Source organism: Antedon bifida, chromosome 5, assembly GCF_963402885.1.
Source record: "Antedon bifida chromosome 5, ecAntBifi1.1, whole genome shotgun sequence".
Lineage (NCBI taxonomy): Eukaryota > Metazoa > Echinodermata > Crinoidea > Comatulida > Antedonidae > Antedon > Antedon bifida.
In genome coordinates, this window is record NC_136230.1 from 7,650,079 (window position 1) to 7,771,974 (window position 121,896).

The 121,896-nt window shown below is 31.8% G+C and overlaps 2 protein-coding genes and 1 long non-coding RNA gene across 5 annotated transcripts; 2 read left to right on the plus strand and 1 right to left on the minus strand.

Annotated features, from left to right (window-relative positions):
* Positions 1 to 7,323: 7,323 nt before the first annotated feature.
* LOC144842930 (fibronectin type-III domain-containing protein 3A-like) lies at positions 7,324 to 81,329 on the plus strand. Of its 3 annotated transcripts, none has more exons than XM_078699537.1 (21): positions 7,324 to 7,391; positions 32,163 to 32,756; positions 33,901 to 34,317; positions 42,112 to 42,330; positions 60,996 to 61,200; positions 63,849 to 63,908; positions 65,544 to 65,736; positions 67,840 to 67,964; positions 68,091 to 68,253; positions 68,869 to 68,955; positions 69,656 to 69,794; positions 71,228 to 71,293; positions 71,479 to 71,597; positions 71,992 to 72,097; positions 72,410 to 72,588; positions 72,914 to 73,105; positions 73,211 to 73,542; positions 74,362 to 74,568; positions 74,832 to 74,998; positions 75,722 to 75,831; positions 76,195 to 81,329. In XM_078699537.1, the coding sequence occupies exons 2-21, from the start codon at positions 32,186 to 32,188 to the stop codon at positions 76,495 to 76,497; spliced, it is 3,960 nt and encodes a 1,319-aa protein (XP_078555663.1). In that variant the 5' UTR covers positions 7,324 to 7,391; positions 32,163 to 32,185; the 3' UTR covers positions 76,498 to 81,329. The 3 variants fall into 3 exon arrangements, with proteins under 3 accessions (XP_078555663.1, XP_078555665.1, XP_078555664.1); XM_078699539.1 differs by having other exon boundaries at positions 60,999 to 61,200; XM_078699538.1 differs by lacking the exon at positions 7,324 to 7,391 and adding an exon at positions 31,623 to 31,767.
* A 3,716-nt stretch (positions 81,330 to 85,045) lies between these two features.
* LOC144842938 (glypican-5-like) lies at positions 85,046 to 121,438 on the plus strand. Its single transcript, XM_078699555.1, has 7 exons — positions 85,046 to 85,214; positions 85,741 to 85,902; positions 97,563 to 98,269; positions 99,086 to 99,339; positions 110,258 to 110,387; positions 118,710 to 118,914; positions 120,623 to 121,438. Exons 1-7 carry the CDS (start codon positions 85,046 to 85,048, stop codon positions 120,985 to 120,987), a joined length of 1,992 nt encoding a protein of 663 aa, XP_078555681.1. The 3' UTR covers positions 120,988 to 121,438.
* LOC144842961 (uncharacterized) lies at positions 85,078 to 96,419 on the minus strand. The gene is made up of 3 exons (XR_013612206.1): positions 96,243 to 96,419; positions 85,636 to 85,679; positions 85,078 to 85,205 (listed from the first exon to the last, which is right to left on the minus strand). It is a non-coding gene; the product is annotated as an uncharacterized LOC144842961 (long non-coding RNA).
* Positions 121,439 to 121,896: the final 458 nt, after the last annotated feature.

A 121,896-nucleotide genomic window follows, 5' to 3' on the forward strand; every position in this document is an offset into this window, starting at 1 on the left:
CGTCACAGCAGACAGTAAGATAAAGGAAATGCAGTCATCAGACCATGGCTGGTTCTGGAGTGAAGCGGAAATAAATAAATATGCTCTTGTATTCAAGGATTTAATTGTGGCAAGAGAATTTAAAAACAAGTTTGACAAGATGAAAAAGTTGTTTGAAAAACTACAGGCAAAATCAAATGTAATGCAAGAAAAAATCCCAATAAAAGAGGTACAGTATATTACCACTACTTTAAACCATGAGTATGTGATCGCAATACTAGTGGTGTCACTGCCTCTCCTCTCTCATTCGAACAGGGTAGTGGTGTACCTACCTCAGGCTTTTCTTTTGGTAGAACTGGTGATGATGCCAACGTAGACACTGTAATATTCTTTAATACATGAGAGACGTTTCTAGTAACACAATGCTTTTATTCTCTAGTTATTCGACATCATTGTTAACACAATCATTCGTGAGGTCTTCTATACTGAAGCCATGTTTTAGAGGTCTGTTGCCTTATGGGTATCCTACATACTATAGAGGGCGACATCATAATATATGGTGCCATCATATAACAACACTACAACTAGTAAACCATCTGGGTTCTCTTTCGGCAAGACTAGTGACAGTCGGCAACCAACAACTGATGGATTTTCGTTTGTTGCTGACTCAAGTAAAACAGCATCCCTAGTGCAACAGAATGCATCACGTGCGGTATGTATATCAATTTCAATATTCTTTCAACTTTCAACTATTCTTGTATTTGTAAAAGAATAAATATTATCACTGAAAGAAAGTATGCAGTTCGTTTTGCTTTGATATGCCAACCATTGTTCCTACATAAAGCTCCACCTACTATGTTTATTTTTATATTTTTTGTATAGTTAAAATTATCTTGAATCTCAAAACTATTGCTTAAAATCGTTTAGGGAGGGAAGATGATGATCGTTAGTTATGAAAAATGACCTACAATTCTTAAATTACTTGAAATGTAGTTTTATATTCACAATTAATGATCCAATTTTAACCGTTGTTTGATTAGACCTTTGCTGACAAATTCAAACCAAAAGCGGGAACACAGACATGCAACACTTCTACTGTTACCAATACGCCAAGACAAACACAATCAGCAGTTAATCTATTTAGACCTGCTGGCTCGCTAACAAGTTATGGCGTTAGTTTTGATGGAGGTTCAGCTGCCACGGATGCAAAAGGCTTCCCATTCCGACAGGTTAGTGGTTTGCCAGACTTTTGTTTTGGTGAAACAAGTGATGATACAAAAGCAGATACTACAGCCAGCAAACATTTTGTGTTCGTTTTCGGGCAGAAGATGAGGGGCAGTAGTCGGCAACCAGCAACTGTTAGTGGCAGCCAGTCAACTAGTGGAAAAGACCGATCTATCTCCACTGAATTTACTTGTGAGGCAAAACCAGTATCCAGTGGGTTCATATTTGGAAATAACCAGAATCAAAATGCATCCGAAGAACGAGCTCTTGATCTTTTATCACCAAAAAAGACAGACAGTCCAAGCTGCAAATTTTCAGAGATACCAAAATCATTCACCTTTCAATTCAAAATGGATCCTCATGAAGCAGCAAATGCACCACCAGCATCTCCAACAAAATCATCTGGTATTCAACGACCACCTGGTCTTGGTAAGTCAGGAGATTATTCTTATTACAAAGATGATGACAATGACGGTCTGCATTTTGAGCCAGTTATTCAACTTGATCTGGTGGAACTTACAACCGGAGAGGAAGATGAAGAAGCAGAGTTTTGCCATCGAGCAAAGATGTACCGATTTAGCAAGGAAACCAATGAATGGAAAGAACGTGGTTTAGGTGATATTAAAATACTAAGACATAAAGTAACTGGACTATACCGCCTTTTAATGAGACGAGAGAAAGTTCTGCAGTTATGTGCAAACCATTTCATTCTTCCAGAGATAGTTGTTCGGCCAAATTCAGGTTCTGATCGGTCTTGGGTCTGGACAGCAATGGATGCTTCTGATGATGGACAAGTCACATCTGAATTGCTGGCAGTTAGATTCAAGACTACTGAAACTGCTACTGAATTCAGAGAAGCATTTGAAAATGCAAAGGAAGCTGTCAAGAAGATTAAAAGTAATAAGAAGTCTGAGCCAGCAGAAGAAGTAAAAGAGGCACAGGAGATAAATAAAGATGAAGTGAAGGAGATAGAAAATGAAGAGGCAACAGAAGACCAAAAAAAGGAAAAAGTTGAAGATGACGAAGAATATGAAGTTGACGATGATTATGAAGACTATGATGATGAAGATGTTGGTGAAGATTACAACGATGATGAAGATGCAGAAGAGGAAGAAAAACCGAAAGAATCTCAGGAGGAAAAGCAAACAGAAAAGCAGGAAGAAAAACAGGAGGAAAATCCTGGAAACACAGAAGATAATACTACAGGTGTTGTTTATTCTCCTTCCTTACGTATTAAATGTAGTTGTATAAGCCTAATTCCATATTTTGTCTAAGCCAGATTGGTGTACATAACACTTTTATTTTTTTATATGTTTTTTCTTTTGCTGCTCATAAAGATGAAGTGAGGGAGATCGAAAATGAAGAGGGAACAGAAGACCAAAAAAAGGAAAAAGTTGAAGATGACGAAGAATATGAAGTTGACGATGATTATGAAGACTATGATGATGAAGATGTTGGTGAAGATTACAACGATGATGAAGATGCAGAAGAGGAAGAAAAACCGAAAGAATCTCAGGAGGAAAAGCAAACAGAAAAGCAGGAAGAAAAACAGGAGGAAAATCCTGGAAACACAGAAGATAATACTACAGGTGTTGTTTATTCTCCTTCCTTACGTATTAAATTTAGTTGTATAAGCCTAATTCCATATTTTGTCTAAGCCAGATTGGTGTACATAACACTTTTATTTTTTTTAATGTTTTTTCTTTAGCTGCACCTAAATTAACATTCAGTTTTGGAATGGACTTTGCATCGGCAGTCAGAAAAACAATGAGCGAAGATAAAGATAAGCCCAGCTCAATATTCAGTCCAGAAAAGAATTCTGGATCCAGTCCCAATAAGAGTTCTGATCAAGGATTTTATCCAGAAGAAGAACGGGATGATTGGCAGTTTAAACCAGTTGTCACATTGCAAGAGGTTGAGGTAAAGACTGGTCTTTCAACTTGTAGTTGTAAAAGAACAAATATTATTATATATTGATATGCCAACCATTGTTCCTACATAAAGCTCAACCTACCATGTTTATTTTATTTTTTGTATAGTTAAAATTATCTTGAATCTCAAAACTATTGCTTAAAATCCTTTATGGAGGGAAGATGATGATCGTTAGTTATGAAAAATGACCTAAAATTCTTAAATTACTTGAAATGTAGTTTTATATTCACAAATAATGATCCAATTTTAACCGTTGTTTGATTTACTGACAAATTTAAACCAAAAGCGGGAACACAGACATGCAACACTTCTACTGTTACCAGTAAGCCAAGACCAACACAATCAGTTAATCTATTCAGACCTGTTGGTTGGCTAAAAAGTGATGTTAGTTTTGATGGAGGTTCAACTGCTGCAAAAGGCTTCCCATTCCGACAGGCTAGTAGTTTGCCAGCCTTTTTTTTTTTGTGAAACTGGTGAATCAACTAGTAAAGCGGAATCTCCAGTGCAACAGAAAGAATCACCTGCTGCTATTACTGTTAATGATGACAAATCAATGGTAAAAGAAGTGTAACTTAACTGTATATATCGTGTATTTTGTAGAAAAATAGTGTAGCCTGTATCTTTTCGTAGCCAACTGGGAGATACCGTATGATGGACTTCTTTTCGCGCGGCATTCCCTACAAATTTTACATATACGCGATCGAAACAACATATTGGAAAACAATAAACTGTAAAAATAAATGAAATATTAGTTCATCAGCAAGTATATAACATTAAATCACTCAACTAATTCTTCACCATGTTTTTGTATTGTTTATTTCTGTTCCTTTCGATATTTCAAGATGGGCTTCTTTTCGAGATTACTTTTGTAAAAAAGGGATGGGTTTTTCGAAGGTTTTACGGTAATGTTATAAATCCGGCCCTAAGCCTTTTTCTCAAAGAGGTGTGCCGTACGGGTCATGCAGGCAGACCATCTCAAGACCTAATAGTATGACTTAGCTAGGAATGTTCATCGCATAGCGAGATGGGACGTTTTGTGAGGTCACAGCCTGTGAGAAAAGGGTTTAAAATTCATAATACATCTCATCTATATATCTTTCCTAAATCTAAGTACCAACTTCAATAGAATATAATGGTAATTTTCTTAAACTTTATGCCATTTGGCTATTGTTCCTACAAACAATCAACCTGTTTATAGTACAGTTAAATAAATAACCATAATTGACAATCTTAAACATTGATATTTCAGACTTTAGCAGAAAGGTTAAAACCTAAACCAGGATCCTGGTCCTGTCCTACATGTTACTGTCAAAATTCTGACAAACAGAAGAAATGTCCAGCATGCCAAACTTGTCGACCAGAAGCATCTAGTTCAACTGCACCTTTTAGCAGTTCTTTCCAATTTGGAAGCAGTTCAGCTTTTGGACAATTGCAAGGAAGTAGCCAAGAAGGTTATGTAGCACCAACATCACCTACAAAGACTTTCTCATTTGGTTCTTCTGGAAAGGCATTACCGCAATTCTTGTTTGGTGAAGGTGGTGAGACTACTGATGCTACTTCAAAATCTGTCTCCACTAGATTTACTTTTGAGGCAACACCAGCATCCAGTGGGTTAATATTTGGAAATAACCAGAATCAAAATGCATCCGAAAAACAAGCTCTTGATCTTTTATCACCAAAAAAGACAGGTAGCCCAAGCTGTACATTTTCAGAAATACCTAAATCATTCACCTTTCAGTTCAAAATGGATCCTCATGAAGCAGCAAATGCACCACCTGCATCTTCAACAAAATCACCTGGTATTCAATCACCAAAAAAAAAACACAAAAAAAACGTGTATATACAGTGATTATTTACATTAATGATAATAATAATCTTGTATCTAATTGCATTGATAAACTCTCTGTAGGAAAATCACCCGGACTTGATGGTTTGGGTGGTGAACATCTTAAATATGGTAGTAAACGACTTAATATCCTATTGTGTTTATGCGTTAATGCTATGCTGTGTCATGGTCATGTAACTAAAGCTCTTGTTCAAGTTATTCTAGTGCCGATTGTTAAGAGTAAATCAGGTGATATTACTAATAAGAATAATTATAGACCTATTGCTTTAGCGTCTGTATTATCTAAGGTTTGCGGTAACTCATTGGAATCCAATGACTACCAATTTGCATTTAAAGCGAAACACTCGACTGATACGTGTATCTTTGTATTAAAATATGTAATTGACTACTACAATAGAAATGGTAGTCCAGTTTTTTTCTGCTTTCTAGATGCCAGTAAGGCTTTTGATCGAGTAAATCACTGGACTCTTAAGCTCATTGGTATGAATCTTTGTATTGTTAAATTGCTCAAATGTTGGTATGAGTTTTGTGATACGTTGGGGAAACTCTGTTTCAAATCCATTTACAGTATCCAATGGAGTTAGACAGGGTGGGGTTATGTCCCCTCTCCTTTATAACATATATATTAGTACTCTAAATTGTAGACTAAGTGTTTTGTGTCAGGGTTGTAAATGTAGAAACATTATCTTGAATCATCTTAGTTATGCGGATGATCTTGTTCTACTTGCCCCTTCTGTTGCTGGTCTCCAGCTATTGGTACATGTTTGTGAAGAGTTTTCGCAAGAGAATGATGTTTTATTTAATGATAAGAAATCTTTTTGTATGCGTTTCTGTCCTCGTACTTGCAAACTTGAAGGTAATTCTATTACTAAACTTTTTGGTAAAAAAACTTGCTTATGTTGAGAAAGGTACCTATCTTGGTCATATTCTTATGTGTGATTGCAGTGATGAGGCCGACATTCAAAGTCAGTACAGGTCTTGTTTGTTTTTGGTTACAATTAACAGTTTCTTTTGTCTTTTTATAAGTGAAATATTTTTGTTGATTTTTTTTCTACACAAGTGAATAATTTTTTTGAAACTGCAAAGTCTTATTAATCTTAATTTTTTGGAGGACAATACATCTTTAAGATATTGGAACCAAGATAGAACCCTGAGTATGCTAGAGTATTAGAGTCTATTGTAAATTCACTTTTACAAATATCAATCCCCCAATTTCTTAACCAGCAATTCAACAGGTTAAGATGTTTTTAGAGTGAATACTTACAAATGCACACTAATACATTTTTTAACTGACACTGTTTGGTCAAATTATATCATACAATTTTTTAAGATTCTATTTCTATTTAAATAAAAAAAATTAAAATAGATTAGGTAGAATATTAATTATAAGTAGACAAGTACAATTATGGCTGTAGTGCACTTACTGAAAAATGGAATGAAAACATTTTAATAATGATCCTACAAAAATGCCGCTCGTCTTTTTGACGTAACAGTTTTAATTATTGTTCTTTCTTCATTAAATTATTTTTTTTTTTAAATTGATATTCTATTTAATAATTTAACAATCATTTTGTGTAATCCTAAATTGAACTATTAGGCTTAATTTACATATTCCGGGGTAGGGGGCTCCCTAAGGTGGTAGTGACTCACATACCCCAACATTCCCAGTCAACAAAATGTCTAATTTACCACTAGCCGCCAATAAACGTAAAGGGGGTTAAACTCGATTAGAGAAATCTATTTTTTAACCTCCTATTGCCATGCTGTAATTTGTTTCTTTTTTTAAAATATATATTTATATATCTTTTTTTGGCAATAAAAGTTGAAGAAAGAAACGTCTATCTATATACACCATTCGCCAAAAATATCTACCATAGAGGAGGAAGGATTGTTTTGACTATTATATTATTTGAATATACTGTATTAGTGAATGATAAATTGATGGTATGCACTCACTGTGCAAAATGTACTACAGGTGGTGTTTCTACTCAATATTCAATTTTTCAATAGCGCCCTCTATTGGAGTGTATAGGAGCTGTCAATTTCCTATCCACACACGCACGACACACACGTACGTATGATTATGAATTTCTTGGAAGGTGATCCAGCTATCCAATATTAAAATACATGTCAATGACAAATACTGGATTGATATTGGAAACTAAATAAGTAATTGCTAATTAGAAAATGGCGTTGTACACTTTTAAATGAAAAATTTCAGTTCAATAAAAATGTTGGACTCCTTCGTTTCTTGTTTATTATTGTGCATGCAAAGCGCATGCTGAAAAAAAATTAATGTTATGAAAATCTAGCGCATGCTCAGACTTAGAAGATGGCGGTCTGCTGCATAAACAATCACACAGTGTAGGGATGTATCGTCCATATTTTACTCATTATTTTCCAGTATAAGGTAAGATTTAAGAATGTTTTGCTATTGTTGGACTTTACTTAAAGTAGATAGTTGTAAAACGTATTTTTAGTTATTGACTTTTGGTGTGAACACTGAGTTTTCAGTTACTTTTCTGCGGTGACAGCCTACGCTGGCTCGATCGGACAGCCTGAGCACCCCGCCAGCTGTTTGTATTGTGGGGTATCGTATGCTTTTGAAAATAGAGCAATGTGGGTCTGAAAAATTAATCGTGTGTAACCGGATTTCCACTTTTCTTTACATTAATTATAATTTTGTATGTTATGAACATTTAAAATTAATTATAGTTAGACGTACGTCAAATATTTTTAGTTTGCATAATCGTCATTTCTGTTGTCACGTTCGTCTGTCACTTTAGCCTATGCCAACACAGTGAGTAATTAAACCGTCCGTGACCTCTCGTCGATAAAAATTCGGTCTCAATTTTCCATAACACACTGCAGTACACAGTCTGTGGCTTACTTCTGGAGAAGCCTTTACTTGGAATTTTATACCTCCCATTTACTTACACTGCCTGGTATGCTGTAAATATGTAAGTGCAATTGAATTTTCAAATCACTATTGGAAGTTAAACATTCATTGTCATCCGTTCTACCGTTCACGAATGATAAAGTGATAAGTACAGTACCTCAAGTGAAAAATATCTTTATTTTTAACTATAAATAATATTTTTATATGGATTATCTGTCAAAGTTTACGAAAATGGTAAGTATGCACATTTATTATGTGTAGCCTAGATTTAGACCTTAATTACTGTATTTTACAAAATGTCTGTTGTGATCCTTTCTGCTACATTAATTGTTGAATTGATCACAGCATTAATTTATTTTTTTCAATTTTTTTTAGCAATTTTAGCCTGAGTTCTAATAAGCTGTCGTGTTATTAAAAAAAAATAATCAACATGAACAATTCATTAATTTAATTTCTTTTTTTTTTCTAATTGAAAACCCATCCTTTTGCCAAAGAGTAAGTAAGTAAGTAACCATAGGAAGCATACAAGGTTGATAAAAGCTTTTGTGGTTCTGTTGTCATGGTGATGTCAATCATTAATATTTTATTTCCCATAAGTCTCAAAGCATAGTAATAATCATTTGTTATCATTTTATCAACATGATTTTTTAATGATCATCCTGCTAAATGTTGTTATTGTATATTTTGGATGGGTATTTCCCACTTTTCTACAATTAAAAATCACATGTTATAATTATGGATACCATCTGTATGTATACTGTATGTATTCTCATATTCATACCACTAGGCCTGTTGTATTGGTTAATAAGTTTGCCTACTGTACAAAACCAACCTGTATGATTATATTATCATAAAGAACAGAAATATAATATTTTAAGCCAAAAACATCTCACCAGTTTACGACAACATTTAACCAACAATTAGATAAACTATTAACTACCACACACTCAAATCTAATTGGCTAATTCATGTGGTGTACTTTAACCTTGTGTTAGTAAATAATGTAGTTGTTATGTTATTATGAAACTATAATTACCTATTATTGTTTTTATTACCAATTAGTATTATAATAATAGTTGATGTACGGCGCTGACGATTCTACCGATTCCTCATCAATACAATTGTGAAGAACTAATTAGAGCAGTTAGAAATGGTGAAACTAATAGACAAAAATTTAAGCAAAATTTGCAAAAATTTTCAAAGGACAATTTGCAAAATCTTAATGTGGACATCCAGGGCGATTTATGGGCCTGTTTCTGCTGCATAAAAATAAATCGGTGTGAATAATTTAACTCCATTTTCTTGGGAGCAGAAACAGGACAAATTTGTGGTAACCGGTTAAAAGGTAGCGCAAAATATTGCTAACATAACATAATAATCTTTCAAAAAATTGAAAAAAAGTAAATTTTAAATTACATTTTAGCTATCAAACAAGGGGATGCGCATCCCTAGCGCTTCCCCTGGGCCGAGTAAGGGGCTGGTACCTACAGTACATTTTTCCATCAAGAATAATTTTTCTTGTGTGGAAAAAATGTCCTCTCTGTTCAAATTGGAGCTTAATAAGGTCAAATACTGTATGCTATTTGCGATTTACAAGAAAAACAATAACTTGTTTTTGGTACAGTATTATTTATAGTATTCCATCAAAGAATTTGACTGTTTTAAAATTTTTTTCATTTAACTGGTCATTTTGTAATTTGTCCCATTTCTTACGAAAGAAAGCAGTTATTTTCTCAAAGCAGAAACTGGTTGCTGATAAAAGTAAACCAATTCTTAAAACTTGCACAAAGGAATAAGGAAGTTTTTGTTTTAAGGTCAGAAGTAGGTCATATGACAGGAAGCAATTGTTAATTTTAAATGTGCTGTAATGTTAGGGATTTTTCCATCCAAAACTTTAACATTGGAAGCTAACTCCATATTTTTTTTTAAGAGAAAAAACGTTTACAGTATTTTAGTGTGAAGAGTTAAAATTTGGTATACAGTAATCTTGTACATTACCCTATTGCCTATCCCACCTCCTCATATCCCACCCACTTCTTTCCTCCCTCTCTACCTCCCTCCCTACAGTACCTCCCTCCCTACAGTACCTTCCTCCATTTGTCACATGTATTTTTGTAAGCGACTGTAGTTTTTTAGCTTAATCAGATTTGGTGTGCATGTTTCAAATGAGGTCATAATTTATTAACCTACCCTGTATTTAAAGACCTTTAATAAAATCAAATAATTTTCATCACGACGCCTGAAATTAATTATTGGTAAAACCTGCAGTACACCTGACTATTAACAGTTCAGTACCTGTGGTGTTTGGCTCCAGTAATTAAAAACCAATTTAACAATTTGAAGTCATTTTTCTCATTCTTACTGTATGTTAACATAAAAATAATTACGTAAATGATGATATTAATTTGTAAATTAATTTTTGTGCTTCTGTAGATCAAACTAGCATGTGATATTGGTTCGAACTTGTCTGTGCCATTGTATCTTTAGATAAGATATCCTCATTGCCTAGTCCTTCGGTTTGGAAGTAAATCCGTTGGTCATGTGTATACATTGCTTGTGTGTACAATACTATTAGTGCACACTGTCTTTGAAAAGAGAAGGGGGTCGCACTCTGTGTGATGATCATGGTCCTGTACACTGGGCCCTCTGAGATTTAGTACAATACATACTAAAGAAGTCACCCAGAAAGAAAATAAAGTAAAAAATACAATTATTGGAATTGATGATACATCAAAATATCTCTGTCTATAAATTAATTCCAAGTGCCATCTGATAGCAACATTTTTTTTCTACTCTACTTTACTGTAAAATAAGATAATGTCATTTTTCCGCATTTTCAAAGACAGTCTATTAAATGTTTAAAACCATTACAGTTTCCTGGAACATTCAAAACCACATGGGACTGTTTTTAAATGAATTCTGTTTTATTTTATTTGATGGTCGGAACATATAGGAACAGTTATGCAGTAAGGTTATTAATGTTCCAATGGCAGGGTAATTATCTTGGTCACGTTAGCATCTACATCCTGAATTGGATTTCAAAATTTACAGTAACAATATTTTTAGGTCACCAAGTAAACCCATATGTTAAAATACAGTACAGCATATGATGGCTTATTGTGGTGCAGAATGAGTGATGCTTTAACCAGGACGTTTTTCGATTTACGATGACCAAACTACTGTACGTCATGTTAGTACATTGTGCACATGCCGGAATATTTCTCACTCCTCAACACAGGTTCCATGGATTCCAGGTCCAATGACGACTGGCAATACATCAATTGACCTAGGTTGGTCTGCCTAATAATGTTCTGCTGTACCACAATTTATCAGAATTCAAATCAATTGGGAACCTTGGGTCCTGCATAGGATCTAGTTTTTTTCTCTTCCTAATACAGAAAATATTCTGATTCATTCATTTTTTCTTGGCAGCTGATTTGACTGTATCTCACTAGCAATTGGCAAAAAAATCTTAAACTGTATAGGATTCATGGTTCATTAAAACTCAGAGGAGACATTGGTGATAAATTAACTTTATACAGTACAATCACAGACAAGGAAAACTGTGAGATAGTGACCACAGAAATGCAGACTTCAATACCTGCTGGTATAGTCCTCCTTAAAATAGCTACAGAATGTTTTTAACATTCCAATGTTTTTAAATTAATTTGATAAGTAGCTAAATAAATAGATTAATGCACATGTTTCCAGTCCTACAGAAAACATTAGAAACATTACTTCATAGTCATAATAAATAGAATAAGTGGCAACTTTCGTTGCTGTTGGTTTTGATGAAATAAAAAGAAAAAAAGAAAGAAAGAAGAATAAAACATTTTAATGAAATTTTCACATACAGTAGTCTGATCAAATGATGTGATGATAAGAAAGAATAAAGTTGTTAAATTGTTGTTTGTACCAGTACAGTACTACTGTATTAGTATCAGCCATTGGTGGTGCTAGCGAGACGTTAACTTACTTCTCCATCTTCTCCAACTCTCACCTTTATTAAACATAAAGTACAATATTGTACACTGAGGGCTTTAGAAACTTTAACATAGTGGTACATTAACCTGTGGTGGATGCGTATGCTGAACTGAATACCGTACTTTAGACTCTGTAGCTGCTGTTAAAGGGCTAAGCATACTTTTTAAATTCATCACAATGCTACAGTATGTTTGAGTTGGCCGATTGCCTGTTTCTTTTTTTCAAGGTCATCGACCGTTTTGAAGTTTGTGTTTTGTTCATTCCATTCCAGCCACCAGCACTTTAGGATAACTTGAATGTGGATGTGGTTAATGTGTTCAGGACAGACTAACAAGATGTTTGTTTGTATATTTTTGTTACCCCATGATAATTCCTTTGGCAAAGAAATATTGTGGGAAAAAGTTTGTGTGTTTACAGTACTGATCAGAGGTAACGTAAAAGTAGTTGACAGAGGTTGCTGAAGAGAGTGAACACAAATTTAAAACTATAAAACATTTCTATACGCTTTAACAAAAAAATCTTATTATTATTGATTGATCGATTGGTGTTTATTTCAGTTATCTGCAAAGTAAATTATTGCCTACTGTATATAATAGGTAACCATCACAAGTTTGTAGATTACAAACACAATGAAGCAATTGTATGTAGTGTGAAAGGATTCTGTAGGCTGGCAAAAACACTTTCACAATACTGACTGCATTTTCTGTGTGAAACGTACAGTACCCTACCCTACCCAATTTGGACGTAAACAACGATGTACTGTACAACAAAAGTAAGTTGACCAATCATAACCGGCAGTTTAGATGAACTGTCGTCTTGGAACAGTATAGTAATGTGCATTGACAAAATCATGTTTATAAATATTTTCAGTAGTTACAGTGGGTAATTTTTGTTGATTATAGATTTTGTTTACTGATAAATATACAAATTATATAAAAGAGATACTATACTAATACTACTATGTTAATCAAGCTATTATTGGCTACGGTGAATTCATTAACCTAAAAATGTTTATTTATTATCGCGCACAATCACATTCTGGTTTCTACTGGAAGTTTAATGTGATTTGTTAACCCATTTTATAATAGTGTTCCCAAATGACTAAATGGTCGTTTAAGATTGTCTTAGAATAACCTGTGATTTGTATGTCAATACATAAGGTCTGTAAACAGTAAAAATGTATTCAAATTAGCATGAATTATTCAATGATAATAATGTATCTAAATTAGTGAGCCTCATAAATAATTAATGAGTTTTTAAAAGTAATTATAGTGAGAACATCTTTGATCTAACCGATGACAAATTGTTCTTTTTAACGATAGTGTTGTTTTGTGGGTAATTATATGTAAAAACGACTTCAGATTTTATCAGTAATATGTAAAGCTCCTAAAAGTGTTACTTAAATTAAAGACAGGCTGCATATTTTTTCATTCTTTATTTTAATCTGTCATATTGCCTTATTCCTTTAAATGCATGTATAATTCATGATTTAATTTGAAAAATTTGTATTACTGTAGTTGCTTATAGTACTGTATTACTTCAATACTACCAAGGGAACTATAACTTGTATAAGATTATGTCATTGTATTGTTCTAATCAGGAGCTAAATGAATGCATTATGACTAGAAGTGATTTCCGTTTTGGATAAAAGGTCTTGATGAAAGATGGTAATTTACATTGTCTAATTCTTTTAATAGACTGCTGTACTTCCACTCGACCATAGGAAACAATTTACTTTTCAATAATGGAAGCGTTTTTTGTGTAGCTTTATCAATGAAGTTAATAAATTATGCATGCAATAATTATAATTATGAATTTTCTAAATCTCCATCAATTTTCTATTGTTAGTCCATTACAGTAGTTTGTTTAGTAATACCATTCATTTTAATTTTGGGAGATTAAAGTACAAACCTAAGAGCTAATGCAAGATTTTTTAAATAATAATATTCTGTCAAAAATAGATAAAAAGTAGTTCATGAATTTTATTTTAGCTCTCAATAGAACGAAGAACCAAATATTATTATACCCTGATTGGGATACCACTGCATACCCTCCCACCCTGCATATTGACAGACACTTTCCTCTTCCTTATTATGGAGAAATACTGTATGTTTAACACTATACTACGACCAACTCCTATTAAAAGAGACACTTTGTTGGGTCCAGAAGGTCTTCTCGATAGATTTTCTTTATTATAATTGGTTTCTTTGTTTTCTTTATCGCTTCTATTAAAGCCAGGTCAAATATTTCAAAGGCAAATAATTGAACAAAAATGTTAAATGATCAAAATAATATCAAAATCTCCTTTGATGAATAAACATATTAATATTATATTACCATACAATCTGCTCAGTATTTTGAGTACCAATGGGTACCACCCACAGTAAAGTAGTAGTACACACAATCGCCAAATCAATTGCTTGATCAATAATGTCCACTTTACTGGCGTCTCGATGTATCTCTTCAAAATATTTTTATATTATTGAAATAAAATTAGACAAACTTATCTGTCCAATTATAAGTTATAATATAACCCCTATTAAGGAGTCACCTTCAGGACCCAACAGAGTGTCCCTTTTAATAGGGTTTGGTCGTAGTGTTTAAACATACAGTATTGCCCCTTATTTTTATTATGTCATATTTTAAACAATGTTTAGCATGAATGAATGAAAACAGAAGTTCAATTGAAATATTTAGAAGAAGACTTTACAAAGCAAGTTCCAGGATGTTATCAGCAATTGGAAGAATTGCACGTTTAGTGGGAGATGAGAGATAACTAGAAATTTAAGGAGCTCCCGGTAGACTTAAGACTGTTCAGTGCAAAAGTAATTCTGTAAAAACATGCGTAAATGCGAAAAATCTGTTTAACATGAAAAAAAAATGTTCTATTTACTACGGACATTTTTTGCTAAGACTACTCTACTGAAATTAACAATTTGAGAACTACAGTAGTGTTGTTTTTTTTTACAGATTTCTGCTTGATTTCTCTTCAGTAATTTTGAAAAAAATTAATTGACATTTACACTGCAAATTCCACATCCTTAATTTATAAAAGGTGAAGGTCAAATGTCAAACATATGGTTTGTGTTTTAAAATACCAATAACTTTATGATATAAATTTTACATGCATTCATAAAATAATATTCTCACACTTATTAATGTTTACGTGGTTAAACACGCTCTGAAACATGTTGGAATAATTTCATTAACTCATCAGTTTTGAGGAACTTACCTACATCACATGGTTGTGGTCAACAAAAAACTGTTTTCTTCTAAACCAATTTTCGTTCAGTAGTTTTAACTAAGATGGCGTGGCTCAATTGAAACGGGCCCAAAAAAAATTCATTAGTATGCATTTTCTGTAAAATAAAATATGTACATACAATAGTAACCTCTTGATTTATCACTCAAATTCATTAACATAATCTTCAATATCACATTAGTTGCGTTAATGTTGTCTGAGTCATAGCTTTTAAAATACAAATTGTGAATATTGTGATAAAATCGCTATTCAGGCTTTATAGTTGACAGTCTTGTTAATGTTATTGATGTCTAGCTTGTTGAATTACTGCAATAATTGTCTGTCTCAATAAAATTGTTAAATTTCAGTTTGCTTTTTTTTACTTACAGTTACATATTAAATGCAGTCTGGTCTGAATGAAATGCATATTTAAACACGTATACTTTACCTCAATCTCATCAAATTTCATTCAAGTCATTAGCAAATCCTGTGGAATTGAGGGTAACACAGTAACACACTACTTATGGCGCAATTTCGAACAGTTAACAGGTCAATACATTAAGAAAGAGCCACTTCTGTCTTTGATTCTGACGCTTTTATCAAATTGCATCGTAACTTTCAACTAACTCATTAATATGCCCAACAGAGCCAAAATATCTACCATGTTGCCCAACTATTACTATCAGTAGAACCCTTGTAAGAGAACATATTGGAACTCAACAAAGTGCCCACCTAAGGCCAATTGTAATTTCTATGTCCCACATAAAAATAGAATCTGTATCTATCCTGAGCGGAAACCGCCCGTCCATTCCGTGTTGTGCACAAATGGAACATACTGTAGATTCTATTTTTTACCGTTACCACTTGTCTGTGTAAATTGGCCTTTCGGAGTTTCCCTTGAGTAGGGTTGCCCATAAAGGTGTTCAAAATTGCTCCTCTTTTGTTTCACACTGAATAGAGTTGTGCAAAAGGAGTGGTTCTCTACTGTATTACTATTGTCATTATCTCATATTTTGATATAATTTTGTAGCAATTTAACTCCAAAAACAATGATAGCAAATTTTGCCATTCCTGACATTGTTTCTGTAAATGGTTACTATGGTAACCTCCCTTCAGGCAACAGTACCTGCTTGGACAGCTTATAGTGAAATTAACTCCATGGCATTTTTTGTTAAAAATTACAATTTTTGGTTTCTTTTGAGCACCTGTTTATGAAATCTTGTTTGTATCAGAATATAATTTTCATATTGAATATTTTATATATAGCACCGATATTAGGTATTCATAGTGCCAATAAAGATGCTTTTGCATAACTGAAGTTACTTCTACCTTATATTATAGTTTATACTGTAAATAATAGACAATTTACTACTAAGAAGTCTCAGGAGTAAATGTGCTACTTCCATGTACATTAGGAATGTAATGATACGCACTAGCTAGCGTTGTAGTATGCAGTAACTTTGTAGCTCGCAATTGAAGGTAATTGTGAGGTAGTACTTTACTGTACCCGAAACCCCCCCCCCCCCCATAAAAAACATTTTGCATTACAATAAATGACAAACTATTTTTTGGTAGCAAGATTACAGGTATTAGGTAGTGTATATTGCCAGTGTTAGATTGTTATGAGTATTTTTAACTAATTTTTTAACTAGGGCGCGAATTGACGTTAAAGCGGTAGAAACCATGCACATCAAACTCTGCATCGTTAGGTATTTGGTACAGTACAGTAGTACAGACTAGTAGACAAATTTACTCTATTGCCTTTTTATCTAAATCATTTAAGTTCAGTTTTCTTAGAATTATTTCCATGCCCTATATACACAGCCGTTGTGAGCAATATGTAAATAATATATTCTGTATATAAACATATCATGTAGAGTTGTGTTGGATGGTTTACAAGACACCTGTAGACATGCAGGAATTCTCACCTGTCACAGGTGTGTCAGGGGTCATTAGCGGTATACACATAAACCGTCCATCCATTTATTGCTTTTAATGTCGTTAAATGGTACTTGCAATTGAAGATGCGCACTCCACATTTTATTTTTAAAGGGCTCAAAGATGTAAACTATGCATGGAAAAATGATAAGGATTGTGTACATTTATTAAATATTATATTATACAAATTACAAGCATAAAGAAGAAAATATTCAAGTTCAGTGACTTATTAACAGTGAAGGCATTGTACAGTATAAGAAATGAGGATGCTACTGATATAGAGCTCTATCTACATTATTAAACTAGTTTGACAAAAAAGGTGTGATATGCCCAAATATGGTAGTGATATGACATCATCATGTCCATATGGGCACATCACATTTTTTGTCCCATAAAGTTTGATAGTGTAGACAGAGCTTTAGAGTAAAACTTAAAAAAACCTTAAATAAACCATGATTGAGTTACAGTTAGTTATTATTCTATCTCAGTAAAATTATATTATTAAATATTATTTTAAACAATTTACAATTTAGTAGCTTCAAATTTGTATAAATTGATACCATTGTAATAATGAGAAAAATTTAAATCATTAATAAATTAAGGAATTTGTTGTTATTTTACTTGAATGAAAGTTTTGTTCAAGTTTGTGATAAAGAAAGAAATTTGATACAATTGCGATTTGTTATATAATGCATTCCTCCATTAAAATGGTATTCCCTTAGTCCGTTGTCATGGTAATTGACTAGACTATTTCCCAGACTGCTTCCGTTATATCTCTATGTCATTTCAATGTCCCTTTTGAGCATTTTGTCTTTAGACAAAGTTGCTATGGACAATTATTTTCCTTCACAGTCTTTGTTGACTGGTCAACCGCTATACGTTTAACTTTTTACTTTACTGATTTGGGACTTTACAACCCAAAATTGAGATTTCAGTTTCTTGTTGAATTCAGATTCAAAATTTGTACCTAAAAAAAATCAATAATTTTCCTGTAATCAATATCCAATCTGAAAAAAACATTGAAGAAAAATACAATAGAATGTGAAAACACTGTAATTGTGAAAATGTTAAAATTACACAGTATTGAATGTTTAATTTTAGGACCACTGTACTTCATACCATTTAAATCATATGTATAAGGAAAAAGTTTAAAACCAAACAGGAATAAGCGTATTGTAAATCAATATAACCAATTTCATGTCATTTAATTTTAATTCTTTATTCCAATTTTAATGCCTTTTTTATACACTTTTTGAGAACCATGATACAGAGTAGCTTGCTTGCAGTAGTACCTGTACTACTGTAGAAAGATGAAGGGAAATACTTGGGAAATGGGCCTGACAACATGGTTGAAACAGCTTGGATTACCATAAGTTGGCTTAAGGGGATCAGGTGAACACAGCACATTCCTTTACCAAGGACACATTTTAGCCTAGGCTAGCCAATAAGCTACTGTCTGGAAACAGAATTTTATAAAATTACTTTGTTGTGAAGAATTTGTATACTTTGGAAATCCTTTCTTCAATCAATTATTTTTTAAATACATCAGTAATTATCGTCTGTGGTCTAGAGGTAAAGGTACAGTACTCACCAAAAGTCAGAAGTCAAAAGTTCAAGTCCAGACAGATGATTTGTAAAGAATTGTTAAAATTGAATTTCTGATTGAATATATTTAATGATTAAAAAATTAGAATGTTTGTATGTAAACACTGTACAGTACTTTAGCTATGTTTACATGCTCTTTTTCGAGTTTTACAGTCAAGTACTGTAGGTACATAAGGTTTTTATTGTAACTGTACTACACTAGTTAACAACATGGAGATACTATGTATATGGGGCATTCCACAGTATTTGGTCCGTGGGTTTAAAAATTTCATTTACTGATTTTGATGTAACTCTTGGCCATTTCTTAAAGTAGACATGTTGAAGTTTATTAAATAACATTTTTTTTATTTTTCTGATATTGATTTTTTAAGTTATTGAATATTAAATATGAAAAAGTCATATTTGGCGTTACGGACGGGACATTTTTAATCCTATTTATTTCATAAACTATGCATCTTATTACTGTTTTTTCAACAGATATAGTTACTTTATGTCTCAATAATACATAATCAAGTATTTAATTAAAATTTTGTTGTTTATTAATTTCATACATCCATTTCAAATTCATAAATGTCCCGTCCGCAACGTTTTAGGCGGTTTTTTTACATTTATTTTAAAAGTAATGATGCAAAAATCTTGATATTTCATTTTCTCCTCCTGAGAACTATATCTCATTATATTATGAACAAATTTTTTGAAAATTTTAGATTTTGATGAAAATATCATATTTCAAAAATATATTGTTACGGACGGGACATTTTTGTTACGGACGGGACGTATCATTTAAATCCTAATTATTTCACAAACCATGCATCTTTTAAACATTTTTTTGCCAGATATAGTTACTCTATGTCCCTATTGTACATATTCAAGCATTTTATAACATATTTTGTTTATTAAATTTCATATATACATTTCACAATTCATAATTGTCCCATCGGCGACATTTTAATAGTAGTTTTATGGTGTTTTTTACATTTCAGTTAAAAGTATTGATACCACAATTTAATATTTTGTTTTCTCCTTTTAAAACTATATGCAATACATTATAAACAAATATTTTGAAACTTTTGGTGAAAATATCATATTCAAAAATATATTGATGACATTTTTCGTAGGCACGGGACAGACATTTTTGTTAAGGACGGGACATATCATTTAAATTCTTTTTATTTCATAATAAAACCATGCATCTTGTTAACATTTTTGCCCATAAATATACTGCAGTTACTTTTTTTTTAAAGTAAGCTCCAATTATTCATAATATTAAAATTGTTTATTAATTTCATACTTGCATTTCAAAATTCATAATTGTTACTTCTGAGACATTTCGATTGGGGGTTTTTCCTCACTTGTGAAGTAATGGCTTTAAAATTGTTATTTAATTCCTAATTTTAAATCTTAATTTTCAACTCCTAAGGATATTAAATTGCAATAGATTTAAACAAGTTTTTTAAAACTTGTATTTTTTTATTAAAAAAACATTACTATCAAAATTTATTGAATGTTACGGATGGGACATTTTTTTTATGGATGTGATGACAATATTGTAAGAATTAAAAAGTGTTTTTGTACTGTAGGCTGAGAAGTACTGTACAAAGGTGTTAACTGTTGTTTATTAATCACAAAACATTGTGGTCTGTATTTAAAACAACAACCCACAAAAGAACAATACCTAAATCCAAAACAACATGACCAGTATGAATGGGAGTATTGGGTGCGGTCATCGCTTTGTAGATTTCATTCTTTGGTGAATTTGCAACCAAAAACCTTTTATAAATCAGATACTAAATAATTAAGATTGAATTTTAATAGAAGTAGGCCTACAGTTATTAAATCCAAGAAAGGATAGAAGGGCAAGGAAATTTCAGATGCAACTTGGATCCACTATTCACTAAAACAAATTCAGACGTCAAACGCCAATTTTTAAAGATTCGCCTTAAATGTGTTAATATCTTGAAGTCTTGTTTAATATGCCAAGCATAACTTTTATATTAGTGTAAATAAATATTTTGATAACATTTTACAATATTGCTTCTCGTTATAACTCTTCGAATAATTAATTTTATAAATAATATTTCATATTTATGAATTTTAATATTTTCACTTGACATAAACTTTTAAACAGTGTTTCAAAGGTTGAATTATATTTTGACTTGTAAATAAAAGATTACATTGATGTAAAAAACTTATTTTTAAATTTTTTTAATAGCAAAATTATACAATTTTTTAACGTGGACAAAGTTGTCCTGTCCGCGACGTTAGAAATGTCCCGTCCGTAACGACATATAAATCATATTTATTAATAAATTTTCAGTTCAAATTTTATAATTAACATTCAGTTATCTAAAACAACTATCTGGCAACATAATAATACAAAACAAATTTTAAAATCTCTTTTAAATGAGGAGAAATATTACAATACGTAAACCTTCTCAAAAGTCATGTCCATTTGCCGTCCCATCCGCGACGCATACAATTTTCATAATAAAATTTTTTTTGTACAGTCTTTTTTCTTTTTTTGACTTTCATAATAAACATTGGCCATATATGTATACATTTATTCTACTTTGAATCTTGTATTCTTTTTTATTTCTAAGATATGTCTAGTTATATTCTCAAAAATGTCCCGTCCGTAACAAAAAAATACTGTGGAATGCCCCACATCAGTAACTCTGGTATAGTTTAGATCATCGTAAATTCATTCTATGCACGCAATTCTAGTGTGTGGAGGACATACTTTGTTACAGAAATGTTCCGAACTGGAAATTTAGGATGGATAGGTTTAGTTCATTACAATACAGTAGCTTTGATATTTAGACGATCTCAGATTTATGATTGTCAATCACTGTAAATCCTAGGGGATTAGTGGTCAAGAGGAAGAAAATGTGAGCTTTGGTCGGTATTGTATAATGGCCCCACTATAACCTTAAACAAACTATAGTAATATTTTTCTTGGTCTGTCAGAAATTCTATATAATATAATATAATATATTGGCTTACAGTACTGTTAAAGTGGAGCTACACTCAGACTTTCTCAGCTTATATTATGTTTAAGTATGTTTAATTGAAAGTGATTACATACAAAAAACAGGGAAGATATGGCAATATTTTTCAAAAACTAATTTCTAAAAAATCGGTCAGAAAATAGTGTTTTTTACTACATTACACTTTTTTAGTAACTTAGGGGTTATTAGTTTACAATACGTCGCAAAACGCGTTACACTTAGCGACTGACGCGTTTTAGTCGCCGGTGAACGCGTTGGTGAAAATGTCTCCCCTTTGGTAAATTATGTGTTGGAAAATGGCGAATCAATTTTATACCAGGGAGTTGTAAAATAATTTTTACAACTCCCTGTTTATACACACAATTAATACGATTTGTTTAGGCCCAAGTAATATTTCCGATAAAAATGTCACAAAAACCATCATGATTTGCACTGTACAACAGCATAATAATCTTAATCAAATTGCTTATTAATTTTAAGCTAGGCCTAGCTAAATCGTCTGCTCAGCCTAGCTAGCTAGGCTTGAATTCATGTCTAGGTAGTTAGGTAGGTAGACTGTAGTCATGGGTTCGAAAATGCTTGGTCGTTTCGTCCCATTTATCGTTCCTGGGTTTTCTCGCACATTAAGAATTGTGAAACACAAAATTCTCTACAAAACAAGACTGGTATTGCTCAGAATAGTAAAGAATAGTAACGGAGTGGAAGCTTATGTCTGAATGAAAAGCAACTATTCAGGCACCCTATCATGGCACATGGGTAAGCCGAGATTGGGTGCCAGAACAAACTTCACTGCTGTAAGGCTATCAGGCAGCCAGCTAGAGGCCAAGCAGCATCGTTACATACCTAGACTCTAGTAGGCCTAGGCCTAGCTTTATTGAATATATAGCCACGTCTTTCTCAAATCTCGTTAAATTTGACATTTTAGTAATAATATCATAATCACTTATTACACTGTGAAACATGATAGGGTCACATCCAGAATGTTTTAATATACTTTTCTCCCGTCAAAATTAACATCGCGACAATAACAGCAGATCGCCAGCTGCAGTCTAGTGTGAAAAATGTCGTGAGAAATGTCACGTGATCATACTCCCTAGCAAAGTAAAAAACCCAATTGGACCCAACGGGGGAATGTGTCTATTTACGCGAAATTGCGCAATGTATACGCAATAACAATACCAGAAATAAAAAGATCTGGAAAAATTACATATAAAAACAATTTACATTTTTTTTTTAGTGAAGAAATTAATTTTTTAGTAATATTCGAATATACCCCCCTTTTGCATGTAAAAGAATAGGAAATTACAAGGTATCCCCCCAAAACGCAAAAAGGCGTGATTTTCAAGAAAATCATACTCATTGAAAAAAATTTCAAAAAAATATGAAGTATGAGGGATGATATTTTTAAAGAATAGTTGAAATGTATGAAAAATAGCAATTTTCTGGGTGGAGCTCCACTTTAAGTTAATGCCTAATATGGTATTAGTGTATTAAAGTAAAGTGTGTTAGGTGAAACATTAGTAATGTTCCGGCTTAACCACACACAGGACATGTATGGGTTTCAAATCCATAATTAAACTGATAATACAGTAGGACACTGTAATAAATAACTATTTATGGACAGGATTTGTACTTCACAGTATATTATTAAATTATTTCTTGGAAAGGATATTAAAATAACAATGTACACAGTAGTTCCATTAATTTGGAAATAAGAAAACTAAAAATGACAACATTTTTTATAGTTTAACCATTAAAAAAAAAACTAAATAGTTTTAAAGATTAAGAAATGGGTCCAATAAGAGACTACTAAACAATGGAAGTAGTGAGACGTTATTTAATTTATTATATTAAGTACAAGCCTATGTAAATACGTGAACGTGATTGGTTGAAACTGCATCACATGGCTACTGCTGTGAGGATTGTAAGTCGTATATTTCCTCGAGTACGGTGATATTGACTGAGTAATTTTTGTGTGATTATCGTGTCCCTGTCATTAAACATATAAAATTCAGTAAATTTTCGAGGAGTTTAATATTGACTGTGAAATTTGCGTGTGGCAACACTCATGTTTTACACGCCGCGCCATGTATCTTGTTTGAAGAAATAAATCAACTAAAATATTTAAACTATGCATACATACCGCCTTCATTTTGTTATGCGCCCTCTATAGATGTGACGAAAGACTGTTTTTGATTGGTCAAAACTAAAACTCACAGTAGTAACCTGGCACCTCGGGAAATATATATTCCCTCGAGCAAAATTTCATTCCCTCAGGGATGTCAAATCTTATATTTTACCGTTAAGCAGGCAATATCTGTATAATTATTAATAATTTATAATGTATATAAAGTGATATATCTGACGAGAAATCTTTACTGTATCTTTTTTTTCGCACCGCTGCTCTAGCCAGCTATGTCCCATGAGGACATATTCATTAATAAGCTGTTTCATAGCGGTTGCTTTAGTATCTAAGGCAAACAGTTTTGCTCAAATGGAAACTCGACTATAATTTATAGGTCCCAGCTGCTGGACCAAAAAAACGTCTGGGAAAAGAGTCTATGAGGGCTCATGGTTGAACGATTTTGGATTCTTGCCCTTTGATTGGTTGACGCGAATCAACAGATTGTGGAAGAATTTTCACTTGAGAAGTCACGTTGTCTCTAGAGGGTATTCAGTTGCATGCCTACAGTTCAGGTTGAGGTCACAGACAAACAGGCTACAGCACATTAAAGTTCAAAATTGACCATTTTTAAATGCCATTTTTGAATTAGTAGATTAATATTTGTTGGCAAATAATAGATTGTTGGAAAGGTGCACATGTCTTCTTTCAAATGCTGTGTATACAATTAACTAGTGAAAAAATGGGCATGTGATTCATAATTAAAGAACTATCTGTGATTTGTATGTATCTTTGCGATTAAAGGACATCTTTTTAATAATTAATCATAAATTAATCAAAAGAACAAGGATTAATTTTAAAATGTCGAGCAGCGTTTTTTGTAAGAAATGTTTCTTGTTCATGACTGTGTGTCATTGCAATTTTTTGCATAAACAGGCAAAGATTCCTACTTTGTAACCTTTAGTCAGCTTGGCTAAATGAGCAGTGAGTGAGGCAGTAAATGTTCTCATAAATTATAAATAAATGACATTACTCGGTATTGTGGTTTGTGTTTGGATAACGATTTCAATACTGTAGAGTTTGTGCTATAGGCACAGATCTGCTCAATTCCATTTCATTTTCTTCTATTAATTTCACAAGTGTTTAATTCGTTCTTCTTGTAATGTAAATAAAAATGTTGATTTCATTAGAGGAGCATGATGATGAATGAAAAAATATTCTACGACCAGACAACAAGTTGATTTGATTGGCTTAGCAACAAACCATAAAATCTTCACAGGTTTAAGGCTCTCCACGTCTGTAAATTCACCTTCCTCGAATAAATGCGTCTTCTACCCCCTACAGAACAGTATAATAATGCAATGTTTATCGCATGGTTATTATACATAGTATTGGTATTATCCCTTCTCATTCGTAGCCACCAATACGTTTTTTAATCAAGTGCTAACATCTGATTTCTTGGAATGATCTATTAGCAGTAAAGCTGATTACAGATTAGAGATATATTTTTTTTTTGAGGTTTTATAAAACCATAAAGTGACGGTGATAATAATCTAGTTACCAGCTGCCTATCTATACTGTAGTATGGTTTACGAAGCTTATCTTCAATATGGCAGCTTTACAGCAGGTATCCAAATGAAAATGTGTGGAACAGCACTTGTAATAAGTATGGTAAACAGATTTCAAATATTCATAAATCCAGAAAAATAACATAAAATTAAATAATTATTTTAATCTATCCTAAAAGCTTTTTATCTGATGAGTAATAAAAACCAATGCAATAAAAAATAGTTTAAGTGAAAGTTCACCTTCCATTTCTTTTTTATGAACATAGTAAAAACTTGTACAGTGGCTTGCTGACCATCGAAGGTAGAATTTGGTTTTTATGTTATCCAGCAAAAAGATTAATTTCGATTTGTGACACTTTTTATTAATTCTTCCTCCTTTGGTTTAGTTATATGTACATTATTATTTATTTATAGCTAAAATCTTAGGTATTATTAAGCAATAAAACATAGTTTTTAACCATATTTTGCAATGATTGGAAGCCGCTAGGAAATTAGATTACCTGACTCTCAAATTAAAACTATTCATCCATTTATTAAAATATATTAAAATTTCATAAAGAGAAATTATACAAATGAATAAGCAAATGTATAATAAATCAGATAATGGAGAAGAATGTAGTGAAAAACCATCTGTTGTTAATGGAAAGTGACATGATATGTAAAGTCCTCCTGAGCAGGAACTAGCCAGGTCCTAATGAAGTCAAGGTCACAGCAAATGGCTCCAGGTCAAGGTCATGTTGCCAATTGAAATCTTTTTAAAACTGTTTTTGTGACAAAAAAAAGTTTAAATAGCAGAAACATATCAATTATTATTTTCCTGAGATATTTAATTTGGTTTCATGGATGGTTGCCATATGCTGAGAATTTCTGAAGGAGCTAATTAACATTTAATATTGTACAAACGAAAAGTTATTTTTCCACTTCTCAATAGTTCTCATTCTCCTACAGTACTCTCTTTTTCTTTCTGCCACGTCTCTATGGATTTGTTTTTCCATTTTCTTTATCCCCTATTTCTTGTTTCCCTCTTCCACTTTATTTCTAGCATTCCACTTCTTCTCCAATTCCACTCCCAATAATTCTGAGTTTATTTTTTCCCACTCCCCTTTTTTCTTCCATTTTTTCTCTTTCTCCCACTTTCTTTAATATAACTTGTTACTTGACACATGGAGAAATGATTTAATTTATCTTTTGACCCAAAAAACTACACTTTATCCCTTTCTAAGCTGATTATAATTCATTGAAAATCTTGCTGGAATATTACTTTTGTTTTTGACCTTAAATCTACTTCAGGCTAGCCTACCTGGCAGACAGGTGATATCTATCAGAGTATATATATAGCAAACCACTTCGGTAGAAAACCAAAACAATCAAGAGAGGCCTAGAAATATAAAGGTAACCATTGATGCTATAATAATAATAATACAAGGCATAAAGAAAAAGATAAAGTATATCCAGATCCACAAAAAATTAATTTGCATCATGATTGATATTTAATATTTATAGTAGATTCCCAGTGTCTGAACAGCGATTGGAATCATCATGCTCATCCTTGCGTATGTTTTATCATTTCTAATTTTGGCGTAAAATAACATCCTGGGGAAGACCAGGGAAGAGTTAAATTACAATTTAATTTAACTCTTCCCTGGTAAGACATTGATTCACATAAAATACAGTACTGTATAGTGTTAGTTGATCATGATCAACTAAGTGTGTTGTGAACAAACCTACAGTAATGCAACGTACATTCATAGAGAAATTATAATATTTATGCTAGTGTACAGGACATTGAACAAAAACATACAAGTGTTGTACCAACCTGTTGGTAAAATTAAAAGTACTACTGTAGGTACTGTAGGAGATTGAAAGCAACTACAGTACAGAAAAGGTCATACTAAACTGGATGGAAGACATTTAATCTAGGCGCTCACCTACATCCATCCATGCAATGACATTGATTTGTCCTAGTCTATTCTATTCAATCAAATGAATCTTTTATTTTAAGAGTTCAAAATTATTAATGTTCCTAAAAGAATGATTCCTTAACCTGACCTATATTTAAAAGACCTATTTTATTGTAAAGGCTGACCTAATAAATCCTACTAAATCTACTTTTGTTAAAAACGGAAACTTTTTAAATCACATGTTACTATACTTTTCTGCTCATTAAAATAATTACTACTGCTACTACTGTACAGTTCATGTTTAAAAGCGAATTTACATTGTAATTACTGAATGCAACACTTAATATACTGTAATGACAAATGTTATACAGTAAATATAAGTAATTTAACCTATAGGTCATAGAAGCCTAGGAAACCCAAAATATGGTATACAGTATTTCAAGATAACAACTAATAATAGGCCTTGAAAACAAGCATTCAGGTCTTTAAAATGGTAGGGAGTACCTTATTTTATGATAAACAAATTGAGAGGGGTGGGTGTAATATATAATTATTACAGTCATAAATATTTATCTATCTATGTAATATGGATAAACTTTATTTTATAGAATGTATTTCGATTAATAGCATACTATTTTGAATAGTTAAGATAACTGCAAAATATTAAATTATACATATTGCGATCAAATTTCCATTGGGTCAAATTTCCACGGGAAATAAAAACGGAAATATAGATATCATGTATTTAACTAAATGAGATCAGTTTTTCCTTTAAATTATCATATTACATGCAAAATATAATTTATATTCATAAAAATAGAACAGTTGATTTAGTACGATGTAGCCTGTGCAACAGATTGTTGAAATCCCACAGTTGTGCCAAAAAACCTGCTTGCTTTCCATGGTTAAGGGTTAGGCCGACGATGGCACCTTGCAAACACTCATAAAACCTTGATACTGTACCCGGTTGTAATATAATTTCTGTGTATCTAAACTTTTATTTATTGTAAAGTAAGCAAATAACATTACCATTATTTATATTTATTTTCGCTGACATGTCAACTTTTGCACAGTGATATCTGGGTTGGTGCAGCGTCCCCCATCCCCAATGAAATTTCTGTTGTGTCTCCGATACACACAACACAACTCTGTTTCAACTTTTTACATACAGCAAACATATTTAGGAGGTTGTCCTTTTTCTTACTGTACGCAGATACTGTATATTCTTTTACTCGAATTCTTTTAGCTCATTCATATTATGTCCTCTATGTATACAATTAGGGCTTAATTTTAAAACCTTGCTTCAAATTTGGAGGGAAAGATGAGAAAATACTATGAGCTGTTCATTCAATGATAGTCTCCACCTTAAAACATTCCTGCTATACTTTCAAAAGTATTTGATGGAAGAACTTTGACTTATAAAACTACTTATGTTGCTTTTTTAAGCTGCAGGACTAAGTTTGTAAACAAAGAAAGTCAATATGCATTAAGCTAAGAAGTTTGTTCAATCTACTTGATATAAATTTACATAAAGATTTTATACAATAAATATTTGATTTAAAGATAAAGTTGGAATTGGAATGTTAGTAGGCATTTGTATTGAATATATAATATTGAATATATAATAAAAAATGTTTTCGATATAAACATTTTTGTTTTGAATTTTATTGGCTAATCTTGTTGGTATGTACCTGAGTGCGATACTGTGCATGTTACTACATAATTTTTGGCTAAAACTCCCACTGACAAATTAATATAAAAAGACTTTGTTTCTATAAATAACTACAGTACTTGCCGTAGTTTGTCACGTTTGCACACAATCACAATCAATTGTACGAATAATTTAATATAAAAGCATGTATGTACTGTATTTTGTAAGGGAATTGGTCAGATGTTTTGACCTACTCTGACGTAATTTGTACTTTATACTAAGTACATTGAGAATACTGTAAATAATCACTGTATATATTTTGTATTTAATATGTTTTTGTAAAAATCACTGTAAATACATGTTACTATGGTTACCATTATAATACCAAAAAATGTACGATTGATTGAATATAGTACACATATAATACTTGGTAATTCTTGGGTGGGACTCGAACCAATGACATCCAGATCAATAGCCTGGTGTTCATACCTCTAGTTCATTCCTCTCTATGTAAAGGAAATATTAATAGCAGAAATAAGAACATTTTGAGACTGAAACTGAATTTGAAATATTTTATCAATCATGAATTGAAATTGTTTACATGAATTAGAAAGAACATTACAAAATGTAAATGAACATTACTGTAGTACCAGTAATTATCAATATCATTGTATTCAAAATTTCTATTAAAAAAAAACTACAAGTTGGGAAAAACCCTTTGATATCCCATACTATTTATACTGTTGACAAAATAAACCTTTGTAAAGACCAGTCAAGCATGACAAACCATTCAAGCATGAATGAGCATTGAAGCATGACCGTAAGTAATTGTGTATGACAGGAGATGGGTGGCAGAGAACAGAAATTTATCAGTTCGCTTCAAATTATAAAGGATGTCAAAGAAGTGAAAACCATTTATCCAATGAATGCATTCATGCATGACATAATATGACATAATTCTCTGACATGTTTCCGTTTTTCTTTGATTGTTTTTTTCATCACATACAATTTAATAATTGGGGTTATTTTATTGTTCCCAATGAAATATTTGCCTTTGGCAATCCTTTGTTATTCGTTATCTATTCTAAATATCAATATAGTATATTAAAAACAATAAAATTATAAATAAATATTGCAAAAACAATAACATATTTTATGTAACTGTCAGTGTCAGGTGTACTGTAGTAGTAGATGACTTTTGACAAGTCTCTATTAAAACATGTACAGTAAAAGTAAGACAATTTTTTATAAAAATGGTCTTTTTTTAAGACGCAAGCCTAGTAAGTACGTCATTCTGATTTTTTTTTTTTTTAATGATCTTGTGATATTGACTACAGTGACTACATATTGAAAGTAAATCAGACATTTATACCAATACTATGGTAGTGGTACTGTGTTGTACAAAAAAAATATAGGAAATGATATTCTATTGTGAAATATTCCTCTTGTTTCATTTTGGTTACCTGTACACTGAAAAAGCATTTTAGAAATGTTACATCAACCGCAAGGCATTAACATTTATTGGTGACGACAACAGAAGGCCTGTAATTGCTAGCTGCTCAGCCAATTGGTTACACCTTCGCTTTTTCTAATAATAGCCTCGTTGTAAAATATGTGAACAATCAGCTATGAAATCCGATATGAAAGTCGTACAGGTTACTGGAGGTTGTCCATTTAGTATTAATAATATAATGTACCAGTATTTAATATTTCTGTTTTTATTTTTTATTGATGTATTTTGTTGAAAAAAAAGAGAAATTAAATTTTTTGTTGTGTTTTTATTTCACATAGTATTTTGTAACTGTAAAAAGAAAAATAAACTTTACAATAGCCATGCTGTGTGTGGCAAAGAAAACTTGTGTAATTATACATAACATGCATATCATATACACTTTTTCATTCATTATCAGGAGCGAATTTATCAATTTAATGTTTATCCTTCATATTATTATTAAAATATTAATTTTATTTTAAGTTTAATGCTGTAAAGTTGACCAAAAAAACTGTTAAGTTTAGTCATGTTAATAAATGATGATAGAAAATAATATGGCAATAGGCCTACTGCTGATTTTTTTTCATTAAATTTTTGCGAAGAAAACATTTCATTAATTTTGATTCAAATCCCAGTTAATCTTAATATTTTGTGATATTAAATGAAACAATTTTGCGCAAACCTCATGCGATGTTGTATCCTTGAATTATCTACGGTATGAGTGTCAGAGTGTCTCCTAAATGCTAGCCTAAAATACAGCTGTTACTGACCTCCGAATCTATTACACATAAATTCTCGACTGTAATTGAGAATTCAGGAAACCAGGCTATCACAGAACTAGAGATTGCGAATACCCGAATTCCCTGCCCAATGATACTCACACTGTGATTGTAAGCTGGAGGCCTAGCCATGGTCGCCACTGTTATTGATATAGGCCTTGCGGTATGCATGCCTATTATTATATTAATGTATGCCAGCTAAGTAGAGAGCATTATTGATAGTCATCAGAATTTGAAAAGATAGCTGATACTGATGTCATTGGGAAATCCCCTTGAAATAATGTAGTTTAGTAAAGAAAGACAAGTAATGTCCTGATGATGTCACAATTCCTTGCGTTTCTATTTCCAGAAATCAATACATGGTTTCCCTTCTTTTTTCTTTTTGTCAATGTTATAGATTTTGTGTGGGTGTTTTTACAGTAACTTTACCATTTAAAGTTTGACTGCTTTACTGTATGTGTCTTTATTTTATTTTGGAAGCGAACATTGAATTGTGTGTGCTTAAAATCACTTTGTTTTGTTACATTAATGTATTCTGTGCAGTAGTACAAAAGTGATCAGTGGAAACATGCACATTTTAAAGATTTGGTTATATTCAGTAAGTCGTTAATTTATACACATGAACTTTTTAAAATGCTCAAACTGAGACAGTTAGTGGGAGTTTTCATCCTCAGTAATCCACAATGTTTAATTTGTAAGTTTGTCAAGGGGAAATCTTATTTTTATAAAAAGTAAGCATTTTGGATCTGAGATCTGCCTCTAATTCAAAACCACTGTTGGACAATACTGTAGGTTTTAAAGACACGCTTCAAAGAACAAGTTTACTAGGAATCGCTAAATTGAATTTTATTATTTGTGAAACTACAGTACAATATTTTATCTTTTTTTTTTCTTTCTTCCATTAAAGATTCAATGTGACAACTTTACAATCTTAACCAATGATTCAAAGACGTACGATAAAATGTTAATGTGCTATTCATCTTCTTTTTCTAGTTGTTACTCAAGAAAGCTGTGCCATGTCCACTTCAAAAACATTAAGCAACACACCAGCGGTCAGTACGACTGACCAGAACTGCAACAAAGATAAACCCCCCGCAATTTTGCTAAACGGGGACATTCCGGCTATGGACATTAATACAAACGGAACAGATGATATGAAGACACAAAAAGGTATTATTCTCGAAAACGGAACCAAAATTTGCACTCCAGAAAATATCTCAAATGGACAGGAACAAAATGGACAATATGTAAATGGACCTCTTAATCAGGAATACACAACGAATACAGGAGAAATGACATGTCAGACGGGAGAGTTTTGCCCGTTTACGCCGCCATTTGAACCCGTCCGACAGTTTATTCCACATGGATCTTATTTAACGCAGCAAGACTATATTAATTCTCAAATTTCACAAGATTTTTCAACACATGAATGTCAAACAACAGATATGACCCAGGGTCAAATGTCAGATATGGGTCAAGACGATGGGGGAGGTCAGGTGCCAGATCAGAAGTATGAATTTTATATCCATATAAAAGCCGGAGAGGCTTTTCCGGTTGGGAATGGAGAGCAAGTGCAATATATACATGGTAAGTATAATAAAATTTCCTTTATAATAATCAACAGTGCTAGTTGAATACATTATTAGTCTACATTTGAATTGTTGACAGTCTTTTCATGACAATCTTGGGTTGGTCCAAAATGTCTGGTTTTCATGAAAATGTATTGCTTTTCAGAATGCTAGGAATCTAAAGTATTATTCACCCTAATTTTGGTCCACTACATTAACAACATAAAAATCTGTAAATTAATTAATTATTAATTAGTCCACTTAAAGCTACATTAGCCACCACAAGCAGCAAGGATCTTTCAAATAAAATGTGTATCATTTTCATCTAGTTAATAGGTCAGTGACCTGGGACCAACTGAGAAATTGAAGTCTTGTAGATTATGTGAATATATTGATTTTTCAGGGATTGACTTAAAAAATTGTCAGCTTGACATCCGCAATTAAATTTGATTGATTATAATTTGATTGATTGATTGATTGAATGCTGCATTATACAACACATCCAGAAATGTTCCATTGTTCAGTCATGCATGATGTGTTCTCTGGTATCAAATTAATAGAACAATTATAAGGTTTTATCTTACATTTTAAACACTTAAAAATGAATTGACGTTATGACGTAATGTACAACAATGGTATGATTTAATGTGATGTCGAGAATTTCTAGTGTTTCAAACGCCATTGTTCAAAGTGAATTAAAACTTATAACTATTTATGGCTTTGTTAATCAAATACATTCATCATAATAAGATTCCAAACAATGTATTCAGTAAAGATAAAAGTACAATAGGACACACTTTAACAAATAAAGGCATCACAATAGAAACAAAAAGGAACAAAATATATTAATTCATTAGTAGGAAGGTCCAAATTAGGAAAACATTTTTGTTGAACAAAAATAAACAAAAAATGTATTGTATGTATTACTGTACATTTTTTATGCAAAAAATAAAATGAGAAATTTAACACAGAATAAAATAAATGATGTTTTCCAGTTAATTTAATAATATTTATTGATAATAAAAATTTTTTTTCTGGGATAAATTTGGTATTTTTACAGTATTTTTTAAATAAAATCATTTTATACAAAAATTGTTTAATAATAAAATGGTTTTAAGATTACTGTACAGTAACTGGATTATGGATTTCATTATTTATTTCAGGCCCAACATTTATTCGGCTGCTTGCAAGCTCACCTCAGATGCCCCAGTTAAACATTGTACACACAGGGCATGGGCCTGTACCCCTCCCATCAAACATGGGCATGGCATCCACAAATATGCCAACGAACGTTGCACTAACACCAACGATGCAGGAGGGGGACAACTTGCAACAAGGTGTGTACAATGCAGGCCCTGGTATTGTGCAACAACAAATGTACACCCAGTTCCAAGGTATTCAAATATATAACCAGATGATAGCTTATAATCCTAATATGCCCCCTCCTCCTCCTCACATGCCACCTCACGTACCACAGAATCCACCCAATTTGAGACCAATGCAGCCTCACGTTGCGATTCCACGCTTCAATCATCATCAGCATAGTCCTCCACAAACGAATGATCAGCCACATATACAAGGTACGTTAATTTTATAATATTTTTTTTTATGTTCATTTTTTATCTCATATATCCAATTTTTTCTCATATATCCAATCAGTGGTGTATCTCAGAGGCCTGAGGCCCTGGTTTAGGATCCTAAGTGGCCCTCTCAAACGCTAGAGGTATCTGGCATTTTTAGCCTTTTTCGATATATTTTAATGCTATTTTCACTGCAGCCCTGCTCAGGGGCTCCTATAAGCTCCTCTGGGTTTAACCGATGAGCGCTCATAGCCGTTACGCCACTGGATCCAATTGTTGGTCAATTCAATCGGGGTACTGGGCATGGCAACATAGCTCCTGTTTCTGATGCAATATCCTCAAAATACTGTAATTTATAATAACCCAATTTATACATTTGATCTTTCATCTTCGGTAACTTATGGATGCATGATGCATAAAAACACTGTAGCCTTGGAAATTATGAAGTAATTAATTATCTTCTTTTTTATTATCTTTATGTAAATTTCTTTTGTGTGTGTGTATGTGGGAAGATATATAATTTCTCTTAATATATGACCAAGGATGAATTATTGTCCTTTCCAATGAAATGTATTTTATTATTGAGAGGATAAATTAAAAGTGTTTGTCAACGAGATTAAAGAATTTGCAGGTGCAGATAGGGGAGAGCTATCAATAACATACAATATTTAAAAAGTGTCAAAAGTAGACATCAAATTCAAAGGGTAGTTTTATTTCATTTTATTTTAGCTGTCAAGAGAAGGAGCACATACCCCAAACCCAATCCCTCCTTGATCCACTTCTTTTGATGGAAAATTATTAATAAATTTCAATTTTTTTTTATAAAATACAACCATTTAGAAAAAAACAATAAAATACTATTGTGAAGAGTTACGTAACTCCAAAATGTCCATCCTTGATCCACCCTTCTTTTGATGGAAAATTAAATAATTAATCTAATTGTTTTTTTATAGAATACAACCACTAAAAAAAAACAGTAAAATACTATAGTGGAGAGTTACGTAAGTCCAAAATTTCCTTCCTTGATCCACCCTTCTTTTGATGGAAAATTAAATAATTAATTTCAATTTTTTTTTTATAGAATACAACCATTGAGAAAAAAAACAGTAAAATACTATTAGTAAAGAGTTACATAACTCCAAAATTTTATGAGGTTTTATTTTTTATTTTCCCGTATATCTTTTTATCTATGCTTCTTTTCGATAGACACGCCTTCTGCTCGTCATCATCATTACAACGTCTTGCATATTACATCCTGTTTGGTAATGAATGATTGTGTTGCAAGGATGGATGAATATTAAACATAATGAGCAAATATACAATACATTTTTTATCAGATTTCTTAACTTGCTATAATTAATTTCAGTTGTCTTGATAAAAAAAAAATGTCCATAGTAAATATAAATTTTAAAGTATATTTTTACAAATAATGTGAGCGTCAAGTGGTGCACGGTGGCACACACAGATTTTTTTTTTCTTGGGTTCAAATCTTCCCCTGTTTCGATTCTCAATTTGTTATCGGATAGCAAAAGTAGTTTTTTTCTTGATTGACAATGTAATTATCTGATATTCAATCCAAGGATTCACATTTGTATTCTCGTGAGAATATAGTGTTTTGGTCATTTCTCTCACATTAATGATCTTTAAACCGGATGTGTCATTATTTATCCTTGGGCTATGATGCTCTCATCTCCAGGATGGCTGTCTTTACATTCCTTCATGTTCATAGTTGCCCATATGACGCATACTAAACATAGCGCACACGGCGTCACGCAGCGTCTAATGTTACCTTGCGTATCAATGCACATTCTGATCTTTAACCTAAATGGTGTTGAATTAAACAATTAAAGAAGGCCAATCATCTGTATGATTCTTCACGTTTACGTTTATATGTTCCTGTCTTTATACAATAGAGAAGTTGGACATTTTTCCCTCACATTCTTGTTTTCTCCTTTTGTAAAACTTTCTGTTTTAGTAACATTTTATTTTAAATTAGCCTATGACCCCCTTTTGACCCATGTTGTCCTGCAGTCTGTTTTTGCATTTCTTAATATGTATGTTCCTGTCTTTATACAATAGAAAAGGTGGACATTTTTCACTCACATTCTTGTTTTTTCCGTTTATAAAACTTTCTGTTTTAGTAACATTTTACTTTAATAGATTAGCCTATGACCCCCTTTTGACCCATGTTGTCCTGCAGTCTGTTTTTTGCATTTCTTAATACGTATGTTCCTGTCTTTATACAATAGAAAAGGTGGACATTTTTCACTCACATTTTTTTGTTTTTTTCCCTTTATAAAACTTTCTGTTTTAGTAACATTTTATTTTAAATTAGCCTATGACCCCCTTTTGACCCATGTTGTCCTGCAGTCTGTTTTTCGCATTTCTTAATACGTATATTCCTGTCTTTATACAATAGAAAAGGTGGACATTTTTCACTCACATTTTTTTGTTTTTTTCCCTTTATAAAACTTTCTGTTTTAGTAACATTTTATTTTAAATTAGCCTATGACCCCCTTTTGACCCATGTTGTCCTGCAGTCTGTTTTTCGCATTTCTTAATACATATGTTCCTGTCTTTATACAATAGAAAAGGTGGACATTTTCACTCACATTTTTTTGTTTTTTTCCCTTTATAAAACTTTCTGTTTTAGTAACATTTTATTTTAAATTAGCCTATGACCCCCTTTTGACCTATGTTGTCCTGCAGTCTGTTTTTCGCATTTCTTAATACGTATGTTCCTGTCTTTATACAATAAAAAAGATGGACATTTTTCACTCACATTTTTGTTTTTTCCCTTTATTAAACTTTCTGTTTTACTTAGTAACATTTTACTTTAGATTAACCTATGACCCCCTTTTGACCCATGTTGTCCTGCAGTCTGTTTTTCGCATTGCTTTAATACTAATGTATTTCTAATTAGTGATTTACATGGTTTTTACATTACAGTTATTAACCATGCATGATATGTCAATTACCAAGTATCTACACAGAAATCTCCAGTGAGATTTAATGAAACATATTTAATGCTGTCTTCTTTAAAATTAACCATTTTTGTGTCTACCGTATAGGGTTATATTAGGCTGTTGATTGTTACGTTAACCTTGAGAATATTGATTTAAATGGGGGTATAATAATAATCAAGGTTATTATTATCTATAAAAATATATACAGTATTAATTAATTAAAAATATATTTTGTTTATGGTCTGGTGGTTAAGATGCTTATCCTAAGCAAAAAGGTGAAGGTTCAAATCGATCAGTTTTTAGATATTTTTTTGTTGGTGGAACTATTCATATGAATATTAATACTTAATTCAATTCAATTCAAATTTATTGACCTCCCTCAAGATATAAAAACTGTACAGTAAAATAAAACACATCAGAATGAAGATTCACACAAAGCATAAAAAAAAGATTAAAATGGTTTTTTAATACTTTTAATTTCTCTTGTATTTTCCTGTTTTATTTTTATATGAAATCTCATTTTTCAAGTATTCATTTTTTATGATACGTTCATGATATAACTCTTCAATTAAACTTTATTAACATCACATTTCACCATTTGGTTACTTTATACTAGCTGTCTATAAAAATACTTTACTTCACTTAATGTAACAGGTAAATGGTGCTTTGAAATCATAATAAAACTTGAACTACTTGGAAAAAGTTGATCATTTACATAATAATAAACAATAACACTGCCACATGTAGTGTCAAAGGTCATGTCATATGTCATCAGTCCACCATATTGAAGAGAGTCCCAGATGTGTAGAGTTGGGTTGATTTCAAGTACAGCTTTCAAATAAATTGACTAAATAGTTTGCAATTTCTTTTGTGATAGTTTTTAAAATATTGTCACATTGTATTTTGATATGTTACTATGGGTGAGTTTTACAAAAGGTGCAGATTAAAACAGATTTTTGGAAGTATCCATATGAACTTGGCCTAGCAAGCTAGCTAGTACTAGGCCTAGTTAGGCCTTCCTTCCACTGAAGTTCAGCCTAAATAGCTGGGCCCACATGACTCAGATCCCAGGACACTGTAAAATTCCAGCTTGACTTTTATTATTCAACATTGAATGACTATATTTTGTATGGCTAAAATCACTAGAAAGAACTACCTAGCTACAAACTTAATTGCCAATTACACATGCTTACATTTAGCGGCTAGCCTAGTCTTATTTTCTTATATTTAGGCCTAGGTTATTAAATTTGGTCAACAATTTGGCACCGAAGAACTACTGTAAAAACTTCCAGAACCTACAAAATACATTTTGGAATAAATTGCTTGGAATTTGGTGGAGTTTAATAATATAATACACATTAATTTTATTACTCTTTTGATTTTCTCATATAGCCACCTCGCATATAGTTAAGTTAAAAATAGATTTTACCTCCTACAGAACCCACATGACGTCAATTTACGAACGCAAACTTAACCAATGTACTATAGAACTCTTATAGGACACCCCTCCCCAAGGGACATTTTTCCGTAAAACGAACATAGGGCGATTAATACAACAAACCTCTAAGCAAGGGACACTTTGTTGGGTGCTAATGTCCTTTAAAAAGGGTTCTATTTTATTATCATTTTATATTCACTTTTGTACATTCAAACATGGTGCTTGATTTTATACTCTAGTTGTCACAGATGAATCATTCGTTTAGCTAGTTTAAAGAGAGACATGCTATTGTTATTGTTCGTCACTACAGTACATTGTTTACTTCACAAACTATTTGGTATATTGGAATGATGATGCATTCTTCCCACATAATATTCCTGCAGGCCCTGTCTGCATTCAGCCTATGCCTAAAGGAACACATGCAATACATTAACGCCTATTATTTCAAACACTGGGGTGATGACCTGACCACCCAATGAGTTCACATAACTGAATTTCGCTTACGAAAATGTGTGAATTACTGATAGTGTTCAATTGCTTGTAGAAATATAATGAGCATAGACTTCTCAAAAGTGGTTTGCACTCTGTGTAGATATTCTTAATTGTGGATGGGGTCACCCTTGATTTAAAGCCAACTGTCACCTAAACCGCCTTTTTATTAGTAATAGGTGTATAGTATGTCTAGGATATGCAACTCATCCTTATGTCATTTATCATCATTTATATACATTTCTAATTAGACCACATCTAGTTCTACTGTAGGCCGTACAGTATTTATGTTTATGGAATTAATATGTAGTGTACTGTACAGTAGGTCCATGTATAGTATGTTATACATGTATCTGTCCAATTGCAGTTACAGCACTCTACTGTATACATTTGTGGAGGACAGCAACATCAACAACATAGTGTACTATAGGTCCCTGTATAGTATACATGTATTTGTCCAATTGCAGTTACAGTACAGTCCTACCTTCATCCAGGTGTAATATAAACCAGATCCCTTGCAAGGCATAAGGTTCTTATGCTTGTCTTATTTTGTACCATAATAGTATTATTAGCAACAATTTATTCAAGGAAGAATGAAAATTGTGTGATTGAACTAGCCTCTGAGAATGTTTGTAGCACCTTTGTTCTTTGTTCTTCGAGGGTTTATTTTCTACGAGTTGCGAGTCAGAAAATGCGAGTTGAAATATGCGAGTTGCGAGTCAGAAAATGCGAGTTGCGAGTTGAAATATGTGAGTTGCGAGTCAGAACATGCGAGTTGCGGGTCGGAAAATGCGAGTTGCATGTCGAAAATTATAACATCTCATAGATCAAAATTTGAATAATTTACATTCCAACCACCTGGTATGATTGATAAATTATAACTGTAAAAACGCTGTACTATCGATTCATACAATAATATCTTTAAATATATTTTAAGTATATAATGGTGGTAATGGTAATATAGCATCAGCTTACAGGTTCGGTTCCTATTGGAGGCATTTTATCACACGATCATTAGTAGTGATATTGTCTTTAAATGAATGACATTTGTTATTTTTAATATAATCACGACTTTTGATGCAGTACATTAAGGCTGTATGAATCAAATTATAATGAGGTAACCTTTACAATTTAAAAATAAAGTATAGAAAAAATAATTTGTTGATATTTATCAGTGTACATTAAGTCATGACCTTAGCATCTGAAATTGTAATTTCTTATGACCTTATAATTCTTAACATGGAGGAATTTGAACCAAGTTTAGTCTTAAGATGTCCTGTGTGTTGGCCCATGTGACCTGATTTCACACACTCGGAATCTCAGAGGCTCCCTGGCAAGTATTTGAACAAGTCCCAGTAGTAGCAACCATCTGTTTAAAGTAGAAAGTGCAATTGCTTTATATACAATGTCTGTATTATGAGTCATGACAATGATGTTATTGTCATCTTGGTTTGAAATATTGGTCTTCTGTCTGGAGTAGGGTGGGAGAAAATGAGGGAAGAAAAGAACCATTGATGGTTCATTGAGGTTTATGAAAGAGGGAGAGTAAAGGGTTAAATAATTTAAAATTATCCCCAGGTAACACATTAATAAACCCTTAAGTTTTTAATTGCTTTCTGCGTGGATTCAGTGGCCCTTTTGAAGCCAAAGTTTGAGGAATCCTGCGCCTGAGTAAGTTTGAGGCTGTGTAGTGACTTTTCAAATATAAAACAAAAGATTTTGATGCAAATTAAGCTACAGTACAGTACTTTCACGCAAAAAAAATTGAATTGTTTATTTGCCGTTCAGTTTTGTGAACCAATCACTAGATTTGACCATACCTTCATGATTTGACTATGTTTCTGTTCTCTAGTGCCACCAACATACAGTATTCTGTGTGCTTTGGAAACATGCAGCCATAATTAGTCTAGGAATAAACTAAAATGAGAGTGGATAGGTAAATTCCTAACTGGAGGAGGTTTTAATAGTAATGGGAATGGAGTGTGTTGGAACACCAACATTAATATTGAAAAACTTCAAATATTATGGTTGCCCATTTCATGTGTGTGATAAAAAATGTGTGTGTGTGATCCCAAATATAGTTACCTAGTATTAGTATAGTAAATGGGATTAGGCTCTACGATCCACAACGGTCGGGAACAGGAAACCGTTTCAGCTTCCCTGGTGAATCCTTAGGCGTTTTATATAGCTACCTATGCTGGCATGAATTCTGAGTGCATGCCTGTGATAACATTATCGCTTGAAGCACTTTAGGTTTGTCTATTCATGGCTGGTTCGTAGGCTTAAGATTCACACAGGAATGCGAAAGAAAGATGATTGAATTTGTGTCCATTGATGAAACATTAAAATAACTTTCGTATGACCTGCCCTGTTTTAGTTTTGAATTGCTAAAAACAACAAAATAAGACTGAAAAACAAGATTAAGTTCTGATTTCAAGTTAAACCGTAGACAAATTAAATCGGCTTTTGTGATCATAGTGATTTGTTTTTGCACGGTTCAAAGTTTCATGAAGTAATTTGTATTGTTAGAAATCGGAATTGGTTACATAATAATTTTTTTTTTTCATTTTTCCAGCATCAGTCAATCAATTTTACTATTTAGACTACCGTATTTAACAAGTTTAATTTTAAATTCATTGAATTAAAAGAGAACTAATGTATACCATTTTTCATATAAGGGTAAAAATAAATGAAGGTTGATTTTTATGTTAATTTCTGAATGTTTGCATATTTTATTATGTTGACTTGTTACACACAATGTGTTAATATACATAGTATTTCGAAGTGCAATCAATTCAAAGGTTATTAATATAAAATAAAAACAAATTTAACAAGTTTTAGTTTTATCTTTTAATAGTTTCATGTTTAAATTAATATTATGGTATAATTTTTGTATTTTAGCAGAGCAACCAAGACCGTTAAATCAACCGCGAAAACGGGATGATAGAACTGATAAACAGCGTGAAAAGCTCCAGAGGAAGCTTCGTGATCGACATAACAATCCCTTTAATCCTAGCCCCCAAACGTCTCCTCGAAATTCCCATTCTTCCAGACATGATGGAAGCAACGGGAATGGAAAACCCAGGAGGAGAAACAGTCCAAGATCTGATGAAATTGAAGGTAAATATTTTTATATAATTACTTTGGTTTCCAAATAAAATTCAGATGAGTTTATTACATGTACCAAAAGGCAAGTTATTAACTTGTCTATCCAGACTTATATATAACCAGTACTACTAACTGTGGTCAGTAGGTTGAGCTTATTGCGAGTTCAAACGCAAAATTTTTATTTAATTTACCCCGCTTGTAATCCGGTGGAAAGGTATTTCTATTGCTTGTCTAAAACATTATGAAGCCTACTGTATCAAATGGACATTGGAGTTATATCAGAGTTAACGACACAGATGTTTGTGAGAATATGCATTGGTTACAACATGGATGTCCACGCTTTAACTCAGTGTGTGTGAACACAGCTAATATAAAGGTCTGTCTATACTATCAAACTTTATGTGACAAAAAAATTTGATGTGTCCAAATATAGTAGTACGCCCAAATATGGTAGTGATACGCCCAAATATGGTAGTGATATGACATCATCATGCCCATATGTTTAAAGTTTGATAGTGTAGATAGAGCTTTACTACAGTACTGGATACTTATCACATCATTTATTCATTCTCCTACCACTAATATTATTGAAATCCACAGATTGCCACACCCATCTAGTAGGACACAAACCTTCTCAGTGGTTGACCAATATTTCATAAATTCTTAGAGATATTGTTACTTGGCTCTTGGGATTGTAAATGCCATTTTAGTTCATGTATTGTTACTGACAGTTGAATAATAGGAGTTGGGTATCATTTGCTCTAAATAAATTAAATTCTTTCATATGAATGTATTTTTATAGTAAATTTTATTTTCTTACATTTAAATACTAAATTACTTTTATTCCCACCATATTCCCGTATGTTCAGTTTACACAATTTTATTATAATTAAAACTTAAAGTATGTTTGTTATAAATTAAAACGAGAGAAACATATCGATGTACTGTACTGTAGAAACAAGTTTGAAGTAGTAAAAAAAATTGGACGATCGTCGATGAAAACATGTCAACATTACCCAAAATGCAATGCACTTTTAAGATTCTACAGTAATTGACTCTAGGTCAACCAAATACTGTAACAAAAGTTTCACAGGGTTATACAGATCGCTTTCAAGAAATTGGGGGTAATTCATTCATATACTGTATGCAAACACATTTGTATAGTAAACTGTAATTTTAAGTTGAAAAACGTTACCAGTTTCTAATGAATTAATTGGTAGTATGAAGATAGTGTACTGTAGGTGTTATTTCATACATTGTAGTCACAAAGTCAAACCAGTGTGTTGGCATTCAACATTTTTGTTAATGACGTATAATGTAACTAAGCAACAGCTGATGATAACACATGGCTTCTCAATGATAAACACTCAACTCAATTAATCAAAATATACACAATAAATAAGTTAAGTTTCATTAATCTTGTAAGATGTTAATTTTCTTGCCCATGATTTAAGGCATACCAACCAGGCTAAAGATTCATCCTTTATTTAAAGATGTATTGTCCCCCAAAAACATGAAAAATGAAAATTAATTTAATCAGACTTTGAATATGTTATTTTGTAGTTTTAATATTTAAGTTAATCACTTTCATATAAAAAAAAATGTAAAAAATAATGTTTTCACTTATAAAATGACAAAATAAATGGTCAAATTCAACCAAAAACCCATTAGCTGGCAGCCAATTTGACCATTTTTTGCTTTAAATTACATTTTTTTCAGGTAAATACGTTTTTTTTTTCGATCCAATTTTTGGTAAAAATGGATAAATATCATGTTACATTAAAATGGCATACTGAACAAAAAATTTGTTAAGAATTATTTTTTCAGGGGGACAATACAGTACATCTTTAAAACTGTACTAACTGTATACAGCTTTACTATATAGATATAACTGTATTTTTCTGTATTTACCAAGTATAATCCTGTCCTCCCAATTTAAGGCTAAATTCGCAGAGAAAAGTCTTTAAATAATGCATTGTTAAATGATATAATCCAAATATAATCCCGGTCCTTAATTTGTTGCTAATTTTGTATTCAGGGCTCCTTAAATAGTAGGGCTAATAATATTTGTATTGTCAAAAGATGAAGAAGTCCATTTAAAAATTAGAAAAATGTCCTATGAAAAAATGTCCACCCTATTGAAATAGTCATTTTATATTTGTTTGTTATTCCTATAATTGCCACTCACCCACTCACTATAGTATTTATCATTGTATAGTTTATTGACTGTCAGTGTCATGGACAAAAGTCTTTCAATCTAAGTTTAAAAATATGCCATTGTATAATAATTTTTTCAAGTGTGGAAAGTTTTGTTTTGTATGCGTATGATACTTGATAGCATGGGTGAAATGCCAAACAACGATGAAATGCAAAAAAAATTAAAAATGAATAGACGTCTCTGCTTTATTCCAATATGACAATATGTTGGAATAATGTACAGTGTGGAGGTCATATAGATACATACAGTTCTAGCCAAAGGCTAAAGAGTGGGTTAGGCTATAGCGACGTGAGATGTTTAGAAGACAGCTAAATCAATTTTTTTCTCACTCAAATTGAGTATTGTTCTTAGCCCTGCTGGTCTTTTGTGTAAGAACATAAGACTTTAAACTGGCTGATTTACCACAATCATGTTTTGAGTTTTGATTCTTAGATATAGTGTCCACCATTTACACCCTTGGCTAATTTCTGCTAAGACTTGTAGCCTGTACAAGTAGTCTAATTTTCATCTACTTTATGAAACCAATCTTGTATGATCTTGCATTTATTATCATCTTGCCTGTCCACCGTAAAGTTAAAATATAAACTATCATGCATAAACTATAAAAGACGATATCTATGAAAGACATCTATTGCAACCGAGTCGGTAATTAAACTAATGCAGACACTGTTGTCACTTCAGATTTTTATCTTGCTTTCTATCTTTATGGTGATAGAAAGCCTGATAAATGTTAGTACATATTCTGCCATCTGATACTGAGCATACTCTTGAGTGGTTTAAGTCCGATTATATGATATTAAGCACATATCTGATATGCCAAAACACACGATTTTGCTTAATATGGTGTTAAAGAAGGTCAAACATCGTTGTGTGATGCGGAAGGTAAATTTCCCATTCATATCAAAATGATAATTCTCTAGATTTTATCTACAGCTAATTGTCAGATCATTTGTAATCACATTAAGATAAAATTATTATTATTCCATTTCATTCATTTCATAACGTTTATTTTTTGACAAAAATGGAAAGGAAAAAAACAATGCAAATAATAAATGATAATAGGTTCAAGTGAAGGCATTCTTCACAAAAACTGTAAAAATAAAATATCAAAAGTTGTAAACTGTCTAGGTTTTATCAGCTACATTAATGATTTTCTATTGTGCATATCATAATCCATTATACGAAACCTGTAAATAAATTAAAATGTCAATGACATACTGTCTGTGTGTTAGATCTACACTTTTCATTGTCCATCCAAATTTCTAAAATGGTAGTCAAATTCTAAACAAACGCTGTAGTGTAATAAATCAAAATTTCACAAATCCATAATCATGTCAGATACATATAGTTCTTCAATTCTAAATAAGCACTGTAAATAAATTAAAAATTCACAAATCATTAATCATGTCCGATATACAGTAGGCTTATAGGCCCTCCACTGGACAAAATGGTATTTCTTCATACGTGTCACTACACTTTGAGAAAGCCAACTGATAGTTGGCGAAACGTCAGGTAAATAAAATAATCGTTATTTACTATTACTATTAATACGGTCGAGATATAATTAACTATTATATTTTATATGGTATTTCTTCAATTCTAAATAAACAGTGTAAATAAATTTTAATTTCACAAATCCATAATCATGCCAGATATAGGCTTTTTGGCCCTCCACCACGACAAAATGGTATTTCTTCAATTCAATAAACAATGTACTAGTAAATAAATTAAAATATCACAATCCATGATTACAGTATGTTATTGTTAGGATGGAGAATTAATATATTTATCAGTAATCAGTAGTTTCTGTCTACTGTTTGTCTATATAAATCCTGTTGATTAATTGGTTGTTTATTAATGATTAATGACTTTGAACATCGTTTGTATACATTTCTACCATATGGTTGAATCTGGTTGTCTGTATTTTGTATTGATCCTTATGGCTGTTTTTATAATATTTTATTGAATACTCCAGTTGTTTTAGTAATTAATTTAGAATTTTCATTTATTTTCTGTTTTATAATGAGAATGACCACATGATGGAGTCATCATTCCTTTTTTTTTTTTTTTTTTTTGATGTATTTTATATTTTTACGAATAAATATTTTATTTTAAAAAAATTTAAAAGTGTTTTATATAATATAATTATTGGTATAAATAAATTTATTTAAAAAATGTGTTTTATTTATTATTACCGTACCTGTATATAGTCCCATGGGGCTTGGATATAAAATTTTATTATATTTTATATTTTATTTATACTGTATATAAAAAGATGTTGCATATGATAATTGATATGACATGTCTGACAGCATAGGATTAAACTTTTTTGTATTTATAAATTTATACAGTATGTTAAATATGGCATTAAGAAATTGTCTCAATCCCTGTTTAAATGACGTTTACTTCTCAATGATTTTTTGATTATCTTTAAAAGAATGTCTTTATTAAATTTTCATATGTCTATTTCTAGAATTCACGAATGAATTTCAATTATTTAATATCCTCATCTAAAAATAGATCTAAATTAAAAATGAAAAACAGGGAAATTGTAATACTGTCTTCTAACTTCTTATAATCTAACTGCTGTTATGGTTTTATCATGGTTTTCCGAACCGAATATTGATACTTTAATGCTTGTTGTGAGTTTTTCTGATTTCCACTAGTTAACATTTTTTGAATGAAATAATTTGGTTTTTTTTTAACCTATTTGACTTTCAAACTTAAAGCTGATTGGTCAAAAATGTTATGAATAATTAACATTTAAACACCTGTGCTGTAGGCAAATGTGCAAGAGTCTAAACCAGTGTAATCACTCACATATTAAGCGATTTCTTTGATTTAACACCAATGAAAATAATTTTCATAGTTGCTAGGCAACACAAGCGGAGGATCCTACAGTTGCCTAGCAACATAAGCATAAGCAAATTATTATGGTCAGATTCACACTTAATTAGACATGATGAAAATAGCGGATGATGCTGTTCACACTACCCAAATTATCACTCCTTTTGCACTCAAAATCTTCTGGTCAAAAGTAATGTTCGAATGTGGTTATTAAGGGATCAGCTCAGAACTTTCATCAGGCCACTAATATATTCCTATCCACTTTATTTTTGCCTTCAAATGCTTTTAAATATATTTGATAATAAACAGTAAAGCATTACAGTATGTAAGTATTGTGTAAATGTTTAACCTACAGTAAAAACTTAATTAAAAATTAAAATAATGGCCATGGGTTTTGTCAATTTACCAATGAAATGTATTAAATTCAATTATTTTAAAAAAACCATACTTAATATATAATTTCAAAGGATGGTAAATGCAAATATATTATGGTTTCATTATATTCCGTTATCATTTTTTAATATTCCGGTACTTAGCAACCCACTCAATGGAAATCTCTTTTTGTAAGGTATGTATTTTTAGTTTAAAAATAATTAACTATTGTTTCTCATCAGTTTAAAAATATCGTTATGAATAATCTTTGTGTGAGATTACTTCCTTTTCCTCCTACACGTTTACCATCCATTATCACAGATATCCATAACCCACAATGGGTTGAAACACCAGTTCTTGTAATGCTGGGCCCGGTTGCGTTCTTTGATAGGAGACCGTCTAGAAATACTGTGTTGGGTGCTGTATAGACTGGAGAGTAATGGTGTAATCGGAATAGCATGCGATAGGCATGAGTCTGAGCCTATCTGTGCCATCCATACTGATTGTGTTCTTAAGAAAAAAGCTTTATTCACATTTTCCTGTCTTTCGGATTGGACGTAAAGCCGTCCTGTGTACACACTGTAATGTACATTAAAGAACTTGATATCACTATATAGTGCACGGGATTGTCTCTCAGTGTGCTGATCTGGTAGGCACCGCATACTGCTGGCTGGCATGGGTCCGTAGAGCTCACAGTTTCCAGTTAAGCTTGAGGATACAGCCAGCCGATTTTAACACCCCGCAAAGTCTTTGTTACGGTCACTACTCACAATTTCAAAATGACCATTTATCTCAGGTGTTTACAGGTACATTGTTGGTTATCTATCAAACAACAGATTACCTGATCAGGTGTACTAATTATATCACATAGTTCGTTAAGTTCATTACGGTAATTTGTATGATTGCTAATTATTATCCTGTGAAGTACTATTATTTTGCTAATTTAATTTTATAAAATGTTTAATTGAATAAATCGCTTATACGGATTCTATTCTATTTTTAGTGTAACATGAAAATTACTCCAAATTGGGGCCAACCAGTATTACCTACTGTATCTGTGTAAATATGGTATTTGAACAACTGTGTAACACGATTGGTTTTCATTTTGATTTTTGGATAATTATTTATTTTCTGTAACTTTTTAATTTCAAAAGTGGAAAAATCAACAGATACATGTAGCCATTTTATATTAAAAGACGGACAAAATTATGATAAATAAATTATTTCTCAATTTCAAAGCTAAATAAAATAGGGAAAATAAATTATGATAGGATTATTAAAGTGTGGGTGGCATTTTATCATATTCTGTCAGTAATGTTATGGTTTATTGAGCCATGTCTGATGTTGAAAGACACCAGTGGGAACACCACCATCTATACAATAAATAATTAAATTGATAGATACTAATGGAGGTAGTAGCCTAGCGGAAAGAAACTATCTAATTTTGAGCCAGAAACCGTATCTTCAATATAGATTTGTTTCATTGAATTTCTCAAGGAGTTTTCAATTTTAATGATTGAAATTCAGTCTAGGAAATCATAAATCTGTTCGGTTTTATTTCCTGTTTGTAATTAATTAAAAGATTTCAAGAACGCTTCAAAGTTTATTATGAATAACAAATTAGATTTGTTGGAGGTGTATCTGTTATGATTTTTGTAAATTTAACCATACTATTTAACTTACAAAATTAAGTGAAATCAAATAATACAGTTGTACATTCTAATAAAACATGGATTAATTATTAGATTAAGAGAAACATGGTTGTTAAATAAACTTTTTTAAACCAATGCCAATCTCCACAAACTGATATTCATGTGTGATATTAATATTTATTAGTATAAGCTCAACCCTCTTCCTCCCAAAAAAAGAACTCTCAAATATACATCACCGCTCATTTTGTTCAGGAAAATATGTTACTATACCACCACACATGTATTGACACATTCTTAATACTACGCTAACATTGTACATCAATCGTCGAAATAATGCACAAGACGACCGGCGCTTTTATGAATAGATGATACTACAGTAAATCAAATGTCATAATTAACAAGCAATGTAACTACATTCTTTTGGTAATTAAACATGACAAATCAACTCGTTAATTTAATTAGGGATCATTCATAGATTGTGATGTGATGTTACAAGTTCAAGTACAATTGAATTAATAGAAATCTTTTTTTTAGGTAATAATATGATCACATAAGTAGTGGGCTGTTTCTATAGAAAACATCTTTGGGGCACTATCCTCCTTATTAGTACATCACCATGTTTCAAGAGTGTTTCAAGAGTAGTAAATATAGAATTGAAGAATAAACGTTAATGTGATCATATGATTTGGTCTAATTTTAATTTCAATTTGGAAGAATTCAAAGCCGCATTTTTGGGTTAATAATAATATAATTGGGTTACATTACAATTTCTGGGTATATTGTAATGAAATCAAGTTGTATTTAAACAAAGTATGTGATTTCATTTGATTTAGACATTCCTTTGCATGATTTGATTAGGTTTCTAAAATGAGTTTCTCATCTTTGCAAAAATGTTTTGCTTCAATATGAATATGGAATTTATTTAAATTGGAAGGACTGTTCTTCACCCATTTTAATAAAACAATCATTTATAGAATCATCTTCTTAGATAAGGACTATGGTCCTGTTTCTGCTGTGTGCATAAATTAACCCCAATTTCTTGGGAGCAGAAACAGGACAAATTTTCAATAACCAGTTAAAAATGGCGGCAACTTATAAAGTTATAGTAGAAGAAGACAGAAGAAGAAAATCTTATTGATGATGCTTTCAGCTGATGATGAGGGCATAGTTTGAGGACTATACCATTTTTTGAGAGGGATATTCAAATAATTTTCTACTTTTTCGAGTTATATCTTGATCTTTGAAGTGAATACAGTAATAGGCTATTAATTCAATTCAATTAAAATTAGCTTTATTGCAATCAACAAAATATATGTGATTGAAGATGAGATTTATAATTTCAAAATCAAAACAATTCACATTTTAATTAGCAACCAGAACCAAAACAAAAAATTGGCTATTGTCATTCACCACTATTGGTTGTGTAATACTTTGTATAAACTAATAGTATTACCTTATTGATGGTTTTTATACATTAATAAAGCTAAAAGTTTTAATGATTTAAAAATTCAAATCCTGTACTATTGGACAAGACACCTGAAATGTGTTGATACTATGAGTGATTGATATCAAGGCCTATGCTAAACCCAGGGAGCTTTAAAACAACTCCCTGCTAAATCTATCCATTAAAAAAATGTCTTCATATACTGTAAACCATTGAACATTATGTTAATAGTTTTATACATTTTTAATAGGTGAAATCCTAAGCATGTTGTTGTGTCCAATGAAAAGCTCTTAAATGGAAATGAATGTAGTAGTATAGGTTATGTGAACTATAGCCTATTGATTGATATTAAATGTTGTAGATGTTAATGTTGTATATGTTAATTCTGTAAAAAATCTGTATTTAAAACACAGTATACTAACTTGACATAAGTGATGTATGAACCAGGTTTAATGTACTGTACTTAATGTGACCCTATAAACCCATCCTTTTAACAGTCTGATGATATTGACAGTATCTGACATTCCCACATTACTTCAGGAAAACCTGAAATGGGGTTAAGTTCATAGAAAGGTCATTGATGCTACAGAAAATGTGCCACGGCTTGGGTGGCCACTCTAGATTCCACTGTCTACTCTAGCTATTGCTAAAGCTGGCATGGACTGTATTTAAAAGATAATCTAATATGAAATATGTAACAGTTAAAAACATTTTTTTAAATTACCAAAACATTTTACCCTGTCTATAAATGTTGACCCAATTTAGTACTATGTTAATATAGTAATTCCTATTAAGGAGACAACTTTCGGGCAAAAGAAGTGTACCCTTAAAGGCTAATTTACAAACGGTAACGGTAAGCGGAAAAAACGTGTAACTTGTAAAACTTGTATCTATCCTCAGCAGAAACTGCCCGTCCTTTCCACGCTTTGTGTAAAATGAGGTATTGAGAATAACATAGATTCTATATTTTTATTACAGCTCGTCTGTGTAAATTGGCCTTAAGGGTGTCTCCTAGGGATTGGCCATATTTTTTTAATGTTTATGTTCCCTTGTTTGTTTCAAAGGAAGGGTCCACTTAATTTATGGAGACTCCCCTGAATAGTCAAGTCAAGTCAAGTATCATTAATTTGTTTTAAGAAAAAAACATAGAAATTCTGTTTGGTCTGTTTGGTGGAGCACAAAATCCAACGGACACAACACGAACTTAAAACAAAAACATTACAAAAAGTGTCTACATGATGTTTAAGGCTCTAATAGCTCCTGGAAAGAAACTATTTGTAAATCGGCCTATTTAGGCCCCATAAATAGGAGTGTCCCAATGGATGGGTTCTACTGTGTACCTTTCAATACAGATTTGCACAAATGAATGAATAGTTTATTTATATCATTACTTAATTATTTTAAAGATTGTAACAAATGTGTACAAAGTGTAAAATGAAAGGTATAATAATTAAATTTAATGTAATTTGTTAGATGACATTTATTTTTGTAGAATATTCTACAGGCTATCAGTCTATCTATCTTTCCTCTTTATAGCTCAAAGTCTAGACAATATGGGCCAGTAGAATTTCCAATCATATTAACATTTTTTAACATCAAGATATAGTACTGTACTTTATTTGAGTAACTTCCTGCGAAAATATTTTTCCACACTGTATATTAGTGTGGTATTATATTAATAGCTCATCAGTCCCACAGACAAAACAACGTAGTATTACGTGTATAAACATTTTTTTTTTAAATAAAATAAAAATCATAATGTAGTCCTCAAATATTACAGATAATTATCTGAAATTACAGAATGAATAATTAGATTTCAGAACTGTCTTAATAAATTGTAATAATTTGTCCCATCTGGAAAACAGATAACCATGAGCCTTTTAATATTGAACAAATGTTAACCACCTATACTGCACATGTTAAAGATGGATCTGAACAATCAGTGACGTGCCAGTTTAAGAACAGTGCTTATTAGAGAGAGGCACTTAAATTTAATAATTTATGGTAGAGCAAATTTGCAACGTATTTCCGTCTTGTATGTTACATGACTCACTTGCTTTTGGATTAAAATAAATGGAAAGTATATAAAATTATTAAATAATTACTTTAGGGTCGTTTGTAGTTTATAACCCATGACTAATTTTCAAGGCCACAGAAATGTATTTTTTATGAGGATTATCTATATTTAATATATAAATAACATAGAATTACATTTTGTGGTTAAAATATGAATACATTTGATATAATGTATATGACATTTTATGTCCATGACAAATTTTCAAGTCTCAAATATATTTAGATTAATCTATTTTTAATATAAAATTATTCTATAATACATTAAAAAAATTAAATACCTGTCAAATTGAGCTCGATTTTTACCATTTTATTTTATCCCTTCTGGGAATTTTCTATTCACGTAGTTTTTCATCATTTTTAGGCACCCGTGGTGGGTGCCAGCATGATCACGCTCCTTTTAACCGAAATAAATTATTACATTTTCTGGATTGCATTTTTGTGTAGTTCATAATTATTTTTATCGCATGAAGTTCATATGTTGTTATATATTTCCATCAAAGTCAATGATCAAATTCAAGATAGACCAGACCAGTTTGTCAGGTTCAGACTACAGTACTAAATTTGTGACTTGTAAAACCTGGCCAGCAGCAAATTACCCAATTGACGTCCATTTCTATACCATATTTTTGGCCATCCTGTAATCTAGGTTAAATTCAGGCAGACTCAAAACCTTAGGCAAGTCCATTGTTGCAACCCAAGTATAATCCCACCCCTAATTTTAAGCAAAGACTACAGTATTCTATATCAAATACCTCCTTACACAAGCAAATTTCACAGACATCCATAGCAATACATTGCCTAAAAGATGAGGTTTTTTTGTCATTTTTTTAGTTAAATTTAAATATCCGATCAAATCCTGAGGACGTTTAAAATGACAAAATCTGACTCGGATATCAATCATTTCATGCCATTTACATAGTGTTGAATAATTCTGTAATCGTGAATAAATGAATGCAGTTTTTCATCGTACTACTATGCAACTTGTACAGTACATACAAAGCCTATGTATTGTTTAATACTGTATTAAAAAGTTTGATGGTAGTGGTATGCCAACATTTTGTTGTCACATAAAGTTTGATAGTGTAGATAGAACTCTATATGATTGAGATGAAGTGAAGTTTTTTTTAAGGGGGAGGGAGGAAGGAGAGGGGAAGGGTAGAGAAGATAGAGATAGGATGGATGATGAATCAAGATAAGTCGGTCTCGGGACAGAATAAACTTTAAAAATGGGACTTTGATAAACAATGTTTACGTTTATTTCTCGAGAATCCTTCCCCGAAAAAGTACCCATTTTTGCACCTTTCTGAGAGGGCACTTACCAAGGTAAGTTGGTTTCTTTTTAACCAAATGAAACGAACTTACCCAGGTAAATATATCTATCTGAACAGTAGACACGCACTATGCCTAAAACCTTGTTCACACATGATATGATTTTATTTCTTCATGAAATCTATGGCCAGAAGATACAGTGACTCATTTTTATTTCAAGTGTTAATATCTAATGGTCCTTTTTATCTGCTCATCATCCTCATAATTACAATATCTTATGTCTTTTTTAACTTTATATTTAAATGCCATCTGTCCACTCTTTCACATTTCTTTTGTTTGATTGACCTTTAGGCTAGTGTCCAGTTGAGGTCAACAGGAATCTTCATGTTACAAATTATTCAAAGGGAATAATTAGTGGTGTTTTTATGATATTTCTCAACTATATTACGAATTAAGAGACGTTTGCTATTATTCCCAACTATTAGTATTACTGTCAAAAATTATTACTGAAAATTCAACAAATTTTAACGAGTTTTATCATGTTGTACTCGATAAAATAAAAATTATATAAAATTTTATATATATATTTTAAATACTACAGTAATACAATTCATGTTATTGGTGTAGATTTTATGATTTTGTAACAACATTTTTTAGTTAATGATAATAAAGTTAGGTATTAAAATTTCTAGGTATATTATAATGAAACAAAGTTGTATTTTAACAAAGAGTGTAATAAATTATATCAAATTTCAGCAATATATGTTTAATTAATATAATTCATATGAAATCATGTACTTTTGTTGCTGTAGGTTTTTCGATTCTGTAACATAAAGTTCATTGATAATTCTCGTAATGTAACCTTTGTACAGAATTATTCTATATTGCTTTTAGTGAAAAGCGACTACACAACTGTCAAGTTTAAAAAATCATTTTGCACATGCTCAGAAGCATGTCCAGAATGACTGACACGACATCTTAAGAACTGCTGAAATTTTGTTTGTTATTGTTTTTATGCTTACGTTGCAATTTTGTTTTTGACTCATTGTGTTATTTATAGGTTGTGCATTGGTGGTCAATTTGACTTCTATCTAACTGCATTTTTTTAATAGTTTAATTGTTACAGTATATTTCATACCCTTACCATGGCTTGATCACTACTGGTAGTAGCCCAGTGTACAATGTCTAGTAAAAGACAATCTGGACAAGTCAATTTGCGAATTTCTAGACAAGCCAATATTGGCGTCTTGTCATATCTTGTGCCTGATGTGCATGGCCATGTGAAATGTTAGTACCCTACCAGTCTCTGCCGCCACCACCAGGCTTTAATTAACTAGTTTTTTAATGTTTAGGCTAGGAAAATGGCGTGGGCTAGTAAAACTGCTAGATAGTCCAAAGGGGAAACAAGATTTATCAAGCCCTGTGACATTGTTCTTGTTTATTTCTCATTCCACACACCTTTAAAGAAACCACACATTTCTGGGAGTGTATTAAACATTCATTGATTGATTGTTGGAAGGAATGGAATCCTGTGTTTAGGATGTGGTAAGAGAGCCTATTAAACACCTGTCTTATGACCTTAGCTCTGTCTGCTTTTTACCTGTTGTGTGATTTATCATTAAGCTATTCCCAGTAAAACTTCCATGCATTAAAGAACAGATAAGATATCCTCAAGATAGGGAACATCTGAGAAATCTTGAATATGAACTGAAATGGTCATCTTTAAATATGTGTAGTTTACTTTTTTTTTTCAATTTGAACAATTTGAGAATAAGTCCCTGTTGTCAATAATAATTGTCATTATTATTAAAATACATTAACATAAATTGTGCATTTGAGTGAAATATTATATATATTATATTATCATATACCTTAAAACATAATAAAGATAAGAGATACATTAAAGTATGTCGTATGTCTACTGTATCTATCCAGTATTTGGTGCAATAAATTAAATTAAATCACTATTATTTTATTGATTTTAGTTATGGTATTATAATGTTTCATTGATTTCAACTTTATAGAGGGTAACCCTTCCAGGTGGATAAAACAAAGCAAGTTTATATTCAGGGGACCTCTTATAAATTTTGAAAAATACACAGTAAGAGTAAAATATGTGCATGCTAGAAAAAAATTACATTTCAAATAAAAAATAAATAAAATACAATAGGTAAACATTTATTATTGTTATTATTATATGAATATATTTAATAGAAAATAGTTAAGATATGTTTATACTAAAAATGATTTAAAGGTTTAGAAAAAAATGAAGGTCAAGCCAAAACACTGTACAAGTCCTAACAATAAATTAAAAATAATAACATACCCAGTCTAGATGGACTTGAACAATGAGGAGGGCTTAACATGACTCATTACAGAAGGGAAATCCCCAACTTACTACTAGTCACATGACCAAACTCAGACCTGTGTGACTCATTAGGTGTCCGAGACATCCCTACGTTAGACCAGTCAAGTCTGTATTTTTGTTTTGCAATGATAAGACCAGGTTCCAGTCAACTGAAGCATATGTTTTGAAAGTGAGAATGCCTGGCGTATTAACGGCACGAATGCTTAATGTATGTCGTATTATAACACGTCATACTCTGCTTTTTTAATGTGACGTTGACGTGACCGATTCATACAAATGCTATTTTAGTTCATATATAATTTTAATTCATGTGACATGAGTTCAAAATGGAATTGATTCTGTAAAAATTGCATTCCTGTCCATAGTTTTTTCCTAAATCTAGTAAGCTACACTAATTATAATTAATAAATTAGTTGGTAATTTACTAGCGTCTTTATCATTTATTTATATTCTACTTTTTGTATCGAGCACTTTCGCTTTCATGATCTGCGTTAAATTTACCACGATTTATAATTAATAAAGTATATATTTTAATCCAAATATCCAATGTAAACAGACATTTCATATTGAAAGTAGACACACCTACTTCCATAAATAGCCTAGATCTATCTTAGATGTGCTATTATTATTATTAGTCGGTGTCTTAATCAACATAATATCCAATGTAAACAGACATTTCATATTGAAAGTAGACACACCTACTTTCATAAATAGCCTAGATCTATCTTAGATGTGCTATTATTATTATTAGTCGGTGTCTTAATCAACATAATATCCAATGTAAACAGACATTTCATATTGAAAGTAGACACACCTACTTTCATAAATAGCCTAGATCTATCTTAGATGTGCTATTATTATTATTAGTTGGTGTCTTAATCAACATAATAATATATCCAATGTAAACAGACATTTCATATTGAAAGTAGACACACCTACTTTCATAAATAGCCTAGATCTATCTTAGATGTGCTATTATTATTATTAGTCGGTGTCTTAATCAACATAATATCCAATGTGAACAGACATTTCATATTGAAAGTAGACACACCCACTTTCATAAATAGCCTAGATCTATCTTAGATGTGCTATTATTATTAGTCGGTGTCTCAATCAAGATAATATTTGATGTTAATTAATTTTTAATTAGTTATTTGATGAACAACACAGTGATATTACAATCAACATAATAGCCAATGTATATATACAGAACAAACGAAATTTGAAAGCCACTCCCATATTTATGATAAACATCAAACATAATGTATGTGCAGCATAGATTTAGAACCACTCCCATATTTATGATAAACATCAAACATAGTGTATATGCAGCATAGATTTGGAACCACTCCCATATTTTTGATAAACATCAAACATGGTGTATGTGCAGCATAGATTTGGAACCACACCCATATTTATGATAAACATCAAACATAATGTATGTGCAGCATAGATTTAGAACCACTCACATATTTATGATAAACATCAAACTGTAGTATATGTGCAGCATAGATTTGGAACCACTCCCATATTTTTGATAAACATCAAACATAGTGTATGTGCAGCATAGATTTAGAACCACACCCATATTTATGATAAAAACATCAAACATACTGTAGTGTACAGTATGTGCAGCATAGATTTAGAACCACTCCCTTAAACATCAAACTTAGGATGTCCAGCATAGGTTTAGAGCCATACCCATATTGTTTTAATAGTAAACATCAACATAATGTGTAACAAAAGCAAGACAGCCACTCCCATTTTATGATAGACATCAACATAATGTATGTTCAGCAAATATTTATAGAGCCATGCCCATCATGTGATCAATATAATATAACTATAACAAAGGGAAAAAAGTCATGTCCATATTTGTGATAATATTACACACAAAAAGCGCGATTTCCTTTGAACTTTCATAAACATTAAAGCACATTAGCACATCCTATTTTCATGCACACTTATTCCCTTGTCGTGTTTATTAGCGATAGAGCTCTATTTTAATTTGTTATTTAAATAATTTATAAGATATTAGAACAGGAGTAAAACTTTATAGAATGTGATATTTAAACAAATAATTTATAAAGTTCATAGGTCATTGACCTTTTCATAGAAAGTCTTGGCGCATTTTGCGTCTGATTGTAATTAAAACAAAACCTCCCTAGTTGGTTCCTGATGGCAATTATGATCGTTTTCGTTAGTTGCTTTGAACCCCCACTGGTCCTGGCAAAGGATACTAGATGTTGAATCAGTCACACAGGAAATGTATTAAAGTTATTCTCAGCTTGAGGAATTGTGGTGAACACGGAACCTGGCTACAGCTGCAGTAATGCTGCGTTATGTACAGTATTAGCTCTCTGAACATTTGAGCCTAGGTAGGCTTAAGTATGATTACCGATATATAGTATTGGCTTATGTAACTGTAACATGTATTTACACACCATTGTGAAAGAACGAGGTTTCTACTTATCAGATAAATACAGTAGCCTAATATGGGCAACTAATTTATAATGCATTTGGCCATTTCTGAATGATAGACAGTGATTTGAAGTCAGCGCATGTTTACTGTACAAGTCTAATATTCACGTTCTGTTTCATACTGGGACTGTATTTAAACCGATTTAACATTTTTCCTTCATCTACCACATCTCGAAAAGAATGCGCCCTACTAGCTACCAAACAAATGTCACACAAGTCTTTACATAAATTGTTTGGATATTAGTTGGCCTATGCATATTTCATATTGGGTAGGAATGCCCACTAAATGTCTACAGCTAGCTAACCCTGCCAAGGCAGAGAGAAGAAAATAGTTAAACTACACCCTGTAGCTTGAACCCAACCAAATACACAGCATACCAACCAAGGTCACTATTCGAACTAGGCTTGTTCAAGTGAAGTTTAAATGTTTAAAGTGGCGTTTAAATGTTATAAATAATAATACAGTAATTGAATGAAATTAGACCATTGTATGTCCGATGGTTGTTTTTTAAGAAATGAAACTGTAGTAACGCAACTTATCCTGTTTGAAGGTTTGCATGACAAAATCAATATGTTATAAAGTTTGCGGTCGAGGTACATCACTCCTGAGGACAATCAAAGATGAATACGTTTTCAGAACAGAATATACATGGTATACCGCAATTTATCTTGTATGTATTGTATTGTTACAGGAAAAATATTAAATCTTATTTACAAATTTTATAATAAGATAAAGCTTCAATATAAAATTGTTTTTCATCGACCTGAAACAAAAACTTTTAGAAATATTGGTGCTACAAATGATAAAAAGAGAGTGCTTTTTATAATTGAGAAGTTTTCAATTTAGCAGATGCATACTACATTCTGTAAACTATAGGTGGCAGCACAAATCTACATTAGCAGAATACTGTAATATTATTTACTGATACTATCTTTTCTTTATTAACGATTATGGAATTTTAGGTAATTAATAATTAATTGATTTTTAATAAAATAGACAAAGTCAGTTTTAATCACAATCATTGATAGTGATCAGGTTGTCTTATTATATTAATTTATTATTGTGTCATTAGAGATCAGGTTTTGTATTTCATGTCATCATAGTTATGATGTCATGTACTTCTTATTTTCTTATTGGCTCGTTATGATGTCATGACCGGGTAATGATTGTAATAAAACTTAAATAAATTTATGCATAAGTTTATGAAGTTATTGTGTTGTTATGCAAATGATAGCACGATCTGGTCAGGATCGTAATAATTGTATCATTAAATATTTTTTTCTTTAAGTAGATATCCCTTATCTTTACTTGGCACTTAATCATGACTCAATATAAACCTTTAGTAGCACTATACCTGATGTTGGCTGTGATATATCTTAGATGCAGACATTTTACCTTAACACAGGGGGATTATAAGGGGTTCCACATACGTTGGACTGCTTAGACACAAACACAGGGGATTATAAGGGGTTCCAAATACGTTGGATTGCTTAGACACAAGCACAGGGGGCTTACAAAAGGTTCCACATAAGTTGGATTGCTTAGACACAAACACAGGGGGCTTATAAAGGGTTCCACGTACGTTGGGAGTGTGATCTTAGACACGGACACGGGGGGCTTACAAGGGGTTCCAAATACGTTGCTTAGACACAAACACAGGGGCTTACAAGGGGTTCCAAATACTTTGGACTGCTTAGACACAGACATAGGGGATTATAAGGGGTTCCACATACATTGGACATAGACAGAAAGGACTTCTTTCTGATAGACAATGAGACTCGATGTAAGAGACATAAAAAGGGGTATTACTAGGGACATCTGTTGGATTTATTTTCTTCATTATGGCAACTATTTTTCAAAATACGAAGAGGTTGTCATTATGAATGCCATTTCAGTGTGAAGATTGTATTAAAAAGCTAACCTTGTTATTGCTTTATTATTTCTTTCAGAAGATCCAAATATTCGTCGGAAACGTGAAATTTTGTCGTGCATTGAAAGTCCCGAAGTGACAGATATTCTAGCTCGGTCAGCATTACTCAAGTGGAACTTCCAGCCTAGCAATGAGGACTTATCGTCGGCCAATATTGAAAGATCCAGGATGAAGTATGAAGTCTCCATGTCAACGCAGGGAAGGCCGCAAAGTCACTACGACAGGTACTGCAAATTGTCCGTTTTTTTTTTATTCTTTCATTATTATTTAGAGTGAGGTTTATATGAATTTCTCCACCCAACTTTTCGTAGACAATTCTATAAAATTATTTAGGGCAGCAATTTTGCACTGTGAAAATCTCTAGTAACATTGTTTTATGTTTGTTTCTCGAATACCCTATGACCTTCTCTCCACTCCAGCCATTCCACACGTGTCCCCACCCCCAAAATGGATAAGTGCCCTTAAGGTTAATGATACACCAAATATGTTTCAGTAGGAAGCTTTCGAATTATGATGACCTAACTAAGTGGTCAATCGCTGTGTCATCGGTCGTTACCTGGACCTAAAACCCATCAAAACTGTGTCAGGCGAAGAAACACGTCCTAATATCACTGCATGCGCTCTGTGAATTGACATGACATAGTTGATCACATCTCAAATGAGTATGTATGAACATTGATGGTGCATGGTTTGAACCAAGAATCCTAGATTACTCTTGCCAGTACTGTACATTAATACCGTTTATTGGATTTTTTCAGAATTTTTTTATAATCCCACTTGGCATATTGTTCGAGGACAAATTGTTTATGTTTATATCAACATATCAAAGTGACACCATTCTGGTGCAGTACATTGGATTTTTAAGTAATCTGTACAACGTGCAACCATCTCAGTTATCTGGCAATAGTCCAGTCTGTCCTGTCAGACGTGCATAGACTATTCCCTATTGTACTTCCACCCTTTCCTAAATAGACACAGAAAGCTTTTCAATGATGAGGTCCGTTGAGGCGGGTGAAGGGAATTCTTAAAGGACATTTTTAAAGTGTTTTTTGTGCCTTGCAAGACTGTTAAAGCAGTTTCAGAGTTTAAATTTTGGTTGCTTTGAGATTACTCTAAAGCTCTGTCTACATATTCAAACTTTTTGTGACAAAAAAAAATTTGATGTGCCCAAATATGGACATGATGATTTCATATCACTGCCATTTGTGGGTACATCACACATAAAGTTTGATAGTGTATGCAGAGCTTTACACATTCATCATTTTTTATGGTCCCACATTGAATTTTTATATTAAAAAAATAAAAGATAATTAAAACTGTTTATATATCCAATTTTCATAATGGTACATTAATAATTATAGAAATAGAAATATTCTGTTAACTAGGTGTATGTAAATTATAATTAGCCTACTGTAACAAGATGTAGAATATTTAAGCAGGTTGTTACAACCTATTACGATGAGGGATGAACAATACATCAAACATATCTATCATTACATGCCCCAAGAGATAGTCGATAGTTAGCCTTCGATGCCCCCAGAGACTGTTAGTGAAACGTTCCGGTCCCACGTTTAATACATTATGTTTTATTAACCCGTATTTATATCATTAAAAAAATCTCCGATATCTAATTTATAATATTATAGTTACTGGATAGCCTTTGATGCCATATCCACTGTATACACGGCAATCATTCAGTTTTAGAGGGTATTTATCATGGGGAACACCATAGCAACAAGCAAGGGCGACTAATATGGGAGGGGGTGGATAAATAAATTATCACAGCAGGTGGTCGTACTGTACATTAGCTTAAATATAGCAAATTTGCTTGTGTTTGAGGTTTTTTTGGTAGTATTTTAGGCCAGGAAACTGCCCGTATTCTAAAAGTAAAAATCTCAAATGGGAGTGTTTTGCAGAAATGCAACTGTTCTGGTTTCACTTCAAACACATGCATTCATTTATTTATATCATTAAAAAATCTCCAATATTATGTTAAATTATTATGAAATATTGACTAGAATGAACAATGATATGTTGTGCAACATTCATTCGATCGAATCTTTTGACACCCATAGACTGTTAGCCCATGTCACATTAATTATCTCTTTCATCTTGTTCAATTTATTTATTTCATCATCTTCAATATCTTAGTGCAATGATGAAATATATTTTGCAAATAAACATAGGAGGCTCTTATGGTAGTTAGCCTTTAATGCCCTAGAGACTATAAGTGAAGCATTCTGGTCCTAGGATGAATGCATTATACGTCCGTAGTCATATCATTTATAATACATCTCAAATATCTTGGATTAACGGTTCGATGAAATATGTAGTTAGTAGAACGGACGATGACAAAATATGTTGTGCAACATTAACACACTTGGGGTTTTGTGTCTAATTGATGGTTTCTAAGAGTTTGCCATTATCTGTTGAGTAGTATAATTCAGCTAACATCATATCTAATGTCTTACAATGCTCCATTACCTTCTGAATAATTCTGATAAACATAATACCAGCCACTGTGAACAATTAAGACTATGTTCTATTAGTAGGATCTTTTGTTAGTTAACATGTGTTTTATGTATTATATGTTTATATTATACAATGCCTTTATTTTCACTATTTTAGTTCATTTACTGGCATAGGCTTTTTCTTTGTTTCTCTAATTATGTATGAATTTGTCAATCTAATTGTGTATAATTTGTTAATGCAATAACAATAGACATAAGTGTAGTACTGTAATTCCATGTCAAATCATTAGAAGAATTTTTTGCTGATACTATACTACTTTTCTACTTTTTTACCGTCATTACAGATAGACATAAACACATTTTTATTTTTTTAGTGTTAAAAAATGTTTTTATCTTTTTAGTGATACTGAGATGCAGTTTGATCTCTCTGATCTTAAACCAGCTACAGAATATCAAGCCAGGTGGGTATTATGCAAATTATAATTTACATATGTGCTTGAAGTTGATATCCAATAAATATACTAAATAATAATACTATTAATATATATACTATTTAAGTATGATTAATTATGCTAATGTCTCTTTGACATTAAATGTTTTAAAATGAAATTATTGTATTTTTGAATTATCAAAAAAAATATATTATACATCATTAATTTTGAAAAATATACATTAATTAAAAAAACATTGATATATTCTATAAATAAAATTTATTGCTGTTTGATTTACAATTTTCTGTGATCCACAACATTTATTTTTGTTCAGTAATTTACCTTTGGATTTATTGTATTAAATAATAATTTATTTGATTAATTTCAATGAATTAAGCAACTGCTAAATTATACTGTTATTAAAGCAATGTATAAATATATCTGACTGAGTAGAATCCATCAAACATGTGTTTTGCAGTCAAGCCCTCGTTGATCTTCTCCATATGGAGTCTAAACAACTGTGGTATTCCGTACGGAGAAAGGACTTATCACGAAACAAACAGCGTTTCCATATGTGCAAGTGTTATGCAAATCACTGAAGCATGACCATCGTCAAATTATTATCCTGTAAATTGAGTAATGTCGACAACGGTGAATTATGATGGTTTATATCGCTTATTATTCTGAATACCCAATGATAATCAAATTATTAAAATTTGTATAATGAAATATTGTACCAATAAAATCATAATAATCAATTATTTTTATATTGATATTCATTCAAAATTAAATTAAAAGCATAATATTTATTAAAACATGATCAAAATGTTTGTATTTGAAAAGGTTGATGAATTCATCAATTTTAATTGTGCTATATAATAACAATTTGTTTTTATCAAAAATCTTTATTGCGTCCAGAAATAACATTATTAGTAATTCATTTTTATTTGAAAAATTATTTTCGACGATAAAATTAAAAATTCTTATTGTATTCGAAAGTCGTAAATTTATTTTATTAATTTTTGTTTACATTTTATTTTATGTAACATATATTAAATATGATAAATTAGAATAATTATCAGTGGCATGATCTTAAATAATTTCCAATATTAAAGGGACATTATACCTTGGAGACCATCAAATTGTCCCCTTATTTAGTGTTCTCCTGATTAGACCTAGCCATGGTGATATATTTCCCTTTCAGGGGTATGTATGAATATGGGTCACATACTGTAAGAGGGGTTTATCTGTATATTTTTTATTGTGAGCATTGTTATATTTATATACACCTCAGCTTCTGTATAGTTGAAGTTGAAAATATAATGATGTCAAGTTTATTCTGTTTTTATGCTTTTTAAATATTTATTATATTGTTTCAAGAGGTACCCACTTCCGTGTTGGGCCATTAGGCTATGGTTTCCTCTTGGGCTATTTGCCAAATTCATAAATAATTGACATATCATTTTTACCATTATTACTATTATACACGTGAATGCAGCCCTTGCATAACTAAAATTAAATTATAGCTGGCTATATTTTGATATCTATTTTTGACAGACTATTAAATATTAAATGTTAGTGCTGCTCTTTCGTTGAAAAAAAATCATAGATCCACCCCTGCATTTTTATTATTTTATTTTTTACAATAATTTATGATTTTTTTAGTGTGAGTGCAATATTTGAAAATGTACGTGGGTCGCCATCAAAACCCACAAGTTTTACTACAAGTGGGTGTGAACCTGATGAGCCAGTAGGACCAAGATGTTTACAGAAAAATAAAAATTTCCTAGTAATCAAATGGAATGCTCCGAATGACAATGGATCCAGAATAACAGATTATATACTAGAATCTGATAAGGTGAGAGTTATTGTTGCCATTGTCTTATATATGTAACATTTTATCACATTTTGTGTTGTATGTTATTACTACAGTATCGAACTGCAAGTGGCACATCTTTAGGTGGGTGGACCACCCGGAAACAGGGGGAGTAATCTTATGCAAATAGGCCATACTGATTATTAGTTATGTATTGTAATATATAATGTGTTAGTCTGTAGGAGGCAGTATTGGCCAACTCATTACTCATTCTACTTCCAGCCACCTCCTCCCCCACCCCACCTTTCTAACATCAAATTGTCAAAGTCGTATGATGTTAGCAAACTAGGTGTTGATAAAGTCGTTGGAAAACCAATGAATGTCTTAAATAAATCTAATCTGTGTCTTTAAAGAAATCTATCATGTGAGTTTGTCATTCTTTGTTTATAAAGAAACATTAAGCAAAATAAACAAGGGATGCGTATTTGGATTAATAGTAATAAGGATGTCACTTTGTCTATTGTAATCTCAACTTACATCATTGAGTTAAAGTTTGATTGTAGGAAGTACAGTACAGATTTTAAACATTTTGTTTTATAACTTTAGCGCACGCAGCACCTATCAAAGCAATATACATTATAGAACAGCTCCTTTGGTACAGAGGACATCTTTATTAAACAAAATGAAAGACAATATATTTTTACTACTGGAAAACTTTGTTGAGATATTCTATTGCAATTGGTTTTTTTTATTTTAAAACTAAAAACAATACATCTTTATTATGATTTCTGTAAAACAAAATGAAAGAAAATATATTTTTACTACTGGAAAACTTTGTTGAGATATTCTATTGCAATTCGTTTTTTTTTCTTTGAAAACTAAAAACAATATAGGGTCTGGCTTCTTTCAATAGTTTACTAGGGTTCAGTGACCTTAACTTCACCGGTCAATTCCCTTCTTCTCCATATTAATGAGTTCCTCGTTAATGATACTTAATTATGTAAAACTTTATTCAACCTAGATGAATTATTAACAGTTTATTCATTATTTTTGCACAAATTTAGTTTATGTAAATATTTTGATTAGGTTTGGCTCATATTTAAAACATGAAATATAGTTCCTCCTACTTAGTTTAAATTATGAATGGAGATCGTGATGATAAAAAATGTTTGACTGAATGATCACATCTCTGGGTAGAAGAACTTACACATTTGACAATAGCTGCCATCATTATGATAGAGAAGTCTAGCGTATCAAAAAAGTAAATGGTGGTTGGGAAAAATTATAACATTACTCGGGGTGGGGGAGGGGTTTCTTGGGTTGGTGCTGTGTTGAAATTAAGCTAGGTGGAAGACTTATAATGGTTGCTTGACTTTTATAGTACTTTCCCAACTTCTATAGTGGTTGCCAAATTTCTATAGTGTGTTGCCTGACTTCTATAGTGGTTGCCCGACTCCTACAGTGATTGTTCGACTTCTATAGTGGTGGCCTGACTTTAATAGTGGTTCCTTGACTTCTATAGTCGTTGCCCAACTTCTATAGTGGTTGCCAGACTTCTACAGTGGTTGCCCGATTTATACAGTGGTTGCCCGATTTATACAGTGTTTGCCCGATTTATACAGTGGTTGCCCGACTTCTATAGTGGTTGCCTGACTTTAATAGTGGTTCCTCGACTTCTATAGTCTTTGCCTGACTTCTACAGTGGTTGCCCGACTTCTATAGTGGTTGCCCGACTCCTACAGTGGTTGATCGACTTCTATAGTGTTTGTCCGACTTATATAGTGGTTGTTTTCGCCCACTCTGCCCTAGCACATCTGCCCATTATCCATACATACTATATGTTTGTCTTTCGTGGTAGTAACGAATGTTCATCCTTCTTACTAATATTAATAAATGTTAAATTATTAAAGTTATTTAAAGAACAAAAGAAAAACATAGCACCTAATGATTGAAGAGATATTTTTTTATCTCCATCATGAAACAATCTGTTGTATGATAAAATAACCAGCATCTTCATATATTTGTTTAGTTTTACATCATTAATATCAACATGCACTTTGTACTGGATTTAAGATCAATATTTATCACATTCTTGAGCATGCTGTACATACATTAATGTTTATGATGTTCTTTTCATTTCTTTAGGGCATTAGCGGCGGTAATTTTCAAGAAATTTTTAAAGGATCTCAAAAACAGTACCGTTATTCAAAGCTTCAACCAGCAACAAAATATTCCTTCCAATTAAAAGCTGTTAACGAATTTGGAGAAAGGTATAGTAATCACATTTAACACCAAAAGAAATACCAACCCCAGAGAGTAGGGTTCAAATGTAATTTTTATACCAATTTCGGCTAAAAATTAAACATTCATTCATTACTTCTTTTTTTTTTGTGCAGTGACTATAGTTCAACACTACATTGCTACACGTCTGGTACGGTTCCCGCGACTCCTGAAGCTCCCTCACTCAAAGAGGCTGGAATCAGTCATTTAGAATTATCATGGCCGCCGGTGGAAAGTGATGTCACAAGATATACTCTACAATTGGATGACCAAACAAATGTAAGACTTTTTTATTCAGTGCTCTCAACTACTACCGAACAGTACGGCAATTTTGATCCAATTACAGACATACAGAAATGGAGATAAATACTATGGAAAACTACATAAATTATGATTTCACGTAAAATTATGGAAAACACAAGAATTATAGACAAATTAATGACCCAACACCAGAAAAAAAATGACCATATGAATGTCAAACATAGAGTGGTTGCCTTTAGTTTTTATGATATGCCAAGCAACCACACAGTTGTCAATTTTTTGTTCTGGGGCATGCTAAGAAAAATGTGCTCATTCAGAATGACTATGTTTACGCGTAAGCAAAATATGATTACTTAAATTAATTATAGCAAGTTGAGAACCATATTTGACATTATCAAATAGATTGATCGTTGAACTCTCAATATGTTTCAGTGTATTTTATTTTGCTTAATGAATAATTATAACAAATAGTACTATTTTATTTTTATTTTAACTTTTTTTTGTAAATTTTAACAATAGAACAAAGACAATAATATTTGTACCATTTGCTGTATATATTTTTATGGATGCCTACATAACTTTATTTGTTTAATTAGCAATACCAGTAAAACAAAGAATTTTTAACATTTTTAGAAACATGGTTGGAAAGTGGTTTACAACGGTGAAGAAAATTCGCATATTGTTACAAATCTACATCGAAATATGGATTATAGGTTTAGGGTAATTTGACCTAATGTTTTTTTTCTCTAATTTGTATATATTATACTTTTTCCATATCCAAATATGTTTTCAACTCAAGAACAATTTATTTGCTTCTCTAAGGATTCATTTCGTAGTGGTAAATGTTTCCAAAATGTAACAAAGTTCCCATTAAAGCATTCACATTACACATTCAGCCCACCTCCTACAGAAAACATCCCTGAAAAATAAATTCACTTCATTTATTACAGTATTTTATTGCATTTTAAATTTTTCATATAAACAACAATATAAAAATGATTCTACTGCAGTAACTACATTTTGATGAATCAAATAAAGAAAGACTTACAAGGACAAGTAGACACAAACACAATAACAAACCATCCTACCATAAACAGACAAAAATGGAAACAAATTGTGGAAAGCGTAATGTCGGAAGACGGAAAACGTTAATAACAACAACAACAACAACAACTACATTTTGTTCTCTTTAACCTGTTTTGGGGGGATAATCATGTACCTCATTTAAAGTGACTACCTCATAAACCTCTACTGAAATTGACTAATAAATACATTACTTCAGTAACAATATGCCTGTTACACTTGATGGAAGGCATTAACCAAAGTGTGTGATACAAAAAAAAATTAAAATGTTAAGGTGCTAGGCTCTGATAACTATAGTAAAATAGTATTGACCTTTGATCCTAATTTTTATTTTTAGTTAATTGCAAATAACGATCAAGGTGGGAGTTCTCCAAGTGAGCAAGTGACATTTAGGACTAAGCCTGACAAACCACAAGCACCATCAAAGCCAGTTCTTAAGGGAAAGGTGCACTCGGATTACTTCAAAGTATCATGGGGTAAGAACATTTACATTATGATATCTTTTTTTTCCTTCTCCAGTTTCCATATCCTAAAGATACAGTATAGGAAATCCTATACTCTCTATATGATGGAGCATTTTGACATGATGAAACCAAAAGATATTATGAATCGCCCAAAATAGAAATTTAATTATTATGCGCCAACAAGTATGGATTACGTTATTATCTTATTATCCTATGGTTACAGAAAAATTAATTAAAAGGAGATTGACCATTCTATTCAACAAATACAAAACATTTATTTTAATCAATGCTGAATAAGGCATTAAAAGGTGGCGCTCAAATTTTGGCCATAGTTATAGACGAAGTATGCAAAAGTCACCAACATTCTAAAACTTTTACACAAAAAGCTGCCATGTTACAGAACCATTAAATAGAACATGCAATGGAACTAAATACTAAACAGCATGTGATATGAAATTAAACAATCAAATAGCAACGATATAACATGTGTGTTATAATGTATAATAGAAATTGGATTGAAAATAGCATGAAAAGCCTCTGTATATTATTAATAGCAGAAGATTCTGGCCAGGGCAAGTTTTTCACTCTTGCTTTACTGTTTACAGTGCAGTGATAATTTAATTATTTTCTGAAGTTATGAAAGTAAACAACACTCTTAGAAAGCTTACATATTTAGACATAAACCAGGACATCTAATATTGGTAAAGGTCTATACAGTAAGTTATATAATGTGTGTTTTCAAAAGTATGAGTCATTTCGTACTTCCCCACAGCACACACAGAAAAATGTACATACTAACATATTATGTTATAATAAAATATAAAATATTGTTTAGATAAAAGGGTGGCTTTGCCAGACAATATAATTATCCTATCACGTGGTGATCTGACGATGTCTGGCATTACGCCAGTATGCGTCTGACCAATCATAATTCAATTCTCATCCCAAACGCCTTGAATAGATTTCATAGAACAATGGACTCTAAAGACGCTGTAGTCTTACCTTGGATAAATGTCAAAGAGGCCTGGAATGGGTATTTCAAAATATCTGATAAATATTTAACATGTTGCAATGGTAAAGTGAGCAAGAACGACGTTATCTTAGTTGTATAGAAGATGTATAGAAAACGCTATCAAGTTTGTGGGCAGGATATTTCAATGCTATAGAGGGTGGTTGTCAAGTTGTGTCAAGAAAACTGACTTTTTTCTTAAATAAACATATGAACATTGTCATTGACTTCCTGTATTATCTGTATGTATTATCAACATTTTATTTTTGTAAATTAAATTATTTTATTATCTGTTTACCAACTACACATCAGATCTTGTGTTATTTTAACATAATTTAATGAGCCTTGACCATGATCTTGGTTTTCACTAGTATTAATTATTACTAAAGTATAAAATCTGAAATGTTTTAATATATTTTTTTATTTGTTATTTTAGAACCTCCGAGGGATACTGGTGGTGCTACAGTTACTAAGTACTATTTAGAAGTTGCAGAGGGCCAAGGTATATATCATTTACACTTTTAAGTGCAGATAAATTATGAAATGATGCCATGCGTTAATCAAGAAGTTCTTTCAAGCATAAATAATTTTCAAAAAACTTTCCAGATTGGTAACTCATAAACATTATTTAGCTCTGATAATTGATTTTCAGTACATGATATTTTATCAATATTTTTTTTCTCATAGATGATAATTGGGTTTTGGTACAAAGTGGACCTGACAAAGAAAGAACTTTGAATCATCTGCGTCCGGGAGGAACGTATCGGTTACGAGTCTCATGCCAAAGCACAGGTGGTCAAAGTCCAGTAAGTTCAATATAACGTTCAATATAACAATCAATTACTCTGGAATTCATCGTCCGTCTATCAAACAATAACATTAGTCATTCAGTTTAATAGTATATAGTCATAATAGTATAGTAAATTAAATAGTAACAGTACTTTTGTTTGTCGACTTTAGCATTTCATATTACACCTGAACAATGAATACTGATTGGATAATATGGATAAATATAGCATACCAATTGTTTTAGACTTATATTCATGTCTACCAATAACTCTGTATTGTACAGGACAAAATTTTTCTAAGTGCCACTATCAAAATAAATACAATAATAGTTTTACAATCAGTAAATGATGTTATTAGCGCCTTAAGCAGCAATATATACAATATCTTGAGCCACCTAAATTTCCCTTCCAGCCCTCTGATGTATCTACCTTCACTACTCCTGCTATATGTCCCGGTAAATGTTTTCAACCCAGAGTTCATGGGCGACCCAAAGCCAACCTTGTTAATCTTCGATGGGGTAAGTTTTAGTTATTATTATATGAGACTGCTGATGCATATTTGCATATTGTGAATGCATATTTGCATATTTCGATTACATCTTTGCAAATTACAAATACATATGAATACATATTATATTTGCATATTATGAATTTAAATGGACATTTACTTTTTATAAATGAATATTATGAATGTATATTTGCATAGTATGGATGTATATTTGCCTATTATGAATGTGCATTTGCATATTATGAATGCATATTTGCATATTTACATTTGCATATGTTGTGTAATATAAAGTTTGTAATTGTGTTTACCTCACTTTCTGTAGGACCACCAGCTTATGATGGTGGTAGTTCCATCACAAACTACTCAATAGAAATGACATCAGCTGATAATGTTGCCAAAGAAGTACACGAGGGCCCAGCCACCTGCCTTGAATGCACGGTAAACGGTCTGTTACCAGGACGATGGTATACTTTCAAATTACGTGCCTTCAACAAAGTTGGGGTAAGCAAATTATCAGAATCAGAATAATTTTATTGATCTCCAAAGGAGAAATTCATTTGCTCAGAGTTAAAACAATTAAAATTTGTATGTATATATAAAAATATTAATATCGAAAACTTTACATAGAAATGATTATTATAAAAAGTACGATAAAAACAATAGATATAAAGAGAAGATATGCACCAATAAATATTTAGAAATACACCCCAATACTAACATACATACGTATTAAGAATTAAGGCTTCATTTTTATGTATTTAAATTAATTAAGATTATTGAGAAAGATTGATTGGCAACAGCTAACTAGTCTCTCTTTTCTTTATAGACTGGTCATTTTTCTGACCCATTAGAGGTACAAACAGGTTGTGGGCCGCCTGAAGCACCATCAGAATTAAGTGTGGAAACCCGGTTATTAGCAACGATGATTTGTGCAACGTGGGAAGAACCTTATTCCAATGGAGCTGAAATTACACAGTATCGATTAGAAAAGGCTTGTGAAGAAAATGTGTTTTCCATGGTAAGTAAGGAATTAAAGTAACTGTAATCCATGTACAAGTTTTTAAATTGCATACAATGTTTGACAGTGTATAAGCAACTTGTTTTAAAAACTTAATCTTGACAGGTTTCTTGTGGTAGTCAATGTAGTTGTGAAGTACGTAATCTTTTACCGGCATCATTTTATCAATTCCGAGTGCAAGCAGTAAATCAAGCCGGAGCAGGACCATTCAGTGCTGTTGCGTCAATAACCACTCCACCCTCTGTGCCTGCTCAAGTGTCAAATCTACAGGTTATTGACCACTCGTGTGACTTTTTAACAATTTCGTGGTCTGAACCTAAGAATTTTGGTGCAGAAATTATAGCTTATAATATTTATATTGGTGATTCACCTGCTATTCACATAGATAATGTAAATGAATACTGTATTGAAGAGCTACAACCAGATACAAAATACAGGTAAGATCGTGGTACCTATAAACCTGATACCTTTGAATATGGTACCAATGAACACTCAATATGGTACCAATTACCATTGAATATGGTACCAATGAACACTCAATAAGGTCCCAATGAACATCGAACATGGCACCAATGAACATTGAACATGGCACCAATGAACATTGAACATGGCACGAATGAACATTGAACATGGCACCAATGAACATTGAATATGGTACCAATGAACTTTGGACATGGTACCAATATACATTAAACATGGTACCAATATACATTAAACATGGTACCAATGAACATTGAACATGGTACCATTGAATATTGAACATGGTACCAATGAACATTGAACATGGCACCAATGAACATTGAATATGGTACCAATGAACATTGAACATGGTACCATTGAACATTGAACATGGCACCAATGAACATTGGATATGGTACCAATAAACATTGGACATGGTACCAATGAACATTGAACATGGTACCATTGAATATTGAACATGGTACCAATATACATTGAATATGGTACCAATGAACATTGAACATTGCACCAATGAACAACGAACATGGCACCGATATACTTTGAACATGGTACCAATTTATTTTGAACATGGTACCAATTTATTTTGAACATGGTGCCAATAGGTACCAATAAACATTTTACTGACCCATTTTAATATTAAATACAATAAAAGGTTAATTAATTAAAAGTTAAATTTGAATATGCATTTCTCATATACTATATTGTGCACAAGTATGAACATGCACATCTACCTATTGTATGTATTTTATTCATTAGCAATCTGTATATTTGTCTAGGATACGTGTGAGAGCAGTGAATGATATAGGAGAGGGACCATCTAGTACAATATTGAAAGCACAGACAATGCCACTACCTCCAGACCCTCCAAAGTTAGAATGTGTGCTATGTGGACATCAGAGCTTGAAGCTCAAGTGGGGTGATAATATAAGGACTAGTACAGAGAACATTAATTATACGTTACAAATGGAAGATAAAAGAGGAAGGTGGGTATTTGTCATAGATGTATGTCAACTATAACACAAAATTACAACATGGAAAGAGACCACCAATATTGCTGCATTACATCTCGGCAAATCATATACGCCAGTTAGAAGTTGCACCCACTACTCGGTGTCGCACACTGCTAAACTGGCTTGCCCACATTGATTATATCAATTCAAGCATATTTTATACTCATAATATATTACACAGCTAGATTGCCCATCTTATATGATACTAGTAAAAACTATTTAATTATTTATTACAGGTTTTGTGTGGTTTACAATGGTGCTAATATGAATTTTAAGGTTTCCAAGTTAACAGAACAGACTGAATATCGATTTAGGATATGTTCAAGTAACAACTCTGGGGACGGTCCTTTCTCAGAGGTACATACATTTTTAACTGGCAAAGCACCTCCTGGTACAATGAAAGGTAAAATACATTTCATTTCTTTATATACACATCAGGCATAGGGCATATCAATTTGATCTGTGGTGCGCGTTCATACAATTGAGGGACTAGTGCTGTTCCGCCGTACCACGTCGAGAATGTTAAAGAGTCGTTATCCAATCAAGTTTAAACAATACCATGAAATGATGGTCTAATGGTTAGGACATCTGCATATCAAGCAGAAGATTCCGGGTTTGAGTCTTGGTTTGGGGCGACTTTTTCTCATTCTCACAGATTTCCTCATCTTTATCGTTTCAATTTATATACATATATATTCAGGTAAAAAAAAGAACCCACAAAGCCCAAATGGGGATTGTTATATAAAATACAGAGGGACCAAAAATTTTTAAAAATCATATAATAATAAAAACAACTAGAGAATCCATGTTCAATAGAACATAAACCCAGTCAGCCATTTTGTGAAATCATATTACTTAAATTAGTAATGATATTATATCAATATGTACCCTATGATCCATGTACCCCAACTGAGGCTGACTGGGTAATAATAATATATCCAGATTCATGTACCAAATGTTTGTAAATTTCTGTAAAATTAGAAAATAACTTTCATTGGAATTTCATTCGCACACTAAAGACATTTAAGAGCATATTGCTAGACTTGGGTGAACAATTTTTCTTTTTTATCCAAGCATATGATATACCCATATTGCATTCAATAACCATTGCCATTTATGATCCTAGCTCCAAAGGTTCTAAGTGTAACTCCAAGTAGCTGTGAATTGCAATGGCAAGAGGTATCTCCATTACAAGATGATACTATATGCTACCATCTAGAAAATGACTATAATAAGGTAAGAATTAAGTTACGGAAGAGAGGGACACAGTTACTAAAGGGACAACTTTTGGACAAATCAAAATGCCCCATAATGACTAGTGTGGCATAAGTGTGAATATAATAATGTTCTTATTTATTTTTAATGATGGTAAACACTATTGGGATCCAAAAAAAGTTTCCACTTAATAATAAAAGGAGTACTTCTAAAGGAGAGGTTTACTGTACAATCAAATGTATGCAGTTATTCTTTCATTTGGTATGCCATCATAGAAACTATAATTAATCAACAGACAACAACTCAACAATTAGTTGTCAGATCTAAATAATTCCTCCATGGTCAGGTCTACAATGCACATATAATTATGTATTGTCTCTATAGGTTTACCAAGGATCCGACACTAAATTCACTTTAACCAATCTCGCGCCAAACACAGAATATCGAGTACGTGTGTGTGCTGTTCGACTATCTGCTGATGACTCGACCGAGCTCATTGGTCCATTTAGTCCAGGAACACCATTTACCACACAGCCTCTACCAATTGGAGCGTACAACTCCGATGTCAAGGACATTGAGGAGGCGCAACGACAACCAATGGCCGACGAATTAATGATCATCATTTTCATGGTTGTTTTTGTTGTATTTGCTGCTATTCTTGCTTTTCTGATGGCTAGTTACTCATAACTTAGATTTATAAAAATTATATATATATATATATTAATCATACATTATATAATAGAATTATATTTATCTTTTTCGGACATCATGCAACTTAGTACATGAAGATTTTAACAGAGGGACAGACAATAGTGAACTTCTGCATATTTATTTCCATTGCGGAGTTCTTTAGTGACCACAAAACATTTTATAAAATATTTTTAAAGCTACTCTTCCATTTATTGAGAAATAACTGCTTATTTAAAATTGTTTGTAAAAGAGTATTTTAAATCCAAATCAAATATTCCAAATCATATCTACAGCTTAGAAACGTTGAAAACGCATATTTTAAAATGAATTTATACCTAATAATTATATCTGCTTTGTTTTCTTGTTTATTGTACAATCATTTTTGTGATGTTTCTTTCCCGAATGAATTATTCCAAAGACAATATCTGTACATTTAAAATCCTGTTTGCAATATTCAGTGACTCATTTGAAGTTTTATTTTATTTTTTAAAACGTGGCCAAAATTATCTATTTAAGTGACTTGTGTCTGTAAAATATATAAAAAAAAGTTACATATAATGTTTGAAATTTGAAAACAGGTTTTGACAGTTGTGTGGGGATAAAGCTTTTGGGAAATTTATTTTGCGTTTAAGTGCCTTAATGTTGCCAGAGAGTGTATTTACTGTACTTGCTTTTTAATGTATATATTGCTGTTAATGATCAAATCTAACAATTGTATAAGAACACTAGTCTGCTATTGAACCCTCTTTTTAGCAATGGTACATTTTTATTACAGAGAATTCAATATTTCTCCCCAACAATCACTCAATTCAAAATGAAAATGTTGTAATAATATTTTAGACTCAATATATTGAATCAATTGTAATATAACTTATAATCGGTCACCTTACTCTGATCAAATTTTGCATACAAATAAAACGTGTTTTTGTCCAAATAATATTATTTGGTATGTGGACAAACTTTTAAAAAAAACGCACATTATATGCTATATATGATTTTTTTTTCTCTGATCTAAATTATATCTGAGTTTTAACTAAAGTAATTGCTCATTTGATCATTTAACTATCTGATAAATAAAATTTTTGATTTGACATGGTAGTCGACTGGTACTCGTTCACAGGTATATGGACGTTTTGTGTGGACATGTATGTTGACACGCCAGATGTAATAACCTTTGTAACCTAGTGCTTGTGGTGCTAATCCATTCGGCCAGAGGCTAATTTCCCTGAATGAAGGCCAGTGATAGGCCACTGAACACATTTTCAATCAGTCGACATACAAATTGAAAAGTCTCTATTAATTCTTTTTAGCTCTCCTTATAGGTTTAGAGATAGCCTACATCTGATTTAAGTTTAGACAAGCAATTTAAAAATACCTTCCCACCGGTCGATTACAATGAGAATATATGACAGATTACGTGTGAACACAAAGCAAGATAGACCACAATTTAACTCCAATACAGAAAAGAGTGTGTAAACATAGTTTCAATGGAGTCCGTCTTGGTTTAAAATAAGTAAATGTGACATTTCTGTTCTTTACCAATTATGTTACACCACACTCTAATATGACCATTTGATGTTTGTTAAGTATAATTTATCATTTTTTGGAGGGAAGGAAAATATTATTTACAGTGTAAAGAGATTAAATAAAATGAATTTAAAACTATTTTCAACAAATTAAAAATATTAGAATATGAATTATAAAAAAATGAATTTAAATAACATTAATAATTTAATGTTAACACTGCGGTGGGAATATTTAAATATTGAATAATTAAATCATAGAATTTTATTGTATTTTTCATTCAAATTTAAGCTCTGTGGTTTAATTTATATGTACTGTACTTAATTAAATTTTGTCTGTTTTAGAAATGTAAATAGTTGTTATGTAAATGTCTGCAAATGCTTCAGTCAATTGCTGAATATATTTAAGGTAAATATTTCTGGGTTCGCTATTCGACTTCTAAATTCAAACACAAATTTTCTTCCGAAAGACATTTTGCTTAATATAAATTACTTTATTTTTCTTCAATGTAAATGGGAATAATGTCGTAGTCCTTAAGTTACATGCTGGGTTGGTTCTAAATTTTAAATTGATCATAAAGTTACAGTATTATTTTAAAATTATCTTTTAAAATCACAAACATTCCTTGGTTGTTTCCATGGTTTCGATACAGATAACATTAACCCTTGACCTTTTTAAATTTTCAGATTTATTGTAATTTTCTTTTGATGAAATATATATATATATAAATTTATCAACGCTTTCTGCTATTTGTATTATTAATATGTATTGAATTTAAATAAGACATTTTAAACAAAAAAAAGTAATATTAATGTACAGTGTGTGTACAGGTAGGCCTATGCTTTGTAAAAATTTAAGAAAAGTGTTTCACTCATCATTCATTCAAAAAGACTGTCATTTTGTCATTGACTTTTTCTCATGAAATGTACTTATTGTGTTGCTTTGTGTACATCATTTGTGTACAGAAAAAGAATGTATTTTACTTTCCGTAAATGATCAAATTTGGTAACGTTTCATTTAATTTGACTACAACGTAAAGCGGTGTTTGATTATTGCGTGCCATGTAACAACTCTGTATGAGCTTTCGAAGACCAAGTAAATTATGCATTACGTCCTTTTGTCATCATCGTCCAGTTCTATAAAATCAATTTCGTTTATTTTTTGCAACAATATACATATACACCCAAAAAAAGGTTTGATAATAATCAAATTTTGCCAAACCAAATTCAAACGTCTGTGAATCAAGAACTTTCAGGTCCTTGCCAAAGCTCCCTATTTAAGTGTTAGGCTCTACTGTACATCTACAGCGCTTATTCAACTGCACCTCAAATTTGGTCATTTACGGTACATATACTCAAACAATTTGTTGTTTTAAAATTATGATTTACTTGTTAGTGGTAATGATACCAGTAACTAATATTAATTGTGTAGTCAATTATTGAATATGTAAAAACTAAAATAGAGTTGTATCTATAAAGAAAAAAAAACTTTCATTGGTAATGTTGTATGAAATGGTCCTGTTTAATTGGGTATATTTTAGCAACCCTCTGCCAATTTGTGCTGTGGTAGATGGGTATGGCTATGTTATAATAAAGTGGGCTATTTGTAATTGGGTGTTGCCAGAAAAATCATTCAAAACTGTATTTGTCTCTGCTGGCGTCTTTATATTTCTCAGAATTCAGGCGTCTTGATTCTTTTAAATTATTTACTTGTTATATAATATTTTAGTTTGTATTACATCATTTATTTTAATAATTACTTAAGGTTCTAAGATGTTTATATATTTTTAAGTACTGTAGTTTGATAACAGTGTCTTCAATTTAGTTCAAAACAATTTTATGTAATATGTACGTTTAGTCATACATGTATAATGAATGAATTTGTATGTGTATATATATACACACACATACATAAATTAACATACACACAAATATACATTTGTATATATATATTCAGTGCACATAAACATTGCATATGTATATACAAGTGCGGTATATTATACAGTACATCTGATAAAATACTTTTGGTTAAATGTTCTTTCAACGGTGCCTACTTATTTTTACTAGCTATTACATTCCCCTCCTAAAATCACATTTATGTAAACAGTTGACAGAAAGTGTAGCCTACGTTTTAGTAGTACTAAGTAAACCTAGTTGGTTCACCGGTTTGTTCTTAATTTAGGCCAAGAAAATGTTATCCAAGTGGTTTGCAAAAATCTGGGTCGGTCATCTCTATTTTCTCATATTCATATATGGGCCGTGAACTTATTTGCGCACCATCGCATATCATGTTTATATTGGTTGGTTCCCACTTGAACGTAAGAGCGCCGCAAGTAATTTGACCAATCACGGCGTGATGGATCATCCGAACTGCTGCTTGTGAATAGTGACCAAGCTTAAACTGTGGTTAGATTAAATCTTGGTTCTCACTTGTTGGATGCAACCCAACGACGTAGCCACACCGCAACCGAGCAGATTCATGGCATCGTGATTGGTCATATTCCTTTCATCGCACTTACTTCGTTGCGTTTGATTGGAACAACTAGCATCATTTTTGTCTATGGTTCCATACAATTTCCGCTCATATTTATTACTCTCGACCGATCCTCGTTTTCAAGTTTCCTTACTTGGGTACAAATTTAATGGCCGTTTTATCCCGCTAGATGTTACAAGGGATTAAGATATCTTTTTTTTAATGTTTAATAAGCTGCATGCTGAATAACTGTAAGCTTGAAGGAAAAAAAACAAAAAATGGATCTATGAAAAATAACTTGTCTGTCATACATTTAGTGAAGGCAACTTGTTTGTAGTGAATGTCCATTATTTAGATTACAAGTATTTACATATAGGCATACAGTATTCTAATTTTAACTCAATCTCTCTTCACTTACATGTATTTGCTTCGTTGACTTCGTGATAATCAAATGTAACACCTGCACTATGTGCTGTTCTATTTATAGAAGTTTTAACTCTCTATCCTTGTTCTAAAAATAGACTTTCTATTTATAGATCCATTGAATTCGTTGAATACTTGTTCTAATAGCCTATTTATGTCTAGCTATTTATGTTTATATTGTACAATTGTTCTTTTCAACTTAATCAACTCAACATGGGCAAAGAAGACGCATGTTTTGTCTGTGTGCAAAAAATATATTTTATGTCGATGTAATTTAGTCTTCTTTCTAAGGACTATGTTCTGTTTGTGGTTGCTATGGACTGACATTATCAATAATGTCCTTAAAGAAAGACTATTTCAATTTATTCAATCATTTTGGTCAATAAAACATATTTAATCAGAAAACAGAATTACTCCGTAACGCAATTATTTTTGGATATGGTGGTGTGTTAATGATTCAGACAAATGTACCTAAAAAGTTACACAAAAACCTTCACTGTCCGAATCAGTGACTGAGATCATCTGCAAGATTTCATTCCCAGAATGGGTTAAATAGTCGAAGATGAAAGTCATGAGAGCCTTGGCCAGACATCATTCCAAACTATGGCTTAAATAGTCGAAGATGAAAGTCCTGACAGCCTTGGCCAGACATCGTTCCCAACTATGGCTTAAATAGTCGAAGATGAAAGTCCTGACTGCCTTGGTCAGACTTCATTCCCAGAATGGGTTAAATAGTCGAAGATGAAAGTCCTGACAGCCTTGGTCAGACATCATTCCCAGAATGGCTTAAATAGTCGAAGATGAAAGTCCTGACACCCTTGGCCAGACATCATTCCCAACTATGGCTTAAATAGTCGAGGATGAAAGTCCTGATAGACTTGGTCAGACATTATTCCCAACTGTGGCTTAAATAGTCGAAGATGAAAGTCCTGATAGCCTTGGTCAGACATCATTCCCAACTATGGCTTAAATAGTCGAAGATGAAAGTTCTGACAGCCTTAGCCGGACATCATTCCCAACTATGGCTTAAATAGTAGTAGATAAAAGTCCTGACAGCCTTGATCAGACATCATTCTCAGAATGGGTTAAATAGTCGAAGATGAAAGTCCTGACAGCCTTGGTCAGACTTCATTCCCAGAATGGGTTAAATAGTCGAAGATGAAAGTCCTCATAGCCTTGGTCAGACATCATTCCCAACTATGGCTTAAATAGTCGAAGATGAAAGTTCTGACAGCCTTGATCAGACATCATTCTCAGAATGGGTTAATTAGTCGAAGATGAAAGTCCTGACAGCCTTGGTCAGACATCATTCCCAGAATGGCTTAAATAGTCGAAGATGAAAGTCCTGACAGCCTTGGCCGGACATCATTCCCAACTATGGCTTAAATAGTAGTAGATAAAATTCCTGACAGCCTTGATCAGACATCATTCTCAGAATGGGTTAAATAGTCGAAGATGAAAGTCCTGACAGCCTTGGTCAAACTTCATTCCCAGAATGGGTTAAATAGTCGAAGATGAAAGTCCTTATAGCCTTGGTCAGACATCATTCCCAACTATGGCTTAAATAGTCGAAGATGAAAGTTCTGACAGCCTTGGTCAGACTTCATTCCCAGAATGGCTTAAATAGTCGAAGGTGAAAGTCCTGACAGCCTTGGTCAGACATCATTCACAGAATAGCTTAAATAGTCGAAGATGAAAGTCCTGACAGCCTTGGTCAGACTTCATTCCCTGAATGGGTTAAATCTTCTATAAGATGATATAAAGCAATATATGCGCATATGTAGCCATATTATCGAATAATAATTGAGTTTTAAAAAGTCGATATTTTGGGCATTTTTCGAAAAAATCCCTGTACAGGGACTTTTCCAAAAAATGGAAAAATTTCGACCCTTTTATATTTCGACAAAACTGGTTACTATGGTTTTTATAAGATGATACAAAGCAATATATGCGCATATGTAGCCATATTGTCGCATAATAATTGAGTTTTAAAAAGTCGCTATTTTGGGAATTTTTCCAAAAAATGGAAAAATTTCGACCTTTTTATTTTTCGAAAAAAATGGTTACTATGGTTTTATAAGATGATACTAAGCAATATATGCGCATATGTAGCCATATTATCGCATAATAATTGAGTTTTAAAAGTCGATATTTTGGGCATTTTTCGAAAAAAATCCCTGTACTATAGTAATTGACATGCGCAGAACAAATTATTCGACTCTGCGCATGCTTATTATGCTATAGTAACCAGTTATGTTAAAAAATAAAAGGGTCGAAAAATGGTCAATTTTCGAGAATTTTCCTGTACTATAGTACAGGGATTTTTTCCAAAAATGGCCAAATTTCGACCTTTTTATTTTTCGATAAAACTGGTTACTATAGCATAATTGACATGCGCAGAACATATTATTCGACTCTGCGCATGTTTATTATGCTATAGTAACCAGTTATGTCAAAAAATAAAAGGGTCGAAAAATGGCCAATTTTCGAGAATTTTCCTGTACTATAGTACAGGGATTTTTTTCCAAAAATGGCCAAATTTTGACCTTTTTATTTTTCAATAAAACTGTTACTATAGCATAATTGACATGCACAGAACACATTATTCGACTCTGCGCATGTTTATTATACTATAGTAACCAGTTATGTCAAAAAATAAAAGGGTCGAAAAATGGCCAATTTTCGAGAATTTTCCTGTACTATAGTACAGGCATTTTTTCAAAAAATTGCCAAATTTCGACCTTTTTATTTTTCGATAAAACTATTACTATAGCATAATTGACATGCGCAGAACACATTATTCGACTCTGCGCATGTTTATTATGCTATAGTAATAGTTTTATCGAAAAATAAAAAGGTCGAAATTTGGCAATTTTTTGAAAAAATGCCTGTATTATAGTACAGGGATTTTTTCCAAAAATGGCAAAATTTCGACCCTTTTATTTTTCGACAAAACTGGTTACTATAGTTCTATGAGATGATACAAAACAATATATGCGCATATGTAGCCATATTATCGCATAATAATTGAGTTTTAAAAAGTCGATATTTTGGACATTTTTCGAAAAAAATCCCTGTACTATAGTACAGGGATTTTTTTCCAAAAATGGCAAAATTTCGACACTTTTATTTTCCGACAAAACTGGTTACTATGGTTTTATAAGATGATACAAAGCAATATATGCGCATATGTAGCCATATTATCGCATAATTTAGTTTAAAAAAGTCGATATTTTGGGCATTTTTCGAAAAAAAATGGGAAAATTTCGCATATGTAGCCGAAAAAACAGCTATATCCAAGTTGCTAATTTTATCGACGAAGGCTTGGTTGATTGAGATTAATCGCAGTGTATACGTAGTTAAAGCATTCTAGCATATTTTGGAGTTCTGTCATCTTTCATAAAACGAATGCTGAAGAAGATGTTGTATTGGTTGTCCCAGATTCAGACACAATGTTCAGCATACAAAGCATGCTTTTATATTATCGTCATAGATCATTTTCTATTTGATTGGTTGTGCAAGTTTTCGCTTCGAAATCGAAGTACCAATTTCACCAAAGATAGTGTGATTTTACTGAAGCGAAAAACTCAAGGAAAATAGATGGAAACATGAATACGCATACGTATGATCTGACGCTTTCGATTCGCGCGAACACATTCGTCTAGTTGAAAATCGTCTTAATGTATTATAGCTTGGTTATAGGTAAACAGTGGGTACATATTATTATAATCAGAGACTATTGCTGTATTTATTTTTTTTAAAAATGTATATATGAACTCGTACTTATTGGTTATGCTTTATTGAAGAATGATGCGTAGAAATGTGACCACTTACAAAAAATTAACATGCGATGACATAATAAGAGCAAGTTATGTCGAAAGTAATCTTGCAATAGCCCCACCAAACGGCACATGAATATTCATACTGGTAAAACTTTAGCGGATCAATATTGTCCAATTGAAATCGGTGATCTATAGCTAATACTTAACGACTGACTAATGATTACCAGTTCGGTACTTCGTAAATAACTTCTGTATTGTGGTAGCTTAGATACACGCATTTCCAACATGGACTATGTTATTCTATAAATGACGGATTACGGTATAGGCCTAAATCACAAGATATTATGGAGTTTTCTGGAATTATTTTAGTTTTGTGTTTGAATGTGGGTGTTGTATTATGTGGCAGCAGCGTCAGACCCGTAAGCGAATGCTCCGCTGTGAATGAGAGGTTTATGGATATGTTTGGTGATTATTCATCATCTTCGCTTCCATCAAGCAGTAACCCTGTAAAAGGTATTCATTAAATGTAATTGATTATTAATATATATGAATCATTAATTATTGTATGTTAACTGCGTAAGCAAATCAAATAGGAAATATTTTACCCGACTGACGACTTATACACTTGATGTACATTGACCAGTATACCCTAATTAAGAATAGAAAAACTAACTGTAGGCCCTATTTGAACTGTATGTGATTTGATGTTATTGATTTAGTGCATTGCAGGATCTTTTTTTAGGGTGGACATAATTATTTCCATATCACTTGCCTGGGATTAACTCTAGACCATAACTTATCATTGGGATGAAGCAGTGCTTATTTACACTCGAATCTAACCTAATCGGTCCAAGCATTGTATTATCAAATGTACCGAGTACCAAGTAGTATTCGATGAAAGGGGTAAAATATGGAAATATTTGTATTCTCTTACCTTTTCTTCAAAAGGATGTCAATCAATTATCAATTACGTTTTATCTGAAAGAAAATTGAACACTACTGCCAAATGGTATTACACCTCAAATATTTTTCCTAACAGAGTCCAGTCTGTCGGTTTGTACAATGTCACAGGAGTCTTGTTGTACACCAGACATGGAAGAACGATTCCACGTGGAAGCTTCGCAAGATTTGCACGATCAGCTGCAGGAATCTACTTCGCTTCTTAGTTACTCATTTTATGTCAATGACGTCCAGTTTAAAAGTAAGTCCAAGAATATTTGTTAGTGCAGTAACAGCGGGTTTTTCGGAAGACTTTCTTTTGCCTTTGCGAATCCTTCAATTGGGTAATATTGAAAACAGGACGACTATCAAACCTGATCGGATTCAAGGGGAGCAGTCACATACACATTTTGAAAATTATAATGAAAAAGATACGACATCGGAGAAGTTCAGCACACTTAATTTCATTACGCCTTGTAACCCCCTATTTCAAAACCATGAACTCGACCCGCCACTGATTTAAATCGCGAATTCTACTAAACTCTTCGAGAAGTGGTTTCTTGTTAATTATATCATTCTTTATTTCTAAATTTGTGGACTTTTCAGTAGGCCTAACTGTATTTAAGAAATCCTGGAACCATATAAACATTCTTGGTCTAAATAAAACAATTTGTACAGCTCGTATCTACTCTCAAGGGCATTTAGGGGGCCCATTTTCCAAAATTATTGTCTTTCACAAATCATATGCTCTATCTCAATTACGATACACTACTGAAGAAACACATCTATACACTTTAAATGTCAGAACATTTTACTGTACTGAAAACGGAAATGCTTGGCCTCAATATTTTAGTTATTTCTATAATTAACCCTTTTAGCCCTAAGGCTTAAAATTCCAATTCTTTTTTTTATGAACACAGTAGTTCTAGTATTTATCTTCTTATTATCTAATTTTTAACTTAGTGATATTTATTATTCTTGGTGAATGCAAATTCCTATGCTAAAAGCTATTAAATTTAAAAATTCATTAAGATTGGAGAGATATAATTCATAAATGCACGTGTAATAAATTGATTTTAACAAAAGCGAATAAAAACGGTGCTTGAGTGAAGAATAATGGAAAAGAAAAATGATTGATAGTGTATAATTAAGATCTTATCAATCTATTTGTCAAAAGTGTTATCATAAAAGTATTTATTTTATTAGTTTAAGAATGATTATTGTGCATACCTTAGTTGTCTTCAAATCTAATTCTTTAGGCAAAGTTTCTATACAAGACAAAGGGTTGTTGTCGTTTGTGGGTTCCACATATACAATAAACATGATATCATTGCATTATAAGGGTTCCGCCAAGGTTTACTTTATTTACACGTGTAAGTTGGTTCTTACCCACCAGAATTAGCGATAACTGTACACCTGAAACCAACTCACCCGGGAAAAATTAAGCCTGAACGGGCCCATAGACTAAATATGTTGTTACAATGTATTTATACAGTCAATAATCATGACAATAACTGAAAAACAAATTTGATATCTAGATTTATAATAAATGGGTTGAAAGCCTTCCTTTAGGGCGTAACCATATCCTGAGATACATTCTCAAATCGTTATCGTTCATTACAGTATATTCACCTCAACATCTTTTCAGTAGTCAAATGAAAAATGACGTAGATTTTTGTTTCAAAAAAGGTAATAATTAATAATGATATTGCAATAGTGCAATTAAAGTAGGTCACATGGTTTCGTTTATGATCGGTTCATGCTATAAGCTTGTTGAAACCAATACAATATTACCACAGTAATTAAATTGGGATATTGAAACTTATGGATTGCCTGGCAACTAAAAGCATTTCAGGTTCACTAAAGATTAGTTCGCGATAGTAGAATTTCTTAATTAACCTATGAGGTTAGCAATTCGCCGATATATATAATTACGCATTAGAGATCATCTTCAACAATTAAGAAAATATTTGCTTGTGCCGTTTTTTTATTCTTTAAATTCTTTACGAGTATTCTGAGTTTACACTAGAGGCCCTAGAAATTAATTATTCAAATATTGTACGCCTGATTAAACGTAATCTATTACAATTAATGTTAATCACTTTCCAAGGAATTTCATACAAATAAATTATGCGGTATGTTGGTCATAGGACCCCATTGGAAATAAGTTGGGTTTTTTTCGACTTTATGGCCTATCCTAGGTTTCTTGTGTACTGTGCAATACATTGCATGTTTCTATTTGTATTTTTAATTTTTGTCTTGTAATTTTATGTTGAAACCTGAATAAAATCAAATCAATATGATTCAACGTTATTTTTTCTTACAATTGCAATACATACTCGGTCAAAACATGGAGGTATCCATGGTCAAACATATTATATAGAGCATGTTTGATCACTAAGATATTTTTGTTTGTTTGGTAATTATTGTTTAATCTCTCATCGTCATGTTATACATAAAAAAAATGTACAAAACATTGAACATACGAACATAATTTTTGATTGAATCAAAACAACTCATAAGAAAACCCCAACTTAATTCGAAAAACATTTTTTTTTCTATAATAGTTTAATTTTGGGAAAGAAACAGAAATACACTTATGATAGGGTCTACACCTAAGGTTTTTGGATTTAGAAAACAAAGATATCTAGGTTTTAGTTTTCTAGATACCACTTACATACGATAGGGAATGTAGGTCTACATCGAAGTTGTATAGCTTGGTCCATTCACCATCCAACCTAGTCTTACTCAAACGCTCTACAGGTGGATTTACATTTGATATTGTATGATGTCTAATCTCTAACCCAACTAAATTAACTTGTATTAAGATTTCCCTTAAATGCCTCAGGTTATATCACCTGTCTAGCAATTATTTTTTAGATTAAATCTACTTTACATCGATTGATTCATCCCGAAAAGTTATCTCAAAGGAGTACAAAATCCACACTCGAATTTATTAATTTCAAAACTGCCAGAAATTACCTTACACGAAAGATGATTCTGTCACTGTGATGCAACATCCACATTAATTCTTCTGATCCAAAAAGTGTGTTTGCCTTCCAAATCACCGGTAGACACTCGATTCTCATTCTTAACTAGTCTGTATCAAGTGCAATTTTGAGGAGTTCACCAAACCTTGCCCTTGTTTTACCTCCCAGATCACCCGTTTTAACTAGTCAGTATCTAAGTAAAGTCTCGAGAAGTTCATCAATTCTGTTCATGACTTGTTTTGCCTCCCAGATCACCCGTCTTAAGTAGTCAGTATCTAAGTAAAGTCTCGAGAAGTTCACCAATTCTGTTCATGACTTGTTTTGCCTCCCAGATTACCCGTCTTAAGTAGTCAGTATCTAAGTAAAGTTTCGAGGAGTTCATCAATTCTTTTCATGACTTGTTTTGCCTTCTAGATCATCACCCGTCTTAACTAGTCAGTATCTAAGTAAAGCCTCGAGAAGTTCACCAATTCTGTTCATGACTTGTTTTGTCTCCCGGATCACCCGTCTTAAGTAGTCAGTATCTAGGTAAAGTTTCGAGGAGTTCATAAATTCTTTTCATGACTTGTTTTGCCTCCCAGATCACCCGTCTTAAGTAGTCAGTATCTAAGTAAAGTTTCGAGGAGTTCAACAATTCTTTTCATGACTTGTTTTGCCTTCCAGATCATCACCCGTCTTAACTAGTCAGTATCTAAGTAAAGTCTCGAGAAGTTCACCACTTCTGTTCATGACTTGTTTTGCCTTCCAGATCATCACCCGTCTTAACTAGTCAGTATCTAAGTAAAGTCTCGAGAAGTTCACCAATTCTGTTCATGACTTGTTTTGTATCCCGGATCACCCGTCTTAACTAGTCAGTATCTAAGTAAAGTTTCGAGGAGTTCATCAATTCTTTTCATGACTTGTTTTGCCTCCCAGATCACTCGTCTTAAGTAGTCAGTATCTAAGTAAAGTTTCCATAACGTGTTCTGCGATATCCAGCTCTTTATGTTAATGTACGCCTTAAATATCCAGGATCTTACGGAAGCTTCGTGATACAGGTCACATATTCGACACACGTTTCCAAAATGTTGCCATTTCTCCGAACGTTCGTGGATAAATGTTTAAAGAAAAATGATTGATAACATTATTGCCTTTGGATTTACTGTATACCATTGATTGTGCGATATATAATTGAACCATTGTAATATATTAAATAATTTATATCTGTTAGATTCTGTAATTTTTCATTGTTAGATATAGGGTTATGATTAATGTATTACTGCAGAGGAAGAAATTCATATTACGAAAGTCTGTACGATCACCCGTTTTAACTAGTCAGTATCTAAGTGAAGTTTTGAGAAGATCACCAATTATTTTCATGACTTCTTTTGCTTCCCAAATCTTAACTAGTCAGTAAGTAAAGTTTCCATAACGTTCTGCTATATCCAGATCATCGTGATAATATCCAGGACCTTACAGAAACTTCGTGATACAGGTCACATACTCGTCACATGTTTCCACAATATTCCCATTCTCAAAACGTTCGTGGATAAAGAAAAATGAATATATTCCAACGTAAACATAATTTGTTGTTTCATACTGGCGGTTTTAATTTATGATTTTGCTTATTACAACATTGCTACTATTTAGGCTAACAATGCTTTTGGATTTACTGTATACCATTGGTTGTGCGATATATAATTGAACCATTGTAATATATTAAATCATTTATATCTGTTAGATTCTGTAATTTTTCATTGTTATATATAGGGTTATGATTAATGTATTACTGCAGAGGAAGAAATTCATATTACGAAAGTCTGTACGATAAGCCTGCATAAATCGTAGATGCCCATCAATATTTATGATTAAGTGTTATGTATTGATTCGTTAGCCAACCCAGCGTTAATTGCATAGGATTTACCGATCTCTATATTAATTATGATATTTGTATTGACCTTTGAACTAATCCTGTACTTTGTTTTCCACAGAGTCCTACAATCAATGTGAATTATACATTGGTGCAATAATATATTACTGTAGCAATCAAAATATAAGTATATGTTCTTCTTAGCGTAAGCACAGATAGGCCTATGGTTAGGTCCTCTTAGGCGAAAATGATTTAGATCTTAAGAGTATATCTAGAGATGTATATGTATTATTATACAGGTTTATTTATATTATTATATGTTCCTGTATAATGTTGCATCTTCACCTAACCCTAACTCTAACCCTAACTTCCACATCTGTATTGAATGTCTTATTTTCTACTCTAACTCTATTTCCAACATTTGTATATAATTTCTTATTTTTACCATTTCCACCAAATCCTACTGTAGGCCTAATCCAAACATCTGTATATGAAATTTCTTATTTTTAACATCTTAATCTAACCCTAACTCCAACATCTGTGTAGGCCTATACAATTTCTTATTTATACCAACTGCATAGAAACAGAAGAATATTAGTTAGGGCTTTTGCATTTGAACACATTTCTTGTCTTTACCATCTTCCCCTAACTCTCAACATCTTTATTATTATATACAATGTAGTTACTTTCAAATAATCAATTCTAATGCAAACTACATAAACATCACAATAAATGCTTCTTCATGACCAAACAAGCAAAGAAGGCTTGGAAGAACTCTCTCATCAATCATAATAACAGTACACCAACTGATTATTTGCATGGCTAAAGTTAAAGATAATTACCAGCAAGTCGTGCAGTATTCACAAATTTGAATGCCTAATCGGTTAGAAAAGGGGAAATAATTAACAAGCTTTAATGAGGTTTCATGGGTTCAATCATGAATATAATCAGGATTAAATCATGAATAAAATCAGGATTAAATCATATATAAATCTATGTTAAGGCATTAAAGAATTAAAGTAGCAATTTATAATTTGTCAAAAATTACATCAACAATTTCTTTTTTTATTTCATATAGTGTCACAAGTCACCATATATAAAACTATAATATGTTTAACTTGCTCCCGGACCGATTAACAGTGGTATTTTGTTTCAAAGTTGATCGATTGATTTATTATGTAAGAGCAGTAGCCTACAATCATTTTGATACCCTGTTACACCTTTCCTCCCCCACACTGGGGTTGGTTTTCAGATGTAGATTAAAACCTTCCTTCAGGTCATTTTGATACCCCAAGTCTAGAAATGCATGAAATAGCAAAAGGCTTGAGAATGAACTAAAAGCTGCATGTAGAGGAATGTGTACATCATGGCCCCTTGCCACTGTTTGCCAGGGGTGGCAAATTATGGATTCAGATAGTAGATAATTTATCTATCAACAGCATACAATTGTATACATTTAAGTCCATTTAAATAATAAGGTTGTTTTTGCTTTCTATTAAGTCCAAATACAGGAAATATATAATAATATAATTTTGTTAATAGGATAATTTTTTAAAGAAATAATGCCAGTTTGAAGTAGTTTTGCTCCTATTGCATTAAATCAAAATTCAATAAAACATATTTTATGACTTGTTTTTATAATGAGAAATATGATCTTCGGCACTTTTTGATATAGGAATAAGTACATAGGATAAAAAACTATTATTAGTAATGCAATACAACCAGTTAAAGTCAAGTATTTTTGTTTCTACAAATCAACCATAATCAATATAAATAAATTACTGAACCGCACTTTAATTTAATAGGGAAATTGTAGCGTAAAGTTATCCCGCAAAACCGTGCAAATTCTCCACCCCAAACAATGCTTTTCACACAGTTTGATGTAAGGAAACCTTGTTGTGGTCTTCCGTCATAACCGGAGGATTTGGCTAGAGGTTTGTTGACATTACCCATTGTACCATGGTTCACAAGTAATAAATAGGATTTAACTATACAACTACACCTTGTTAAAATGTATATTTTTCTTTGGTTGAGTACAATTTCAAAAACACTTCATTGGTTTGTGCATTGAAGATGAAACTGTTCTGTCTCGGTATTAAAAATACCTGTTGGATTTGAGGGCCTTTTAAGGGCTTTTACACAGTTAAAAAATAAATGTTACATTTATACAATTATTCAATACACTGTTTCATAAAAACATTATGTACCACTATTTCCAATAATTCTGTTCTGTTAGAACAAAAGTAATGACCAATTTACATCTCGTGGCCAAATTGCATGTAAAAAAACATGTCAACAAATTTTTGTTTAAATCAAAATATAAATCATAAAAATGAATCAAGACATCAATAAAAATGTAAAAATCTTATAAAAAAGTTAAAAAAACAAAAGAAACAGGCACAAAAACATCAAAAGTCTAAAAATGCTAGAGCAGTCGCAAGTCAGCAGGGAAGGTAAAATTGAATAGTTTTATTATGAGATGCAACCCAAAAGTCATGAATATCTTCAAATTTATAGACAGGAATTAAAGTAGTGCATCCCAAATGAAAAAAAAGGATCTTAACAGTTCTGGAAATATATCGGCCTAGGTATAGTTAAGTGAACATTCCCAAGCCCCATTTCCATATGGTTGCATTAACAGCCAAGATGACTAAAAAAGAGACCATTCTTACACTAAGGGTATGACAAAAAATTCCTTACCATTGTATCAGTGCATTACCTTTCTCTGATACCTCGACTTACACAAGATCTTGAGTCTTGAATAGGGTTTATACAAATATAAAGAAAGACAGTATTACAAATTAAATCAAGGTTCTTCTATAAGCTGATCTAATAATCAAGGTTAATTGTATTTGTATATGTGAATCAATCAATTAATCCCTTAAGCTATAAGTATAATTGAGAGCCATTAACCTTATGTTTTCCTTTAAGGAATAGAAGCAACATACCTTCTCTAACTTTTAAAAACCTTTTTCTTAATGTTCACCGAATGATCAATCCTAAAATCACTTTGATATTAGTCAAATATGAAGTACTGTAATGTGATAACATTTTTGCAGTATCCTACAATCCAGAAATAAAGTTTTTTACTGTGTGCCTGTCAGACCTATCTACCTATCTGTCAGACCTATATTTTTTAGAATTAAGGCCATATTCACCCCATAGATACGCCACTGTGGAGTGCAATCATTGCTTTAATTTGTTCGTTTATGTTAACAAGATTATGTTAAAAGTAATGCTGTTAATTATTATTATTATTATGAAAACATAATGAAACCAATTAACTAACCCAACATAACCACATTATATCAACAGGTTATTTTCTGTAGTTTTTCAATGGAATCAACATTTTTTACATTTTGAATATAAAATATTTAATGAACATATCACAAATGAACCATCTTGTTTTGCAGAATAATATATTGAGTCCTATTATTTTGATTCACTTAAACCCAGACATTTCAAGTGCCTACAGTAAATCTGCGTTGCTTTCACAAAATCAAACACTACCCTTTCATTTCAATAGCATTGACAAAAGCAAGCATTACTTAGATGAATAATTGATAGGTTTAAACACTAGGAGTGGAATGTCAGGTAAGAATTCTTTACACCACAATCGTGAACCCTTTTGTTGCCAAACAAACGCTATTCGTTGAACTTTTGCTGTACGTAACAATGGCGGATTTAGAGCCTACAGATTTCTGACTGTTGAAGCATGGGCTCTTTATATACACTCTATAGTTTATGTACCATTACCAGAATGGGTTGTAAGCGCTTAGGTGGCAATGATTTTAAAAGGTGTAATTTGAATTTAATCTGGTATTGAAATGGTGTTTCTTATGTCAAAGTCTGTCCCAAGATCAGTAAAGCATTGTATTCCCATATGTCTCTTTTAAATAATAAGATTTTATGAGACAAATATTGTTAAAAGGTCTGCAGTGTGATGTGCTTTCAGGACCACCCTACTCTCTATTATAAGAAATGATAGCATTTTTGTATAGTACAAAAAAATATAGTATATTTTATACGGTATTTCTTTTTATGAGCACCATTTCTGCTTCCAAAAATATACCATGTATATATATAATAGTATTTATCTGGCAGCAGAAATAAATGTTACTTGTTTATCCTCCAAAAGGGTAACATTACTATATGTCTAGTAAATAGGACAGGGTTCAAATGAATGAAAATATTCCAGAAAAAACATTTGTTTTATAATTAAGATTTTGGCCAAAGTAACAGTTATAGATGGCCTGATCACAAGGTGGTTTTTCATGTTGCAACAATTACATAAAAAAAAATTGCTTAATGAAAAAAAATGAATCAAACAATGATATAGCAATAACATAACACATCATCATTTTTATGGTCAAGCATACATTTTTTTTCAATTGTCATATTAGCGTTTCTATTTATAAGCGTACACCTGGATACCGCACGTGCGATGATATTGATATAGCCGCTACTATGAGAGACTAAAGGAAATTTAATAGAATTGATTGATTTCCTACCGACAATACAAAATTACTAATTGTTTTGGTGTTACTAATGTCGCCATTCCTTTTTGTGTTCACCTACAAATCAATTACTACATGTTTTACCACCAGTTTGGCTAAATGGTCATTTTTTTGTAAACGCAAACTTTTATATAAATATTATTTAAAAAAATAATATATAGCTTCTGTAATTTTTATGCTTATTTAAAATAATTGTTACATTTTAAAACTGTTGAAATGTTTATAATCTATACCTTGTGATCAAATATTTAATAGGAGTTCAGTTTCTGTATTAAAGCTGAGAAGAGATCTGACTGGTACATAGCTACAATATATTCATACCCATAGGCCTTCTCTATTTTTGGCCTTCATTTTATGTGACCCCTCCTGGGATATTCAAGTTAAGACACTTTCACCAGCATCTTTTTATACATACATCTTGTCTTGATGTTAATTTTCATCAGCTGTTGAGGTCACTGTTAAATATACTTTCTAAATTACATCATTATGTCATCAAAGTGATTTAAACTTTACTGCATTCACCATTTATGTGACCTATATTTATTTTCTGTCTTCTTCCACACAATTGTGATATCTAAATTCCACAAAGTGATTATTGCACTTAATTGTACTCTTCTTTGACTAACATGTAGGCCTATAGCAGTTTGATTATTTTATTATGCAGAAAAAAATAAAATTCTTCCAGATTCAACAGAAGCATGTCATCAAAGTAAATGCACTTAAATACCGTACATTCTTCGTTGTCTAATCATGTAGCCGCTAGAAGTTCTTTTCCCACTGATGAAGCCTCCATACAGTAGATCCTATTCTAGTTAATAGAAAAACTCCACTGTTTCCAAAGTTTACTGCATTCTTGATTTTCTCATGTAACCCTTCAGAAGTTTTCTTACTGTCGATGACACCTTCATACAATGGTGTAACGCAGGAGGCATAGACCTCTGGTTTGGCACTCCTAAGGGGCCCTCTAACACTGGGTAGTTGCAGTGGGCTGTTCATGCTCTGGGGCCCCTCAAACTCTGGGGCTCCTGTGTTCAGCAAGTGAGCGCTCATAGCCGTTACGCCCCTTCATATTTCTTTCCTACTTTAGATACTACAGGTATATACAGTAGTATGTACACTGTATCATGGTACCATAAGTGGTGTGAACTTCAATCTGTTCACAATCGTGGCTTTTCTTAGGCCTAATATTAGTGTAATACTAGTAATAGGCTGTATTGTAGTAGGACTATTAGTCTATTTTACTTACCCCCTCTCAGGCCCCACTTTTGTTTTTGTCGACACCTTGGCTGGATGTTACAAATCATCACTCGTATAAAGGTCACTGGTATCTATGCTATCTTCATTGTGTCTGTCTTGTGTCAATCAACACTCCATTATGTTTTATGGTTATATAGTGCCATATGTTTTAGCCACATATTATATAATCTGCCTGTAATAGGATACATAAAATTATGGTTTAATAAAATGTCTAAGCAAATCTGTGCTGTAGAATACAGTACCAAGTTACTTATCCCTCTAATATCATCCATAATCTCTTAGCATAGAACTAGATTTGTTGGTCTGCTATCGAATAATGATGGTGACAATATTGTTTATAGGCTGTTCCAAATTCTATGGAAAATAGTGTTTAAATTATGCACTCATTTTTAAATTTGTTTTTATTTCGCTGCCTCTGATAATCTATAAGTATTACAATGTAACATTGCATTTCATCATGCAGGTATACTGTATGTAATAGTAGACATGTGCAAAGATAACAAGAAGATAACATAAGACTATAATAATTAAGTGTTTGGAATGTTTTACCAAGTTGCTATTGATAGACAAGATCAATGCAATGTCTTTCTTAAGTCCCGTCTTAAGTCTAGACACTAATTAACTTATTATAGCAAAGAACATCCTACATCTGAGTTTAATTGATTTAATTATTCAAATGATGAAGTGGAAACATACCACCATCTTTTCATATATCCATATAAGACTATACTATAATGCAAATAACATAAATTTTAATACAAATTTGAGAACAGAATTAGCAAACAATATTATTTATTAGTAACATGATTACATTCATCAATGTTGTAGATAAAATCCAGAATTTTTAAAATCAAGGTACAGTAGGGACCTAACAGATAATAGGGTTGGTCGTAATGTTAAAACATATATTGTCCTTCATTTATTTCATGGGAAAATCTCCTTAAGGATAAAGGCAACTTCTTAATAGGGGTTATACTAAAAAGAGGGTAATACTAAATACTTCAAATAGATAATAAACAGCCTGCCTGATAACCATTTTGGACCAGACCAGGAGTATTGGGATAATTGTTCCCTAATAATGTAATTTTTAACAGTAATTTGTTTTTTTTAATGGCTTTTGGATGTGTTTTATACTTTTTTATTTAGTGTTTTGTATTTGATTGATGTCTTTTCTTGCCCTACTTTACATATACTTGGTCCTTCAAGCTGTGACCTGGGATATTTGTTACATTTTTATGTTTTTTATTTGAAATAAAGGATGATTTATACATTTTTATTGGAAATAACTTTTTTTCTTCTTATTTTTCAGGTGATTATAACAACATGCTTGAACAAGCACGATTAAACATGGAAGACATATTTGAGGAGGACTACAATAGGATATCTGGAGAGGTCTCAACACTTTTGTCAACTTTCTTTGACGATGCCAAAGATTTTATCTCAAGAGAACCAGGTGCATTAGACATACAAACATTTGTAGACAATTTCTATGATAACCTTTTTCCTTTAATATATATCGAGGAATTGAACACTGGAAAAATTAAATCGGGATTGAGTACATCTTATTCAAACTGTTTGGCTAGAAATCGGAAGCAGATACGACCGTTTGGCAATACACCAAAATGGACAAGCCTATCATTTGAGGATTCTCTTATACCAGCGAAACTACTTCTACAATCAATGGAACTTGGTATTCATGTGATAAACACAACAAATCATTTGAAGTTAACAGAGGCATGTCATTATGCATTGACACGGATGTCTTTCTGTCAGTATTGTAGTGGGTACGTGGATTTAAAACCATGCAATGCGTTGTGTCTTAACGTGATGGCTGGCTGCTTTGCTGGACTTTATGACGTTAATTACGATTGGAGTCGTTTTATATCTACTCTTGTCCGACTCACGTCGAGTATGTCTTTAGATCGTGACTTGGAACGTGTTTTAAGAAACTTACCCAAGAGAACAACGAGTGCTCTGACCTATTTGCGAAGTAATAAAGTAGATATTTTAGATAAGGTAAGCTTTTCATTCCTCCTATCAATATTATAACTTAAACTACATAACAACTATATACTATTTAATAGAACTATCACTGTACCACTGTAACTCTCCCAATACTGGACACCCCTACGCTGGCCCAAAATGATAATCAAGCAGGCTGGTTTTCCAAATACAAATTCAATAGGTGAAGAAAGCAAGTGAGTGACCTTTTAATAAATCATAATACAATTCTGGTATAGAGAAAGTTTAATTATAAAAGTACAAAAGCAGGAATATCTTTGAACTTTAAATTCCTTGAGAAAATATCGTCCAATTAACCCTAGTAAAAGTTTGTCAACAGTTATTTATTTCATTTCATTAAATTTCAACACTTGAGTTAAACACCTCCCACATACTTCCTACCATTATTGATACAGTACTATAATAACCTCTATAGGCTATATTACAATACATTGTTTTGTTCAGGAGTGTCTTGATGAATAGATTACATTCTTTCAACTATTGTTCAATGCCGTTTTGGTGACACACAAATAACCTTATTGAATTGTGTAATGACACAACTAAGGCTAATCAGCGGAATATTTTGTAATGATACAAGTTTTATGAACACAGAGCAACATAGACCTATTACTGAAATACTAGTAAGAAACAAAAATAAAATTCACTTATGGCAGAATTACCTTTTACAATCAGCACATACGCAAAACTAAGAAATATACCTCAATAGTTCCTTCCATAAAGTGTCATGATTAAACATTACTTACTGTAGACTATGATTGTTTAAAACAACACACATTTTATTTTCAATTATAAATATTAATTTATTTGTAGGCAAATGAACTTTGTGGTGACCCAATTGATGTACCGCAAAATTTTGCTGTGAAAATGTTGAACAGATTGTCAGGTGAACGAAACAGAGATACGTCAAATGCGCAATCCTCCATGTACATCCGCATCAATGTATTCGCATACAGTTTGAGAAACTCGGATTCCTTTTTACGATCACTACCCAACCAAATTTGCTTCATCAACCGAGGAGCTTCAGATTTCGACTCAAGGTGTTGGACAGGAAAACGCTATGGAAAGTAAGTTATTTTTAGAATAATTTATATTACAGGTAACAGAAGCTTTTGAGTATTTGCGTTGTCTCCCAAAAATAAACAAAATTATTTAGTTTTAATAAAGTTAACTCTTTTCCATTGTTTTCACTTATAAAGTGGCCAAATAAATAGTTAAATTTAACCAAAAACCCATGGGTTGTTAGCCAATTTGATTATTTTTTACTTTAAATTACAGTTTTTTCAGGTAAGTCAATTTGTGGAAGTGGATAACTATTATATAACATTAAAATGGCATATTCAACAAACAATTTTAAGAATTATTTTTTCAGGTGGACAATACATCTTTAAAATGAAGTTTTAGGGCATGTTTTTGTTACGAAAAATTAACGCAAGAAAACACCTAATCAACTGGTGTCGTTTAAGCGGTTATCGTTGTGCAACGTTTAGCTGCAATGCAAAATAATGGTTATTTGATAAACTGGCTTTCACCTGGATTTAACTAGGTTTGACCAGGGAGATGTAAAATTTACATCTCCCTGGTTTGACCATCACATTTTGGGTTACTGCTTTAAACAATATTTAGAGTACAACAAAAATGCAGTTAATATAAAAATTATAAAATTAAATCAAAATTATTTGTTTGCAGCAACAACTTTTAAAAAACTTTGTTACAATAATCACAAGTTTTGACTTATACACACACAATGAATTGTCCCTTGAGCATGGAACTAATTTTGTACATTCTTTGTTAACCTAAAACTAATTATTACTGGGTCAATTGACCATCACACAATGACATCAGAATAAGATCAATTACACTGGAAGTCTGCGGGGCTACCAGTAACATGGTCTAGATCCCTGGTAAGTGGTACAATGGTTGCAGGGCACATTGGGAGGACAATGTATATTACAAGAATTTTAAAAATAAAGACACTGTTTAAAGATGTATTGTCCCTTTGTCAAATTCCAAAAAAAAAAAAAAAAAAAGATTTCGAAAAAAAGTGGGTCATTTTGAAGTATCATAATAGTTATTAACTTTCACCAAAAATTAGTCGAAAAAAAAATCATTTAACTGAAATACAGACGTTTTTTGGTTAAAAAAATAACTTTGACTTCCAGTCAAAGTTTTTGATCAAAACATATCTCATAATGCAACGCGCTTATTTGGCTACTCTGTATGCATAATCGTAAAACTTCTTTCCGATCTGTTTGAAAACACCTTCTCAACCGTGACGAGTTGTAAACAATCCTAATTAGCATCATGCATAATGTATACTCATGGTTTGAAATCTTTGTTTACTTTCCTTCGCGACGATTTTACAGACGAAATGTAATCACATTAATTTAGCTGTTAATTACGTAAAATTGTTGTTTTTGGCTCGAATTTTCGACTTAAAGTGAATAACTTTAATATTACTTTGATATGGCCAATTTAAATTTAGAATATTTTGACCTTCATTTTTTTGTGTTTCAAGGGACAATACATCTTTAAAGAAAATTAGCTAAATAAAAACAAAGTTTATAACTTTATAGAAAAACCCAACAAAAACATTTGAGATTTGAGAAACAATACATTTATAGTTACAAATATATACATTATGTATATTCCAAAATCATTATCATTTCTAATACTTCTAAATGTTTTCAATTTTCTTAACTTCCTTAATAAACTAAAAATAAATATATCACCCTTAGAATATAATTAATATTAAGTTTGGTCAAAAAATAATTATATTTGTTCACTCACAGTGTTTTAAATAAGTGTCATTCTAAAGTGACAGGGTAAGTGTTTAACATTGTAAAGACAGTGACATGTTTTATGTGTTAAGCAATACTAAACACATGTACAGTATGTGATACATGAAAAGTCCTTGCAAAATGTTTCCTAATTTTGTTAACACTTTTATTTCCCTAAAGGTCCATAGATCAATTTCTTCCATGACCTTGCCATGTGTTAACTGTTTATTTTTTTCAAACTGATTGAAAGTACTAATTTAATTAAGTGAAGGCCTACTGTTTTGACTTGCTTAGACTTGTAAATTCCCCATTTATTCAAATTTGTACTAAAAGTTTATTAAATAAAATGTCGCCCTCTATCTAAAATTTATTTTATACAGCTAAAAATATATTTTACTTTGCTTCCCTCTATAGTTTATACTAAATCAAACTTTTAACAAATCACAACTTCAGATTCTTTTAATGTTTTATATTGAATAAAAAAAGTAATTAAAAATCAATTATTTTTTCAGTAATATTTTGATTGAATTTTGGTTGACAAGATGTCGACAGATCTTATCAAAAGGCTGCATTTCTATTACCGATAAATGGATATGTTTCAGTTCTCACACTTCTAGGTCATCTCCAAGGAGGGTGGTATACATTACCTCGGGCTACAGAACAATACAAGCTGAAAATTCCAAAGAAGCTTAACACAAGGGACTAATTTACACTACAAATTATCTGGTCAAAGGTCAAATTTAATGCATCGTTTATTCTAATAACTGAGTATACAGTTTATACAAACTCTGGGTGGGTGTAAAAGTTACGGGTATTGTAGGTGTTACCTTACTATGAGAACATGAAGTTCTTTAGGCTAGTGAATTCAGTATGTCGGTGAAAGTATATTGAAGCCTGAAAATTAATTAAAACTTTATTTCCTAAAGAAAATCTGTAGTAGCTGATCTATGGAATATTTTCACCAGTGTAGCATAGTCAAATGCTACATGATAAAGTAGTGTTTTCATTTATCAATGTAACCAAAAACTCAGTATAACACAGTACTATGTTTTCCTCTCCAAAATCAGATTGATAAGAAGTTGAGTGTGCTATTTCTAATGACCATTTCTGACTATTCAACTAATCAAGTCATACTAACAAAACATTGATGAGTGAACGCAAACAACGTTGACCAGGCCAAATCAAATTCTTGTCTAGGACACCAGGGTCTTTGGTCAGTTGAGTGGTTTTCCAGTATTATATGCGATATAACTAATCCTGCTGTGTTTCAATTTAAATAATATTTAGGAAGTCAATTGAATAAACATTGTCAGGTCATCTACCTTTAATAAATTTAGGCTATGTTGTCTGGGTCAATTTGACCGAACAGTTGGTGTTCGGTCAATCATAATGAGACGTTGGACAACCATTTAGTGTGTTTGAAGTGTTTCCAAACAAACACTATACTGTACTTTGATACTTCATCAGAGTTCAGGCCTTGTGATCCCTGTGTTCTGTTCTTTCCATTTCTGATCTGTTGCTTAGGTTAGTATACAGTAAGTGCCTATTGCAATAGACACCATTTGGCTAGAGGGTTGATACACTTCCACTTGCATCATTAAATTGTTTTGGGTCAACCCAGGTGTAAAGTTAACTGGGGTTACAAGCCTATAGCGGTTATTTTTGGGTCATTCATGTTTTATTCATGCTGTGTTTAATAAAAACCTGTTGAGAAATATTTTCAATACCTTATACAGGAGCAGAACTTAAGTAAAACTAAGTGCATATAGTAGCTTTTTCATTCATTCACTGCTCATGTCTATCCTAGACACCAGACACCATGCTAGTCCACTGAGCTAGTTTTAGCCAGTGTAAGATCCAGAAACAACACAATTTAAGAGCCATTGTCTGTAAAAATCAAAGATTTGGTGGCAGATGTAAAAAAATGGATTTCTCTCAAATTTTTACCATGAATAGACATTTCAATAAAAAGCATATCTACAACATTCATTTTAATTTTTAGCCTCCGTTGCCATGACAACGGTCAATTATCCAAATTTTGATGTTTTTGCCATTTTTCACAGCTTTTCTATAGTGAAAAAGTACAAACTTGTATACTTATTTTAATCAAAAATACTTACAGTATACAGTTTTTGTTTATAGCAGTGTAAACAACATGTATTGAGTTCCATTTAATGTAGAAAAAAAAAATTTACAAAATGGAGTTTGGTTGATACCATTATTTTAAAAAGGGGTGTTTTTAAAAAATATTTTTTTTATAAAAGTATACCTCATAAACGTACCTATAACTTCCAAAGTGGTGTTTTTATATCAATGAGGTTTTCTAATTTGATAGTCAATAGGTTTGTCAACAATAATCACGAAAAAAACACGGGGGTAAATTTCGTACATAGGTTTTGTGTTGCCAGGAAAATACGAAAAATACAAAAAAATACAAACAAAATATCAACAAACAAAACACATGAAACACAATTTAAATATGGCTAATCTAATAATAAAATGTATATGTGGCTTGTCATAATGCTACTTGAGTCATACAAATAGTTTAGATAAAATAGGAGAATGTGTTGCCAGGTTTATTTTAAATAATTGCCAGAAAAACAGTATTTTGCATTGAAATATTTAGTTGATGGAAAATAATGTTAAACTTTGAAATAATTGCGTCAATGGTTTTTATAAATTTGTACATATATTATTTCTATGTGTAACTAAGGAAAGTAATTTAAAAAAAAACGTAAAAAATGGCGTTTTTATGAATACAAAGAATTGATTGCATTTGTAATTTTTCTCAATTTTACTTCTTAGAGAATGCAGTTCTAATAATCTTAAAGTGATTACAAACTTGACCTTGTAAATTCATTAATTTTGAGGTCAAATGAGGTCAACATATTACCATAGTAACTGTTTCTATGCGAAAATATTTTTAAAATAAGGGGTTTTTCATAAATACAAACATTTTTTCTACATAGTTTTACATTTCTACTTTTTTCCAAATTTACTTTAAATACTGACTCCTAATAATCTCAGAAAGAAAGTCTTGACAAATCTGAATAAAGGTAAAAAATTGACCTTTAGTGTTATCTTAAACCTGTTTATGTAACTAAGGATAATTTTTTTTAAATAAAATATGGAGTTTTCATGAAAAAAAAAATTATATTTTACATATTGAGGTCAAATGACAGCAGCATTTTACATAAAGTGCATTGTAGCAACTGTTTCTCTACGTAACTTAGTACAATATTTTTAATATGGGGTTTAATGACTATAAACAATTGATTACATAGCTTTACTACTTTTTCCCAAATTTACTTATCTACTGAATCCCAGAAAATGTCTGACCTTGTGAAAGGGTCATTTGTTGGGTCAAATTATTTCAAAATGTATTATTTATGTTATCTTAGAACCTGTTTCTATGCGTAACTAAGGATAATTGTTTTTTTTAATACAGTTGAACCTCTCGTAAGTGGCCACCCTCAGGACCTGGAAAAGTGGCCGCTTACGGGCGGTGACCCCTTACGGGAGGTTCTGCCGATAAAAGGCTTAAATCACGTATTATGGCTATACACGATATTCTTAACGAAACGAGCCTCTCAATTTTCCAGCTAATTGTATTATTTATAATCAGGTGGTTTAGTATTTTTTAGCATTTTCAGACAAATTTTAAAAGCTTTTATCATATGAAAAATGGTCGGTCAAAATCTGTGTAGTTTTCTCATTTCTTCACAGTAATGTTTTTAAACCCGCTTCGAAATAAAGCTAATATATAAAGAAACATGGACCTCTAATTCATAGGTCCATGCAATAAGTATCACATTTTTCGAGTGGCCGCTTACGGGAGGTCATTTATCATACAAAAAATCTCATTTTTAGTATAAAAAGGTGCCCGCAGCTGCTTACGGGAGGCCGCTTACGGTAGGTACCAAATGCACTAATTAGATAGGAAGAACAAACAGGCTTTTCAAAGTGCGTCCGTTAAGGGAGGTGGCCGCTTACGGGAGGTGCCCGCTGTAAATAAAATATGGGGTTTTCATGAATAAAAATAATCACAGAAGAAAGTCTTTACGAATATGACCTTGTAAAATGGTAAAATGCAAATAAGGCATGCCTACGAATACGAATACGAATAGAACTTTATTGCAATCAAACGAAAGATTGAAGTTTAACAAAAGCGTTTCACTCAGAAAAATAAAATGCAATATACAAATATAAAAGACATTCAGAAATGTAGAACCTACAATCAAAACATTAAAACAAAATTACAATTAAAAATCACTTATTATAAAAACAATAAATATAAAATTCAAATTGTTAAAGACATAGGCCTGCTAATAATCTACAAATTAAAATTTGTATAAGATAGGTATGAAAAATCTAAAGAATATTTAGTTACCATAGTAACTGTTGCTATGCATAACTAAGGGAAATTAAATAATTATCAGATAATTATTAATTAATAATTAATACTGCATCCAACCATCACAGTAAAAAAAATATAGAATTTCAATTTAAAACCAATATTTAATATAAAGTGTGATATTTTACATGCTGACCTTAAATGAAATGAAATTTCACATAAGGGCTTCAATATTTGTTATGTAGCATTAACATACCTGAGTATATCATTGACTTTTGATTGGTTCAATTTTGGGGAGGGGAAAGTGGTGGATCCAGGAGTTTGAAATAGTTAGGGGGTTGGAGGCGACGGTCTAAAAACTTAACTTTATGTCCTATCTTTTGCATTGCAATTTTTAACTTGGGGTGGGTGGGGGCTTGGAGAAAGGGGGAGGGGTGGGATGGAGGAGTTTAAATCCGTATATTGGTTGGGGCGATGGTAGCGGCAGTGTGGGTGGTGCTTGAATGCATGCATTTGACACTCTATAGTGGATGATCGACCAAAGTGTTGCAGTTTATCTTTTTGTGTTTATTGTCGGGGTAGGGGGGGGGGGGGGGTGGGTGGTAGTCGAAAGTGGTGGTGGATGGGCATGTGGGATCTGCTTAGGTTAGCAAATAAAAGAAGTAAAAAAATGAAAGAGGAGCTTCAAAATAAGAGAGGAGTAATCTGTTGCAAAGATTAAAATTCACAACGATCTGATAATTTATTCAAATTTCCAGAGGAAAACCTATAAAATGACATTAAAACTGGGAATTACTGAATCTATAAATAAAAATATTGTTTTTTTTTCTCACAACACAACTAGAACTATATAAAACATTAAGAATTTTTCTGACCAATGAGTTTCAAATCAGAGAATCAATAGAAAATAAAATGTTTTTACTAATATACCATGTTTTTTTAAAATAAAAATGCCCATGTTTCTCGCAACATTACTTGTAGATTTTTAAATTACCCCAGTATTTTATTTTAGAAATCAATTATTAAACATTAGAACTACCTATTTGTAATATATCAGCTAAAAAAATACACCACTTTGGGCGTTATGGTGAAGTAAAGTTTAGTTGCATTTAACAATTTAAAAAAAGTGAAAAACACCCCTTTTTAAATAAATGGTATCTCCCAAAGTATGAAATCAAAAATTTAAAAAAAATATGAAACAGGTACACAATGCATTGTTATTATGCATACACTAATTATTTTTTATAATTAAATGAACAAAACAAAAATATCGTTCATCAAAGTAGTACCAATATCCATTTTAAAAAACCTTAAAAAAGGACAAAATTTGTCAAAAACACAAATTTGGCCGTTGCCATGGAAATATATGTGTGAAATAAAAAATACTTTATATTTGATTTCTCTCAACACATATATAGCCATGTGCAAAATTTGAAAGAAATCCATTTTTTTGAGTCTGCCACTATTTTTGATATTTCTTTGATTCTTACAGACAATGGCTCTTAAAGACTATATTTTCCTAAAATGAAAAACTGAGGCTGTGCATCACCCACTTGCCATTCTACTAGCCCAAAATAAGATAAAAATCATATACATAGTGGAATATTGTATCATCCTAGGCGCACTAGTTAGATTACACAATGATAACATACTGGTATAATTGAGTATCCAAATATTTGAACATTGTTAAAGCCAAAGTTGAGATAAGATTACAAACAAAGTAAATAACAACGAAAGATTAAAATACTTAATTTGCATGACGAATAAACACTAGTAATGTTAGATGTACTGCAAATATATCATGTAAGGGAAATAAAGTATGGTCGAGAATGTCAATGTTTTGGTTGTAGAGAAACCGAAATGAAATGTTGAGAGATTCTCAACCATACCGATTCTATCAAATAATGAACAGATAAAGTTTGAAATATACAATCATATAATGACTTCTCTCACTTTACGTTTTCTTTATACTTTTATCCTGATATTAATAATTAGTAGGGCCTATTATACTGTGTAACCTATAAGACTATACTGATGTTTGATATACATTATCTAGGCCTATAGATCATATTATCATCATCGTATCATTCAAATATCTTTTTTAATGAACCAGAAAACAAACATTATTAAAAGGTTATTAAAACAATAGATATATTATATCTATTCAACCCTGAAACTATAGCTATCGATTTTGTCCAGTAATTTCCTATTGGTTTTAGTCCCATGGTTATTGAAACCCTGATCATGTGACTTGAACAAGGCATCTATTTAAAGAAATGATTTATTCAATAAATTTAGGAAGAAATTCACTAGAAATCTAAAACAAAACCAATTGATCCAATTGATAAATAATAACTTTTATGTGACTGTTAATAAATGCTAAAATTCTTTATATATGAAATGTATTTTTTTATGTTTTTAATGTCTAGTAAGGTTATTAGGTATTAAATGTTAATGTTATAGGTCAAGGCTATTAGCCTAAACTTAAAATGGCAAAGAACAGGATTTCCCACTCCACACTATTTGCAATTAATCAATTGCGCAAAGGTTCTTATTCTCACTAAGGGTCTGTTTCTGCTGCATAACGCAAATTAACTGTTTATTTTAAAATAGATTAAAAATAACAAGACCGCGTTTCTACTCAATTTGTTCTCCGAAATAACCGGTTAAATCAATGGGTGGTCGTTGACAAAAATCGTTAGAATTACCCAAAATGCAATTGGTCCTGGCGGTTAATTCAAACGTTACTGCTGTGTAGTTGACTCGAGGTCAGCAGCTGTCAATCAAATAACCGTTATTTTTTGTTGCAGCTAAAAGTTGCCCAACCATAACCGGTTAAATGGCGTTTTAACATCGAATTAAATGGGTGTTTTTAACCGGTTATTTTGCGCTGCCTTTTAACCGGTTACCACAAATTTGTCCTGTTTCTGCTCCCAAGAAAATGGAGTTAATTTATTCACACCGATTTTAACCGGTAGCCAGTTTGATTTTGTCTAATCTGATTTAGTAGAGGTAGTATATGTGGTCTTATTTACTATTCACACTAGGCTAGGCAATACACTCTTATTTGAAATATTGCTTGTGTTTACATGCACTAGCGTTAAACTTCATTCAATACATACACACTTAAGCAAACTTCATTCAACACACACACACTTAAGCAAACTTCATTCAGTACACACACACTTAAGCAAACTTCATTCAGTACACACACACTTAGCTGATCTGAAACATATCTATCTGGATGTGCCGTAAGTGCCTGGGATGATCAGTTCGCTCATTTATACCTCCCGATATAATTTGTATATATACAGTACCTCTTTTATAACTTCCAATAGGTTCGAGGGTGGCATAGCGCTTTCTAGCATGGGTATATCGGATATGACAGGTGTATTTTTTTGTATTTTAAATTAGAAAAAGCTAAACAATTTTTATTCTAAGTCAAGGTAACTTTTACCCAATTTACATAAGAATATAAGTGTTTTATGTTTATCAACATTGCTATAGAGGGCTGGTGTGTTCTGTTAAAACAATCAATACAAGTTTTCTTATCTTGAGATGAGATGATCATAGGCGGTTCTGTAACCTTGCTGGCACAGGAAATCATAAGCCTACTACTTCCAACCTTCTAACCTGCAACTTTTAATATCCCATCATATTGATTCCAATTTCAATATTTTTTTCCTACCTACTTTTGTTTTGATTTGTCAAAACTGAAAGTTGTGGCAATTGTGAACCTTATTAACATCACAAGTTTTGACTCACACTCCAAATGCTTCTGCTATAGTTAGGTATCATCAGTCCTTATACATAGTCCACAGTCCACACATAGAAATTAAATGGAAATCAACATTTTTAACAAACTATAATAAAATCCTTTGAAATGTTCTACCTGGTAACAGATTATCACAAATTAAAATAAACATTATTGAGATACAAATACAGTAAATTAATTAAAACAATATTACATTAAAATGTAATTAAGTATTCAACAATAAGTTGCCTTGATATGCTGTAGTGTGATATTAGATAACACACTAATTAATTAGTAATTATTAATTAAATAGCAAAAAATACTGCCTTTCATCATAGCATGGAGAAATAAGATCAAAGCAATTAAAGACAAAAATATTAACATTTAAAAACCATAAAATGTTTGTTTTAGAAATAAATGATTATGCTAGGTAAACACTTTGCTATTCACGGTTTCATAAGATTGACTTTTTATTTAAAGACACCTTCCCTACGTTTTTTAGATCTATTTTAAGATCACAAACTATATTTAATGTAAAAATCCCAATCCCAATTGCATTGCGCGCGGATTGATATTTCTGTTTTTCTTCTGTAATTCACCCACTTTTCGATCGATCGTGAGGCCAAAACAAATGGAAGACTCCTAACTTTTCAGCGAAAATACCGGGTTTTCCCCAATTTGTATCAACGGAGTCTGGCAAAAATAGAAAGACAATTAATGTAAAGTAATAATATGTATTATTTTTACAAAACGTCACAAATTGTAGGGAAGGTGTCTTTAAGTTCAGAATAACACAAATATAATAATACTAATCTGTTTTGCATAGAATGATTTAATAGATTTTCAAGTGAGGTGCGGTCACTATTATTGTTTTTGGACAGACAGAAAAAGTCTAAATGATCTTTAGAGTATGCACTTTATACACAAAGTGGTTTCTCATACCATTTAATAATGTAATTAATTTTTCCCATTGTCTGAGACTGATGAGAAACGTGATGTACTTTTTAAGATCACAGAAGAGATAAAGACACCTACATTTTCCGAATGTTTACTTTTATTATTTGTGGTTTAACTGTTTAACCTTTAATATTTCCCAGTTACAAGAAGTTTGTCTGGACTGGTGGTGTCGATCAACAGGCACAAAATTCAGAGGTGAGGTTAACAGGACGTGAGCCAGAGTTGCAACAGACGCAAGATCTTAGTGACAGTCTTCAGCGTATGCGTAAGGTAATTATATGATGAAAATAAGATAATTACAGTTCCCTACAGTAAATGCCCTTTTCAAACTAGATACCAACAGTGGAGGTGATGGTAAATACGCCTAGCCTAGCTTACGACGATTTTTGTCTCAAACAACCTCATGCAACAATCCTGGTTACGGACTTAAGTTACTACTCTAACCATGTTGAATATTATGAAAATTGGAAAAATTAACATTACACAATTGATATACTTAATATTAACGTCATAACGTTATACGACATTCCCGGAGGTCATTGAACTCGGGCTCTTGTTGATTAACTTCCTTTGTAGAGGACTGTGACTTCCTTTAAACGATAATACTTTTCTTGGTTAAACAATGGGATATTTGTGTGATAGGTATCACAGGATACAATCATCTAGGTGGAATATAGGAAGTGCTCTCAAGATCGTGATGTCATGGGTTTGTGATACCATGTGTATTGAGGAGAGTGTGTCATGCGGGGTCTATTACGCACATTGTCTGTAGTAGACCTACTTTTGAAACACTAGGGTTACTCCATTATAGATGTAGAGAGGGTCTATGCTACAATACTTTGCACATAAATTCTGGATTAACTTTAATTAATTACTAAATTTTAAAAAGCATGTTTTACCGTATCCACCCATAGATCAACACAAATAAGATGGTCCACCATAGAAGCAGATTCTATGGTGACACCATAGATAGGGGAAAACTGTTGAATGAATGATATACAAATAATAGTATTTTTTGTCTGTTATTATCATCATGTCATGTTCTCTGACATATACTGTATTACCGAAGAGGCTTCTTTCAAAGAAAATACAAATAATATTTAATTTTTAAAGATGTTTTAGAGACAGTACCTGTATTTCTATTAATATTATAGACAGGAAATGCTTCCAAAAATTGACTATCGACCTTGCTGATTTCATGGCGGTCCTATCTCAATGCCTTATGTTGAGTCTTTACTATAAAAAGCTATCCTTCACATAAATATAGTTATATCATAGAGGAATAATTCCGCCATGATTATATCATTGGTACAAATACAATTGACTGATTAACCACAAGATAGAAATCTACCACATGTACTGTACCACCATGCAGTTGTGCAATAACAAAACACCCCTACTGATAAATGGAACATGCCTTTGCTTTAGGTCTAAAAGATACCAGTAGGAATCTTCAGTACTGAACAGCTAAGTTTTGCTTACTTGTAGGAGGGCCACAGCTCTGTAGATATCTCACATATTTTGACTGGACAAGTCTATGCCTGACGTCAACATTTAAATTGGAACATTACATCCACAGTTATTTAGTTGTGTAACTACAGAGGCATCTTTTGTTCATTTGTCAATAGTAATTTATCAAAGATGAAATTCTTTTTATTGGATAATTTAATTTTTCTTCTTTTTATTTCATCGCAGGTAAGTTTTTCGCAGGTGAATTTTATAAATAATAGTCATTTCAATAGTTTCCTATTTATTTTTTAGATTTTATTTGAAATCATACTGTACTTCATTTTATATATAGTATATATATTTCAATAATTTGTTTCAGTTGTTATTGGTATGGTACAAAATCAGAATATTTTGTCTATAACTTTTAATAGACACATTTTGCCTACTACTATACAGTATGGAAGTTCTTGAATAGCTCTCCTCTAGTCTTATCTTTTCTGTTTTTGTAGTTCTTTATTAAAAGTCTTATAAATGTTATGTGACAGATCAGGACAGCAGCATACTTCCCATACATTTCGTAGCTTGATTTACTTTGATACAACAGGCAAAAGCAAAACAATAAAAACTCTATCTATAGCACAGTGTTGTTATAAGAGATTACTTGTCACTATACTAAATCATTTAGTATATAAAGTAAGCTGCCTATTCTCTTTAAAACAGAAGTTACAGTATGGTATCTACATTGTTAAAAGAACATCTCACAAAAGTTTACAGGTTAATTGTTGACCCCACGCATGTCCATTTGCCGATTCTGGATTTTTACATACTGTACATTATTATACAGTACTTAGTATTTCTGTTGAAACCATACCGTAATTTTAGTTAGTAAAGCTTGTTGTTTTGTTAACGTTTACCATTTGAATAATCAAACAGATTATACACCAATTCAAAGACAAAATATTGCACAATGTGTTTTTAGATTTTTAACATCATTTATTGGTATTTATAATTTGTAATTGAAAGATTTATTTTTAGAAAATTCATTTCTAAATTTAAACTAAATTATTTGCATTTATTGTCAATGAAACTAATTACTATTATTAATTAGTTACAAACTGACATGTAGGCCTAACGTGTCAATTAATGTTATTAAAGCCTGTTTGCATTAAACAGCTGCTGTTTGGTTTGTGTAGTGATACCAAGATATGCCAATCTGCCTATTCACTACCAAGGTTTAACACATTCTCATTTTAAATATAAATTAAATAATGATATATGCATAATTAAACAGGTACATAGCTCACTCGGAAAGATGTAGATTATACTAGCCTAGCCTGCATGCCACTACTAGCCCGCCCTGCATACAATATTGCTATCCCAAATTAGGATTACAAAACTACTGTTCACACAGTACAGTAAACCTTTTTGAAATATCATCAAAATGCAGAATAAAGTTAGAATTTGGGGCACTTAAAAATTGTTTACTAGGCTTAAAGTTGGCAAGCCCATACACTAACAGTTGGCTAGTACAGTACTACCGTCGAGCTTTGGGTTGATAGTATGACGGATGTTGCTTATTGAACTTTATAATAATTTACAAACTCTGTGCCAACACTTCAAAATCAATGTATATATGAAGAATGATAAACAAATTACCTATTTGGAGGGAAAGAATTCCAAAGATTAAACTAACGTAACCCGATACATTACTACACGTAAAATGATATTTTGTAATCAATTTATTGTTTTATTCAAGAAATTACAAAGTTAAATGAAATACACACTTCGTCGCCTTTCAAGATTAATAAATGATTGGACGAAAGGGCCAATTACAAATGCTCTATTTTAGTACATCTTTCATGATTAGAAATATTAAAAATGATGTTTGTCAATTGTTGTGGTGATTCCTTTCCAAATCAATATACATTGGAATTGGGTGCAGGTGTATTAGATTAGAAGAAAATTGTCCAGAAAAAATATATAAAATAGGGAAAACATAATGAAACAGGGTTGCCTAAAAAGGTGATTACAATTCTGCATAAAACAACAAGTTCTACTTAAAAAGATTTGAAACTGTAGACAGATGAATGACCAGAATTATGAACCACAAACACAATTGAAACTGTAGCGCTGCGTAAACATGGGTGATGTTATCTTAGTACATGAAAACCAATATACAGTGTTTGGGAGTTCAACTTTTTAGTCGGTGACACAAACGTATCTATTGTATGTTACATCCTAAATTGCGTTACCATAAAGGATGTCTTAAAAATGAATATTGTGATGGTACTTCCTAGAACACTTCCTTAATGATGATGGGACCTCACACCCATTCCCTTTTCCCATGATCAATTAAATGAATGATGTTACGTAGAATACTGTACTGTAGTCTGGTAATGTAATAGGGCCTAGTATCAGTTACCAGTTACTGCTAGTAAAGGTCTAATGCCATAAATAGGCAGACATAAAATGCATAAAACATAAAACAAATTAATACTATATTACTGTATGTTGGAAGTAAACAACTTTAACAAATATTAAAATTGCTATTTTACATATATTTTTACTTCTTCAACCTTGCCAAATAGTATATATCTTTATATTTTCTTGCTGGAGTCATCGTCAACAGTTACCGATTGTGAATATCATATTAATAGGCTATCCATCAGGATATCGCTGGATTTAATACAATAGAAAATCCCACACAACAATAGAATATACAGTAAACATAATATAGGGAGGTCTTATATTAGTGGAAATCCTATCAAGACTTTGAAGGTTGTTCTATTAGATAGATAATTAACTTACAAGATGTTAATTCTATAGTCTTTTATCTACAACAGGTTGTATAGGTTTGGTATGAATTACTTTATTATTAATTGTTACACAGTAATATGTTATAAATGGATTTTGCCTGTTATTGATCTGCTAAATTGTTGAATACCACAACACCCTGTGAAATCATTAGTGCCTTCTTGTTGTCAATGGTTCAAAGAGAATGATTTTACTGTATTGCCTCCATTGATAGCTATGCGGTATAGTGAACTCGGATGTTTATTTTGTGGCTATTTTGTCAGTATTTACAACGTGTGTAAAGCAACACAGTTTGTTTGCGCAGAGATTATACAGTAGGTGTGCAAATTCTTCAGGAATCTTCATGAACACAGACAAAGCTTAATCGGGTTTAAGGTTACATTAAAAATAATGTTATTTTCATGTCTGGGGTTTGCGCAAGGTTGCACAGTTTAGCAATATTAAACATTTCTTTAGAATAGGAGGGTATTGTCAGTATTGGCTTTTGTGATGTACCAATATGGTAGTTTAAAAGTCAAGTTGCCCTTTAATTTCAGAATGCTAGAGATTGCTTGAGCCAAATAAATAAATGTTATGATAATTTGTATGTAAAACAATTTTTGCCAAAGAAAACATAATTTTAGGAAGAAAAATAGGTTGTTAATTGTTACATTTTAACAAATTCCAAGTTTATGTATAAATACCAATAATAGTTGGGATGAGTTTCTACGGAAATATCATTGCATTGGTCCTGAAACCTGCTGGGAATGTCTTGGCCACAAAGTTTTCATTCCGTGAAATAATTATGATTAAAATGTTTCAGTAAACAAAGAAATCTTAATGTTTTGTTTTTAAATGTTAAAGGAATAGGAAGGAGATGTTGAAATTGCATTTGATTGGAAGAAAAAATGTTAGAATATCCCATGATGAAATCCTGATCAAAATACATCATTCGAGCATAATACCTCTGAGGATTTTCAGTTAATTACAGCATATTAAGATTCGCCTTAATAAATTAATGTTTTTTGTGCAGATTTCCTAATGTCCTCCAAAACATGAAAATTAAAGGTACTGTATAGTAAATAAAAAGCAAATTTTAAATATGCTATTTTGTATAAATTATTGTATTATGTATAAAAAAAACCAATAAAAATAATGATTTCATTTCCAAAAAGCACAAAGTTACATTTTCCAGAAGTCTGACACTACAGTAAGTGTGCAAAAATGTTTTCTTTTTTAATGAAAGCCAAATTGCTGTCTAGAACCTAGACTATACAGGTATATTCCTGCCACAGTCATCAAACATTATACCTCTTTGTCACTATAACCACAACCTCGCCATGATCCTCTTTTATTGTATTAGATCATCATAATAATACTGTACTTTGGTAGTTTATTTAACATGCAGTTCCATCTAACATACCAGGCCACTGATTCATACACCAGTCTGTAGTCCAACATTCTTCAGACACAGTTGGGGTCATAAGATAGGAAACGCTTTTTCCCTTCGGCAATGCAACAGTGAAATAATATTTTCCCAGATTTAAATTTCATATTTCGAAGATAACAGACTACCTGTTGCCGTAAATTTTCCCCGTTTACAGAGTTTCTTTTGGGAAAAAATGAAACGCTCCCATAATATTAGTATAGTACAATTTTTAAACATTTTTTTTGTAAAATTTCCCATTGAATTATCAATGCTAAAATCTGTTAAAAAATATTAACTGTAATGTTACTGTTTTTGTGGAAAACAACATTGCAAATGACCTAGTGCTGTACTTTTAGGTACAATGACTTTAAAATGGACAGAGATATAATAACAGGCATCACAATGTAAATATTTTGTTTATTTGATACATTGAGTTATGATACAAAAATGGTACAGAAGTGCAACTAAGATTTTGTTATCAGAAAAAAAAACTTAAAATGTATTGTCCCCCCAAAACATGAAAAATGGAAGAAAATCAAACATTTAATAGGTCAATTTGTAGTTAATAAATTAAGTTAAATAAATAATGATTTTAGTTAAATTGAACAAAAAAACAGATTCCTGTCTGTTTTCTAAAATTACACTTTTAGGTTCATAATTGTTTTTATCCATTTTTTATTAGAACAACAAAAAATGTTTACAAATTATTTTTCAGGTGAGCAATACAATATCTTTAAATAAATTATTTTAATGGAGGCTAAGGCAATACCAATTTTCATAGAATTTGTCAGAAATGTAACAAATTATGGTTTCTCTACTAACTAAACAATATATTCTAGCATAATACCTGTAATATTAATTTTTAAAAGAGACAGCTAATAGTAATATTTTAGTGTGCCCATAAAAAAAAATAGGTTAAAGTTATTAGATCATAGGCCTCAATATACATTGTCGTCTTTAAAACATTTATGTTGTAGGCTAAGAGCTTGTATTAGAATTTATGAATTGTGTATAAGATTAAACAGCAAGGCATAGCACTGGATAATTGTTAAAGCAATTCATTTATATTATATTTTTGAGATACATATTGTATAAATCAAAAGAAAATGGTTTTCATTATTTATAGTCAAGTACAGTATTCTGATTCTTTTTATTTTGATAATGGCATAAAGAGAGCAAATACAAAGTATTCTGTAAGTATGAATAAAAACTAACATTATTATCATGTTTACTTACAGTAAACTGAACTTTAATAAGTTTTCTAGAATTAGGCTGATCACCACGCCTATCTCTTCTTAGTTCATCTACAATATGTTACAGTTTCAATTGATATAATATTCCCATCATAAATGATACATTTTAGTTTCTAGTATCTATCACAGTATTTAATGGACTTTCAGTTTTCTTCTTAGTTTCTAAAATTCATGTTGTTTTGCAGTTTTTTTAGAAAGTAAAATAAAATACATGCTTCTATCACATAAATGAACAATATGACAAATTAAAATGATAAAAACCTATGATCTAAATGGGTTGGTAGTACATGGTATTAATTAGTATGTCAAAAGTATGTATGTTCAAAATTCTAATTCTAGAATTCTAGAGTAAACCACTACTACTGTACTATGGTGATACTACAGTATATTATCATCATAAGATCTAAAGTAAACTAACAACATCACTGGCCTGCCTTATATAGGCCTACTGTAGTACTACTGTATCAGAATATCATATTGCACCATAGATATATTATATTATATCTCTATGGTTGCATTATGGTGTTACAAATAAAATCTAAGGAATATTAGATCTAAAGTAAATGCTCAAGTAAATAAGCTTAGAACATCACTAGCCTACCTGGTACAATCTACTGTTACCATTAAGAAAAGAACATATACCTGTACTAAGTGTAGTGTTATACTTCTATAATGTCCAAACATGGCCTGTCTGGTATGTGTGCTTCACTGTTCCACTATGGTGTAGAAATAATTGTACAATCATTTAAGGAAAGCAAAGAAACAAAAGAACAATGAAAACAATAGGCCACAAAAACAAAGAAGTGTGAACAGATAATTACATGATTTGCATAGTAATAGTAAAGGTGAGATACACACTACCATTGGAGATGTATTCACACCTTGGCACCTATTTAAGCAGTGATTTGGTTGTAATGTATTGCAGTGATTTGGATGATCAGGTGTATTGTTAGTAATAGAGCTGAGGAATGGGAAGAGTGGAGAGCATGGGATACCCTAAGTTTATTTGCATAAACCAAATTAGCCTGAGGAATCCAATAGAGTTTGAATACTATCATGACTGTGTAATATTGTAAGTGGTTGCCCAATGTAGTATTTTTTTTTCTAAACCATAGCCCTTCACCAAAAGTTGATTGCTTCCCCTCGTATGACTATTAAGTCAACCTGTTACCACACTTTCTTAGAATTATTGATCGTTACTTACTACTAATCTCGAGCACAGAAATAAACGACAGACGGATTAAACATGAGTCTAAAAGGAAAAATTCAGGAAACAGCCAGTCAAGCCAGAAATCTGTTTTTAACCACTGAAACTTTTCCACCAATTTTTGGTTCATAAAACTAACCATTGTCTCACTTTGATTTGACTGTAAATGATTGACCATTTAAAATCAGATGCCAATTTATTTGCATGAATTCCAAATCCCTTTCTGCAGTGAAATTTAGTAAATTTGAGTTTTTAGCTTCAACGAAAATAATAGTTTCTACCTTTTGAGAAGCAACACCAATCATAGCTCAGGAAAGTGTATGATCAATCATTTTTTTTTTTATTATCCAACAAATTAAATTGAATAAAACGAAAAAACTCATATCATGTCATATCACACGTTGTCGCCATGTTTCCTTTTAACAATGATGACAAATCAACTTTTTTTTTTCTATTCACAGCTGATTTTGACATCATTATCTGAATCAGGTGACAATGATGCAAGTGGGAGTGGAAGCGGTTGCCTTGGTGATGATGAATGTGAAGAGAGTGGCAGCGGTGCTTTTACAACGTCAGTGGTACCAACAGACGAGACAGGTGGTGACTACGTAAAGGTGACCAAAGACACCAACATGATAGGAACAACACAACTGGTAGAACTTGAAGGTAGGATGAAATGTACTTTATAGTTTGTTTTTTTTTAAATTTGACAATATTTTGTATATAAGTCAATGGAGTGAGGTGGGGAAGTAGGCAGGGCAACGGTGCAATTTTTAATCTCAGCATTTGTTCAGTTATGCTTATAACCTGCTTTTAACAAATTATGAAACAATCAAATGTACTGAAATAGACCAGATAGTCGGGTGATTGTAACACTTGACAAATCAAGTGTAACTTTCACCAGATGCTGTGTGAATAAGGCAGCAACAAAAATAGTTGTTTGTTGTTTTTTGTGTTTTAATCTTTCTAATTCATTGAAAGATGTGTGGTTTTTTACGATACTCAAGGGATTAAAATATACTTTACAATACCATACCATGTATAGTTACTGGATTTAGTAGACATTCACTGCTGCTACAATGTTTTTAATAGTCATTTTCTTCTATGATGATTTACATTGCTGGGTGACTAGAGACAATCAAATAAAATGCTTAAAGTCTAACAGAACCAAAATTAAAATATTTTCCAAAAAAAAAAAATTCCTCCTAAATGGAATATATAAATAATGTAAGATGGGAAGTATATGTTCTTCAGGGGCCAATCCCAATTAAGGGGACACCTTAGTAGATCCTGAAGGCGCATCTGTATGCTCATGTTTTGACATATCAAAACCAATGTCCAGTGAAGCTTTCATTTCATATCAATATAAAGTCATGACAATTGGAATGTCAGTCTTAGATGGACAGCGACATATGTATCCTCTTTATATTACACTTAATGGCGACATTACAAATGTCATCAAAGTGCAGAGGCCTCAAAAGCTTAGCATGGTTCATACATACAATATTTGTTAGGAAATACATAATCATTTATTACTAGTTTTCTAATTTTATTAGGTTTTCTCGGTCACATTGCGAAATACATTCAATTATTATTAATAAAAAAAACTAATGAGAAATATATTAAAAAATGGACAGTTTATTTATCAGTATATAGATCTACTTTTTCTACAAATATTGTATTGTGTTTTCTACAAATATAAATTTAATATCTTTTTTATACAACTATACAAATATAGAATAATAATGACTGTATGCATTGTAGTTCAAACAGAAATTCCTTTCAAATTTCTAACTGGAAAATAAATAATAGGATCGATATGAGTGGTGCTTTAAAGCAAAGAAATATGTTATGAATATTTAATAGTAAATACTGTACATTGTAAGCACAACAAAACTAATTGTAGAACAACAAAGAAACATTTTTATTGGATCGCTGAATATATAGTTCAGGTATAAAACTATCACATGCAGACTAGTACACTTCTGAACCACTCGTCTGTGTAAATTGGCCTTAATAACCCAGTTTACAGGCCTGAAACAACCCCGTGTACAGGCCTGACATGGGTTATGTATCCTATAAATATGTATGTAAAAATATTGTATAAGCCTCAATCTGGAACATGATATCAAATTATAGTGAACAATATAGTTACAGTAATCAGTTATCCTTGCAAACCCAGTTTCAACATAGATATATTTTATACATGAAAATCCAAGCAGAATATTCAAGGTTCAAATCTTGGTTGGGTAATTTTTTCTCATTCATACAGATTTTCTCAGCTTGAAATTAACCAATTTCCAGTGTATCACTGAGCGGTTACTATTTTCGCTTTGCCTTTTTATACCAACTACATTTTTTCTTTCTTCTTCAGATACCACAACTGATTCTGATTTCTCGTTTGAAAACACAAATGATGCTTCCATGACAACTGTAAAACGCATGACAACTGTAAAGCGCATGACAACAAAAGACACTAGCACAATGAGACCGACACCGACAGCAGTCAAAGCAACAACTGAGCGCTCAACAGAAAAAGTGACATCGAAACAAACGACAGAAAAACCTAAGCCAAAAACCACACACCCATTTAGTACAAACAAGTTTATACCAACAAAACAAGTAACACTAAGAGCGGAGGTAGATACACAATTAGGTGGTGGAACCGGTGTTGGAACGCGGTTATCGGTTGTCTGGACGTTATTGATGGCAGCAGCTGGTCTAGTACTTCTATTATAATCTAAACAAACTTTATATCCTGTGTAATAAATACCTACCAAAACATAACCAATTACTAGGCTTTGAATTATGTTTGTTTGTGGAAATCGTTTCCTTCATGGTGTAACACTAACCACAGTCTAGATTTGGTTAATAGTCTGGTTGTATATCAGATCATGGATCTGAACATATAGAAAGCCTATACAAATTTCTGTAAAGAAATGACTGGACTGATTATAAAACATATTACCAAAGAAAGGTCTAACTTATAGCTACAGGCATATAAGCATTGTGGATGGGAGACGGTCGAGTAAAGGAATGGGAGAAGACACAATAAGGGTTGGGAGAAGACACAATAAGGGTTGGTATAAGACCCAATAAGGGTTGGGACCAATAAGGGTTGGAGACGAGTTAGGCATAGACTCGTCCTATTGAAGGTAAGCGGACACTAATGAGTTTTGTAGATTTTAAATTAAGTTTCATCTCAAATATTTTATTTTATCTGGTTGTATTTTAGTGTAACGCATTTATAATTATTAAAACCCTATACTTTTAAAACAATTATATTAAAGAATTAAACAAAAAAATTGTAAATGTTGGAAAATGTTTCCATTTTTTTATCAGTATTTGCTTAAGAGACATAAAAATCGCATTTCTTTAATATTTTTATACACATTTATACTATTGTAAAGATGTTAAAATCCAAATATTATAGCATATTGATGTTTTCAAATTAAGGTCAAAACTATAACATTTAATATTCTGTTTAAAGGCAACATTTCTGATCAAAATGCTGGCAATGTGTAGGCCTTTAAGTAGTCTTTTTATTTAATATAAAAAAAGGTGGCTGTCCTTTGCATAAATTAGGCTGGGATCTGATTATTATTATTATAGGCCATGGGAAATACGAAATTTGGCCCTGCATACAAA

Coding starts and splice junctions, on each gene's coding strand:
- LOC144842938 (XM_078699555.1), top strand. CDS start 85,046: ATGGAGTTTTCTGGAATTATTTTAGTTTTGTGTTTGAATGTGGGTGTT. Junction 85,215..85,740: donor AAGCAGTAACCCTGTAAAAG/GTATTCATTAAA, acceptor TTTTCCTAACAG/AGTCCAGTCTGTCGGTTTGT. Junction 110,388..118,709: donor GTCTTCAGCGTATGCGTAAG/GTAATTATATGA, acceptor TTCTATTCACAG/CTGATTTTGACATCATTATC.
- LOC144842930 (XM_078699537.1), top strand. CDS start 32,186: ATGTCCACTTCAAAAACATTAAGCAACACACCAGCGGTCAGTACGACT. Junction 69,795..71,227: donor TTACTTCAAAGTATCATGGG/GTAAGAACATTT, acceptor TTGTTATTTTAG/AACCTCCGAGGGATACTGGT. Junction 74,569..74,831: donor ATGGAAGATAAAAGAGGAAG/GTGGGTATTTGT, acceptor TATTTATTACAG/GTTTTGTGTGGTTTACAATG.